At 46.1% G+C, this 115,610-nt stretch overlaps 1 protein-coding gene across 4 annotated transcripts; it reads left to right on the forward strand.

Annotated features, from left to right (window-relative positions):
* Positions 1-19,691: 19,691 nt before the first annotated feature.
* Positions 19,692-94,444, forward strand: Tbc1d30 (TBC1 domain family member 30). 4 transcript variants are annotated; one of them, XM_038314770.1, is made up of 14 exons: positions 19,920-20,052; positions 23,406-23,570; positions 58,446-58,507; positions 59,378-59,443; positions 61,242-61,367; positions 63,991-64,176; positions 68,548-68,716; positions 70,721-70,889; positions 76,734-76,839; positions 85,992-86,104; positions 86,883-87,022; positions 90,147-90,353; positions 90,899-90,958; positions 93,393-94,444. In XM_038314770.1, exons 1-14 carry the CDS (start codon positions 20,031-20,033, stop codon positions 94,187-94,189), a joined length of 2,388 nt encoding a protein of 795 aa, XP_038170698.1. In that variant the 5' UTR covers positions 19,920-20,030; the 3' UTR covers positions 94,190-94,444. The 4 variants fall into 4 exon arrangements, with proteins under 4 accessions (XP_038170696.1, XP_038170698.1, XP_038170699.1 ...); XM_038314768.1 differs by lacking the exon at positions 90,899-90,958 and having other exon boundaries at positions 19,692-20,052; XM_038314771.1 differs by lacking the exons at positions 19,920-20,052; positions 23,406-23,570 and adding an exon at positions 54,096-54,261.
* The last annotated feature ends 21,166 nt before the right edge of the window (positions 94,445-115,610 follow it).

A 115,610-nucleotide genomic window follows, 5' to 3' on the forward strand; every position in this document is an offset into this window, starting at 1 on the left:
TAAGGCCTCACATAAATATTTCCAGTTGGCTAGTAAGTTAAATTGCTATTAGAGCTTATTGACATTAGTACACGGTATACCAAAGGAGTATAATGTTTTATGCAGAACAGAATGTACACTGTCATTTGCCATTCGGTTAGGTATTGGACTTAATACCTTTATGTGTTTTTTTAAAAAAGATGTATGTGTATTAGTGTTTGCCTACATGTATGCTACTATGCTTGCCCAGTTCTTGGGGGGAAAATCAAAAGAGGGCATCAGATCCCTGGTTGTGAAGCACCATTCGAGTTCCTGAAAACTGAACTGGATCCTCTGCAAGAGTGACATGTGCTCTTGGCCCCTGAGAAGTCTCCCCAGGCAGCTAGACTTAATACTTTTAAGCGTGTTCTTATTTCGATTAATTCTTCGTTAATTGTCTAAGGCGTTTTCCTTTTGATGTTTTTTTATAAGACTTTAGGAAAAAGTGGATAACGTCCAACTTTTAGATGACGAATTCCCATGAAAAATTCCTTATAGGATAAACACTGTTTCCCCTAAAATCTCTGGAATGTAAATCTCCTTCACTTACACCCCCTCCCACCACCCCTAAGAGGCAGGGTCTTGTTCTGTAGCCCAGGTTTTGTTTGGTTGCCCTAAAACTGTCACTTAGCTGTTTCAGCCTCACGGAGTGCTGGGATTTCTGGGTGAACCGCCACGCCCATCCTTCACTTGAACATTTAATGACCTCGGAGCCACACCCCTAACCAGGATGGACTGATCAGAGTAACCCTTCTGCTGTGAACAATTAGGCGCTGAGGAAAGATGCTGTTCACGCAGAGACATGACAGCCAGTGCACGCCTGTACCCAAGGAGACCCCGACAGCAGGAAAGAAGTGACTTGGGACCTCTGGCAGGTGTTAGCGAGGGAATATGATACTCCAGCAGAGCCGTCAGGAGGCTTTTCTCAAGAAGAGCGCAAGGGGGCACTAATAGAGATATCTCCTGTCAGAGGAAGGGGTGGCCTTTCTGTTGGGTTATTGGGGCAAGCTAGGGTCTGGTAATAATAGCCCACAGCTGTGAATGAAAGTTTAAAGAAGTTTTCCTCATGGAGTTAATTTTTTTTAATTGTTTAGGGAGAAGGTGAGTGTGCATGCTGTGTGTGTGTGTGTGTGTGTGCGCGCGCGCGCGGGCATGTGCACACACATGTGCACATGGCAATCAGAGGACCATTGAGTTGATTTTCTCTTACCATCCAAGTGTCGGGACTGAACTCAGGCTGTAGGTTTGATGGCAAGTACCTCTGTCTGCGGAGCCATCTTGCTGGCATTTCTCTTGACTTTTGAGAGATTTGCTTCTATGTAAGATACCATCAGGGTGATACATTGGTGGCAAGGCAAGGCAAAGGACGCCTGTCCATGTAGAAGATGTCGCAGAGGTCACTGTGAGGAGGGCTGGAGGTGTCTTCCCAGAGGTGGAGGCCAAGATTTCCAGGGGCAGGCAGGGAGCAGATCAGAGGGGGTGCTACCCTCAAATAAAACAAGGCTACTTTTCGAATAACCTGACTTAAACACTCCTTTCAATCACCCAAGCTAGCTGCAGGAGACCTCAGTTGCCTTCCAGAACAAAGCCCCACACTCTTTTTGTGTTTGTTGTTTTTGTTTTTGTTTTTTGAGACAGGGTTTTTCTGAAGCTTTGGAGCCTGTCCTGGAACTAGCTCTTATAGACCAGGCTGGCCTTGAACTCACAGAGATCTGCTTGCCTCTGCCTCCCGAGTGCTGCTCCACACTCTTAAGACTAAGAAAACTAGGTAATAGAGTGAAATCTGTGATGGTTTGCATTCAGTAGAACTTACTACAGAGGTCTCAAAGCTGAAGGACGTGTTTCACGTGTCTCACAACCAGGAGGGAGTCGTTGCCTTGGAAACACAAATGACAGGGATAGAAAAGGTAGCAGGACCAGGGCCCTGAAACACCTGATAGAACGGTCCAGTTTTTGTTTTTGTTTACAGGAAAATATTAACCTAATGAAATAGGGAGATTTTTTTTTTAAAAAGGTAGCTTACTAACATGATATCCCAAATAATTCACTGTCTGAATTAGCAGATTAAACAACAGGAGGGAAGTGAACAGAAGCTGACTTGAAAACACAGCAATAGAAAATGTCCAAAGTAAAAGAGATGAAAGCACAAATGTGCAGAATCTTGGTGATCTATGAGATGCAACAATGTTGCCCTCCATCCACAGAATGGAAGTTAGGGAAAAAAGAGTTTCTTTCTTTCTTTCTTTCTTTCCTTCCTTCCTTCCTTCCTTCCTTCCTTCCTTCCTTTCTTTCTTTCTGGAAATAATAGTTTCAAAGTGCCTTAATTTGGAGAAAAGAAGATTCAAGAAGCTCAACGCCATGCAGAAAAATCAGAGACATTTTCCCCCCAGGCATGGTGGCAAATACCTGTAATTCTAGCTCTTGGGAAACTGGGGGACGAGGGTCACACATTTGAGGCTAACCTGGGCTGGGGGGCAGGGGAAGAGCCTTAAGAAAAACTTCTAGCTAACTACCTACTTCAGTATAAAAGGCTAAATGTTGGCTTTCTAGGCTGGTACCATGAATATTCACTCTCCACCTGCCGTTCAGCATGGTGGTGTCAGAGGCAGCCAGCGCAGAAGGAAGGAAAAGAAATAAATGTCCAAGCATATCCTCAGGTGGGGGTGGGGACATAGTTCTCCCGGTAGAGGGCTTACCTACTGGCACGCAAGAAGCTCTATCCCTGTCAACCCTAAGGACTGTATAAACTGGGGTTGGTATTTCACACATGCAATTCAACTGTAATCCCAGTATTTAGGAGGTGGATGGAGGAAGACCTGAAATTTAAGGTCATTTTCAGCTACTCTGCTAGTTTGCAGCCAGCCTGGCAAATTAATTAACTGATTAAGGATCCGTAAGTAGATGCATCACAGCAAAAAACATCGGAAGACAAAGGGGGAAAAGCAGCAAGAGAAACACGCTTACCGATTACAAGGGGCTCCAAGAAAGCCAGCAGATGACTCCCAGGTGAGTCCCCTTGGACTCCGTCCGCCATGCCTCAGTTTTAGCAATGTGACTTTCAGCATGCAGATTTGACTGTAACTCCTGTCAGAGTTTTCAGCAGTTACAGGGTCAACCATGACAAAAAGCATTTTCTGGGGCCAGTGCTGCTCAGACGCGATCACCGGAGAAGTCTTGTTCTTCTTCTTCATCAGCCTCTGTGCTGCGCGGTCTCTCAGTGAGGTTCAACTGGATTATCCACATACACTTTCAGTGATGCAGATTCAAAAACATAAAGTATTTCTTTGAACACAGTTTGCTTAGAAGCTAGATGTCAGACTGGAGAGATGATGGGTAAGTTGCTAAGGACACTTACTGCTCCTGCAGAGGACCTGCTAGGACCTTGAGTTCCCAGCATCCAAGTTGGGTTCACAAACTGCCTGCAATGCCAGCTCCAAGGCTGTCGGCTTCATCTCTTCAGGTACCCACATACGCATGTATATACTCACACAGAGTTAGACACACACATACACATAATAAAAGGAAATCATTTTAAAAGGTTAATAACAGAAATTAATGAAATAAGGAGTAGGAAGAAATCAGGGAAAACGAAAGGACCAACAGTTATTTCTTTGGGAAGATTTAGCAAGACAGACAAGCTGTTGTGGCATGACAGACAGACAAGCTGTGGCCCCAGCATACTTCTACTTGAGGAGGCCTCCTGGACCCAGCAGAAAGGACTACGGAGTGTCATTCACGACCTCAGGCAACAGTTAGGTGATTGCAGCAGCCTTGTTACATATTGCATCTCTGCTGGAGCAAATACAAATCCTTCCTAACCCAATCAGAAAATAGATTCTGAAATAGTTCCCGTTCATGAGAAATTCACAGCAAAATATACTTACAGCTTGGTGTCAAGATGATGTAAATGATCCCATGTGTAACCGTGTGCCGCCGTGTGTCACAACACGGCCTAACCAGATGTGGACTTTGTGCCTCCTACAGAACGTTTATCTGTGGATTATGTTGATGGCATTGGGATGATCACACACTAAATAAGAAATGACTAGCATGCTGGAAACCTTGCTAATCTATGCTTCAGGATGTGGGAGAGGGGCATATCATAGGGGCCCGTGGAAGTCAGACGTGTTAGCCTTGGAGTTGGAGTTCCAGGTGGTTGCGAGCCACCCTATGGTGCTGGGAACCAAGCCTGGGTCCTCTATGAAATATGGGGATTAACACATCTCCAAACCAGCTAAGAGTCCCAACGTATGCCAGGATATTTCCTCACATGGAAAACAATTGCTACATCCTGTGTTTCTTACAGTAGAGACTCACACTGTCTGGTAGAACTCTATCAGTCCTAGCCTCAAAATATCATACATCTAAGAACACAGCTGTAGCCGTGTATTGAGCGGCATGAAGATTGTCAGCTCCGCATGAAGGCAAGAGAAGAAAGGTACATGGTACCAGGCAAGGATGCTTACCTAATTTGCAGGCCAGTGTGAAGCAAAATGTGTGGCCCATTTTGCAAAAAGCAGAAAAAAATATTGCTAACTGTACTAACACATACAGCGTGTATTCTCAGAGTTCAGGAGGCTGAGGCAGGATTACAAGTGTAAAGCCAGTCTGAAATCCTGTTGCAAGAAGAAAAATAAACACATAAAGCTTGTTCTTTTAAAAATATTGCTTACAAAATGTAACAGAAATTGAGACATGCCTCAGCATTTAAAAGCTCCTGCTGCTTTTACAGAGGACCCAAGTTTGGTTTCCAGCACTCATATAGGGTGGCTTGCAAACACCTTTAACTCCAGCTCCAGAGCATCCAGTGCCTCTGGCTTCTATGAGCACGTTCACACACATGTATTTTAAAAAACAAATCTTCAAAAAGCAATAAATATTATAGAGGTATGTGATTAATAATGTCACTGGAAGAGCTACAAAAACATTTTTGGTGTTTTATATAGAGAGTAAATGATACTTTATTAGTATGGTGTTTGACTATAAGATTTTTCTGCAAATTCATTTTTTGGTAGGTCACCGTATCTTTTCGAGCAAATTCATCTTCAGCTGTTGATGTAATTAAGATCAATGTCAGTTGTTCCTGGAAAACGCAAATTTGTAAATAATTTTTGGACTTTGAGAAGGATTTGTCTTCTGATTTAACTGTTAAGAGGCTGAGAAGAAGGTTTTGAGGGCTTTATGATAATACAACACACATCTGACGGGATTTCAAGCTGCTCTGGAGCACGTCGTACTGACAAAACCTGTTTTTAGAACCATTAGCTTCTATTAAGATCATTTCTACTTAAGTCTGAATTTAATTTGAACTAATTTCAAATGTAAATTATACATAATTATTTTATCATTGTAAAACTGTAGCTGGTATAACAGTTATATTGTAACAAGCTGAAGAGCTGGCGTTGGGGATTAGGAGCAATGGCTCTACTAGGGGACCCTGGTTCAATTCCCAACACCCACCTGGAGGCTCACAACTTTCTGTAACTCTACTTCTAGGGGCTCCAATGCCCTCTTCTAGCCTTTACAGGCAGTAGGCACACACATGGTACATATACATACATGCAGCAAATGTGAAATTACCCTGGTCTACATAGAAAGTTACAGTCTAGCTTGGATTATGTAGACAAACTCTATTCCAAAAATTAACAAAAGAAGATTTGTGTGAAAGTCTCAGAGATGGACTGTGGGAAGCAGGCTTTCTGCAGGGCCATTTCCCCTACGGCTATTACCGCTGCCTCCAGCTCTGTGCTCCCCATTGTGTTCACCAACCCTACCCTACGCCATCTGGGGATACCATGCCAACCATGCCCAGGTTAGAAGTGAGAGAGGAGAGGGGGTGCTGGGGGAGGTACAAGCTCCACTTTAGGTCACAAGGCACCAAGTGACCAAACTTCCTGAATACACACACACACACACACACACACACACACACGTACGTATATGCATATATATATGTATATATGTATATATATGTATATATGTATATATGTGTATGTATATATATATATATATATATAATTTTTTAGAATGACTTATAGACCGTGGTCCCCAGTTAGTTCAACAATGGCTGCCTATGCAAGGAAGGTCCAAGAGTCCAGTTCAATCCATGAGGCTAGGTGTCTCTGCTGGTCTTTAGTATCTGTCGGAATCCTGAAGAAGTGGACTGCTGGTGAAGGAACGGACTTGTTAGGAAGGTGAGAGCAACAGGCAAAGAGTAAGGCTTCCTTCTTCCGGGTCCTCACGTAGGCTCCCAGCAGAAGGCATGGCCCGGACTAGAGGTGGATCTTCCCACCTCAAAAGATCTGGATTAAAGCAGGGGAGTCCTTCCCATCTCAGAGATCCAGATTACAAGTGGATCTTCCCATTTCAAAAAGATTTAATTAAGCAAAAGTCCCTCACAGTTGTGCCTAGCCATTTGGGTTTTAGTTAGTTCCAGATTTAGTCAAGTTGACAACCAAAATAGCCATTGCAGAACCAAGCGGGACCAGAGGGCACAGACAAGGGCACGAGTGAGCTACTTTAGGTTCCCCATCATCTGCGACTATGCCAATGTCTTTCTCAGGTTAACCCAGGGGCCGAAGGCAAGAAACTCAACCTTGGCCTATGGATAGAGCAGCTTGCCGTGTGGAACGAGGCAGAGATGATGGTGACAAGTGTTACAGTCTCACTCAAAGCTGGTTTTGACTGACGGGGGAGAGAAGCCATTCTGATAGAAGACTGGGTAGGGCATCTGACTGTCCAGCCCGTATAGAAGGAGAAATGACGGTATACTTAGTGATCCCTACCCTCTACTTGTAATTACAGTTGTTTGTAGCAAATTGTCTTTTCTATTATTAAGTTATATTACACTTCTTGTTGTTTGTTTTGGAGATAATGTTTACGTAGCCCTGGCTGCTCTGGAACTTGTTTTGTAGACTAGGCTGGCCTTGAATTCACAGCAACCCTCTAGCCCTGAGCTACATTTCCAGTCCTAACAATAAGTTTAAACCACTGAATATTAAATATCTGATCAGTTTGTGCTGGGCCTTTAAGTTGTTTCAAGCTTCCTGTCATTAAAAACTATGCTTTCAAGCCAGGCATTTAAGCCCAACATTCCAGCAACAGAGGTAGGTGGATCTCTGTGCCTACTTTCTTCAAGTCTAAATTTAAATAATCTGCCACTCCCACCCACTTCGGTCCCCCTAGGTTTTCAAGAGACGGAGCCAGTAGTAGACCTACCAGGTTCCTATTGCGTCCCAAAGTATTGCTAAAAGACCTTCTTAGGCAAAGCGTGTAAAGCAATCCAGAGTGTTTCCCACAGGCTGGAGCGACAAACTTGTCAAGTTTCAGTAGAGTGCTCATTCACCACATTCCTGTGGAGGACTTAAGTGGCTGACCGAGCTGTAGTCAGCTGACTTCAGACTCTAGGAGTTAATCACTCTTGGAATTTCACAGAGTTCGCAGTGCTTTTTTCAAGAAAAGCACAAAGTGAGCCTTTGAAGACACCAGGACATGGCTAATATTGGATGATATCAGGGTCCAGAGGACACTCTGAAGGGGTTCCAGGTTCTTTTTTCAAAGCAGTGAATTGACAAGACACAACTTTGGAAGAGCCCAGGACAGGAAAATATCTATATCTTCTATATTTATGTATAATCTGTATCTATATATTTAATTAGGAAAAGATAAACTTCCAAGAGAGTAAGCAGGGCAGAAGAGAGGTCACATGATCATTCTGCCCAAAAGGATCAGGGCTTCTGCGTCTGGCAGCATGGGCTTTTTGTCTCATTCATGTAGTATGAGCTTATTTTATTCGGTGTGTATATGTACCCGTGTGTGCAGTGCACATGTGTGGAGAATATGTATGTCCATTCATGTAAGTCCAGAGATCAACCTATGATGCCTGTCTTCGTCATGGTACCTTCTGTCTTTATTCTTGAGATGGTGGTCTCTCCCTGGCCTTGAACTTGGGGATTAGATCAAACTGACCAGGGATGCCCCTGTCTCCACCTCTCCGTTCTTGAGATTACCATCACAAGCTACTCCACTATTGTTTATCCTAATGGGGTCCTGGATGTAACTCTGTTCCTCATATTTGCCTGGCGAATACTTTGCCAACTGAACCATTTCCCCAACCTTCTCATTTTTTCTATACATGTTAAAACTGCTGCAAGCAGAAGATAAAACTAAGGCATTTTCTCTCTCTCTAGTCCTGGGGAAAAATATAAATAAACTGTTTCTTTTGATCTGTTTTGTAATGGTCTGTCCTGTCTCTTTAAGAGATAAGCCCCGCCCACTCTCCCACCTAGGCAGGTGGATCTTCCTCCTGCTTCCAGTCTGAGCCCCTTTCTTTCCCAAAGAGGCAGCTTCTGCCTCAGTCCCTTCTTCCCACTTCTCCCCTCCCCTTCTCTCTGTTTCTCTCTCTGTCTCTCTCTGTCTGTCTGTCTTTCTCTGTTCTTCCCTCTTCTCCCCTTCCCTCTTTCTCTCCATTAACCAGCCTTTGCATGGCGTGCCTATCCATGTCTCTGCTTCTCGCCGGCCGCATGGTTCCCTGCCCAGGATCTGCTGCCCCTTGAGGTCCGTGGGTTACTCAGGGGCTCCCTGCCTGGGACCGACTGCCTTCGTGGTCTCGTGCTTGCTTCCCACTGCCACTCGGGAACAGCGCCGTTTTTACTTAAACCATAATAAGTTTCAATCTCCTGGTTTTTTTTTTTGTTTGTTTGTTTTTTTGGTTAGTTTGTTTGTTTTCAGTAGAGCAATGAACATTGGACCTGAGATCACGTTTATAATCATGGGCAGTGACTTCCAATGACAAATATTCCTATTATATTCTGACTGTGCACATTGCTGGAACTCTGCAGGGCTTAGCTGGGCTCTGCTCAACAAAGCTCCATGTACCTCCTCCTTCCACAGTGCAAGGTGGAGGAGCAGGTCCTCCCTGAGGTGCTCTGTCTTCACTGTGGAGGTCCAGCACAACAGAACAATCCCTGACCTGTGGTACTTGAGTGACTTACACTCGTGACATCCCTTGGCATCTGCTTTCCAGTTTCTCTCAGACAACCTCTTGTTATACCATGAAAGCAACACTAGAAGCTGCGCATGGTGGCACACAATGTTAATTTCAGCACTGGAGGCAGAGACAGGCAGATCTCTGAGAGTTCAAGGCCAGCTGGGTCCACACAGAGAGTTCCAGGACAGCCCGGACTGCATAGAGAAATCCTATGCCAAAACAAACAAATAAATAAATAACAGTAGGCACCAGATCTTGCAATGGGTGTTAGTTCTGAAAAACTTTAACTTCAAATTTTATTTTATTAAAGAAAAAATTGTAAAAACACAATTATAAGATTTATAATAAACAAAAAAGTTAAATATAAACTATTATATAAAATAATTATTGCATAATCTGCAGTATCAACACTTAATACGAAATGCTTATTTTCACAGTGGGAATAGGGGGAATATTAATCTTAAGGAGTAAAAAAAATTATTTCAGCTGAAAATACAAAAAAGTTAAGAATAGTTTTAAATAAAAAAGATTTTTTTTTTTAAGTAATCAGTTCAGTCCAGCCCTTACAAGGCTGAGGGTTATATTCAAGGAGACCTGAGATAAAAGATGAACATTTAATATATTTATTTCAGTCAATTTCCATGAAGGAGGAAGAGCTCCTTAATTCCAGAAAAGAAAGTGCCTTTAAATGAATGATTTTGACACCTTTCTCTAGCCCTTCTGCACAATAGAGTCCCCGGGCTGTAGCCCCATACACCATGGATCACGAAAAACTGCGGAGCAGCCTCAGGGGTCAAGGGTGTCGCTAGAGTAAGCGCATAGGCAGGATTTCCCACTCTGTATTCTTCCTAAAGAGAGGCACGTACTGCTGAGGGAAGGTGATGGGTTGGCCTCTGGAAATATAATCTGCGTACTTACAGGTAAACATTCCACAATCACCCCTATTCCACCGCTGCTGAGGTATCCCCTCTGCTCCCGTGCTGTAGTGCCTCCCTTTCCTCAAGTGTCTGCTGTCTGCTGTGCTACAGCCTTCTGATTTCCAAGTCAAAGTGCAGATCGGTCAGACTCTCGGCGGGTGTTCTTGGACTGTCCTCTTGAAGGCTGAAAGATCACTTAGTCCACGCGGAGGTGTTGTAGCTACAGTGGACATGTTGGACCAAGGTCAGACACCACAAGGTGAAGAGCTCAGATTTCCTCCTTATCAGAGGAGGTCGCCTTTAGTTTTGGGGTTGGTCAGAATGTGAAGTCAGACAGAGGTGACATTATCAAAGAGTACTTTTCACTTGGTGACTGAATCAATCTAATGCTGTCTTTAAGGTGGCAGTTCACCATTGGCACTGTGGGAAACTCCGAAGAGTTCAGGCTTTTTCCTGTGGAGGGCTGCTGGAGGGGGCGGAATGGGGGTGGGTTAAGCATGATTAAATGAAGCATGATTAATAAAAACTCAGAGAGAGAAATGGGGGTTCAACCTGAAGATCCAAAAAGCAAAGCAGCCAACCACTGACTCTTACCTCAACCTCAGTCTGAAATGGTGATCCTGCCTCCAGGAATCTCAGAATGAGGCTGTGTGTTGAGAGCTGTTTCCTCCCATTTTATAATCCTCTCTAGGGCTGGAATTAAAGGCGTCTACCACCGTGATTAAAGGCATGCGCTGCCCAGTTACTATGGCAACTAGTGTGGTTACTGGGATTAAAGGTCTGTGTTACCAAACCTGGTCTATAAGGCTAATCAGAGGGACTGTTTTACTCTCAGATATTCAGGCAGTCTTTATTTATTAAAATACAATTGAAATGCCACTACATTTCCCCTTTTAGTCTAAAAAAAGGTTATAACTAATATAAGAAAACTATATTCAATAAGTACAATGACTATATACAATATAAACAGGCAATAAGTAGTATAAGAAAACTATATACAATAAGTACAATGACTATATACAATATAAACAGGCAATAAATAAGAAAACTATATACAGTAAGTACAATGACTATATACAATATAAATAGGCAATAAGTATATCAGCAATGTCCAGTCCTTTAGCATTTGACAAATTCAGAGAAAATATTTCATATCTATCCTATCTTAGCGAGTCCAAAGTCTTATACCTAATTTACTTTCTATCATAACTTGCTTTCTGCGTCTGGTAAACTATAACTGTAGCTATCTAATCTTCAACTCCCTCAGAGACCCAAGAAGGAAATAATATTAACTGAGGAAGCAGGAAGTACAAGCAAGCGACTTCCAAAACATGTGAGTAATGACAGAAACAGCTGACTGCCTGGACAGTCACCCAAAGTTCCTCTGCAACGTTGGGGCATCCATCTTCAGCCTACAGGCCTAGCATATCTGACAGACTTTTCTTCCTGCTTGTCTAATTAGGAAAGCATGTCAGCAGTCGTGGTAGGGGCATTTTCTTGCCCAGTGGCTTAGTTTTGCCACAAAGAAACTAAACTCCATGTGGAATTTCTTCCATGCCCATTATCTTCTCTAAAGTAGATTGGTGCTGCTAGGAGCAGACATGTCTCATTGTCATAAAAAAGAAAAACGTAGGTTATTGAAACATCTTAAATGCCATATTCTGTAGCTCTCTGAAGTGTTTGAAGATGGCCTGTCTATCTAAATTATATCTTTGCTTGACCTTGAAGACCTACCTAATGTGGCACAACTCAGAAACCTTGAAAATTGTGCTCTACCAACTAGCCAATCCTGCTTGGACCCAGGCCTTGGCAATGCAGTCAAGATGGCAAGCCCAGCCTGATGCTTTTCCTGAGAGTTGTCCTAGCAAGGTTTGTTTTCTGGTGTGATGTCATTGGACAGATCAAGATTCAACATTTGTTCGTTAGATGTGGGTGGATGCCACGCCCACCACTGGCCATGTTTAGGGTCTTGAAGCATTCCCTATAAAGCAGCACATTCTCACAGTCTCAGAGGTTCCATTTGCCAAGCAATCTCACAGCCAGCCTGGGACTCAGAGGTCTTCAAGGAAGTGCACGTTAAAATTAAAAGAAGGCTGTTTTAGATTCTTCATGTTGGTAAAAATGTAAAGTCCAGCTTGCTTGCAGGAGAATAAATGTCTTCATGCACTTCTGTGGAATGTGAAGGGGCAGATCCAAGCTGCGGAGCAATCCAAAACAGGCAAAGAAGGGGATGTGCCAGGTTCCCTGCGATCCACAACATGGCTTCCCTTACGGGGAAGAAACGTGGCTGCAGTGAGGCTCATCTACCCGGACAGTTGCTAACTCGCCCTCCCATCAGAACGTCTTGCACATGTCCATAAGGAGGCAAAATAAAAAAAAAAACATCCACAGCAATATGTGTGCAATAGCAAAACTGGAAGACTTTACTGTCACCCAGTGGGACAGAGAACGAGATGATATTGCTGTTAGTAGAAACTGACCCGCCTCCCGGCCTCCAGGCACACCGCAAGGTGACCAAATCTCCCTCCCGATTCTGAGAGTAAAGAACACCGCAATAGTGTTGTGTGTGGCAGAGAAAACGAACTCACCTTGACCCTTAGTCTCCGGGAGGCAGAGGCAGGCTGATCTTTGTGAGATTGAGGCCAGGTTGGTTTACATAGCAAGACCCTGTCTCAAAAACAAATCAAATGAAAATCAACTAAACAAATGTATACCTTTTAAAGTATTTTTATTCCTCGACAACTCATGCGTACACGTAGAATGTACCCTGATCAGCATCTCTTTTCTCTCCCCCAACTCACCACTCCTTTCATGTTCCTTCCTCACTAAGCACAATTAGTGCCCCCTGCTGGTCGCTACGGCTGCTGGTCATTTTTACTCTTCGTGGGGTCTGCCACTCAGCTCCCAAATAAATCAGACGGAAAATATTCTTTCTTATAAATGCTGGGCCTGAGCTTGGCTTGTTTCTAGCCAACTTTTCTTAAATCATCTCATCATCTACTTCTTGCCTCTGGCTTTTTCCTTTTCTTATTTCTGTACATCTTACGTTCGTTCTTATTCTGTGGCTGGTGGTGTGGCTGGGTGATAGACCCTAACGTCCTCCTCGCCTTGTTCTATTGCTCCTTCATTGTTCTCTCCTTGTTCTCTCTCTCTCTCTCTCTCTCTCTCTCTCTCTCTCTCTCTCTCTCTCTCTCTCTCTCTCTCTCTCTCTCTCCTCTCTCTTTCTCTCCAGATTTCTCCCCCCCCCCCAGATTTCTCCTATTTACCCTCTCTACCTGCCAGCCCCGCCCGTCCTTTCTCCTGCCTTGCTATTGGCCATTCAGATCATTATTAGACCATCAGGTGTTTTAGACAGGCAAAGTAACACAGCTTCACAGAGTTAAACAAATGCAACGTGAAAGAATGCCACCCATCTTTGCATCATTAAACAAACAATCCACAGCATAAATGAATGTAACACATCCTAACATAATATTCTACAACAAATTACTGCCATTGTGGGCCCGTGGATGCCATAGCGATATCTGGAAGACAGTGTTTCACAGCACTCCTCCCCAGTCTCTGGCTTTTGCATTCTTTCCTTCCCCTCTTGTGTGCTGTTTCCTGAGCCTTGGCAGTGTGTGTGTGTGTGTGTGTGTGTGTGTGTGTGTGTGTGTATGTGTGTGTGGACCGAGGACTTGCGGTCCCTCAGTCTCAGCATTTTGACCATTCATGAGTCTCTACATTGTGCTGCCTGCTGCAGAGAGAACCTTCTCTGGCCCAGATGGAGAGTGGTCCAGATTTACAGAGTGATATTCTGGCATGGCTGCGTTGAGTTGAAAGATGGTGTTCTCAAATCTCGCTGGCTTCAGAAGCCTCCGTGCGCTTTGTGGGAGGCGTGGGTGGGGTCTGTTGGCCTGGCGCCTCAGGGTTCTTGGGGTTTGGAGTGTGGAGAGGGGAGGTTATGAGTTCTTTCCTGGCAGGTCTCTGGACGCCACCGTGGCCTCCTCTGTCTTGGAGTGTGACCCTCTGGTGAAGCTCCAGTTCTGCAAAGAAGAGGCTTGTCTTGTGTTTCTTGAAATCTGTGTCAGTTTGATGGCTTTCAGAAGCTCTAAAACACCCTTGTCGCCATCCATCCCATCTTTTGGGATTGAGAAATAAGAATCTTCCTCATGCTCAGTAACTGAATTGAAAACATAGACTGTACGGTGTTCTGAGCACATGATTAAATCGTTAAACAGCAAAATTAAAGGGCAAAACTGAGTTCCCACAAGGACAAACTGGTGAGCGATGTTGTTTTGTGTGTCTCTTCTGATTTGGCCGAGGAGGAATTCTCGAAGGATAATAAGATGCTCACTGCCTGATATTAGAAAACAATTCCAAATACAATCATAGCTTTCATCATTACCAACGCAGTCCTCATATGTGTATCTGCGCTTGCTAAAACAGTTTACCAAAACACTGAGAGCTTTGCTTAGGTAACTGTAACTGATGGCTGTGGTCTGTCAGCTTTTCTAACTGCTCTAAAGAAGTCTGGAGCAGAAAGGGTCTATGTCATCTTACACAAGATAGTGTATCAGCGAGGAAATCCAGGCAGAAGTTCAAAGCAGGAGCCCAGAGGCAGGAACTAAAGCAGAGATCAAAAGAATTCTGCTTCCTACTTTGACCCCTCTGGCTTGCTCAGCTACTTTTTTTCTTTTACACAGCCCAGGCCCACCTGCCTAGGGATGGCTACACCCACAGTGGGCTGGGCCCTTTTTTCATTAATTAGCAATCAAGGAGATGCTCTACAGACAGGCCCACAGGCCAATCGGGTGGAGGCAATTCCTTAATTGGATTTTCCTCTTCCCAGGTGACTTTAACTTGTGTCAAGTTGACAAAAAGCCAACCAGCAGGATGAATATCCAAAGGCCATTAGTGTAGCGATATTTTGTGTTTTAACAAATAAAGCTTGTCTGAAGATCAGAGGGCAGAGCTAAGCCACTGGAGGCCAGGCAGTGGCGGCACACACCTTTAATCTCAGGACTCGGGATACAGACAGAACTCTGTTAGTTCAAGGCCATCCTGGGCTACACAAAACTGATCGAGTCTAAAAGAGAAAGGGAACACACACAAAGGTGATCCCAGAACTTGGGAAAATATGTCTTTAATCCCAGCACTAGGGAGGTGAAGACAGGAGTTGACATAGCTGGGTGGAGAACAGAATATAAGGCAGGAGGAGACAGGAGCTTGAGGCAGTCTTCTGAGGAGGCAGTCTGAGGAGACAGGAGTCTGAGGAGGCAGTCTGAGGAGACAGGAGCTCGATGCAGTCTGAGGAGGCAGTCTGAGGAGACAGGAGTCTGAGGAGGCAGTCTGAGGAGGCAGTCTGAGGAGACAGGAGTCTGAGGAGGCAGTCTGAGGAGACAGGAGCTCGATGCAGTCTGAGGAGGCAGTCTGAGGAGGCAGTCTGAGGATAGGATCGCTCTTAGGTCTGAACATTAGTAGAGGTTAAGAACTCTTTCATGGCTGGTCGTTCTGCTTCTCTGATCTCTCGGCTTTAACTGATAGCTGACTCTGAGATTTTATTGTAAGTACCAATTAGAATTCATGCTACACATTACTAAGACCTTGTCAGAGTTTGGAGCCAATTTAAATGGCCACTATGTATAGCTTGTCCACAAGATTTCTTTTACATAAACTGCATTCTAGCAAATTAAGCCAGGAAATAAATACTTCAGTAATTACAGTTCAGTATTGGACCTTGGATCCCAGTTGTCTCTGCCTTGGCTCAATTATTTTAATATTAAAACTAAATTTCTGAATGTAAAAAGTGATTATTACTAGCAGCATGATTAACTTTGGTAAATTTATTTTTAGCCATTAGTCTTAAGGGCAGTCAGTTTGATAATCAGGTTTTGTTAGGTCGGTGACATTATTTTGTGTGCATGTCTGTGTGTGTGCAGCGTATGCATGTGTGTGCCTGTGGGAGAATAGTGTAAGGTATCTTCCCCCTCTGTTCTCTACCTTATTTTTTGAGACGGGGTCTCTCACTGAATCTGGATCCTTCTTATTGGCTAAGTGTAGCTGACTAGTGTAGTAAGGGGCTGCGGGCAGGCCTGCTTCCCGCCGCCCAGCTCCCAGCTGCCTGGATAGCTTATGCCCCGAAATAACAACACACAAACTGTATTCATTTAAACACTGCCTGGCCCATTAGTTTCAGCCTCTTACTCACATCTTGTCTAACCCATATCTAATTATCTGTGTAGCACCACAAGGGATGTCTTACTGGGAAAGATTCAGCATGTCTGACCTGGTGGCTGGCTTCATGGCGACTGTCCCAGAGAAGAGAGGCAGGGCAATTGTCTGAGACATCTACCTCACTTCCTTCTCCCTGTTCTGTCTACTCCACCCACCTAAGGGCTGGCCTATTAAATGGGCCAAGGCAGTTTCTTTATTAACGAATGAAATCAACACAAACAGAAGACTCTCCCACATCAGACTAGTGAGTCCTGGGGTCCTCCAGCCTCTGTCTGCTAAATCTGTGATGACAGGAACTGCTGCCATCATTTTTCTGTGGGTCCTGATGTGTGTACAGCAAGCCTTTGATCTATGAAGCCATTTGCCCAGATCACCGAGTCTCTGACACCCAGCTCAGTAGCTTTAGAGCTTTGGGGCCATTTCCGGGCCTCCCAGTCACCCGGCAGCCATAATGGAGGTTAAAGGGACGCCTCTCTCTTAGTTACCGTTCTGTTGCAGTGACGCGAAACCATGACTGGGCAACTTATTGGCTCGTGGTTTCAGAGGGTGAGTCCATGGCCGTCATGGTGGGGAGCTGGAGGAGTAGCTGAGAGCTTACATGTCAAGACCACATATGCAGAGAGCTAACTGGGAACGGCATGGGGTTTTGAAACATCAAGCTCCGCCCACAGTGACATATATCCTCCAACAAGGTCACCCCGCCTAGTCATTTCTAACTGTTCCCCCATCTAGGGATTAAACATTCAAGTATATGGGCCTATGGGGGGCATTCTCATCCACACCACCGCATCCGGCAACATTACTTCCCAGTTTCTATTGAATAGAACTCACTTTCCTTAGGAAAGTAGAAACTGGTTGCTGTTTCCCCCGTTTTTACTTTTATCCAGTTAATTAATTCAGAAAGTATTAATTAGTTATACTATATCAGGGCCTGATGTAGGTGATGGGCATATCTTGATGAACAATACTGACAAAATTTCCTGTCCTTAGACGTTTTAGTCACAGGAAATGGATAATGAAACCAATGGGGGAGATTATACAGTGAGTAGGAAGATGGGAAGAAACACGGAAGAAAAAAAAAAGCACAAGAAACAGAACCAAAGGGAAGCTCAGCAGGGAAAAGCACTTCCGCCAAGCTTGCCATCCCGAGCTCAACACCCACCACCCTGTAGTAGGAGACAGGTGACTCCTCATGCGCACAACGGAACGTCACAACCCTTTCAAAACGAATGAAGTTGTTGAGAAAGAAGAGATGAGGGGCATTGCTGGAGGGGGTGAGTTCACACGGGAGGTCAGGGAAAGCCCACTCAAACAGATGCTGTCTTGGGAGAGAAGACATTGTGACTCCTGGGGGAAAGATCATCCTAATACATACACAAAGTTTGAGTCGGTGTTCCTTCATTTCCAGTTTGCCAATCTTCCCTTTTCCAGAAACTTGCTAACGATGGGAAATGATTTTGGAGTTCTATTACTTTAGAAATGTCAGTGTTAACAATTGGCTGTTTCCTTGATCTCTCTCTTCATCTTCCTCAGCTCCCTTTGAATGTCTCTTCCACACTTCCTAGAGGACACACTCTAAAAGAGAATAGTATTGCGGAGTCTTCCTAGCAGAGGCAACGGGAAACCCAGGGGAAGTTGACTGAGGCTAGAGAAACAGTCGCGGTATTTGCCCCTTGGGAAAGTCTTGTGTGCCGCAAAGTTTGGCTTATGATGAAGGACTCTTGGATTCATTCACTCACACCACAGGCAATAGGGAGAAAACTCTCTTTAAAAGTTTCAATGAGGTAGCAATTTATTCATCTCTTTCTTTTATTCTGTGAAAAGGTTGACATTTATTTCTGTGTGTCTGTGTGTCTGTGTGTAGTCATAAAGAATAGACTATCTCAGAAACTTGTTCTAGTGTCTGTTTTCATCATATTAGTGTGTGTGTGTGTGTGTGTGTGTGTGTGTGCATGTGTGTCGTGGTGCACATGTGGAGGTCAGAGGGCAACATTTTAGGAGCTGGTTTTTACTTGTACCCTGTGGGCGCCAGGGATCAAACACAGGTTGTTGACTAATGTTCCGTTACTTGCTGAGCCATCTTGCCATACTTTTTATTTTTATTTATTTAAAAAATTTAAAAAAATAAAGACAGAATCTTGTTATGTAGCTCAGGCTGGCCTTGAACTCAAGACACTGCCCCCCCCCCCCCCCGGGTCTCCCATGTTCTGAGATTACAAGCTTTTGCCACCCCATCCCATTTCAATTTAATCACTAAATGGTAGCAGAAGATAATCAGTTATAAAATCACACAATGTTTTCAGTATGAGGTTTTAAAAACACTTTACGTGAGCGTGCCTAAGTGTGTATCCTGTGCAGCACATGCAGAACCAGTGGAGGTCTGAAGAGGGCGCCAGATCCCCTGGAAGTGGAGTTCGAAGGAGTTGTGGGTGATCCGCCTTGTGGGTGCTGGGAACTGAACCCTTGTCCTCTGAAAGAGCAGCCAGGGCTCTTATCCACTGAGCCATCTCTCAGCCTTTCCAGTACAAGTTTAAATTCTTGCTTTAGGGTATAAAACCTTATAAAACTTGTGCTTTTAGAACCCATGTTTTCTCCAATTTCCAATGGTTTTTGGTGGTAGCGGTCAAGGGCAGCAGGTTTGTATTCACAGGGCCAGGCTGTGCCCCAAGGGTAAGAAGTGTGAACAAACAGGAAGCCTGCCGCTGTTCGAGACCCGAGACCCGGCAGAAGCTAGCAGACGATTACAGTATTTATGCCTAATGAGAGGCAGACACTAATACAAATTCAAGGTAACTTTGTGGCAAGCCATCCAGTCTCGTTGCTCCAGGCCCCTCACCGAAAAGCAAGGACACCACAGGGTTAAAGTAACGATCAGTCTGACTAAATTCACGAAGATATCTACGGTGATGGTATCAAACCTCTTCTGAAGTCTAGTGTGAAGATAAATCTCTAGGACTGGCGAGAAGGCTCACCAGGCAAAAGCACTTGTCAAACAAGCCTGGCAACCGGTGTATGATCCCCAGAACCTGCTTAAAGTCGGAAGGAGAGAACCGACTACATGAAGTTGGCCTCTGACATATGAATATCATGGAATGAGCGTGCACACACTCCACAATAGTTCTTTTTCTTTCTTTTTTTTTTTTTTTTTAAGAAAAAGATATATCTCTCATAAGTTTGATTTTACCATCAAAACCTGCACTGGCGAGTTTTATTAGCTCGGTCAACACAGGAAGGCTTATTAAACCCTCTTTCTGTGTCTTGGAATTCAGTTGATCTTAATCCAAGTCTTGTAATGGACGGAAAAGATTCCCAAAGTCATTAAAACTCTAGTACATTATGCCAGATGGTCAGACTTTTAGAAAGGTTTTTGTGCAGCCTGCAGGACGCTCGGGTCAGGTGGGAAGGCGGGAGGACCTGGGCGCAGCGCCCGAGGATTAGAAGCCGGAACTCCGGCTCCGCCCATCGGTTGGCGTTTAGACCCCTGCCGGGCACTCTGCAGCCAGCGTGGCCGCGCCCTCCCGGAACTGGCGGCCGGCGCGGCGGTGCGAGCGATGGAGGTCCTTCCCGCGGGCGGGACGCAGGACCCGCTGCAAGCCGAGGCGGCGGCGGGGCGCTCGGCAGCCGAGGGCGACGAGGAGCCGCAGCCCCACGGCCGCACGAGCCGCACGGCGTCCCTAGTGAGCGGGCTGCTCATCGAGCTTTACAGCTGCACCGAGGAGGATGAGGTGGCAGCCGGCGGGGACCGTGCGTCCCGGGGTCGCCCCCCGCGCAGCGACAGCCTGGATAGTTCCACCGAGACCTCGGGTTCCGACGTATTCCTGGGAGGTCGCGGCGTGGGCGACTCCCGAGTGCTGCAGGAGCTGCGGGAGCGGCCGAGCCTGCGGCTTCAGATGCAGTACCTGCGGCAGAAAGGTGAGCGGCGGCGCGGGGACTCCTGCCCATCTGTGCCACTTGCCCACCTGCGCCACCTGCTCTCCTTTCTTCCTAAGTTACCTGTCTACTTTGCGCTGTTTGCGCCCCCAGCCAACCTTGCCCTCCTGCGCCACCTGTCCACCTGCGCCATTTGCGCCCCTGCCCACCTGCGCCAGTTGGCCACCTGACCACCTGCGCCATTTGCGCCACCTGACCACCTGCGCCAGTTACCCACCTGGACGCTGGCGCCCTGTCGCACACCCGGAGAGTGTGACTCCTGGGGACCTAAAGTCACACTTTCACCGCGTCTATTTCCTCCCCTTCTGCAGGTGTGGCTCATAGCGTGGTCGAGTCTCCCCACCTCCCTCAGCCCCTCAGGTGCCCAAGGCCCGAGGCCGTCTAGACTCTAACTTCCCCTGAACAGCTGTTAGGATTAGTTTGGAGTTTCTTCCTTGTGCCCCAGAAGTTACCTAGAGGACGCTGGGAAGAGAGAAACAGACGACTTCCAGGACTTTCCACCCCGCCCCTTCCCTAGCCACCCACTTGGATAGGGTTTAACCAGGGAGGCAGAATAATTCGATAATGCAGTTTCGCTGCAGGTTTAATCTGGGTCTCTGGAAAGGATTGAGTGAAGAGTCTGAGCGCTTGGGCTTCACGGTGCATTTAACTGCTGCAACCTTCCACCGGCCTGGAGAGCTGAGAAATGACCTTGGTTTCCTCGGAGGAGAGGCTAATTTGATATTTCGTTTGTTATCAAACTCCGAGGCTCACGTTCTGGTTAGATGATTATTATTTATCCTCAATAATGATAGCTTGTGTTTCAGGCATCAGTACTAGCTACAGTTGCCTTTGTGCATATTTTCAAAACGTAAGGTGTGGGAGCAGAGGGCAAGTCACCATCACATTTCTTGCAAGTATCGTCTTTGTGCCAAATGACCCTGGGAGGGATAAAGCGAATTATACATACAGTGCTCATGCACTGACAATGTCCAGTCTAGCTGGTTCCAGAAAACAAAACAAAACAAAAACAAACAAAAAACAAACCAGAAGAACGATAAATCTGTCTGCTTTCGCCTACCTCTGTGAACAGTTTTCAGCTTCCTTTTCTGGCTTCCGGGTCAAGTTTCCCCCTCCAGCTGACTATGGTACTTTGACTGGAGTTGGGTCATTTTATTTTATATAATTATCCAGCTGTGCTAAAAAGTGTGTCTTGCTACGGGGCAAACGTTCAGACTCCAACAGAATCATTTCTGAAAATTTTGATTTGATTCCCTTGTTTGAGAGAGCTGTTCACATTTCACTACTAGGAAACTTTGGTGACTGCTCATTTCCTTTTGGTAGAGGGAAACTGGCAAGCCAAAGTTTGCAGGAGAGGTCGGCAGTTCGCCAGTGGGCGTTGGCACTCAACTAATCACTCACAGAGGCCTGGAGGAGTCCATTTCTCACTTACGGGGCCTGGAGGAGTCCATTTCTCCCCAGTTTTCATCCCATTGCTCACCCAGTTGCCCGCGTACCCTTTCTTTCGGTGCAGTTGACTGCGTTGGGTGAAGAAGACGCCACATAGTGACACATTGTCTCTGTTGATAAACATCCCTAGAGCACTGGTTAGACTGCCGGCTGGGCGATCCCTGCAGTTGTTCGCTGAAATGATCCTCGTTGGGTCTGCTTGTTTTCAGCCTCAGAACCCAGCCGTTCCGACGCAAGTCTAGGTACCGTGTTCACTGAGTTTCACACAGCCCAGATAACCTGCGCGGTAATTTTCTTCCCTCACTGTTGCCTGTTTCGCGGATGGCGTCAACATAGCACCTCCCCAGCTAGCGTGTGTGGGTCTGTGGTTTAGGGGGCAGAAGGAAACCGGGCTGTGTGTGGTGAAGGTTTGAACTTTGGAGTCAGATTCCCTAGTTGACATGTTGCTACTGTTTCTAGCTAGCTGTAAGGCTTTGGGCCTACGTTGATGTGTGTTAAGTGCTCAGGGAAGGTTAGAGATAATTTTTATTATAAACCCATTTATCATGTAAGGATAAAATTCCTTAGAGAGGAAATTGGCCAGTATTTCAGCTGACCTGTTTCCTTTGTTTCTTAGTGAGAAATGGAGTTGATGCGGAGACGATTCTGCCTGTATTATGTTTATTTAACCGTAGATATTACTGTGGGAGACATTTCTACATGGGGATTGGAACATGGTCCCATAAGCAGTACATAATACAGAGAAATGAAAAGTCGTAGATGCCTTAAGAAACACCAAAAATTAGATAGGGTTTCATATTATCTCATTTTGTGGTGAGCATTAGTTTTAAGAATACAGAATTGTTATTACTAATTATTATTACTAAGGTTCTTATTAATTTTAATTTTTTAAGATTTATTTTATATGTTTGGGTGCTTTGCCTACGTGTCTGTGCACCATCTGTGAGCAGTGCCTGCCAAGGTCAGGAGGAGGTGTCAGATCCCCTGGATCTGGATGTACAGGCAGTTGTTAGCCCCCGTGTGTGCTAGGATTTGAACCTGGTCCTTTGGAAGAGTCAGCCAGTGATCTTAATTGCTGAGTCATCTCTCCAGCCCAAGCTGTAGAGTTATTTATTTGATCCTTTTAGAGGAAATACATTTTCTACCACGATGGAAAATTACCAAGGTTCTAAAATGAAATTTAATAAGAAGGTTATTAGAAGACCATAGACTTAAAACTAGCACAACCACATTCATCTACATCACAAAATGTGATGGCGTTATTTGCTTTTAACTGGCAATTGATAAAGTTGTTTGTGGCTAGTTTCTATTTTTTGGGGTCTTGGGGTTTGAACAACCGGAACCTCGCACATGTTAGGCAAGGCCTCTACCACTGAGCCCTCTTTTACCTCTTGTCTGTGTTTGTGTGTACGTCCATGTGTTCATGTAGAGGCCAGCGTGCCACCATGACTGTGTTTTTATGTGGGTGCTTGGCTTGGTGAGTTTGCATTGCTGTCTCCACGGCCCTTGAGTTCTTGGGACTGGATCTTAGTTTCACTGTCTGGCTTTGAACTCGGGATCCCCCTGCCTTAGTCTCTTAAGTGGGTGGTGTTTTAGGCCAATGTAAGCTTCGGAAGGTAGGTGTGCACCTGGAGCCTTTGCTTACGTGTTTCATGCGGCATCTAGAATGGCATTTGTCTGAGAGAATTTGTCTCATGAGTCCAGTGGGAGACGGATGGGTGCCTCACTGGACTGGGATGTCTTGGCTGACGTGTACAGGTTGTTTTAGATGAAGAATGAGAAGGAGTGTGTTTAAATGCGGTTTTCTACATAGATAACTTTGGGCTAGTAGCACACTGGGGGCTTATATCTCTCTCTCAAGGGATTTATTCTTTCTTTCCTGACAGACACTAGTGAGCTGAAGACAATCCTCCGCGAGCTGAAGTACAGGATTGGCATCCAGTCGGCGAAGCTACTCCGGCAGCTGAAGCAGAAAGACAGACTCCTGCATAAAGTTCAGAGGAACTGCGACGTTGTGACAGCCTGCTTGCAGGCTGTGTCGCAGAAGAGAAGTGAGTCCTGGGGTCTGGGGTGTTTGTCCCTCCTCTGCCACTTTTGCCGGTACTGAAGCTGCAGCAGACGCTGCTTTGCCATAGTTTGAAAAGTTCAGGAACCTCCCAAATAATACGGCTTCCTAATGAATGCTTTATGTCTAGTGTTAAATCCTAGTTTTATTATTCACCAGTTGAGGAGAATAATAGAGAAAAACACTTCTCTCTGACGATGGTTACTGTTTATGCGACACCAAGGGCCTCAACAAGCACCGAATTGATGTCGCTTAAAGTTGTGTCCTTGCTCCCTTAATCTCTGTGCTCTAATGAGGATATTAAACAATTGGCGTAAGCCAATGGGGGCCGCTTACAGCCTACTCTGAAATCTAAGAAGGGCAAAGCATTTGAACAAATGAAGCCTGTGTTTTGCGTTACCCACTTTTAGCTAGGAGCTGCCTAGCTGGTTAACTGAACTGAATTGTTCAGCTACTGATCCATCTTCATTGTTACTAAAATTTTTCAGTTGATTTTGTAATTCTCCGTACAGTTGCATTGTGTCTTATTCTGCTAACGTGTCCCTGTTTTTGTTTTTGCCTTCTTTGTTGACACGCAGCCTGGCAGAGTGGGGTTCAGGTATGGCAAATGCAGGCACAAGAGTTGCTACCTTCAGACGCCTGGGACAGTTTCTTGGGTGCATGTCAGAACGGCTTTTTCTTTTTACTTTCTCCTCTGTCATGTTTTATATGTAAACAGATAGAAGATTTTTTTTTGTTTTGTTTTAATTTAAAAATCAAGATGTGTCTGTTTTCATGAAACAGATTCCAGGGCTTAATTAGTTAGTTTGAAATAATAGCATTATCAGCTTAAAAATCCCATCTGATGGTGAGTTTCCTGCTTCTCTTCCATATATTGCTGTTTGCTAGTCTCTACTTATTGACAGTTTTGGCCGAGAGGTTTCATGTAATGCATCTGAAGCAGAATGTTGTTCAGTGATCACAGTGGTCACAAGGGTCCACGCCAGGAGGAACGCAGTAGAGCAGGCGAACTTTCCTCTAGTCAGGAGCTTATCTGGCGAGCCAGAGGAGGGTGACAGCAGCGGGTGTGTGCATGGATCTGCATGCATGTATGTCTATGTAGAGTTGGCATGCATTATACATGATCACTTTTCATGGATTCTGACTCACTCAAACGTGTTAAGTAAACATGATTTCCCTTCTTTTCTAATAGGAAAGACCGGTTTTGATTTCTTTCTTTCGACTTTGTGTCTGTCTACTTATTAGCTTTTCTGCCAGAAGTTAAAAGCGCAAGCTGGAGAAAGCATGGAGTTCTGATGCGGAGGGAAGACCCGGGGAAGGGTGGGGCAGAGGAGAGGAGCCGGAGCTTGCTGGACTAATGGTAGATTTGAGATGTGTTTGATTGACAGAAGGATTGACATTTGTGTTTTTTAGACAGTGTGCCCACTAGCACCAAACTCAGCTTGTGAGTCTGTGACTGCGTCCTCCTTATAGATTTTAAAATTATGTCTCTTAATTCCAGCCATTTTTTTTCTTTCATTCTAGAGACTATGGGGCTGTCTGGAGCCTTTCCCAACAAGCTCAGTTCTTTCCTCGGTAAAACAAATGCGTTAGAGTTTCAGCCTCTACACTCATTGCTACTCTTTCTGCAAAGCCAACCGACAGCAAACATATTGAGAGTTCTTAAGAACTGGGGTTCCACTGCCGTTCAGAACAACGGCTCCTGCGTTAGCAGCAGCTGGCAACAACATAGTCAAATATTCAGTGTGTTGACTTGTTTTATTAAATGTAAAAGCTGGGATTGGGGAGATGACTTGGTGGTTTGGGGTGCTTGAATGAGGATCTGCTGAGTCGATTCCCAGAACCTAGGTGGAAACAGCTGCTTATACTTTACAGTTCCTTACAAAAGCCTCACGGCAGTGTCTCAGTTACTGTCCTATTGCTGTGAAGAGACACCGTGACCAATGCATTTTATAAAAGTGAGCATTTGTTTCATTTATTCGGGGGTTTGCTTACAGTTTCAGGGAACTGGCCCATGACCATCATGCATGGCGGCAGACAGGCATGGTGATAAAGCAGTAACTAAGAGCTTTCTTCTGGTTCCCACAGGTGAGAGAGAGAAGCAGAGGGAGAGGGAGAGGGAGAAACAGACAGACACCGAGAGAGTCAGAGAGAGACAGGGCCTGCCGTGGACTTTTGAGATAAAGTCACATATTCTAATCCTTAATGGTTCCCCACCTGGGAACAAGACACTCAAATAAATGAGATCATGAGGACCATTCTTGTTCAAGCCACCACGGACAGTGTCTCTTCATTTAAACTGGGGCAGGAATAAGAAAAGCACGGTCTAACAAGTGTGGTACGTCTGTGTGCGTAGCTCGCAGGAGACTGAAGCAGGAAGATCAAGATTATAGGATAAGCCTGGGCCACATTGCCAGACTCTAGCTCAAACAAACAAACAAACAAACAAACAAGAAGGTCAGGATCAATGTTTGTTTTATAAAAAAATGTGTCTTCTTTCTATATCACCTAAGAGTATCTATTTTAATAAACATTTTAATACTGATTAAAAATACCAGCACAGCTGTGATCATTTATTGAGTATATGCCTTATGCTCAACTATTGCCTTATGGTGCCTCCTTTAGGAACATTGTATTAGAATATTGAGATCCCGCAAGTTTAACTATTTGCCCAGAGTCACACTACTGAACGATTGAGAAAGAATTAGGAGATAGTACCCTCAAAAGTCCACATTTTCCACCATAAACCACAAACGCTCTGTTTCTTCCTCTAGTTCTACGATATTGTTGCAGCATTGCCGGATTCTGTAGTATGCAGAAAACAAGATAATCCCTGGTTTATAGCATGCTCTGCTCTAGTACAGCCTGCACAGGAAGGAAATGCTTATCTCGGCTAAACGATTGGACCGTACAAATGTAGTTTGGCGTGTAGGAAAACCCACTTAAAGGCTCCAGGACAATGAGAGGAACCAAAGGAATGTTGGGTCAGGAGGATCAAGAGTTGAGTTCAGACTGTGTTATGTAGTGAGACCCTGTCTCAAAAAAAAAAAAAAAAAAAAACAAAACCAACACAAAACCTCCTCTAAACTCTAAACAAGCAAACAAAACAAGCAAAAACCATGGTGCAGGATCAGTACTTGTCTGATGGAGGAGATATTTCCCTCATATTTATCTAAGGATGGGCTGTTGAGATATTTACGTGTTTTGCTCAATCTCCTTTTCCTGAAAGCAGAAGCCATATTCTTCGCCTCGCATGGCTTTATAATCTGCTTTGCAGATGTTAGGTGGAAGGCTGCTACAAATCAAGTACTAGAGCATAGCTGTAACTTTAAAGCTGAGATGAGAGGAAGCATGAGCAAAGTATGAATATATGTGGTCGTGTCGAAGCCTTGCCGACCACACACAGGCTTATCAGAGAGCTGGCAGCCTTGTTTTAGTGACGAATCTGCTGTAGCATCCTGAGTCTCGTTGTTTCTCATAAGTGTCTGCAAGATCCAGATGCCTTGTCAAGTAGGTGAGTGTCCTTTGTGTGTGTATGTGCTGGTGCGTGTGTGTGCAGGTGTGCAGGTATGCATGTGTGCAGGTATGATATGTGTCATTGTGCATGTGTGCACATGTAAGGCATGTGTGTGCTGTGCACGTGTGTGTGCCTGTATGTGACGGTCAGAGGCCAGTCTTTGGGAGTTGGCTTTCTCTCTCTACCGTATGGGACCAGGGGACTGAACTGAGGTACATAGGCTGGAGAAGAGACCTTTATCCTGGGAGCCAGCTCACTAGCTCTGGACACTGTTTTTACAGTCTATTGTTTTGTTGTGGTGATATAATAGTGAACAGTTTTCTTTCAGTCATGGCTTACACACCTAAAATGGATCTAAATGCCTAAGCAGGTTGGCAGACATAGTTAAAAGTCCAGGGACATGTAACAGATCCAGGTGCCCGGAGAGAATCTTTGCAAAGGACAGTCGCTGCTTACCAGTTTGTCCTCCAGGCAGCAACCCCGTGTGAATGAACGGATTTATTCTCCCAGAGCTCCAGAGACTCCAAAGTTCACTTTCCTTGGTCCCTTGGGCCTCCTGCTCGGTAGGAATGAAGAAACAGATTCTTTGTATGTGAGCAAGGGCGAAATTCTGCAGAAGGAGAAGGATCGCGTGGATCTGAAGTGACCGTGGTACCGACAGTCTGCTCAGTTTGTTGGTGCAGTGGCTGTGTGTGTTTAATTTTGCTCATTACTAATGTAAACCAACACCTTTGTATGATATTATTGGCTGTCCTGGTACCATTTTGTGTGAGGTGCCCATTTCCCTTCATACACAGTCTGACATTTTCTTCCAGATTTGATGGGGCTCTGTGTCACATATATGTCTTACAAATGTCTCCCCTATTTGTCTATCTTTTGTCTTTTCACTGTTGTGAATGTTACCAACTGAGCAACAGTGCTAAGTTCTATGGAGTAGATTTCACAGTCACGTGACTTGTGTGTTCACAGAGTCCCATGCTCACTAGGGCCTCTCCAGTGGTTCAGTGCTCTGCAGTTGATGTCTTAGAGTTCTCAATGCTGAGGGGAGGTGGTGGCAGGAACAAGGTTTAATGTAAACCAAGGTGGCTTTGACCTCAAACTCATTATGTCGCTGAAAATGACCCTGGGACTTATTTTAATTTGCTAACTTTTTGAATAATTTAATAATTCTCACAAAATATTTTGATCATACTCACCCCTAGTACCCTCTCCTGCCCCCTTCTTCCTATCCCTGGCCCCTCTTATCACAACCAATCACCCTTTTAACCTCATGGTGAGAAAAGAAATTTTGTGTGTCTCACTGAATTTACTTAGTGTTGCTATGTGAGCATGGGCGTGGGGATTGTTCAGTGCAGCGTGGGCAGCTTACCAGTGCCTACACCACTGAAGAAGGTGGTTCTTCCTCCTCCACCATCCTATGCTGATCGCTCCTTAGTGAGCAGCGGGGCCATGCGATCTATCTTCCTCCCCCCCAGTCATGACAAGATGTTGAAGGAACCAGTCGTCAATCTTCTGTTGAGAACTACAGCTGCTGAGTTCATGAATGCCAATGCCACGCTGTGTCTAGAAGACAGCTTTGTACAATACCCCTTCCCATCTTCCAGCCCTTACCTTCCTTCTGTCTCTCATTTCACAGTGCTTGCCCGAACCTTGGAGGGGGCGATGGTGATATTTCGGGATGAGTAACTCACTCACTCAACAGTCATTTATTCTCAGAACTCTGACTAGTTATGAGTGTCGGTCATAACTTCTTTCTACCGTGAAACCAGGCTTCTCTGACCGTGACTGACAGCAGCATACTTACAGGCATAATAAATATTTAGAAAGCAATTCGAGGGCACAAAACCTCAGTGTAGCAAGACAACAGTAGTAGCGTGCTCCCTGGGGTCCATGGAGTGGACCTCAAATGCAAACACAAAACAGTTGGTTATTCCCATAACAGTCATGCCATTATTGTACCAATGGACATATTTTACCTGGCAGTTTGATTGTATAGCATGCAGCATCCATAGCAAGTTAAGATTATTGGTGCCTCCCACCCACTGCTCCAAGCAGTTTGTAGAATACCTTCTGGAACCATGAAAGCTAGCTAGCAGGGAAGAAGATTCCAGATCCCTTCCTACTTTGATTTCTCTATATGATCTTGACCTTTAGATCCTCCTGTCTCTACCACCCAAGTGCTGGGATCACAGGCAGGTACTGTTATACCCAGTTTATGTGGTGGTGTAGAGCAAACTGGGGTTTCATGGATGCTAAATCAACACTCTGCTGACCGAGTGACTTCTCCAGCCCTCAGTGTCTGAGAGGAGACTCCATAAGTCATGAAGTCAGTTTTGTGTTTAAGGCCGTCACCTTTTCAGTCCTGTGTAAGAAATATTTCCCTTCTTGTTCTTTAACCCCCAAACTCAAGACACGTCAGAATCCAGAAATTTTGTCTTATTTTGTTATTTCTATAGTGCTGTGGCCCGAGCTGAGCCTCAACCCCAGCCTGAAAGCTTTGTTGTTTTGTGATTATTTCATTATTTTGGTCTAAACCCACGTGTAGTTTCTTTCTGAAGTCATCTCAGTGCATACCAGTTCTGTCACATAGCAGCTTTGCCACATGATCATATTTGTGGGCATAAAATTATTAAGAATATTTTGGGGGTGTTTTAGAGGTATAGCTCAGTGGTCAAAACTTGCTCAGTCAGTCAGTCTCCACTCACCCTCCCTCCCTCCCTCTCTCTCCCTCTCCCTCTCCCTCTCCCTCTCTCTCTCTCTCTCTTTCTCTCTCTCTCTCTCTCTCTCCTGTCTCCCTCTCTCATACACATTTGGGCCTGCTCCTGGGTATTCTTCCCTGGGTGAACTCTCTCTCCTAAGAAAGCATAAGTTTTCCTTTCTTTATACTTCTGATATATATTCCCAAGCAAGGTGTGGTTCTGAAATACTGAGTAGCCATGCAAGCAATTAGTTCTGCAGTGGACAGCAGCTGAATCCCTTTTAGTTCAATTGGATTCTGGCACCATCTATGTGGACAAAGGTACCCCCACGTCAGAGTAACTCCCAGCTTGTTTCAGTTTTGCTTATGATAGAGTGGTTAGACCCTTCCTTCCCACAATCCACTGCTTCAGTCACCTAGAGCAGCTCACAGGACTCAGGGCAACAGCACACAGACCTCATCAAGGCTGCTGATGATGCCTGCTGCTCATCAAGTCGGGCAGTGCATGACTTAGGACATGGGAGAGAGTCCCTGCTTCCACGGCTCTCTCTGGCTAGCCATATTCCAAGAATCACACGCCCATCTATCTTGAAGCTTTCTGGCTTTTTTTAAAAAAAATTTTTTTTTCTGGAGATTTCATTGCATGCAGATAATTAAGCATGGAAAGCCATGTAGAAACATGTTTGGAAAAAGAGGTGTGGTCTAGTGCTAATATTCTGGGTGAGTGGGGACCCAGGAAGCTGGCCTCTCTATGTAGCGCACCTTGGGCGGGCTCCTTCAGCTACGAGGAGCGTTTGTGGGCTCTGCTACTGATGAGAACAATTAAAGAATCGCTTTATGCTCTGACGTAGAAATGTGGAGCAAGAGCAGCGCAGCATTTTAGTTTTGGCCTTGAGGAGGAAAAGGAGGATGTTAAAGGGTGGTGGGGGAGGAGGGGCTCAGAGAGAGAGAGAGAGACTGAGACGACTTAAAGCCCTCCAGCATTATAACGAACTTTCTTATCCCTCGCCTGCTCCGACGCTGCACCAGATACCAAGGACTCGTTCACTGTATTGCTCCTGTCTCTTAGTAAATGATTTAGGTTAAGGAAGTTATGGGTCAAGCCTGTGTGGCGAACCTGTCCAGAAACGGAACTCAGTGTGGGAGCAGGTGCTGCCCTGCCTCAGGAGAGAGGGCAGGAGGCAGTCTTCCGGGGATTGGTAGTGTGTCCCTCCGCCTGCTGCATTCTCCACTCTGAGCTCCCTGGCTGCCCGTCCCAGAGTCGTGGACTGTGGTGTGACCAAGGGTGCCTTTCGGCCTCTCTCTGTCAGTCTGAGATTGACCTGGTGGTGCCTGTTTCTACTTTCCAGCATGCTTCCCCAGCCCCAGAACCTGCCAATCTTCTCTGCTCCTTTCCTGCGTTCCCTGTAGGTTATGATTTAAAAATTCCATGTACTATATTTTTAGTGTGATCTTTTTTTTCTTTCTGGGAACTAGAATTAGATGCACTCTTTCCCCATCTGCCATTGTAACCCAGATGTACTGTGCGTGTGCACGCACGTGCTCATACATGTGCGCATGTACTTGTCTGTGTAGGTTAATTTGGTTGATGTATAAGAAGAAGCTAACATTTAGGTTAAAGGAGATTTTCCTTATATTTGGAATTTGAATGTGGATTTTATCCCCAACTTGTTAATAGTGAACAGTTTGAAGCATGTTTCCAATGTCTAATTAGTCCCGTGGTCATCCCTGAGGTAACATAGCTTATGGCAAGATAAGGGACTGGCTAGTTTTTCTTTTTATGAAGCAGAACTAGAGTGCATTGCAAGAGATTTTAACACAGATTTTAAGCATGAAGAATAGGAGAAAAATGTGCTTGGGAAAAATAATGACACACATTCTCGACAGGCTCTCATTGTGTAGTAGCTCTGCCTGTCCTGGATTTTGCCTCATAGACCAGACTTCTGGAACTCACAGAGATCTGCCTGCCTCTGCCTCCTGAGTACTGGGATTAAAGGTGTGCAGCACCATGTCTGACCACACACACACACACACACACACACACACACACACACACATACCCACCACACCACACCATACCCACCACACACACATACACCACACCACACACACACCACACACACACCACACACACACCACCCACACACCACATACACACCACACACTACACATACACCACACACACACCACAGACATACACCACACACACCACACAACCCCCCACACCACACATACCCCACACCCCTCCATACACCACATACACACAGAGCACACACAGAGCACACACAGACCACACACACCACACCCCCGCCCCACACCCCCACAGACCACACACACACACATAGACCACACACACACACCACACACACACTACACATGCACCACACATACACACACCACACATACAGACCACACACCCACACACCACACACCACCTCCACACCCAGTATACCACACACACACACACACACACACACACACACCATGCACACACACCACACACACCAGACACACCACACACACACCACACAACCCCCCACACCACACATACACCACACCCCCACAGACCACACACACAGACCACACATACCACACACACACCACACACCACACACACACCACACAACCCCCCACACCACACATACACCACACCCCCACAGACCACACACACAGACCACACATACCACACACACACCACACACCACACACACACCACACACCACACACACACCACACAACCCCCCACACCACACATACACCACACCCCCACAGACCACACACACAGACCACACATACCACACACACACCACACACCACACACACACCACACACCCCTCCCACAGCCCCACACCCACACACACAGACCACACACACACACACCACACCACACACAGACCACACACACACACCACACCACACACAGACCACACACACACACCACACCACACACAGACCACACATACACATCACACACACACCACACACACACGCTTAAACTTGTATATTTTAATAGCAGTTTCCTTCACCAAGAGAAAAAAGCGAGAACATTTGAGCATCTTACAGCTAAGAATCATGCTTGCAGTTTTTGCAATTCGTTCCAAGGTTTCTGAAAACTCACACAGTGTTTGCACATGCAGTATGACCTTTTGGACTTCGGATCTCTGAGCGATTCCTTTGGCTTTGAGATAGCTGGTGTATCTTCTTGTGACTTCATTTGATAAGGACCAGGGTTTTAGGAGGAATGTTTCTAGGACTTGGTTGTGATGACTTAGAGGTAAAGGAGAACTCAGTGTGATTTCTCTTTATTCCAAGCTTTGGTTGAACTTAGTGAGGCCCGAAGGTCAGAGCTTGCAGCTCTCAGCTGCAAGGTGTCACAATGGGGGCACCTCCGTGGATGCCGTCATTACCAAGTACTTCCAGCAGGGGGCGCTCTCTTGGGCCGTTAGGAGAAAGGCATTAATGTTCCCAGGAGGGGAAGACAGACTCTAAAACTAAAACTGATGTGATCTGCAACAGTATATGAAAGGGTTGAGAGGGTCCTTTTTTAAAATCATCTTCTGTACACATTATTACTTTTTGCATTTGATTATGATAGAATACTTCTAGAAGTGGGATATTTCAATCCTTTTTATGTGAAAAAGAGTATTGCCATTAAAACGTATTTTCAACTCTATGTATCAAAATGTCACTCATTCGCTTAACAGAGATTCACATGCATTTGCGATTTGCCAGACGTGGTTATAGACGCTGGGAACAGGGCAGTGAGCAACACGTCCAAGATGAAATGCATCCACAGTTCAAAGCGCCCTTTACCCTGCGTATAAATTTAACATGAATTTGAGTACTCTTCCCAACATTGAGCTGCATCTCTCTTGTGTTGGATATCGAGTCTACAGCGGAATATATGATGCTTTCTTGTAGGAATTTTAATATAGATCTTCAAATTCCGTTCTCTGCAGAGGAGATTTTGATGTTTATTGAAATCATTTGGGGCTTAAAACATACTAATTCTTGGCTCCCACTTCCCACCATTCAGATTTAATTGACACGAGTCGACACATTGATTTTTGAGCTCCCTGAGCTATTCTTTTGGGCAGAAGAGTTTGGAAACCACCAGTAAACTGTTCTCCAACATTGACAGACTCCCGTAGAGAAGGATGAGGGCTTATTCTCCTTTAGTTGACCCCCCCCCCCCCCGGAGTGAGTGTCTGGCTGCAGACTCTCAAACGGAGTCCAGGCATGTGCCACCACACTCGGCCGAGTCCCGGTTTTGTGACCGCGCAGTGTACTTGACCTGGCAGTGATCAATAGTGGAGCTTATACCATAGTCACAGTTCATGTGCACACACGAGTCGATTGCCCTGGTCTCCTGTATTTTCATTTGGTCTCTAGCATTTTGTGTGTGCCTCTCCTGCTGACTGTGGCTGGAGAAAGAGACCATCTGACTCCTCTTTAAATGGGCAGCTGCTAATGTAATTGACCATCTTGGTGTGGCCAGCATCCTATTTTATTTCTCTAACTCACACCCCTACTCCATGTTTGCATCCTGTTGTGTTTCCTTACTTTGTGTTTTAAATGGAAAATATAAGCAATAGAAAGAGTTATAAATCAGGTGTAGTGGGGGTACACCTGTAAGCCCAACACTGGGAAGCTGAAGTAGGGAGATAGTACATTCAAGGCTGGCTTTAGCTATATAGTAAGCCCTGTATGAAGAGAAGCAAGTGAGGTAGAATGTCCTCACACTCCTGCCTTGAGTAGTCAAGCTCTCTCTCTTTCTGCGATGGGATAAACCAGTCACATTCTTATGTATATTGTATTTCTTCCCTATTCAGGGAATTACCACTCTTCTTACCTGCTTGCTTTGATCAGTTTTTCGATCTCTATTGGATCATTCAAATTGATTTTTATCTTTAAGTTAAAACTAACACTGAAGGCCAGGCAGTGGTGGCGCAAACTGCCTTTAATCCCAGCACTCAGGAGGGTAGAGGTAGGCAGATCTCTTTGAGTTTGAAACCAGCCTGGTCTACAGAGTAGTGAGTTCCAGGACAGGCTCCAAAGCTACACAGAGAAACTCTGTCTCAAAAAAGGAAAGCAAATACAAACAAAGTAACACTGAAATCGTACTTAAACATTAGACCCCTATTTTTCTATGGTTCTCTTAATTTACAAGATGGACAATATTCTTGACCCCAGTCAGCTCAGAAATGTTTTGGAGATGAAATTGAATGTGTAAGTGGATAGATAAATGTTTATTTCTGTATTCAAGGAAGCCCTGTGCTGGGTACTGAGGGCAACCAAAAAATACACAGTATCTGTGGTCATTATTTCCCTCATGTGCTCTGACCAAACAGAACAGGCAACTTAAGGGAAGAGAAGGCTATTGTTGCTCGTGGTTTGAAGGAATACAGTCCCTCTTAGCAGAGAAAGGGTGGAAGTGGCAGCTCAGACAAATTGGAGCCAGAGGAAGGAGGTGCTGCTGTAGGCTGACTTTCTCTTTTATTCAGTATGGGAGCTGGGCTGGTTGGGAAGGCCCTGCTCATGGTGGATCTTTCCTCAGTGAAGCCTCTCTGGAAATGTCCTTAAAAACATGCCCAAAGGTGTATCTCCAAGGAGATTCCAAGTCTAGTCACTGAAGATTAACCATCATAGAATCCTTGGTGAATGTCTCGGAAAATAAAGATTCAGAGAGACAAACAAAAATTTATAGTTACTGTCCATACCGAAGTCCTGGTAGGTTGGAATTAATTTTAGACAACTTCTATTTTCATAGAGTATACAAGTCTAACGTAATGTCTTTGGAGTCTGTTTTTCTCGTTCAGTCTGATACTCCAGTAAAGTTTCCAATGTTTCAAGGTAAAACTATGTATGCACTTTTATTGAACATGTGGGGAAATGTTTAGTAGAGTTTTAGTATTTTATGTTTTAGTATTACCAAAACAAGGGAATTTCAGGCAAGCCAAGACTATTGATCCTCTTTACAGCAGGACAGAGTCTGAGCACCTTCCTAGTTCTCAATCGTGAGAAATTTGTCAGAGTCATCCTGAGCGGTGGGTAGGAGGATGGAATGAGCCGACATTGTCTCTGTACACAGTTCCTCTTCTTGATCTTTTTCCTGGGGACCACTTTTCAGGTCACAGAGCATGCATGCCCCAGTATCTGCCAGGTCAGAGGCTGGCTTCAGATAGAGTCTCCAAGAGCAGGAACGGAGTGCCTAACTTTTTCCAATAATATGCAAGATTGATCCTCCTTTATGTGTTTTTGTTTGAGAATGGTTATAAACATTTTTGGATCCATGCTATTTGTGAAAGTAGGCTCTGTATGAGAAAAGGGCAATGGGGGCTAAGATCAAATCCTCAGACCTCATGAAACATGGGAGAGTATTGGAAGGGATAGGATTAAACCAGTGGGGATGATGATCACACTATAATCTCACCATGTGGGATGCTGCGACAGGAGGATTGTAGCGGTTTAGGCCAGCCTGGACTACAGAATGAATTCCAGGCACACCTGAATGACAGCATGATCCCGCTCTCCTCCAAAGAAATAGGATTAGAAGGGAATAACGAATGTGCCACGGGAGCCAGATACTTAAGGCAGAGAAAACAGCTCAAACATTGTGTGAACACCGGGTATTTTCAGTGACCCTGGTATTCTACCACAGGATACCAGAAGGAATTCAGCTGCAGTCGGGGCTGAGATTGTTTGGTAGAGGGAGCATCACACAGTATAAAGGGTGAATTGATTTCTGTGTTTCAGAGGCCGTTTTGGCAGGAGTGAGGACAGGCTGGACAAGATGAGCGAGCACAGGGAGGAGGCTGGTGTGTCAGGTCTGTAGAGCTTATGGCCTGAGGAAGAGAGTCCTGGGAGCGAGGAAGACACTGTGATGCTAAGGTGTGTGTGTGTGCGTGTGCGTGTGCGTGCGTGTGTGTGGTGGCTTCATAGGTCTAGAGATGGGGTACAGGAGGAAGAAGTCAGAGGGACCCAGGGTTTGGGTAAGGTTTGTGAGGCACCTGTGGGTGACAGCTGATCCCTCTGGAGAGCACCAGGACAGCTGAGGAGGATTGTACAACTGCAAGGGAGTCTGGGTAATGAAAGCCCACAGAGAAGCACAGAGCCCAGGCTGCCACTGGCAGCCAGAGGCGGAGTCAGAAGAGGTGTGTTTAGGATCTACAGAAGAGTTTTTAAGCACACATGGGCATGTGTACACACACACGCGCGCACACACGCATGCATGCATGCACACACACACATTCACACACACAGAGACAGACAGACAGACAGACAGACAGACAGACAGACAGGGTCTCTCTCTCTCTCTCTGTAGCCGCAGCTATTTTGGAACTCACTATGTGGATCAGGTTGGCCACAAATTCACGGAGATTCCCCTGCCTCTGCTTCTCTAGTTCTCTATTGCTGGGATTAAAGGCATGCACCACTGTGCCCGGTGGACTTTTGCTTGTCAAATGCATTTGGGAGCACAGAGAACACGCTGGACTTTGTTATGACTGTGTGTTGCCTTCATTTCAGAGTGTTTTTGCTGGTGAGTTGGACTGAGAATTAGGCCTTTTCTGTCTTCCTTGTTCATCCCCTGCTTGGTTGAGATCCACTGCCCTTTCTTCTGGAACCCCCACTCCCCCTTTGCTATACTTACTTCTATAGAGTACCAATAACATTTATGTCTGATCCTTTGTACATGTGTGTTCTCCCTTATTACACACGGGCCTACTAGGGGAGGGGCGGCATCAGCCACTTAGCATTTGTTACGCTGAGTCCACCAATGCACAGATGGACAGGCAGGAAGGATGATCGGATGTGCATGCAATGTGAAACATGCGATTTGGTCATGAAAGTAACACACATCAGGGCAGGCCGAGGGTTTGGGAATGGCATTGTATCTGGTGTGGGGAAGGGGAAGGGCTGGGTTAGGAAGGAGCAACTCCAGGATTCTGCTGAGATACAATCTTCTTAATTTATACACATGCTGGAGTTTTGTGGATTTTAATGCCCTAGAATTTTTTTAAGCTCTTGGGAACCACTTGGAACTCATCTTGTGCGTTTTAAAGATTTGTTTTTATTTTTAATTGTGTGTAGGCCTGTGTGTGTAGGTACACAGTGCCAGTGTGGGTGGAGGCCGGGGGTAGGAGATGCCCTGGAGCTGGGGTTTGAGTTTGCTGTGAACTTGGATGCCAAGAGCCAGCTCAGGCCTTCTGCAAGGGCAGTGTGTGCTCACGACTGCTGAGCCGCTCTTCAGCCCTCAGTTTCCCATTGGATATAAGACGTTAGTGTGTATTGATGCTTTCTGGGATGGTTCAGAGCCGCTGGAGGTATGGCTATGGTCTAGGGAATCCTTTTGACAATGTCAGCACAGTCCTTACGTGAGGCTGGAGAGGAGATCAGCAAGAGGACGTCATTTGGGGGTGCACTGTTTGGAGAGCCTCTTTCTTACACTACGGTGGCTTTACGTGTGCACCTGGCCCTGTCTCTCTCCCAATGGGAGGAGGTCGGTTTTTGTTTTAAACCTTTCGTTCTTTGCATTTTTGCCACTGACATTTTATTTTCAATGAATGATTTGCCATGGAAGAATAATGTCTTTTTTTTTTTTTCTGGTAATGGCATGAGCAAGTGGCTGTTCATAATGGGCTATATATAGAAATCGGTTTAGATGCTGTGTACTGGAAAAGAGTGGTTCCCCATGCGTTCAATGCCTAGCTTACTCCAATTCCTTGTGCATATATGTCATTTCTTAGGAGTCATTCAGCTTGTTTTTAATTAATTAGCTAATTTAATTAATTTTGAGACAGTCTTTCTCTCCCCCTGCCCCTTTGGGTCTTTTGAGACAGGGCTTCTCTGTATAGTATTGGCCGTCCTGGAACTCACTCTTTAGACCAGGCTGGCCTCGAACTCAGAGAGACCCACTCTCTCCTCCCTAGTGCTGGGATTAAAGGTGTGTACCACCACTGCCTAGAGAGACAGGGTCTCTTGATGACTGAATTGGATAGACTATCTGGCCAGCAAACATCTCCCTCCCCAGTACTGGGATTGCATGTATACACACTACCATGCTTGGGTTTGTTCTTGGAACCCAGCTCAGGTCTCATGATTATGCTCCAAGTACTTTACCATATGTGCTCTCTCCATAAGGCTCCCCCCACCCCATTTTCTGTCTACTATTGCCTTCTCAACACACTCACAGAAAAAGGCTCATCCGGGGCATGGCAGTGAAGTGTGACATTTGACTGTGATCTTCTCACAAGGTTTTGATCACGGCTGGAAGTTGCTGTAGATGATGGTTTCATTGTGTGCCTCTGGGTCTTTAAGTTCAAGGGGATAGGAAGGTCACCTCACATTTTGCTGACACTACCTGTTATCGCCAGTAGAGGGCAAGCCAGTTCCTTTCCTTGGTCGGGGACTGGGGATTCTGTCCATTTGCTCTGTTTTTTGTCTAGTGCCCACCAGATTTCCGACTTACTGGATCATCAAGACCCTAAACTAGTTGTGTGATTAAAGACCAGCAGGGAAGTGGTGCAGAATTCTTTCCTTGCCTTTTTCTTTTTAACCCCATGCATCTTGACAAGTTGAAGGAAGTCCCTCTCAGCACATGTGTGGCAATCTCAGACTTTCCCTTAATAGGCCTAAAGGACTTAACCTCAAGCTTCTGTAAATGGGAAAAGTTTGGGGTCTTCAAGTGTTGGGTGACGACTCTCAGCGGATCACTAGAGAGCCTTCTCTTTTTCAGTGCCCACGTCAGGACCCACATACTGAGACTCCCTACAGAAACGCAGAGGCTTTTATGTAGCTAAAAGTCTATACACACCCGTGCAAGGAAGGTTTGCTGCTTCTGCTCTTGGAAGGAGTGAGTTATTATCCCTTTTAGGGGAGAAGCTAAATTTGTGAACAACATCGGCCTATGAGGTTGCAAAATTAGGATTCTCATACTTTATGTGTGCATGTGAGTGTGCGCCCACGCGCGTGTGTGTTGTGTGTGTGTGTGTGTGTGTATTGAGATAAGGGCTCACTATGTAGCCTAGGCTGACCTTGAACTTAAGATCTGCCTGCCTCTGTAGCCCGAGTGCTATGTTACAGTTGTACACATGGAGCCTGTGCTGTTTTATGAGACAGGGCTTGTGTTGTCCATTCTAGACAAGAGCTCTTGGGCTCAGCCTGTGGTGTAGCTGGATCTGTAGTGTATTCATTGTGCCCAGCTCTCTCTCAGGTGCCTGTGCTTGTTTGTTTGTTTATTTTAGATCTCCCTGCTGGCCTTATTTGTCTGTAAAACAGTGTTTTACCTAGGAACTTACTGGTGACTGTGACTCCTCTTCAGAACTGCTCATTGGAAAAATGCTTTTTTCTTTTTTTACACTTTTGTCTTTGTTTGGGCTAATCCTGCATCAGGAAACATAGGGTTTCTAGGGAAATGGCCATTTCTGCCTGTTACCCTCCTGACCACTCTAAAAAAAAGAAGTAATGCATAGTGGCACAGATCTGTAGTCCCAGGACTTGAAAACCTGAGGCAGGAGGATCAAGTACAAGTTCGAGGCCAGCCTGAGCTATGTAGACCTGTCTTAAAGATATGGTTGCAGTGTATTTCTGTAGAGAAGAAATGACTGGGTATGTGGAGTTGTTTGTGTTCTGCTAATAATTGCCCACACCCCGTGAAGGCCAGTGAAGTGGAAATGCACTGGGTGGGCATTCGTGTAGTCTGTTCTAGAGTCATGTTCATAGCCACGCCCTCCTCTCATGCTCGGGCCAGGATTTCTTAAGTGTCTTAAGTTTAGTTAACAATCCTTGTGCTTCAGTTTCAATCTTATTATTCCAGAGACTGTATCTGGAGTGTGCATCAGAGTCACATGTATAGTTAGTTATGGAGGGATCAAATAATCCAAGTCTTCCCGTGGTCTACACGAAGTCCTTCCTTCTGTTGCATATCTCCTGGTCTACCTTCTGTCCCCATCACCTCCAGGCCTTGGCGAATGAGCATCGTCCTCCTGATCTAGTGTCAATCCATAGCAAACTCAATCCAACCGCTCGCTCCCAGGCTGTGCTAGTGTGTGTTTGTGGGGTGTGTGTTTAGTATTTTGGGTTTTCTGTGCCTACGCTCCTCACTCCACCCCTCCACACCTGCTCCTCCTCTTCGTCCTCTGGTGTCCCCAACGTGGAGCTGGAGAGGTTTCATGGTAGCGAAGGGAAACCGTAGCCTGGAAGAAAATAAGAAATGGTTATTGAATTGAGTCAGGCAATATTACTCTCAAATGTTCTTTGACGTAGAATTCTCTAATAACCTTTTCCTTTAGGTCTTCACAATCTGTCTTCTGTAGCTCAGCCATCCTTGTTGTTAGGAATTCAATGACAGGGCTTGAGCTATAGCTCAGTGGTGAATGATTTTCTAGTACATCTGAGTTCCTGGGTTGAATTCCTAGTGCTGCAGAGAAGAAGATACAATGTCCCCCCAAAAGAAATGTTCCCCCCAAAGAAATTGAACCCAACAACATAGCAAGTCAAAGGCAAGCCCACATCATAGTCTAAACTATTTTTTCTCCCATGGAGAATCAGCTGTGAACTTGGCTGTCTGTAACATCTGTCCATGTGGTTGTAGTCAACTGGATGAGCTCACACAGGATGGGGAAGGCATATTCTGTTCTAGTCTCCTTTCTTCCATTATGTTAAAATATCTGGATACAAAGCGACTTATGGAGAAAAGGTTATTTTAGCTCACAATTGCGGTTAGGGTTCATCATAGCAGGGAGGTCAAGGCAGCTGGAAGTTAAAATGTTACATCATACCATTTATTCCCAGCCACCCACTGGAATAAGCACACGGGAACTATATTAATTACCACACTGTTTGGCCTATTAGCTCAGGCTTCTTATTAACTAGCTCTTACATCTTAAATTAACCCATTTCTTTTAATTTATATATCACCACGAGGCTGTAGCCTACCAGTAAAGTTTCAGTGCCTTTCTCCTTTGGCAGCTACATGGCGTCTGCCCGACTCTGCCTTCTTTCTCCCAGAATTTTAATTTAGTTTTCCCTCCTAGCTCTGTTCTGCCCTGTCATAAGCTAAAGCATCTTCTTTATTAATCAATGGTAATAAAACATATTCACAGCATACAGAGGGGAATCCCACATCACTGTGTAGCTTTGGAGCCTGTCCTAGAACTTGCTCTGTTGACCAGGCTGGTCTCTAAGTCACAGAAATTCTCTTGCCTCTGCCTCCTGAGTGCTGGGATTAAAGTAAAGGCATATGCAACTGTCTGGCTCCACTCTTTTTTCTTTAAAGATTTATTTATTTATTTATTATGCACACAATGTTCTGCTAACATGTACACACCAAAGAGGGCACCAGATCTCATTATAGATGATTGTGAGCCACAGTGTGGTTGCTGGGAATTGAACTCAAGACCTCTGGAAGAGTAACTGAGTCTTTCTCTAGTGAGTGTAATATAGTGCAATAACTCTTAAGCACTTAAAAAGCCAGGGCAATTTGGGATCATTGCAATAGTTTTCTTAATTCTGCAACAGTGATTACAACAGCTGCTTCTCACTGAAGACGGAGCACAACATTAGCACAAAAATGATTCCGAACTAATTATACCCCGAGCCTGCATCATTGGACATCTCTTATCTGTGGAGAGGGTCCTGAGTTTACTGCTGCCTCAGTCAACTAACCAGCTTCCTGTTTCCTTTTTTTTTTTTTTTTTTTTTTTACACGGGATGAGTTAATTTTAGAAACAAATCATTTCGGAAGTCTCTTGGGAAACTTTAAGGTTGACCAGATTTCTCCTGGGGAACTCACAGGGTGGATCAATGCAGAAAGGAATGTTATGGATGTCACCAAAGCACATCTGTCCTGTTCTTACCCCTGTAGGCCTTGTCGTGGAGCCACAAGTGCAAAGCCAGCTCTGTTGCCCTCACCTACGAGCTTGCTCATTCTCTCTGCTCTTCCGGACTTTTGGGATCCAGCACAGTGAGAGTGACCTTGTTGATGTTTCTTCTTGGTTATTTGTGTCAGTGTTAGTGAATAATGTAGCAATGGTGACTGTGTTAGTTGATAATGTGAAGAATATGCGGAAATGATGGTTATCACATTTAGTGGGACACCAGTGGGGCCGAGAGCAAGTCGGTTCTAGGTCTCCCAGAATGCTTTGATTTGCTCAGGTAAAATTATCTGGCTATATTTTATTAACATAGTCATTAGGATGTGGCTTTAGAGTTAAACCAGGTTAACATCCCAGCTAACTAGTCGTGCGATGTGGGGGGTGTTATTTAATCTCTTCATTTGCTCGTACTCTTCTCATTTCTCTCTCTGGTAAGACTTTTTCTGGGGAGATATGAAAAATGTCTGTTCATCACAGACGGAGCACCCCCAAAAACCAAAGATGGTTCCACCTAAGTTCAGCTTCCTGAACCAAAGAGTTATTGGGGCTACTTAAGCCTAGGCGAGGGGTTATTTATAAAGCACAAAGGCAGCGGATTGCCAAAGAGCCCACCCCAGCATGAGTGATGGCCCCTGAAAGCTGCATCCCTGAAGTTTCCTGGCAACGTATGGGCTGTCATACCCCTGAGGACCTCCTTCCCAGCCGCTGTCTACCAGTCACACCCATGCCGAGGGGAGGGGTCTCGGCAGCCACCCAGCGTTCTTCTCCTAGGGTGAAAAAATGAATTCAAGGAAAAACCAATAATTTGCCATACATATTCTCACCCAGAACCAACTACTTACATGTGTTGATTGTGTTAATCTTTTAGTCATTTTCCCCTGATCCTAGTTAAAGATACCCTGCTGATCTGTGCTCCTTTTTATTGGGATGTTAGATCATTAAAGCGTGCAGTCCTAGTGTTTGCTCTGCAGTCAGCAGCTGACCTCTGACCGTTAATGTCGCTATCCCCCTTCCCATCCTGGCTCCTGTATGTTTGCATCTCTGTTAAGAAATAGAGTTCTGGAAAGTTGGGAAACTTAGAAAAATATGGTTCTTTTGAGATTGATTTATTTCCATTTTCTGTGTATAGGTGTGTTGCCTGCATGCATGTCTGCATACTGCATGCATGTAGTGCCCATAGAGACCAGAAGAGGGCATCGGATCCCATTGGAACTGGAGTTCCAGATGATTGTGAGCCACAATGTGGGTGCTAGGAATAGAATCTGGGTCTTTTGGAAGAACAGCCAGTGCTGAACCAAACCTCTAGACCCCAAGTTCCCTGCCTCTTTTTGAACAAGCTATTTCTCCTTTCAGGATATATTTGCAACCCCCAGTTTGACAAAACTGTTGTTAGTACATGTAGGTATATGGAATTTGCCAAGAAAAGCTTATTTGTACTGCAAAGAGTGAAAAAAAAAAAAAAACCAAAGACCAGCAAACTTTCTAGTAAATGTTAGGCTAGTAAATGTTTGACAAACTTTAAAAAAAAATCAAGATAAACGATGTAACCAATTTGTCAGTAAAAATAAATGCTTTTTAAAATTATTTTTCTGACATTTCAGATAAGATCACTAGGTCATATTGGGTGATTAAAAAAAAAAAAAAAGAACAGGGGGTCAAGTGACCCGGTGGCAGCAACCTGTGACAGTGTTACTATGTAAGGTAAACACGCCAATGTTGTGGTGCACACCTTTAATCCCAGCATACAGGAGGCAGAGGCAGGCAGATCTCCAGCCTGGTCTACAGAGGGAGTTCCAGGACAGCAAGAGGTACATAGTAAGACCATATCTCAAAAACAAAACAAAAACCAAAAAAAAAAAAAACAACCCAACAACAACCAACCAACCAAACAAACAAAAGACACGTCTTCAGAAATAACCCAAGTGCCTAGGAATGAGCAGGTGACATTTCTATTGAGAGTTCACTGTGTGGCAGGCGTGCGGTGGATGTTTTATCTGTAGTACTTGCTCTGTGAGCTTTAGCTCCTCTCTCATGCCACCTCCCTTTGTGCCTACATGTCCAGGGTGAGCAGGGCAAGGGTGTGATAGTTGAGCATCATTGACTACACATCACACACATCGGAAACTTGTCAGGAGTCTAAAAAATAGTATGTACTTTTTTTTTTTAATTTGCACGAGTGTTAGTCAAAATACTGTTCATAAACACATCTGCTTATTCCTCTTATAATTGAATTAAAATGTCAGTTTTTAGTGAGTGGGAAGGCAGGGTTCTCTTCTTGACACGATGACTTTCTGATTTTATTTATTTTTAGCGTTCATGTACCGGGTAGCAAATGTGTAGCCAGCCCCGTGATAGCTGCAGGCATGGGTGGAGAGAGACAAAACAATGAATAGAATTAGTTTCTGCGATCAAAGAAGCTTATGGTTTATTGAGGGCATCAAAGTCTTCATATGAATAATGGAAGCACGCAGTTGAACTACATGTGGGGTGTGAAGTGTGGCGTATGAAATGCAGATACTAAGGAGGACCCCACTCTGATAAGCTGTGTGTTTTCTAGGTATAGTTAGAAAGAAACCTACAGGCTGGGCGCTGACACACACGCTTAACCAGCACTCAGGAGGCGGAGGCCGTGGAATCTCTCTGAGTATGAGGCCAGCCTGGCCTACATAGAGAGTTTCAGAACATCCAGGGCTACACAGTGAGAGGAAAAGGCATGGAGAGGATGGCTGTGTGTATTAGTTTCTGTGTTAGAAAGGCCTTTCACATTTTCTCAGAACACACAGATTTATCACCGCGAATCCAGGAGCCACAATAAAAAAAAAAAAAAATTGAGTGCCAATATAGTGATAATACAAGTAGAAAAACTCTATACCACACGCTTTACTTTTCATACACAATTTTTGTTCTTTTGAGATAGGTCTTACTAGGTAGCCCAACCCAGCTCAAACTCTCAGTTCTGTCTCGAACCCTCAGATGCCAGGATTACAGGCGCGGATCACCACACCTGGCCCGAAGAGAGTTGACACCACTGTATAACATCACCCTTCTGGCCGCATGTATAAGTGAAGATGAAACACTGGTCCTAGACTATAATTTCTTACTACATTTATTCAAATAAATCTGAACAAAAATCCCCAATTTGAAACCCTCGTGGTCACAACCACTTTGGGTAAGGGACACTGAAGCTGTCATTAAGCATCCAGTGCCAGGAAGGCTTAAAATTATCAGAGGTAATCTCGTCTTTCTCAAAAGACATAACGTGTTTCCTCCCCAGGAGCTGGTGTATATGATTGGTGTTGGCGTTATGCCAGACTGACATCCTGCCAAGTGATGCTCTGTTGCAAGCAGGGACTAAAGATGTGGTAATTAAAGGTGCCGCAGTTGCTATATTAAGTTTGCAAGTAGAGTATGCTGCCCCACATTGCTTCTAGGTGAGAGAAAGAACGCAGAAAATCCATCTCTTGGGCTGTCTGCTTCCTCAGGAGCTCCTCTCTATTGCCAGTGTTTATGTGGACCTTGGCCCACAGAACATAAATATGGCCACTTGCTAGGATACACCTGTGGCTTAGGCTACCCTGGCTTCTTCTCTATCAGTGTTTGTGCCAGGGGTTGTGCTACACGGAAGACCACGTTATCGGCTTGTCACAATGCCGACTCCCGACACAAGCATATTCCATCCATATTCTCAAGGTCATACACATTAATATGCCGTTCATATTTCATTTTTAAAATTAGTTTTTAGTGTTGAAGGTTTTTTTTTTTTTTTTTTTTTTTTTTTTTTTTTTTTTTTTTTTGAGATAGGGTTTCTCTGACAGCCCTGACTGCCCTGCAACTTGCTCTGTAGGCCAGGCTGACCGCAGACTCCTAGAGATCTGCCTGTTTTTGCCTCCTGAGTGCTTGTTTGGGAATTTCACATAATGTGTTTTGATCAAACCCATCCCCTATTCCCTTCCAATTCTTCCCCTAAACCCCCACCGCTTTTCTCTCCCAACTTTATATTGTCTCTCCCCATTCCCTCTCTAACACCACACACACACACACACACACACACACACACACACACACACACACACACACACAGAGTCCACGCTGTGCAGCCTGTTATACACACACACACACACACACACACACACACACAGAGTCCACGCTGTGCAGCCTGTTATGTACACACACACACACAGAGAGTGAGTTCACGCCGTGCAGCCTGTTATGTACACACACACACACACACAAGAGTGAGTCCACGCCGTGCAGCACACACACACACACACACACACACACTGTGAGTCCATGCAGTGCATCCTGTTATGTACACACACACACACACACACACACACACACACACACTGTGAGTCCACGCTGCGCAGCCTGTTATGTACGTGGTGTAGGATCATCTTCTGGAACACAGAGCAGATAGCCTGTTGGAAGTCACATCTGAAGGAAGCTTACCCCCTTCCTCTGGCTGCCATCGTCCTCAGGAAGGGTTGGACTTCAGGAGCCTCCCCCATCGGGCTGGCATGTCTGGCTGGCTTGATCTCGTGCACGCAGCTACAGCCACTGCGAGCTCCTGGGTGCAGCAGTCCTCCATAATACATTATTTTCTATAGATGTGCACGGCCTCGGGCTCTAACTGTTTTTCTAGCTCTTCATCCCAGATGACTGCTGAGCTGTGTGTGTGTGTGTGTGTGTGTGTGTGTGTGTGTGAGAGAGAGAGAGAGAGAGAGAGAGAGAGAGAGGGAGAGGGAGAGAGAGAGAGAGAGAGAGAGACCAGATGTCCCATTTAGAGCTAAGCACTCCACGGTCTCTTTCTCCCTATGTTATTCGCCTGTGTACTGTATACAGAAGCTTTTCTGATGAGGGCCAAGAGACAGTGATTTATAGGTAAATAAGAACTTAGGGGTGTTTATTACTGTGTCCATTTAACAGAATAGTGGTAGGTTCTCTCCCATGGCCTATGACCTCGCCAGCCGTATGTTTGGGTCTAGTTAATGGTACGAGGCATGGTTCTGTGGAGTGAGTTTTAAACCCAGAGTCGTTCACACCATGATTGTACAGCCAGCCTGCCTTGCCGAACTGGTCACTCTGTGGCTTGCAGAGGGGTCACGTGCACTTCCAGTACAATGCTAAGATATGTGAACTCTGCACAGTGAATTAAATTATATTATTAGATCTATTTTTAATTTGGAATATCTGATCTATAAATAAAAGTGATTTATTTTTCTTGAAATACTTCTTACAGAATTTTTGAGTGTGTTTAGGTAGAATTTATGCTTGGGGGTGTTTTTATTTTCTTTTTAAATCTTATTGAAAAGAATGTTTCTGAGAAGCTTAAACAGCACTAGGGAGACAGGAAGAATGGGGCTGACTGATTTGGTTTTGGAGCCTCTGAGCTCCTTTGTTCTGCATGTGGTGGTGGTGTCTTTTCTCTGCATTTAACAGAAGACGAAAGCCACACCGCATTGTCTTAGAGGATGCCTGCTTTTAGATAGAGGCACTGTTTTTATGACTAAGATGAGCAGAATCATATCAAAAGACAGTAAAATGTTCCATATATGGCATGTGATGTGTCAGGAAATTGTAGCCTGTTTTTCCTTCCCCCTCAACTCCTTCCTGTCACTCTGCTCCTGTGTCTCTCTGGTGGGAGAAAATGGTTCAGAACTTCATCACCGTGAGTTCACCGTACGCAGGCTCGGTCCTGGGTAAGGAGCTGAAGGAGCTACTGATTGACTCTAATTTTCAGTAGGCTTGGGGAGGATGTTAACTTTTTAGGGAAGTGGCTATCAGTATTCTGTGAGTCAGCTGCCCATCACTGTAACAAAAACCCTTGAGACAATTAATACATAAAGAGAAAGGTTCATTCTGCTCCCAGTCTTGAGGCTCCAGGCCATGCTCTAGTTGGCTCTGTGCTCTGAGCCTGTGATGAGTCAGGAGTGCTGGTGAGTGCAAAACGTATGCGCTCCTCCGCTGCCCAACATGAGATGCCTCACATACAGCGACCTGTGAGATCCCTGTGCCCTCAGAGACCAGGCTGTTGGCAGTCATGGCCAGGGAGCTCTGCGGCTGTGCAGGCAGCTGTGGGTGGTAAGCAGTAGTAGCCTTGGGGATGATCCAGGCCCAGGGTCCCAGAGCAGCCTGGCTCCCTCCCCTGGCAGCAGGCTTTCTCGGCCTTCCCTCTGGTAATTGCCAGCAGCAGGCCTGTTCTGTCCCTGAGGATAAACACGTAGGCCCTTTTCATTTGGAGACCTTGCTGTTAAGCAAAAATAGCAATAGGAAATCAGAAGTGTCTCAGACCCAGGTCGTTTTTTGGAAGCCCCTTGGGACATGGCTTTTATCCCTGATGTTGGGCTTGTCTTCCCTTCAGACTTGCTTGTTTCTTGCATTCAAGACAAAGTTTGTTTTCAGCCAACATGTAGGCTGAAAGACTCACTGATTGCTCTGTGAGCAAATAGTCCTTAGTTCACTGGCCAGTCTCAGAATTTCTAGCTCTGAGATGTTCAGGTTGTTTCCTCAAAATGCTCTCTTTCCTTGACCATACAAGGGACACTCTTTCATGTGGTGTGACATGGTTTCATTTTGTAGCTCAAGCTAATCCAGAACCTGCTACGTAGCCCATGCTGGCCTCAAGTGTGTGATCCTCCTGCCTCACCTCCTATGTCACAGCCAGCTCACTCAGCATACAATTTACATTGTGCTTTCCCCAGCTTAAAGCATAGCTATTCCAGATAGTGGCAAGGTGCGATTGATTCAATGGGAACTCACTGTTTGGTAGGAAGGGGCATTTGATGAGCAGAGGCTAAGGATGGGTTGGCCCTGCTGCGTTAGCCGCAGGCAAATGCCACACTGGCTTGTTTTCTCCGAACTGACTTCAGATGACATCGTTTGCTTTTGGAAAACAATATCCCAGACATGAAATAAGAAACGATGAGTCACATAATAAATATAATGCCAGGCTTGTGCCATGGCTAGTTTTAGAGTGTTTTAGCATTAACTTAATTATCTGTTTGTTACAAAAGTTGGCAGTCTTGGCTTTCCTCTCCAATGTAAACAAAATAATATTGTTTAATTCCTTTGCTATTTATTGCTATAGTAGCAGAAACACACACACACATGCACGTACACACACACACACAAACACCATCAATGCTAATTTTTTTGCAGTTTTAGAATGGAAAATTTCATAGAATCCCTCCGCCCGTTTTTTGTTTGCTTTTTGATTTTTTTTTTCTGTTTTCTCTTCTTATCTGAAATAAATGAAATGGAGCACTCATTTGGGAAGAAGAAAAATACTGTGAAGAATTTCAGAGAAATCTTGGTCAGCCCTGAGCTGCCCGCTGCCCCATCCAGGGTCAGGGTTCATCTCTGACAGCCCAGAATCTTGGTCACCAGCCTGCTCAGCATCAGCTGAACGGTGGCGGCCGCGTTTGCTGTGTTCAGTACATTCTCTTCTAGGCAGGCAGCCCTTTCTGGAGCCAAATGATAATCAGAGGTTTGCCTGATGAGCATGACGTCTGAGCCAAAGGGTGCGGGCTGCTCTGAGTGGCACGTGTCACACAGCCTCGGGTGCTGGGTGTCCTTCCCACACAAGCAGCTCCTTCTTTTGGACCATGAGGCTGCCTGGCCCAGTGAGGAGCAATGTGAATAGCATCCTTTGTTAGAGGAAGACACAAAGTCCTCTAAGGTTTGAGCTGAGGAGAGTTCTGGGAAGCAAGACCACACTCACTGAACACTTGTCCTTCTGGAGTCTGCTACTCCTGCTGGCTCACCGTCTCCAGTCTCAGGATCACGTTAACCCTCTAAAGCACTGTAAGACAGCAGAGCTTCCTATGGTCATCAGCATCACCGAGAGGCAGTGCATACATCCCGTGTAAAAGTACCAGGCAGTGAGGGATAGAGCGCCTGAGCGTGTGGAAGAAGCCCGGGAAATCTGAGCAGATCCGGAGGACACACTGACTCCATTTTATAAAGTGGCACTTTCTCAGAGTCTTCAGGCAGGCAGCAAAGCCACATGGTTCCTCTACCGCACGCCAGCCTGGTTTGCTTTCGCAGGATCAGCAGGAAGTTGATATCTGAGGCACAAAGTTGGTTCCTACTAGTAGTTCCAATGTAAATACATTAATTGTAAGTCGAGTGTGGTGTTGCAGACCTCCAACCCCGGCACTCAGGAGGCTGAAGTGGGGTGACAAGTTCGAGGCCAGACTGGGTCACATAAGGAGAGCCTGTCTCAAAAACAGATGTTACATATTATTTTAAAGAAAAAATATTACATATTATATATAATTTATATAATATTGGCTCCCTTTGACATTAGTTGCTTTCTCCTATGGCACATGAGTTAAAACACCAATATTGTTAAGTATTGAGTAAAACTAAGATTTTTTTCAGTTCTATTTTTCCTTACAGTATATATCCCTGTTTTAAGTACAATCATTTTTTCTTATGTTTTTATGGTGTAAATGGTATATTCAGTTAGGTTCATTTGTGTTCATTTATTTCCATAGTTTTATTTAAGAACTTAAATTTATTAGCATTTAAATAAGCATTATTTCAAAGTCAAAACTGTTTAGGGCAAATCTAGAGAAATCTCAGTGTTCCATTCTTATGTCCACACCATTCCTTCCCTTGATATTGTATGTGTGTGTTCACATGTGTGGTCACGTGTGTGTTCACATGTGTGCAGGTGGGTATGGAGGCCAGAAGACAGTTTCTGGTGCTGTTCTTCCTCAGACCCATCACTTTGTTTTCTGAGAACAGGGTCTTTCACCGACCTCCTCTCCCATGGTTTTAAAAATTCACCTTTCCCCGCTAAAGATGACCAAATGCAAAAATCTTTATGTTCTCCCGTCCCTCTGCTTTTGACATGGAAATATCACATCGTACTTTAAGAATAGCCTTTTCTTTTCTAATAATCCAAGTTCAGGAGCACCGAGGGTGCGCAGAGAGGGTGAAACAGCTCTTGATTTCTTGAAGTAGAGTGGTAGTTTATTAACAGAGATTTTAATATAGATTTCAAACAGAAAGATTAAGCAGAGGAGAGATGTTCAGGAATAATGCACATCTTATCCAAGAGTATAGATGTGAGCTTGTCAAAGGAGAGCAAAAGTTTGTAAATGATAGGCTTCATGTAGCTTTTAATTATGCGGGCTAAGAGAGCGGGGAGATGCCCGGGAAGAGAATAAGATGAACACATGTGTGGAATGGGCTTCCCAAGGGAGAGGTGCAATTAAGTGTCTTAGCCCTAGCCATATATTCTATTTTGGTAACTCTCAAGTCATATCTTGAAGGGTTGCTAAGAAACAATCTTCTCCTCTCTGTCTTTTATTTTTAGATAGGGTCTCACTGTGTAGCCCTGGATGGCCTGGAACTTGCTATGTTGAAATTGTGGACATAATTGTGGGCCATTGTCTTGTTCCCGATGAAGATGTTCAGATGGAGAATCCTAGATCTCGAGTTCAGGTCTTAAGGTAGACGCTGGATCTTTTTTTTTTTTTTTTTTTTTTTTTTTTTTTTTTTTTTTTTTTTTTTTTTTTGGTTTTTCGAGACAGGGTTTCTCTGCAGCTTTAGAGCCTGTCCTGGAACTAGCTCTTGTAGACCAGGCTGGTCTCGAACTCACAGAGATCCGCCTGCCTCTGCCTCCCGAGTGCTGGGATTAAAGGCGTGCGCCACCACCGCCCGGCTAGACGCTGGATCTTAAGTAAGCGTGTGTTGACTTGGCACCACGTGGACATGAAGAACACACAGCGCTGGTACAGCAGCTGTTGAGCCAGACCAGTGACTTGCGGGAGCTGCCGAAAGCCTGTGAAATTTCCACAGGAAGAAAAGATGGAGTGATTTCCAGCTTGTCTCACTGGCAAAGGAAGGGAGAAGATAGAGTTAATAGAAATATCCTTCGGCTGGCAGGATATTTATGAAGGTTAGCTGGTTGACCAGTACTCCCGAGAACTTTGCTGAAGATGTCTGGAAGGGCATTCTGTGGTCTAAGGAGAGAGGTGGTAGAACAGGTGTGTCAAGGGAGGGCTGAAGAAGTCTGAGTCTGACCTGTTGATGGTTATGATGCCACACTGGCTGTTATCTAGAGCACTGGAAGATTTGAAAATTGAGATTCAAAGAATGCAATAAGAAAAAGGGTACTTTGAAAATTCCATAAAGGCAGATGGGGGGGGTCTGTTTACATCCCTATACCCATCTATCATATGATTTTATATTTACATATATTATAGGTAGAGGAAAAACGTAACAGTCAAGCCAGGTCTGGGGGGTATAATACTGTTATACCAGATACTCAGGAGGCTGAGTCAGGAAGATCACAAGTTCAAGGCCAGTCAGGGTAACTTAGTGGCACCCTGACTGGAGCCAGTATAGGGCTGAGGGGGGGGGGAGCTGCTGCACACCTAGCAGAGCCACGTTCAGGTTGCAGCGCTTGCATCCTGGGCTCTCTGCCTACCCAGGATTGCTAGCTTGAGGCAGCTCTTGGTGGACTGCCCACATCAGCCTCAGGCTGGATGGAACTTGTCAGGATGTGGCCACCGTCCTTCGTCCGTCTGGGTGAGCCCTCACCTTCAATGTCACCATCACAGTGTCGGCCAAGATGCCAGTCTTACTGTGTTTTCTCTCCAACCCACCTCATTAGCTTTGGCTCAATACTCTTTCAAGTTTCTTCTGGGTTTTTCAAGCCTGGCAGATATTAAGAACCTGGCCTGGCCACGCCCCCGGAAACACTTCTTTGAAAAATTGCTTCTTCAATGGAAACGTTTTCTTAGAGTTTTCCCAAGAGGAACTCTATTGTTGTTATTATTGTTATCAAACATGATTCTTTGCCCTCCTTCCAAGTGGCCAGGAAAGACAAGAGCATAATTTAGGCTGAAGGTTGAGGTCACCATCTGCCAGCTTCTCCGCCCCCGGGGTCTGCTCGTCCGCGGACATCCTTGCCCTCTTCCTCTCCACCCACTCTCTCCCGGCTGCTCAGACTAGGTGGGCACTTGGAGGTGTCTGCACCTGCGGCCGCTCCAGCCCTCCCAGGCTTAGAAGAAGTACGACATCCCTGCCTTCTTTCTGGTTTCTGTCCTCTGAGCTGGCTCTGGACTCGGGGACTCAGACCGCCCTGCTTGCTCAGGCTGAAGCCTGAAGCCGGGATTGGGTGCCGAAGCGCCGCCTCCGTCTCTGTGCGCCCGCGCGCTCGCTCCCGCCCTACTCCCCTCCCAGCCGGCTCCGGTCTCAACCGTTTGGGCTCCGCACTGCAGATGCCAGCCGGTCTCCCGGATCTCCTGCTGCTCCCGCCGTGTCTCTCTGAACCCCTCGTCTCTGGAGCTCCAACTGCACGTTCGCAGCTTGCCACGGATCCGCCAGCTTGGACTCTTCTGAGTCCCGCGTGCGGAGTCGTTCCGGCGCAGCAGCGAGGACCCGGGAGGCCGACGGTGCTCTCGGATGCGGCAGGACAAGCTGACCGGCTCCCTGCGTCGCGGCGGGCGATGCCTGAAGCGCCAGGGCGGCGGCGGCGGCGGTGGCGTGGGCACTATCCTGAGCAATGTGCTCAAGAAGCGCAGCTGCATCTCGCGGACCGCGCCCCGGTTGCTGTGCACCTTGGAGCCGGGTAAGACGCGGGTTGTGGATGGACGCCGCGGTGCAGGTGGGAGGGATGGGAGCAGAGCCCGGCCTGGGTGCGTTCAACGGCCACCAGGGCACCGACAACCCCGCTGTCCTGAAGAAGCCACCCCGCGGCCTATGCAGTCGGTGGGGAAGTGAAGGAGGCTGCCCCTTCCAGCCCAGGCTGCGTCACCTATTGTGCTTCGGGTTCCCTGGAAGCCAGACCTCCAAAGAGGTGCGTGCGTTGGCCTTGACCCCGCAGGTCAGAGGGAGAGGCAGCTACTGCAAAGGACAATCCAGTGCGTGTTTTCCCGAGAGTCCCTGTGATGTGTTTGTGTTGGGGTAGAAGAGGGCACGAACTGTGCGTAGGTAAGGTCCAGGAGCCTGCCTGGCCTTGTGAGAACAGGCCCTTCCTACCATCACCTTGTATTTACATATCCCTGTTTCTCCAGCCTCTGCTTATCTCCGCGCCAGCTCGGTCACCTGGCGTCGTTGCTCAGGGTTTTAAGAGCCTGGCCCTGGCACCCGCGCCTGGGTGCTGAGGGTTCTGACAGGGGATGGCCGCTCTGTTTGCCCGCTGAGCCTGAGCTCTGCTCTCACTCACCTTTCCCTGGAGTGGCCCCAGCTGCTTCCAGGCAGTTTGTGATCTCCAAAGTACCCTCCTTTCCCACCTCTCCACCCCTTCTGGGACCTGCTGCCACCCTGCTGCTGCAGATTCTGCCCAGGCTCTGGGTCCCAAAGGGCGGAATGCGTCGCCGCCTTTCCGAACCTCGTGGCTTCTTTGTTTTTCTCCACTACTGAAGTGTCTAATTGCAGAGTGTGGTATTTATTCACCGTCTTCTTTTACCTTTTTCTTTCTTTTTTTCTTTAAATCGCCTTCCCACGTTGAACAGTGTTTTGTATTTCTGAATCCGGAACAGCTGTGATTATCAGATGAAACATAAACCTTCTCGCCTCTCATCTCATTTAGAAGAAAAGAGCGTGAAAATGACCCGATTTAAGCCTTTGCATGCGGGCGGCGAATGATCAGTTTCACTTAAAACCTGATTCATTTTTGATCAGGAGAAAATAGTTGTGGTTTTGACTAACTAGCCCCAGTTGGGTTTCAGCACAGGAAAGCAATCGGATTACTCCCAGTAAGTGGCTCCAAAAAGTCAAAGCAACATATTTTGTCAATCACAGTGGGAACCCGGTGGTTTCAGGGCAGTGGCAAAGTCACCATGGGTCAGGATTTCCTGGATTTTTTTTGTAATAGAGCGAAAAATCATAATTATAAGTGCTTACATTCAGCACCCCGGACCTGGACAGCACCCTATCAACGAAGTCCGTTTCATTGGTTGGAACTGGAGGCCTTCTGGTACCACTATGGAGGCAGGAGGTGATTAAAACCATCTCTCAGAGATGAGAATCAGTGGGTAATTAATCTTTTATTGGAGAAGAAATTCATCTATCCAGTTATAACACTTTTGATTTTTAAAGCTTTGAAATGTCAAGGTATCATCGGATGCCCTGAATTTTTTTTTTTTTTTTTTTTTTTTTTTTTTTGGTTTTTCGAGACAGGGTTTCTCTGTGGCTTTAGAGCCTGTCCTGGAACTAGCTCTTGTAGACCAGGCTGGTCTCGAACTCACAGAGATCCGCCTGCCTCTGCCTCCCGAGAACACTTGTCCAGGGCCCCGTATCTTCATCATCAACAAGAACACCACCACCACCATCTGTCTGCTACTGTCATGGGCTTGGGCGAACCAGGCATGCCGCTCTTGCTTCTTGATTCCATATGTATGCCTTTTAAAAGGCCACTTTCTTATTTTTTTTTAAGTCCTGAAGGTTGCTCCTATCTGTGCCAACCTCTAAGTGCTCCATCTAAGTGGTAGAAGTTGCGAGGTTTTAATATGTGCATTCTACAGACTACTTAGCAGCAAGCGTCGTCATTTGATAGTTCTGAATATTTATTGAGAATGTTTGACATTTCTTGATCTTTGAACTTGTCAACAATAAATCTTTTTTGTTTTAAAATTAGCTAAAGGGGCTAGGGAGATGGCTGAATGGGAAGGTGCTTGCTGTGCACACACGAGGACCCAAATTTGCATCCCAAGAACCCATGCCAAACTGCACAGTGCAAGCCTGTAGCCCCAGCATTCACAGGCTGCTGGTGGGATGGATACACATCTCTGGAGTTTGATAGCCTAGTAGCATCAAACTAGTAGTGAGCTCCACAGTGAGACACTATGAGCCAAAGTATACAGTGGAGAGCGACTGAGGAAGACACCCAATGTGCATGCTTACTTGTACACATACACACACGCACCCACAACACACATACACACACCGCAAACACCACACACACATACACACACCACACATACCACATACTACACACACACCACACACACACACTCACACACCAGACATACACACCACATACACACCCACATACCACACATACACACACCACACACCACACACACCACACATACCACATACTACACACACACCACACACACACACTCACACACCACACATACATACCATACACACACATCACAATACACACATACAACATACACATCATACATCACACACACACACACTCACACACCACACACACATACTCACACACCAGACATACACACCACACACACACATACCACACACACTACACACACACATACCAAACACACACACACACTCACACACACACACTCACACACCACACATACACACTACACATACACACATACCACACATACATACATACATACACACACCACACACACAGCTTAAAGTTGGGCATGATGATGGTGCCTGCCTATAATCCCAGTACTTAGAAGATACAGGAAGTGAAGACACAGCAGATCTACACAGCGAGTTCTAGGCAATTAGGGGTGAAGTAATGAGTCTGCGTGAAAACTAAACTATGTTATCAAATGATTTTGAAGTTGTATAAAAAGGATATATCGTATTTTCAGTTTTGATTATATTATATTTTCATAGATTTTTAAACAAGAATAAGAATTGTTATAGAATTTCTCTTCAATAACAACACATAATTCTATTACAGAATTGTGAATAAAGGCTAAATATAAGTAACAAAATTTATTTTTATTTATTTTCCCACTTTTGTTCCATAGATTTGGGATCTAAATTAAAAAAAATATTAAAGCATTAGATTACTTAGGATTAGAATTTAGTCCTATATTTAGTTTATAGTCTAGAACTTGATATGTTTTTATCCTCAACAAATAGGTTTATTAAGATAGAATTAAAATATTTGGAAGTTACCAAATGGAATTGTTGTAATAAATCCTCCCATAAGCAGAAAGGGGTATGGGAAGGTGTAGCTCAGTGAAAGAGCATGTGCTAGGCTATAGGTTCGACCCCGGTACTGGGCTATAGGTTTGATCCCCAGTACTGGGCTATAGGTTCGATCCCCGATGTTGCTAAATCAAAGCAAGCAGGAAGAGGTACACCGATGAACCTAACTTTGTCCTGTGAGGACTCTAGCTCAGCGGCTTGTCCACACCAGACACTAGCTCTCCCATCTTGCTGCATTCACAGTGCCATGATGGCATTGCACGGCTTCTGATGCGCTAGTGATGTACCTTGTCCCCTGCGTTGGAAATGAAGCCCATGGTCTCACACATGCTGGATAGTTGATGCACTGCCAAGCCTCTACTCCAGCCCTTGAAGCTTCCTTAACTGTCTTAGTGTGTCTGTTGCAGAAATTCTATAACTGGAGAATCCCCCCCTTTGTGTTTTATGACTGCTAGCTACCCAGGCGAGGAGATTTACAGCCAGTCCCTGCAGCAGTCCTCTGGGGTAGAGCTGCTATTCTCACTTCAGTGAGTAGGAAATTGAGGTCCAGACAGGCTAAGGAGCTTGAGTTTAGGACCCAGAGAGGATGATGGTTTGCGGCTCTAGCCTGTGCTGTCAGTTATTGGCTTTGGTTTTGTGTTACTCCAGGAATCTGTGGAAGCTACCATCTGATGTTTTAAACTCCATCTTATTGCCTTAAGCCATTTTTCTATTAGAATTAATATATTTTAACTAAATTGGCTAAAATTTAGTAAAATTTAGTATTAAAAATTTTAATACAATTCAGTAGAGTCAAGTGTTGAATTTATTTATGATATTTATTTACGATACAACTTTGTTGTAATTCACACAAATAACAGCTACTTAATTTCCTTCCAGGAGCTGACACAAAATTGAAGTTCACACTTGAGCCATCTTTAGGCCAAAATGGGTTTCAGCAGGTAACTTTGTTTTTGGCTTTTAAGGGATTATTTTTTAATTTTGCAGGTACCAGCAAAACACATTGTCATATATCCTTATGAAAATATTCACATATATTCTTTATATACTAGAGATGTCCGTTTTTTTTCCCAGTTTGTAATAAAATAACTTTTAAAGCATAAGTAACCTGGGTTTATAGTTGCAATGAACAATTCTGCATTTTTAAATGAAGTGAATATGGTCACAGTTTCACCTCAGACACCACAGAGAAGCTCACAGATGGAGCTTTCACTCATAGTATGTATGGCGTTTTGTTTCAGATCTTCCCAACTGTTGGGGTCACATGGGCAACAGGGGTGTTTGGTTAGGATATTTAAGGTCCCCAGAGAGATACCTTCCGGAGGAGAGAAGCCCTGTGTTCTAGAGCGCTGTGTTCATTTTCTCATGTCCTATGGATGATGTCTTCATGACTGAAGCAAGGTGGGGAGGAAAGGGTTTATTCAGCTCACACCTCCACATCACAGTTCAGCATCAAATAAAGTCGGGACAGGAACTCAAACAGGGCAGGAACCTGGAGGCAGGAGCTGATGCAGAGGCTATGGAGGGGTGCTGCTTCCTGCCTTGCTCCCATGACTTGCTCAACCTGCTTTCTTATAGAACCCAGGACCACCAGCCCAGGGATGGCCCCATCCCCAATGGACTGAGCCCTCCCACATCGATCACTAATTAAGAAAATGCCCTACAGATCTGCCTTATCCTATAGCCAGATCTTTCTCAGCTGAGGCCCCCTCCTGTCCAGTGACTCTAGTATGTCCAGATGGGGAAGCCGGGAAATGCTGCTCCCGGTTTGTATTATTACTTCTCTCTCTAATACTTCTCTCTGGCCCTAGTGGTATGACGCTCTCAAGGCAGTTGCCAGACTGTCGACAGGGATCCCAAAGGAGTGGAGGAGAAAGGTGAGTGGGTTCACAGGGCTAAAATACAAAACGACCATCACTCTGCCCATTAAAATATCTGGGAAGTCAGAAAGTGTATTCTTCATTAATCATGCATCGGGTATTCATGGTTCGTGCCAGGTAATATTCTGGGTGCTAGGGATGCAGCCGTGGGAACAACAGCAGATGGAATATTTTGTCCTCATAAAACTTACAGGGAATCCAATAGAGTGTGTCACACCGTGATGTGTGCTGTAGATAGACATAAAGCAGAGAGAGAGATAAAGAGAGTGTGGGAGAATAGGGATAAGGAGGTGGAATTTTATATAGAAGGTGACATGTGAGTAGGGACCTGAAGGAGGAAGTGAGCAGTCAACAGCAGCTGCCTGGGGGAAGGCGCTCAGGTGGGGAGCACCTGGGGTGTGATCTCAGAAGAAGGAGAGGCTATGGTGGGAGGCTCATAGAGGCAGGGGAAGTGGTAGGAGGGGCTGGGTCTAGAGGCAATGTGAGTGGCTCTGCCATGGATGTCTTCCTAGGCTGTAGATGCACTAGGGCTCTTCATTCAGAGAGGGGGAGAGAGAGACAGAGACAGAGAGAGACAGACACAGAGAGAGAGACAGAGAGACAGACAGAGAGACAGAGTCAGAGAGACAGACAGAGAGACAGAGACACAGAGAGAGACACAGAGAGAGAGAGTGCGCCAGGAAGCTCCAGACTGGTCAGGTCAGGCTACTTTGTCTACTGCTTTGGGCATATGAGATGTGAGGGTACATACTAGGAAACATGTAGATGAAGTCATTCAGGCAAGAAAGGGGCCAGTGGTCCCTGGAGATGGTGAGAAGGGCTAGATTCTGAATGTACTTTGAAGCCTGAGCTGAGATGAATGCCCAATGCATTGACTATCAGACATATGCAGGATGTCAAAGATGACCTCCAGATTTTGGCCCAAGTGGCTATAAAGGTAGAGTTGCCGTTGGTGTGGATGGGAGGATGTGTGTGTGTGTGTGTGTGTGTGTGTGTAATGGGGTAGTGGTGGGTGAGATAATTGGTCTGACATCTGTTGCAGTCAGATACCTGATACGCATTTAATGCAAAGGTATCCAGTGGGCATTTGGGTGGAATTCTGATGCATAGACATCTGGTTGGAGATATTAATCAATGCTGTTTTTGCCAAGTTATGTTCGAATGCTGAAGTCTAAAATGTACTCTAAGGTTATTAATTTATAAATGTAATCTTAATGTTGGAATTTGAACACTGAGTGTTTCTTCAGTGAAAATTAATGTGGAGTTATGAAATTCATTTTTCAGAATTAGATTATCTTGGTCAGGTAAAGGAGTAAAAATATCTAGTGAGTCTTGAAAAAAATTATTCATCCCGAGAATCCATCTGTCAGGGTGGTGTGTATAGAAAGCATGTGTGTGGGAGGAGGTTTAAGGCAGAGGCCTCTGTGGGGAAAAACAGTCCGTGTGTGACCAAGCAGCTGCTGCTCAAGAAGAGAATGATTTGGAATTGAACAAAACAAAACAAGGTCCTAGAATTTTACAGCCTAGTCAATGAACTGAAATAAAATGAAAGAAGTTCTGGCTATTTTCTTTCTGAAAGATTAGCTTGTTCCTTGGCATCTAGTAGGAACACAGCAAGTATTTATTGCAAGAGAGAGTGGAAGCTGCAGGGTCTGCTTTACACAGCAAACTAAGCTTGTGTGCGTGAGCTAGCCCAGGTCTCAGAACAGTTCATCACCCTTTCTGGATGCAATCCTACTTTTCTAATCACAGCGGCGCATTCTGCTTTACGGGTCTTCTTTACACAACCCTTCAGGTCTGGCTGACCTTGGCAGATCATTATCTGCACAGTATCGCCATCGACTGGGACAAAACCATGCGCTTCACTTTCAATGAGAGAAGCAATCCCGATGATGACTCAATGGGGATCCAGATCGTCAAGGTAATGCTCCCGAACCTGGCTTCCTGTTCTGATGTTGCAAAAAGGACCCAAAGAGCTAAACATTTCCTAGACAGAGGGTCAGATGACCTCTGCCTCCAGGACTGAACGTCTACGTTCATCTGCTTCTTCACCCATCCGTCAGTAGCTTTTGTATGGAGAGTTTGATGCCTTGCCTTCATAAATTTAAATGTTGCCAGCAAGCGGGAAATGGGCATGGGCTTCCGTTCATGTTCAACTGATCTAATTTTGTTACACAACAGGAGACTGAAGCTCTTTTTATTTTTCTGTAGTATAGGTCAGGATATCAATTGTACTTTCACATTGAAGTCTTTGGACTGAGAAATTTAGACATGAGTATATTTCGTATTAGAAACATTTGTCTCTTATTAGAACCTTTGCTAGTCTAAATGTTAATGTGTCAATAGTTAGGTTAGCCGACGGACCTGCGTTAAACCAGGTGGGTTAGCATTCAGTTCAGGTCCACTTTGGGCAGCTATGGTTGGGTGCCTTTATTGTTGAGGCCGATACAAGAGCCAGCAATGCTGATTTCATTTGGTACCAGAATAATCCTTGTACATAAGGCTTGGGCACGTGGGCTTTGAGTTTGAGTGTTCCACAGTGGGCTGCTAAGCTGGGATTTGAAAAGGATGGCTGTCTCATCTACATTTTGTCCACCACTAGATGGCTAATGTGTTGGCACATTTAAATCCATTTTTTAAAAAGGAAGAACAAACTAAAACGAGCTACTTTCTGATCTAACTTGGTTTGTTTCAAATGAACATTTTAAAATATTATAGCATTTCACATTGCTTGTGAAGCCATTTGCATTATCCATGTTCTAATGCTTTATTTGAAGTTTCAGCATAGGACAAAATTTCATATTTGAAATAGTCCCTTTCTGTTTAACTTATGAACTAAGGCAGTGCGCTTTCAAGCAATATTGTTTTATGTGTATGGGTGTTTTGTGGGCATGCGTGTCTGTGTTATGTGTGTGGGTGTTTTGTGGGCATGCGTGTCTGTGTTATGTGTGTGGGTGTTTTGTGGGCATGCGTGTCTGTGTTATGTGTGTGGGTGTTTTGTGGGCATGCGTGTCTATGTTATGTGTATGGGTGTCTTGTCGGCATGCGTGTCTGTGTTATGTGTGTGGGTGTTTTGTCGGCATGCGTGTCTGTGTTATGTGTGTGGGTGTTTTGTCGGCATGCGTGTCTGTGTTATGTGTATGGGTGTTTTGTCGGCATGCGTGTCTGTGTTATGTGTGTGGGTGTTTTGTGGGCATGCGTGTCTGTGTTATGTGTGTGGGTGTTTTGTGGGCATGCGTGTCTATGTTATGTGTATGGGTGTCTTGTCGGCATGCGTGTCTGTGTTATGTGTGTGGGTGTTTTGTCGGCATGCGTGTCTGAATCACTGTCGTGTCTGGTACCTATGGAAGTCAGATGAGGCCAATGGGTCCTTTGGAACTGGAGTTTAAGACAGTTATGAACTGCCATCTGGATGCTCAGGACTGGACCCATGTCCTCTGGAAGAACAGCCAGTGTTCTTAACCACTGAGCCATCTCTCTAGCCCGGTTTTGTTTAGCTGTTTTTTTTTCTTGTTTTGTCTTTTGAGATGGGGGGGTCTCACTGTGTAGCCCTGGCTGACTTGGTCTCACTATGCAGACCAGGCTGGCCTTGGTCTCACAGAAATCCGCCCGTCCCAGCCTCTTGAGTGCTGTGGTTAAAGGAGAGCATCACAGTGACCGGCTTAGGCAAAACACATCTTACAATCACGTTATTAAAAAGGATCTCTTATTTTTTTCATTGAAACAAATGCTTCATCAGTAAAATGATCTTTTCTCCTGAAAACCATGGTGTCATCTTGGTAATTAAATTAAAGATATTAGTGCACATTGAAGCACAGCAGGTGTTTTCGTAGTGTGCTCTGCACAGGATGATGTGTCTGTGTATTATAATGACTTTGCTGTTTAATTTTAGCAGCTAAACCTCTAAACCTCATACCATATTTTGTTCAAAGGATCAATGCTATCATCCTGCATTGTGTGCTGAAATGACTGTATATACAAACACACTAATGGACATCTTTAAAAGACTCTCCACTTACGCAAAACTGTAATGCAGTTTTGTTGATTGAGTCACTCTTTGTGTTGATTCTGGAAGCACTCTGAGAACAGTTGCTTGACAAAAACAGCTCTCCTGTCTCTTTCTCGGGGCAGCATGGTTGAAAGCAGTAGGAAAACACAATTCACAGGAGTGTTCTGGCTCCTGTGTATAAATTGTTTATAAATTAAAAACCAAAATCAAGCCAGGTGGTGGTGGCACACACCTTTAATCCCAGTACCCAGGAGGCAGAGGCAGGCAGATCTCTGTGAGTTTGAGGCCAGCGTGGTCTACAGAGTGAGTTCCAGGACAGAATCCAAGGCTCGGGTTTGGAGAAACCTTGTCTCAAAAAACGAGAGAGAGAGAGAGAGAGAGAGAGAGAGAGAGGGAGAGGGAGAGGGAGAGGGAGAGGGAGAGGGAGAGGGAGGGAGGGAGAGGAAGAGGGAAGGAGGGAGGGAGGGAGGGAGGGAGGAAAGGTGAGACCAGGGTCCCAGTAGCCCCGTCAACATATTTTCCCCTCCCTCCCCAGGATCTGCACCGCACGGGCTGTAGCTCCTACTGTGGCCAGGAGGCCGAGCAGGACAGGGTGGTCTTGAAGCGGGTGCTGCTGGCGTACGCCCGGTGGAACAAGAATGTCGGGTACTGCCAAGGCTTCAACATCCTAGCTGCTCTGATTCTGGAAGTGATGGAGGGCAATGAGGGAGATGCCCTGAAAGTGAGTATCAGGTTCAGACAAAGGCAACTGGATGCTGCAGTTGGTACTGTAACTCTCCCCTCTGATGCCTCTTCCCTTCTGATCCCTTTGTAATCACTGTGATAGAATTTCCTTAATTAAAGCCACGTCAGGTGACATACATTTCCAGCTCAAGGGCATATCACTCTGACATTCATGATGCCAGATGATCTTATTTGAAGGCTCAAATGGCAGGAGCATTTGCCGGGTTGTTGGCAAGGTTGAATTTCTCACAGGCTGTTGAACTGAAGGGGTCTCAAGCATTTGATGGGGGTTGGCTGAAGGCTTTTTTGTTCCTGCCCTGTAAGGTCCCCTACCCCAAACTGGTGGCTAACATCCTCCGAGTGAGCAAATTAGAAGAGATTAGAGATTTGCAGCCAAATGTCCCATGTGCTGTTACATTTCCACCAGATGAGTTTATAAACTAGGGAATGTGGTGGCAGGTAGGCCAGTGTGGTGCTGGAGGGGTAGGTGAGCTTACATCTGCAGGCAGGAGGGAGATAGGGAGTTAGGGAGGGAGGAAGGAAGGGACAGAGGGGGAGAGAACGGGGAGAGAAGAAAGAGACTGGGTCTGGCCTGAGCTGTTGAAACCTCACAGCTCACCCCTAGTGACACACCTTCTCCAACAAGGCCGCATCTCCTAATTCTTCCTTCCTAAGCAGTCTGCCAGCCGGGAACGAAACCTTCAAATCTATGAGCCTCTGGGGTTGTTTGAATTGAAGCCATCACAGAGGCATATGAAAAACAAAGGCTTGCAAGCGTGGCGGCCACCACTGCTCCTTTGCTTAAGGCCGTGTGAGTTTCCAGTTCATAGCTGGATCTCCAAGCGGATGTTGACTGTTTGTTTGTGATGTATGAGATTTAATCTTTGTCTTCAAACCTCCACCTGCTTGACTGGGGGGAATATCTTGGTGACATGGAAAAACAAACAAATGTTCCTTCTGGTTTTATATATCACGGTAGACTTAATTATAAACCCAACCTGAGGTGCGTTCACCCCCTCACGTTTTCTGTTTATATATTGAAGGCAATAACTTCGAAGCTGCATGGTCATCTAAAAGGCGATGTCAGGGAGAGGGAAAGGCAGTGACAGGTCCAGGGTGTGACTTTTGAGGTGCTTTAAATTAAGAAGCAATTTTAGATGGGCATGGTAGTGCACACTTTTAATGCCAGCACTGGGGAGACAGAGACAGGAGGATGTCTGTGAGTTTGAGGGTAGCCCAGACAAGGTTACTTTAGGTAAGTCCACAGGTTTAGCCGTTTTTCTCAGGTATAATTTTCGAGTCTGAAGTAGGAAACGTTCTGCTGAAGAGTTAGGATAAGTGATTCAGAGCTTAGGGGCACGGAGAGGGTTGGGGAAAAGCGCATAGATCCTGGTTAGATCATAAAAGGGCTCAATAACCCTGAGAAATTAAAGACACGTAAAACAGCTGAATTGGGGCTTAGGGATGGTGGTGCACACCTTTAATCCTAGCACTCAGGAGGCAGAGGCAGGCGGGTTTCTGTGAGTTCGAGGCCAACCTGGTCTACAGAGCAGGATCTAGGACAGCCTGGGCAACAGAGAGAAGCCCTGTCTTGAAAAACAAAGCAAAACAAAAGAAAACAAGAAAAGCCGAATTGAGATTTAGGATTTGTGGTACATGTTTTATAATCCCAGCACTTGGGAAATGGAGGTATGAGAATCAGAAGTTTTTTTTATTTTTAAAATGATTTTATCTTTATTTTATGTACTTTGGTGTTTTGCCTACATGTATGTCTCTGTGAGGGTGTTGTATTCTCTGGAACTGGAGTTACATACAGTTGTGGGCTGCCACGTGGGTGCTGGGAATCGAACCCATGTCCTCTGGAAGAACAGCCAATATTCCTAACCACTGAGCCATCTCTCTAGCCAGAGGATCTGGAGTTTAAGGGCAGCCTTGGCTTTATAACAAGTTCAAGGTCAGATCCTGCTTAAAAAGAAAAACTATAAACAAAACCAATACTAAACAAAATAAGACGGAAAATGAGTTCAGAGGACGCCGTGGGATGCCACATGGGGATGTGTGGGCCTTGGTAGACGCCTCACAGGCAGAGGAAGGCTGGGTTCTTGAGGGGACCTTCCTGCTCAGGAAATGATTGCGGGTCTGTTTTTCCAGCAGCTATTTTAGCCTCTGCGAGCTAAACGACCTAGGGGAATCGATAGGAACAAGCCTGCCGCTACCTCTGCCTCTCGGCACCTACGGCTTGTTTAGAAGTGTTAAAAAAACGCAAGTGCCCCCTTTCTCCTTCCTCATCTTATTTTAGGATGTAAGACCTGGTGTTTGAAATCCAGCTGTGGGTAGAGTGAGGGGGGCTGTCTCCTATGATTTCATATCAGAATTTGAGATGACTTTACACCTAGGGTTTTATCACGTTATGGGATTATTAACATAACTGGGGCTAGAGAGATGGCTCAGAGGGCTAAGAACAAAGTAACTCAGTGGAATAAGCAGCTCAGATCCCCAGGACTCGCATGACAGTTGGGTAGATGTGGCCTGCCTGTCACTCCTGCACGCTGGGTGCAGGGCAAGGCAGTCCCTAAGGGAACAAGCTAGCTACCCAGACTAGTAGCTCTGCTTCAGCATATGATGTGCGAGGTAACCGAAGCCGGTCTCTCGCATCATCCTCGGTCCCACACATGTACTTGTTCTCATGTGAGCATGCGCTTTTCACAGGACCCCATTGCGCATGTGCACAGAAAAGAACTACCACACAACTGAAGAACTGTTTGCCGTTTTAAAGAAGTCATAATTTCTTTTTTTTTTTGTTTTTGTTTTTTTGTTTTGTTTTTCGAGACAGGGTTTCTCTGTAGCTTTGGAGCCTGTCCTGGAACTAGCTCTTGTAGATAAGGCTGGCCTCGAACTCACAGAGATCCACCTGCCTCTGCCTCCCGAGTGCTGGGATTAAAGGCGTGCGCCACCACTGCCCGGCTTATAATTTCTTAATACAAAGGTGTTAGGGTTGGGTGGCACCGCTGGAGCGAAGTTGGTTGCCTGCATACGGGAGGCCAAGTATGTGGACCGTGGGTGGTCCGGGTGGCCGTGAGTGCATCTGATCTGCTCTTCCGTCCTGCGACTCCACTCCTTCTCCCACATTGGTCCTTCCAGGCTGCCCTCTCTCCGCAGGGACTTGGTGAAATTTTGTTTTTCCCCTGTGGCCGAGCTTCTGCCTCTCAGGTGATCTGTTTATGTGGTAAATCCCAGTCTAACGTAGCAAAGGTCTGACTCCTTGGGCTGCCCATCCCGTGTGGAAGGCTGCAAAGGGATTTCCTGAGGCTGTGCCTTATACACAGAGCTAAGACCTGGAAAATAAAAGCCGCAAACCCCAAGTGGGGGAAAAACGGGTAGGGCTAATAAGTAACTTCCTTTTTGAAAATGGGGTTTTGTGGGATCCTATGAGACAGTGATTTCCCCATGAGCATACAGAGCTGTGTGTGGTTTGGGTCTTTGTTTTACTGGTGTTCGGGGGAGTGAGCTGGACTTCCAGGGAGTGGGGCATCACACAGCCTTCAGGCCCTCTGGGAAAGGCTCTGCACTGAGCTGGTGTGGGCTTTGATGGGTCATTTGCGTGGCTTCTGACTTTTTTTTTTTTTTTTTTTTTGAGACAAGGTTTCTCTGTAGCTTTGCTGCCTGTCCTGGAATTAGCTCTTGTAGACCAGGCTGGCCTCGAACTCAGAGATCCGCCTGCCTCTGCCTCCTGAGTGTTGGGATTAAAGGCGTGCGCCACCACTGCCCAGCCAGCTTCTCACATTTTGGAAAAGGCAACACAAGTACACTGATCAGATGAAACAGTAATTTGAGGAGCTCGTGTGACAGGAGCCATTTTACCAGGCTCCAAGTGTGCAAACAAGACCTAGCTGTGTCCTCTAAGGCTGGCGTCTGTCTCTCTGATAGCCCAGGTAGCCACAAGTACATCTCGAGGCCTGCCTTAGCGTGGGTGTTTTATGACGGGCCACTCTTGGGATTTTTCGTATCCAGGTTGTAAAATCCTATGGCATCAAGGGGCCGGGAATCGAGGATCCTGCTGAAAGCTGGGAGCTTGTGATTTCTCATTTCCGTGAGGCTGAGGGTTGTGTAATCACAGCTATGTACCGGGTGAACTCAGGTCTGGCAGCCCTTCTAGAAACTTCACAGCACAGCTGACTTTGGGTTACTTAGATAATTATGCCACCCTCTCCTTGCGTCTGGTGTAGGTGAGTCCTGAATTGGTTTCTGACGCATTGGGAGGCATGTGTGCCTTGGCTAGCTGCTTTGGTCTATTTGAATGTGCTTTTCCCTTTCGGCCTGTTGGGAACCTGGAGGGTATGAAGTAGTCTTGTTATCTTCTTTTTTTTAGATTATGATTTACCTGATAGACAAGGTACTTCCCGAGAGCTACTTTGTCAATAATCTTCGGGCACTGTCTGTGGACATGGCTGTCTTCAGAGACCTCTTGAGAATGAAGCTCCCCGAGCTGTCTCAGCACCTTGATGCTCTTCAGAAAACGGCAAACAAAGAGAGCGGAGGTAACGATGGCCCGTGGCGATTACATTTCGGGAAGTGTTTGGCTTCTCTGGTTCTGCTGTGTGTATGAGTTCAAGGTCTGAGTGTATGGAAGCCCAGGTTGCCAGATATTTCTGTTTAAAGACGGCACTGTGATCAAATACTTTTATTCCTATAGGATAGACACAGAACGGACATATGTAGGGCCTCATGCTGAAACTCGGAAGTTGGTTGAGAGCCTAACCGTGCTGATTCCAGATCAGCAACTGACAGGGTCTGTTGAGCTCTGCAAGGAGATTGGCGCACAGGCCTTCCTGGTCAGCTAAACTGGCATCAGTAGGACTTTGTGAAACCACCGAGCTACAGGTGCAGCGCTGTTTGGCACAGACCGTGACGTCGGTAGGAGCAATAAAGTTAGAGAAGAGTGGCTCTGGGCTCCCTGGCCCTCCTAGCTATAATGTGCCTGCGTGGGGGCACTTCTGAGATTGCCGGTCGCTGTGGTAGACTGCACTTGCAGCCTGGCTGGATCGTTTAAAGCTGGGAGCACAGGGCTGGAGGTGCAGCTCAGTGGTGGTGCTTATCCAGCATGTGTTGAGGCCCTAGGTTTGATCCCTTGTACTACCCCCCTAAAAAAAGAGGTAAAATGACAATAATGGGGGGCACATGGAAGGATTTTGTTGTTTTTGAGGCAGGGTCTCACTGTGTATCCCATGCTGGCCTCAGACTTAACAGAAATCCTCCTGCCTCAACCTCTTAGTACAGAAGTGACTAGTTTGTGCCAGCATACCCAGCTATATGAATGGGTTGTGGAGATGTAGTTGTTATCAAAATACATTGGAGGTTTTGAGACAGCTGCGTGTCTCTAAGGATCTTCTTGTATGGCTTGGTGGTGCTATAACTGTATGTTCAAGGTAGTAGCAGATACAAGCAATTGAAATCCATGTTTTTATTCAAGTTTCTTTGCTCCTGATCACAAGGAATAACCTCAGAATCTAGTCTCTGCCCAAATATTTGTTCACAGGAAAGAAGAAAGTGTGTGTTTTGTTTTTACTTACTCTTAGATAGTTGTACTTATTGACAGTCATTGAAAACATCCATCTAAAAATCTAATGGACATTTATAGTCACCCAAACCGGGAAGGTTTTTAGTAAAGTCAGAGATTTCAAAATGGACCAAGCCTTAGATTTGTCTTTAAACGTCTTCTATGCATCACTTAGTTCAAAGTAGTTTAACGTTTAAAGCTGTTTAACATTTAAACATTTTGAAACTTTTCCAGCTTATTTTCTTTTTTCTTTTTTTTTTTGTTTTTCGAGACAGGGTTTCTCTGCAGCTTTTTTTAGAGCCTGTCCTGGACCTAGCTCTTGTAGACCAGGCTGGCCTCGAACTCACAGAGATCCGCCTGCCTCTGCCTCCCGAGTGCTGGGATTAAAGGTGTGCGCCACCACCGCCTGGCTTCCAGCTTATTTTCTTTCTTTCAGTTGTGATCTGGGAATTACATAACTTAAGAAATAAGTAATTTATAATAAGGAATTTTAGTCATCATAGCTGCATTTGAAATAAAGTGGGAACTAGAAGATTTTGAAAGTTTGCTGGCATTTTGTTTCGTCTTTTGTTTGGGCGGTGCTGGGGCTTGAACCTGGGTCTCCGAGGTGCCAGGTGAGCACTACGTTACCCCTCTACTCCCAGCCCTCGTGTTTGTTGTCGAGACATTACAGTCAGTTGTTTCCCCAATGTTTTTGGTGAGGAAAACTCTCTTTACTCTTAAACAGCCTTCGATAAGCAGACCCAGATCTAGTTCAGGTAAAACTCTGTGAAGTGTGGCAAAGAATTTATGACAGTCAAGCCTTGGAATTTTCTGTAAAATGTTTCTTCTAGAAGCACAGGAGGGGAAAAGGAGAAAAGAGCCGGGAAGGGATTGAGGAAAGCCTCCGGGAAGCAGCACTGGTTGGGTGGTGTGGAAGAAAGAACGGGCACTGTGCCTCTTACAGATCTCCGTTCTGGGCGACCTCTGTCTTGTTTTGTTTCAGGTGGCTATGAGCCCCCGCTCACCAACGTCTTCACGATGCAGTGGTTTCTCACTCTCTTTGCCACGTGCCTCCCTAACCACACGGTTTTGAAGATCTGGGACTCAGTCTTCTTTGAAGGCTCGGAGATCATCCTGAGGGTGTCGCTGGCTATCTGGGCAAAGCTGGGAGAGTAAGTGTTAGCTGCACTCTGGTGTTAGCAGTCTTTGGGCTCTACAGTGCGCAACATTGGCATGTATGTGTGAGAGCGAGCGAGCTGTGGGCTGCGGTGAATTGTGTTAGCCTCCAGGAACCTCGGCCAGCCCAGCCGGCGTTTCTGGGAGAGAGGGACTCTCGTCCGGGATGGCAGGCTTCCATGAGATCGTCTCTGCAGGATTTGACCATCCTCAGGCTTTCTGGAGGAGGAACGGGGAGGGGGATAGCTAGAGAAGAAACGGCTGTATCTGTAAAGAAATAGGCAGACTTGCCGGCACACATAACAATTGGGATTATTTCTTTTTCTTATTTGAGACAGAGTTTTTATTTAGTCTCAACTCACTATGAAGTGGCGAATGACCTTCGACTCCCAATCCCCAGTCTCTACCTCCCAAGTGCGGGGATTAGAGGTGTGCATCATTACACCTGGCTCTTGGGTTATTTATCAGTCTTTATTATTCACTTTGTTCTGCCTTCGGAGCTGGGATGAAATTAAATGAGAGTCCCTGCACAAACTGTACCTGTGCTTGTTACAGCCAGCAGGAGGTGTGTCTATGCTTGCACAGCCAGTAGGAGGTGTGTCTATGCTTGCACAGCCAGCAGGAGGTGTGTTTATGCTTGCAGAGTGAGCGACCCAATAGAAGGTGCTTTCCTTCCATTCATGAGGAATCTCGTAGATGTTCAAATCTGGTTCTGCCAGAGCATGGTACCAACCAGATTTTACTTATTTCCCTTCCTGGCAGTGAGAAAGATGGCAGTTTCTGCTCATTTATAGCCAACTCAAGAAGCAGAGAAATTTCCCATGAATGACTTGAGCAGGCATCCATGACAACATGCCAGAACACTAGCAAACCACTGGCAGTGTTTTGCTGTAAATGTTTTTAAAAATTACGCTTACTTATTTATGTGTCTTTACGTGCATGGGCGCATGGTGCTGTGGCATATGTCAGTTAGAAGACAACTTCCAGGAGTTGGTTCTCCTCTTGCGCCATTTGGATTCTGAGTGTGGAATGCAAGTTGCCGGGCTTGGCAGCTCCTTTACCCACTGAGCCGTCTTGCCCACTCTGTTTTGAAAGCTTTTAGCTAGACTTTTTATTTATAACTTATTTCTGGAAAGAACTTTTACAAGGAAAAATCCAGGAACTATCAATTCTAGGGTTTAAAAAAATCATTAATATATGTATTTGTAAACATCATATAGCTGTCATCTTTTTTATTGATTTTATTGAGCTCTATATTTTTCTCTGTTTCCCCTCTCTTTCTCTCCCCTCCCCTTATATCCTCTCCCATGGTCCCCATCTCCCAATTTACTCGGGAGATCTTATCTTTTTCTACTTCCCTTGTAGATTAGATCCATTTGTGTCTCTCTTAGGGTCCTCATTGTCTAGGTTCTCTGGGATTGTGATTTGTAGGCTGGTTTTCTTTGCTTTATGTCTAAAAGTCACTTATGAATGAGTACATATATTTGTCTTTCTGGGTCTGGGTTACCTCTCTTAAAATGTTTTCTAGATCCATCTATCTGCCTGCAAATTTCAAGATGCCATTATTTTTTCTGCTGTGTAGTACTCCGTTGTATAAATGTACCACATTTTCCTTATCCATTCTTTGGTCAAGGGGCATTTAGGTTCTGGCTATGACAAATAATGCTGCTGTGAACATAGCTGAGCACATGTCCTTGTGGTACGATTGAGCATCCTTTGGAGATATACCCAAAAGTGGTATTGAGGAAGGTTGTTTCCTGATTTTCTGAGAAATCACTATACTGATATCCAAAGGGGCTGTACCAATTTGCACTTCCACCAGCAATGCAGAAGAGTTCCATTTACCCCGCAACCTCTCCAGCATAAGTTGTCATCAGTGTTTTTGATCTTGGCCATTCTTACATGTGTAAGATGGAATCTCAGAGTTGTTTTTATTTGCATTTCTCTGATGACTAAAGATGTCGAACATTTCCTTAAGTGTCTTTTAGCCATTTTAGATCCCTCTGTTGAGGGTTCTCTGTTTAGGTCTGTACTCTATTTTTTTTTATTGGATTATTTGTTCTTTTGATGACCAATTCTTAAATTCTTTGTATATTTTGGAGATCAGACCTCTATCTGATGTGGGGTTGGTGAAGATCTTTTCCCATTCTGTAGGCTGTCATTTTGTCTTATTGACTGTGTCCTTTGCTTTACAGAACCTTTTCAGTTTCAGGAGGTCCCATTTAGTAATTGTTTCTCTCAGTGTCTGTGCTACTGGAATTATATTTATGAAGTGGTCTCCTGTGCCAATGTGTTCAAGTGTACTTCCCACTTTCTCTTCTATTAAGTTCAGTGTGGTTAGCTTTATGTTGAGGTCTTTGATCCATTTGGACTTGAGTTTTGTGCATGGTGATAGATTGGATCTATTTTCATTCTTCTACATGTTGATATCTAGTTATGCCAGCACCATTTGTTAAATATGATTTCTTTTTTCCATTTGGCATTTTTTGCTTCTTTTTCAAAAATCAGGTGTTTGTAGGTGTGTTAATTAATATCTGGGTCTTCAATTCGGTTCCATTGGTCCTCCTGTCTATTTTTATGCCAATACCAGGCTGTTTCAGTATTGTAGCTCTGTAGTAGAGTCAGGGATTGTGATGCCTCCAGAAGTTTCTTTATTGTGCAGTATTGTTTTGGCTATCCGGGGTTCTTTGCTTTTTCATATGAAGTTGAGTACTGTTCTTTTGAGGCCTGTGGAGAATTTTGCTGGGCTTTTGATGGGCATTGCATTGAATCTGTAGATTGCTTTTGGTAAGATTGCCATTTTTACTATGTTAATTCTACCTACCCAAGAGCGTGGGAGGTCTTTCCATTTTCTGGTATCTTCTTCAATTTCTTTCTTCAAAGATTTAAAGTTCTTGTCATACAAGTCTTCCACTTGTTTGGTTAGAGTTACTCTGAGATATTTTATGCTATTTGTGGCTATTGTGAAGGGTGTCTATTCTCTGATTTTTTTTTCTCTTCCCATTTATCATCTGTGTAAAGGAGGGCTACTGATTTTTTGAGTTAATCTTGTATCCTGCTACATTACTGAAAGTGTTTATGAGTTGTAGAAGTTCCTTGGTAGAATTTTTGGGGTCACTCGTGTAAACTAGTATATCATCAGCAAACTGAGAGTTTGACGTCTTCTTTTCCAATCTGTATCCCCTCGATCTCCTTCTGTTGTCTTATTGCTCTCGTAGCTGTCATCTTTCGTCTTTATTTTATTGTACGGCGATTTCCAGACAAGCCAACAATTTTACCTCTGTGAGGTTTGCTGTGCCATCTACTTTGTCTTTTCCCTTCCCCCTATGCATTTCTTTCTGCACTCATGTATTTCCGGCCTGCTCTACACTGTACGCTTCCTGAGTGTGCCGGTCCCTTACTGGGTAACGATCTGGAGCACTCAGGAGAGTGCTGCACTGTAGGATGGGTCAGTGCTGGTCCCTTGCTGTTGGTCCTCAACAATGAGGCCGTAGAAAAAGGGGTGACTCTACTGCTCCCCTCTGCTCACTTCCTGCCACATCAGAAGCTATTCCTGGGTGGTGGCAGGATAGTCATTGGCAAAATCGTAATTGCAGCAAGTAAGAACAGGCACTTCCGGAGTTCTTGCCATGTGCTGGGTCCTCTGAGAGCTGGGATTATGGCAGTTGTGAGCCACTTAAGGTGGATGCTGGGGACCCAACTCAGCCAGCGCTTTTAATTGTGGAGCCATCTCCCCAGCCCACCTTCATTTTACAGATCTGAGAACCGAGGCACAGAGTTTAATGAATTGCCTGAAATCACCCATTTAGTAAGTGGGAGATGCAGTTTTGAACCAAGGCATCTTGGCTCCCGAATTGTTGCTTTTCATTATGCAAATCCCCATGCTCAGAAATGGCTCCTGTTTATGAACTGCAAATGTTTCAGGGGTTTTGATCGTGATAATTATACATCTTTTCAGCTCGTGACTTGTAAGGAGCAAGGGAAGGCCACCAACATCCATCCGGTGCTGACAGCGCCTGTCATTACAGCAGGCAGCTTGAGTATATTATCTCATTTGGTTCTCTCAATAACCCGGCGGAGCTGGGGAGATTATTCCTCCCTGCCTTTTCAAGTGAGAAAATCATCCCGAGAAGGTTAATTAACTCGCTCACAGTCGCACTGCTGATGAGAAGTGGGGCTGGTGCTCCCGCCTGGAGCTTCAGACTCCACAGCCTGTAAAGCTTTCCTCACAGACATAGCACCAGGAAAATATCCACCGTGTGTAGGCAACCTTGGGTCTCTGGAGAGCTAAATAACACTTCTGCCTTGTATTGTCTGAGGGGCCCCTCTACTTGCCTTGTTTCTGCAGCCGAGAATTCCTTCCTTCCCTCAGCAGAACCATTTTGAATTCTCTACCACCTCACTGTTACAGCGTCTCTTTGTCTGCCTTTCTCCTATGACTTCCCATACCAGCACACTCACCACCTCCCCCTTGGTATATGTCCTCCTCAGTGCTGCTAATTGTGCCCCAAACATGCTAAGCCACCCCTAGGTCAACCTTGCCAAGGGCATGGCTCTTCATCATTCCCTACTAAAAACCCCTGGGTCACTTGTGTCCTGCAGAGGCTTAGAAGGTAGATAGGGCCACTGTGATCTGCAGCGCTCTGCCTTCAAGGCTCATGGGCTCCCTCAGGCTCTGCAGTGATTTCCCTCCCATTAACATCAGCTGGACTTGCGGGGCAGCAAAGAGGTCCCACACAGCCTTGCTGTCTCCGCCTCAGGCCTTTGCAATGCTGCTTTCTCCTTGGCAACCACAGAGCATCTTTTCAAAGCTTGTCCCAAGCATTTTTGTTCTCCCCCCGCCAAGGGGGTAAGCATAACTACTTTTCATCATGTCCCCTTGCCCTGCTGTATCCCTAACAGCCCTTCCCCACTGTATTTCACGTTCTTATTTGCACAGTGCTACCGAGGGATTTGAGTCTGCGATTTTCTCATTACAGTTTTTTAACGACTCTGTGAAAATTGCCCAGCATTAGTGCCTGTCAAAGCACACCTTATGGTTAGTGGGCAAATGGAGTTATCCTAGCATGCAAAAACTTTTGTACTGGAGAAATCGGAGACTCCCAGAGCCCAGTCTTGTGTCATTTCCTTTCCTCCTCCTTAGAAGACAGATTAAAATCTCACCTGTCTCATAGTTCCCGAGGTGGCAGTCTCTTCCCCGAGAAGAATTTGGTGACATCTGTGAAAACAGTCTGTAGACTAATGAGAAGTTCCTGTCCTCTTTAACTCCACTGTGGTTCATGCTCTCCCTGCAGAGGAGGTTTGACTAGTTTTCTACAGGGGATAATTGCTTTTCAGTTCCCAATTTTGTGTTTCTGATTTCTGGTCACTGATGTGCACTTTGATACAGAGGATGTGCCACGTGGGAAGAGTAAAGAGTAAAGGCTCCCTATGGGGCTGTGAGGCTCAGGGAGCTGTGCAGGGCAGGTGGGAGCTCACTCTGTAATGACTACTTCAAAATTACTTTCGGTGTTTATTTTGTTTTATCTTCATTTTTTTTTTTTTTTTTTTTTTTTTAAAGTTAGGTCTTGCCATGTTTCCCAGGCTGGTCTTGAACTTTGGGCTCAAAGACCTTGCTGAGTCAGCCTTCTTAGTAGTTGGTTTGTGGTAATGCTGACCATGGCCACCTTGTCCTTGGTAGTTTTGCTCCTTCCTCCACAGCAGACTGCATCGCAGGAGTGTGGCGGGAGCTCATACTTCTGTCACCCGCTCGATGATGAGAGAGGTGCATGTGGGCCTGGGTCTGGCGTGCAGCACAAATGCGCTGACTGAGTCCCCTTTCTGTCTTGTTTTCCGTCTAGGCAGATAGAGTGTTGTGAAACCGCAGATGAATTCTACAGCACCATGGGGCGTCTCACCCAGGAGATGCTGGAAAACGACCTCCTGCAGAGCCACGAACTCATGCAGGTGAGTGGTAGTGTACGCAGTGTGGGCAGTGCTGGCACTGTGGGCAGTGTGCAGTGCGGGCAGTGTAGATGGTATAGAGGGTGTGGGCAGTGCTGGCACTGTGGGCAGTGTGGACAGTGTGGGCAGTGTGGACGGTGTGGGTAGTGTGGACAGTGTGGGCAGTGTGGGCAGTGTGGGCAGTGTGGGCAGTGTGGGCAGTGTGGACGGTGTGGGCAGTGTGGGCAGTGTGGGCAGTGTGGACGGTGTGGGCAGTGTGGACGGTGTGGGCAGTGTGGGCAGTGGGGGCAGTGTGGGCAGTGTGGACGGTGTGGGCAGTGTGGGCGGTGTGTGGCAGTGTTGGGCAGTGTGGGCAGTGTGGGCAGTGTGGGCGGTGTGGACGGTGTGGGCAGTGTGGGCAGTGTGGGCAGTGTGACGGTGTGGGCAGTGTGGACGGTGTGGGCAGTGTGGACGGTGTGGGGCGGTGTGGGCGGTGTGGGCAGTGTGGACGGTGTGGGCAGTGTGGACGGTGTGGGCGGTGTGGGCGGTGTGGGCAGTGTGGGCAGTGTGGACGGTGTGGGCGGTGTGGGCAGTGTGGGCAGTGTGGGCAGTGTGGGCAGTGTGGGCGGTGTGGATGGTGTGGGTAGTGTGGGCAGTGTGGACGGTGTGGACGGTGTGGGCAGTGTGGGCAGTGTGGGCAGTGTGGGTAGTGTTGACAATGTGGGCAGTGTGGACAGTGTGGGCAGTGTGGGCAGTGTGGGCAGTGTGGGCAGTGTGGACGGTCTGGGTAGTGTGGGCAGTGTGGGCAGTGTGGGCGGTGTTGACAATGTGGGCAGTGTGGGCAGTGTGGGCAGTGTGGGCAGTGTGGGCAGTGTGGGCAGTGTGGGCAGTGTGGGCAGTGTGGGCAGTGTGGGCAGTGTGGGCAGTGTGGGCAGTGTGGGCAGTGTGGGCAGTGTGGACAGTGTGGGCAGTGTGGACAGTGTGAGCAGTGTGGGCAGTGTGGGCAGTGTGGGCAGTGTGGACGGTCTGGGTAGTGTGGGCAGTGCGGGCAGTGTGGGTAGTGTGGACAGTGTGGGCAGTGTGAGCAGTGTGGGCAGTGTGGGCAGTGTGGGCAGTGTGGGCAGTGTGGGCAGTGTGGACAGTGTGGGCAGTGTGGACAGTGTGGGCAGTGTGAGCAGTGTGGGCAGTGTGGGCAGTGTGGACGGTCTGGGTAGTGTGGGCAGTGCGGGCAGTGTGGGTAGTGTGGACAGTGTGGGCAGTGTGGGCAGTGTGAGCAGTGTGGGCAGTGTGGGCAGTGTGGGCAGTGTGGGCAGTGTGGGCAGTGTGGGCAGTGTGGACAGTGTGGGCAGTGTGAGCAGTGTGGGCAGTGTGGGCAGTGTGGGCAGTGTGGACGGTCTGGGTAGTGTGGGCAGTGCGGGCAGTGTGGGTAGTGTGGACAGTGTGGGCAGTGTGGGCGGGTGTGGGCGGTGTGGGCGGTGTGGGCGGTGTGGGCGGTGTGGGCGGTGTGGGCGGTGTGGACGGTGTGGGCAGTGGGCAGTGTGAGCAGTGTGGGTAGTCTGGGCAGTGTGGGCATGGGAACCCCAAGACCGAGGGAGTGACAGATGATGCTATTCTGAGCCCCAATCTTCGAGAAATGTATTGGATCAGACATTTAACTTAGTTTTTCCATTGGCCAAGAATCTGTAATTTGATAAGAATCTTCATCACAAGAGTAAGGAGGAAACGAATGGCTATTTGTTCCCTAGACAGGCTTAGGTACAAGGTAAAAAAAAAAAAAAAACAAAACAAACTGGGAAAAAAACAAAGTCATCAGGTACTCATTGAGAATCTGATTCCGAGATTAAAGGAACCCTTATTATTGCTTGATGTGCATATTCTGTGTGAGTGCAGGAGCGTGCACACCACGGCATTCCTGTGGAGGTCAGAGGGTAACCCTTAAGGGTTGTTTCTGTCCCTCCACAGAGAGCTTGTCAGACTTGTGTGGCAGGCCCTCTTACCTACTGAGCCATCTTGCTGGCCCGGCTTCTGAGACCTGTTACAGGAAGACTGATGGGTGACGTATTTATGAGGGTGAGATGGTGCATCTTGGTTTATGGTCAGCTGGTGCTATCTTGTATTAATTATAAGTCTCTGCGAGAAACATGAGGGTTGGTTATTTTTCTGGTGTGCTTTTCTGGGACATCATTTTATCCTCGTTCCCTCTGGTGCTTTGGGTTCCTTCTGATCTTTCTGCCTCTCCCTTTTGTCCCAGATCATGTATGGATTATATCCAAAACTGTCCCCTGGACTTGTTTTCTTTTCTCTCTCTTATTTCTCTTGGTGGCACCTTCATGTTGGGTTTCCTGCCTGTGGTCATTATGGGTGCTGAAATTCATTTGAGAGACTATAATTAAGACTCAGGCACTGACTTAGGGCTGGAGAAATGAGCACTGTTCCTCTGTCCATCTCCTGGTCCCACAGCTCCTTCTCTTGCTCCTAGCTGAGCCCGTCTGAGTTTTGGGAATACCGACAGTCTGATATAACTTTCCCCAGGCATCTGTGTTTGAATCTCCGCGTGCTGTTGAGGCTCAACTTTCTTCCCTGTCTGTCTCAAAAGAGGAACTGTGTGTGTGACCCTGACGACTGGGCTCTGATTCTAGCACCTCTCATATATACTGGGGTCTTTGCTCTCCTCTCTGAGAGGGAGGCCTCTTTTACTAAGCATTGTTCTGCGGCCCGGCTCCATGCCTGGTGTTTTCCATGCATGAAATCCATGGAGTCTTACAAAACTGCTGGAATCATGTGCTCCAAGCAGGATTTGGGGAGAGATGAGCCCTTCTTCCTCTCCTATGACACGCCGAGGGCTCCTCACAGCCTCCTGAACAGCACAGACTCATCATACCGCGCTCCCCACTCTCTCCCCTTCAGGCGGGGTGCCTGCTCGTCCCTTTTATGTTGGGTTCGATTGTTTTCCAGTGACTGGAAACACAGCCCTCCAGACCTTTGCCCTCCTTGTACAGTCTTGCTTCTCTGAGCTCAGATATCTTCCTTCAGGAAGTGTCTGCCCTTCATGAAGTTTCTCTCATCATCTAAACTAGAAGTGCCCATTTCATGCTTTCATTTAAGCCTCTCATGGGAGTGCTGACCTCATTCCACTGCGTCTAAGACGGCATCTTATTTCCTCTGTAAGGTCTGTAAGTTCCTTGAGGACAGGGCCCGTGCTTAGCTTTCTGTTCTTGAGATGAGAGTTGCTCAGAAAGCTTATTAATTCCTGAGGCAAATATTCATTGAGAATCCATGGTTTGTTTTCTGCCTTCTCTTTTTCAGTCATAGAGGAAGGCCCTGCTATAGTTTCTTAGCTCTGCTGCAGCCAGCTCTTTGCAGCCACAGTGATCATTCTTTTCTGGCTCTGGTCTCTTCACTGTTACATCGTCCTTTGAATTGGAGCTTCTCCAATGTTGGTTTCCCTGAAAGTTAGGTCCTGGGCTTTGGTATTGGAGAGAGACGTGGGAAGAGGAAGTTGGGGTTGCGCACTGAGAGGTGTAAGGACTGAGGAGAAGGAGAAATTACTTCCCAGGGGTCCAAGGTAATAGCGGGAAGGGAGATGAAGTTAGAGGATGCTTCTATGAGGGAACTGATGTCTGTTTTCACCTTTAAGGATGAATAGGAGTTGTCCAGCCCTGTGCCTGTATGTTGCGGTTGCACATACATTACACAGCGCATCTGTGTGCATGTGTTTTGCCAACTTGACACAAGCTAGGGTCATCTGGGAGGAGGGGACGTCAATTGAAAAAATGCCTCCATTAGATTGGCCTGCAGGCAAGTCTGTGGGGTGTTTTCTTGATGGGTGATTGATATGGGAGGGCTCTTCCCACTGTGGGTGGCACCACCTGTGAGCAGGTGGTTCTGGGCTATGTAAAAGCTGTATAAGCTGAGCAAACCAGTGAGCGGCGCTCCTCCATGATCTCTGCTTCAGTTCCTGCCTCCAGGTTCCTGTTTGAGCTCTTGCCCTGATTTCCTTCAAAGGACTGCGGCCTTGTATGGTAAAATCAGCCCTTTCTGCCTACCTTGGATTTGGTTATGATGTTTATCACAGCAACAGAGGCGCGAACCAGGACAGTGTGTGTTGATGCCACCAGTGCAGGGTGAATCCCGCGTTTCTTACTAGGTATTAGGAGAGAGGGTGGCTTTTAGCTGTGTCTTCCGAGGGAGTGTCCTAGGCTCTAGATGGTCTGCGAGGCTCCCATCAACAGCAAGCCCTGCTCCCGTCATCTGTGGGAAGACCAACAAAGCCTAATTTTATACATTACATTTCCACGTTTCTCATTAAACGTGTCAATAGTGGAAAAGGAAACGTAACTCCTTTTCAACAGAGCCTAAATATAAACATCTATTTAAATGCACGCTAGTAGTTCCGAGAGTCAGCTTGCCGGTTTTCCTTGGCTTGAAGCAGTGTTAGAGACAGAGATGGCAAACGCCATTTCAAGTCACTTGCTTTTCTTTATTCGCTCTTTAAAAAAAAAAATTCAGTGGCTGATCCCGTTATAGCGGACCATAAATCTGTCAGCACACTTGAAATGGCTTCGCGGGACACTTGTGAGCTGAATACAAGGTTTTTACTTTTGAGCTGAAGAGGATGCAGGAATCCTCCCACCTGGACCTTCTTCCCCAGTCCTCTCTAAGCACTGTACACGGACGAATGTACCAGATTTGAGCCTATCCTCCCTGCATAAATCACACCACCTTCCCCTGATTTTACATCAGCCACTGGATATTTAAAAAAATATTATGTCTTTATTTATTTGTGTGTGTGTTTGCCGATATACACGTGCCACGGGGCACATTCCAGGGCAAATTCTCTCCTCCTGTTGTGCGGGTCTCAGGGGCTGAACTCAGGTCATCAGACTTAGAGGGTACCAGCAGAGGCGTCTTACCAGCCCTTCTGATTTTCTTTAATTGGTAGCGTTAGACAGGGAGGTTGAGGGATACTAAGGATGTACGGTATCTGGGTCGCAGTAGATGGTGAACAATATCTCTGGTAAATTCCTTGAGGACAATGTAGGGAAAACTACTAGAAGGGCTGTAGGTGTTTTGAAACCCTGACCTTGTTTGGATGACAAACTGTCATCTGGAGGCAGCTGTCACGAGTGGGGCCCTATCTGCCCTTGGGCCCACGCTGTTCACCTTTCCTCCGTCAGCGAGGGACTGGAAATGTCAAGGATGTTGGTGCTTGTTCAATAGAAGGACAATGTTTGATTAATTAGCTCTGTCAAAAATGGAAGCCATCTGCCCTACAGTAGCGTGTGCCCGTAACTGGAAGTGTTTAGGCAGTGCCTTTGAGGCCTCTGTTGGTGACGCTCCAGAGGGGTTTCTGTGGGACAAGGAGGGACACTGAGCTAAATTGTGTTTCCCTTCCCTCCGGACTCTCAGATTCGGCTACTACACTGTATGTGCACTTTAAGAGACTTAGTAAAAAGCTTTACTTGGAATCTCTTGTAATCTCCAACCTAAAAGTTGAATGCCTAGAGCTTTCTAAGTACCAAGTGCTGCGATCGATTTACTAGGGACGCTCATGCTTGCGTGAGACCGTCACACACATAAGTGTGTCCCTGTGAGGCCGTCACGCATGTGTGTCCCTGTGAGGCCATCACACACGTGTGTCCATGTGAGACCGTCACACATGTGTGTCCATGTGAGACCATCACACACGTAAGTGTGTCCCTGTGAGACTGTCATACACATGTGTCCATGTGAGACGATCACACACGTGTGTCCCTGTGAGGCTGTCACACACATTAGTGTGTCCTTGTAAGGCCATCACACACGTGTGTCCCTGTGAGACCGTCACACACATAAGTGTGCCCTTGTGAGACCGTCACACACATGTGTCCCTGTGAGACTGTAACACACGTAAGTGTGCCCCTGTAAGACTGTCACACACATAAGTGTGCCCATGTGAGAACGTCACACACATAAGTGTGCCCATGTGAGACTGTCACACACATAAATGTGTTTTTGTGAGGCTGTCACACACATAAGTATGTCCCTGTGAGAAAGGATTGTGGCTAAACCTGTTTCAGGGCACCAGCGGCTGCTTCGAGGCACTAACCACAGATAAAGAGGGAACAAGGAACCAGAGGCCCTTTCTCGTGTCTGGAGTGTTCACCCGAGTGGCTCTGATGATCCCTGGTTGGAACCCCTCCCTCTGCCCCAGGCAGGGTGGCCTGAGAGCAGAGGCAGGATCAACTACTGCTCATTCCTCCCTTGTAGATGTCCTCCGCGGGCAGGATTGGGAGACTCCAGTTCCCTGTTGTGTACACAGCATGAGCTAAAGCAAACCATGAGCCAGTGCCCCAGTTTTAGTCAGTGAGACATCTAGGTTAATTCTTAAGCAATTTTGAAATTCTTAGTGAAGGTATTCACATTTTTTTGGGGGGGGTTAGTATTTTAAAACAAAATATGAATGATGTGATTTGTTAGCTGCTTAAGTCAAGTTTCTCAGTTGCTCAGGTAAAAGTTTACACGAATGACAGGGGCATTCAGTTTGGGGATGACATTTGGTGTGTGTGTGGTCAGACTCAGTTGACTCTATTCTTCCTGACTGACATCTAAGAGGAGGTACTTCTCGGGTCCAAAGTTAGGGTTCCAAGACTAGGATTGCACAAGCCTGCATGTCTTCGAAAGGCTGTGTGGAGAACTCTGCACTGGAAGGGAGCCAGCTGTTGGCTATCTTTGTGAGATCAAACATGAGAATTCACTACCAATACAATTACATGACACGCTTAGGCACACAGAGTGTGTTAAGTGTAGTATCACAAAATCCATACAAACACGGCCCAGGTTAAGAATCTAAGCACTGACATGCACATGCTCACTGCACTGAATGCACATGCACACCACACTGACACGTATGTACTCACTGCCCGGACACGCACGTGCACACCGCGTGTGCTGCTCCCTGACTTTAACTACCCCTCCTGCTATAGGGAATTGTCACCCGGAGCTTCACACCCTGCATTTTTCAGACTAGGCGAGGACGCCCAGAGAGGCTGGGGGCTGATGTCATCTCACACTTTGCTAATGGGTGCCACAAGGAGCCTTCTGTTTCTGCTGAGGGTGTGGGAAGAGAGTTGTGTAGTGTTGCTAAATTTATGCTGCGTCTCAGCCCTGTGGATAGCCAAGCATGTAGTGTGTGTGAGCAGACGGCTTTAAAGACAAGGTTGGTGCTCTTGTGGGCTGTGCAGCTCTGCATAAAGCATCAAGGGGAAGGGCTTGAGCCAACACTTGCTTGGAATCTTGAATTGCTATAGAAAGTATATAGGTGGATGGCATGGCGTTTGGGGACAGCAGAAGGATGGGTGTGAACGGTCACAGCAACAGCACCGAACCACCAAGTGAGCTGTGGCGTTGATCACGTTTCGTTCAGAGTCCTCCAGTTCCCACCGTGCCACATCCCAGCTCCGGAGGAACAGCCTTGCTGAAGTGGACAAACCACCTAAAAAGACTCTCCTAGAAAAGGCTCATCAGCACGTATCGTTTAAAAAGATTTATTTACCTTTATAAATATTCATGAGCACTTCACCTATTTGAATATATATGTTCACTGTGTGTACACCTGGGTCTGTGAAGGACAAAAGGTGGAGTTGGTTCCTGGGAACTGGAGTCACACACAGGCTGTTGTGAGCTGCCGTGTGGGTGCTGGGAACTAAGCCTCAGTCCTTGCAGGAGCAGCAAGTACTCTTAACTGCTAAGTCATTTTTCAGCCCCTCATCGGGATGTTTGATTGGCTTCTGTGGGGAAATGAAAGTATGATTAATGTAGACATGCTGGCGATCGAAACCGAAGGGTTGGTTAGTGAGTGTGGAGCACTTAAAACTTAAGAGAGCCAGCAGAATTCTTCTCGTCATGTTAATGGGAAGATACGGAGTTTTAAAATTCTGATGTAAGACCAAGTGTCTCCCCACTCCCGCTTTCGTGAGACAGGATACTTCTGGATGTCCTGGAACTCACTCTCTAGACCAGACTGGCTTCGAACTCAGAGATCTGCCTGCCTCTGGCTCCCTAGTGCTGGGATTCAAGTGTGAGCGACCACACCCAGCTCCTTTGTTTTTATTTATGGATTTTTGACGGCCTGCGCTTGATAACTTGTTATTGTCTTTTCTTTTTCTTTAAAGATAACAGCAGTTTTTTTCTTAGAGCTCATTCACAGGCTTTTGAAAAGGTAGTTCTTTGGGGGGAAAGCTTGCCGTAAGTCACAAGGTCATCCACAAAACTTAATTTTATTCAGAAAGCTGATGTTAATGCCTGTGGGCATTATCAAAACACTTTAAACAAGCCAGACCTTGGAAGGGCATGTGTGGGTTCTTTGGTATAGACATCACAGTATGGTATATAACACACTCTCAAGAGGATGTTGGATGCCCAAATTTCCCTGCCCATGCTCCTCATTCGGAATGTTCGGCTGCCCGCAGCTGGCTGTTTGTGGGGTCACTTGTGTTTAGCAGTACGGGTTAAATGTCCCTTATCTGAAGTGCTTAGACTAGAAATAACTCAGATTTGGGGGATGTTTGCAAATATACAGTGAGAGATCTTGGGTATGGAGCACACGTCTAAACGTAAGATTTATTTTTATGTTATACAATTTTCATACTTGTGTCTGAAGGTAGTAGTATACCATATTTTGAGTATATCCCTATTTTTGTCTGTAATCCATTGCATGGGTCAGATGTGAACTTTTTTTGGGGGGGGGCATGATGTTGGTGCTCTAAATGCCTCAGATTTTGGAGCCCTTTGCGTCAGGGTTTAGAGATGGTACCCCATCTGCAATATCCTGGCTTCATTTTATTTTGTTTCTATAGGATCTCATACAGCCTAGTCTGGCCTCAAGTGCACTACTTAGCTAAGGATGACCCCATCTTCTTGTCTTTAGCTCCTGGGGTCATAGGCGTGCCTTACCCATGCCTTGTTTATGTGTGCTGGGGACTGGACTCAGGGCTTCAGTCATACTAGGCAAGAGCTCTACTGACTGAGTTACATTCCCACCCTTGCCTTACACTTCTGTCTTTCTTCAAAGATGTCACGTGAGGAGCAGTATCTGTCTCCTCGGCCTCCACCTGTTGGAGCATCAACCCCTTTGACACAGGACTTATGGGAGTTGACACCATCTAAGACTTGGCAATTTCACCTTTGTTTTTCAGACTGTTTATTCAATGGCTCCGTTCCCTTTCCCACAGCTGGCGGAGCTGAGGGAAAAGTATACGTACAATATCACACCATTCCCAGCCACAGTTAGGCCCATGCCAGTTTCCGGGTAAGTGGCTTTTTGTTTTTCCTCGTTTTGTTATTGTAAGGTGACACTTAAGCCCTTGAACACATGCAAACTAACTTAGAACCCGAAGGACCCTTCCCCAAAGGCTTACAGACTTAGACTCAACAGAGCTGTTCAAAGTGTGTTTCCCGCACGAGGTGGAACATGAACTGAAGAAAAAAAATGTCGCAAACCTTTAATATATTTAAGACTGCAAAATACTTAAAATCTTAGTAACTTAAACAGGGTGAAACTGGCATACCAATTGATGCATGAGCTGATTTAGAACACTCTTTATAAAGGCCAGAAAGTCACACAAACACACAGACACACATACACAGACACACACACACACAGACACACACACACACAGACACACACACACACACACACGTGCGCGTGTTAGCAGCCTGACTCATTAACGTGAGCCGTGTAGCTATAATACAGCTGTGAAAAAGATAAGGAAGCTTGATATGAATACTGAAATATTTTATTATTAAATAAAAGCAGGGTGCAGAGGGATATATGTATACTCTCAGATTTATATCAAACTCTACAGTTATGTCTATTTATCTGCACATAGATAACTAGAGAATATGAAAGAAGCTGGTAACAGAGTTGACTTATAGCAATTAGGTTGGGCAAGACTCAGGAACAAAATAGTCAGGGAAAAAAAGGGAAACACACACACACACACACAAACACACAACGGCATTTAAATTTTATTACTTAAGAAAACCTATATTTTCTCTTTTTCCTTTTCTTCCTTTATGTTTCCAAGGCGACACGGTAAGGCCAGAGATAGTGACGAAGAGAATGAGCCCGATGACGAGGACGCCATTGCTAGTGCCGTGGGATGCCTCGGGCCTTTCAGTGGGTTCCTGGCACCTGAACTGCAAAAATACCAAAAGCAGATTAAAGGTAAAGGGGTCTTCATACGATAGTGTTGGTTCATTTGAACAAGGGCCTGCAGACGCCTGACTCTCTGGCTGGCTACTGCCATTCACAGTCTTTATAAAAGCATCTTCTCCATGGTTTATCTCTTGGCAGGATCCATCTGTATCTCTCGTTGCCCATACAGAACCCCTTTCGTTTCCTTTATGATAACTCTTACTGCCGCTTGTTCAGGTTCAGCTTTGCCTGCTCGGTGTAGAGTTTATACTCAGTGCACCCTCCTGGGGTTCGATTCGGGTCCCTGCTCTCTTCTGCTTAGGATTGAATGTTTTAGTTTCTGGATGACAAGAAACTCATCATTTCACAAGATACTAGATCCTCCCTTTAGCCTTGGGTTCCTAAGCAGCAGAGGGAGTTTGTCTCTTCCTCTCAAGCCCTCGAGGATGGCTCTCACATCTCCTAAAGGCCCTTGTTTGGGATGTTTGCCTGCCTGCCTGTCTGCCTCTCTTCCTATCTTCTATCCTTCCTTTCTCTCCCACCTTGCTCTCGTTCATGCTGGGAGCTGAACCTAGGACCCCACACATGCTAGGGAAGTGCTCTACCATGGAGCTGTGGTTCCAGTCCTCAGAAAGAGGCCATTTCTCGTAAGATATGACTCTACACCTTTTGATAATCTGTGCTATGATTTGGGATTGTCTCTCTCAAATGTGGTGCTCTGGATCATTGGCCACACTCTATTTCCTGCATAGAAGTGATTTCCTGTGGGCTTGACAGTGCAAGCTAATGAACTTCTAAAAGCAGCCTGTAGTTTTTTTCCATTGGGTCTTTTCCTGCCTTGGGTGGCAGTTCTGTCTTAGGATATTTTGTCTACCTCTTCTAGTCAGGAGGCCAATTCTCTTGTACAAAGAGGACAGAAATGACACACAGGTCCTCTGCATTATCTTTGCCGCCTGCCAACTTGGCTGTCATCTTGTCATTCTTTTGTTGTCTTGGATATCCTGGGTGTTACCTCCCCAGCCCAAGTGCTGGGATTGGCACAGGCATGTGCCACCACGCCAGGTTTGTATGGTGCTGAGGACTGACTGGCCTTAGGGTTTTGTATATACCAGGCTAGCACTGTACCAGCTGAGCCACTCGCCCAGCTTCATTTTGAGTCTTCAGCCTGCTTGAAGACTGGGCTGATGTATAGAAATTCATTGAGTTGTATAGACTTTGGGTCTGATTAATTTTGGTGTGTGATGTTTTTATTTATTTGCAAAGGTTTTTTTTAATAATAAAGTTTATAAAGTTAGAAACAGTTTGGCTTGGGGAAGAAGACTGGGTTCACATTGTTTTGTGTGCTATGTCTATGATATGTGCTCTCCTCCCATCTTTAAAACAACCATTGGGACTGAGCCCAACAAGATTCTTCTTGATTTCTGTAATACCTTTTGCACCATTTCTTGTCTGAATTTTGGTGTTTTTGGTTTTTAGACATGTACTCAATTATTAATGTTAAAGTTTTTAAAAAATCTATCATCACTTTGATATATAAATTTTTATTAACCCTTTTTATTTTTAAAGATTTATTTTATTCATGTGTGTGTATGTGTCTGCTTAAGTGCCTGTGTGCATATATGTGTGAATGCCTGTGTACATGTGTGTGTTTGAGTACCTGTACACATATCTGTGTGGATGCCTTTGTACATGCAGTAGCCAGAAGAGGGTTGTCAGATTTCTTGGAGCTGGAGTTACAGATGTTTGTGTGTCTCTGGGCTATATACATGTGTTCTGAAATCTGACCTCTGGTCTTATAATTGTGCAGCAAGTGCTAACCACTGAGCTGTCCCCCTCCAGCCCCATTGCTAAAGGTTTTGAGTCTATGGTCAGAGCCTATGGTCAGTTTAGACCAGAGTGGCCATCACTTTCTCATGAATATGCTTCCTAGTGATTTTTGTTCAACTTACCCATTCTCTTAATGATGGAGAAGGGTCATCTGCTTATGTGTTACTTTCATTGGTTAATAAAGAAACTGCCTTGACCCTTTGATAGGACAGAAAATTAGGTAGGCAGAATAAGCAGAACAGAATGCTGGGAGGAAGAAGGCAGTGAGGCAGTTGCCATGATTCTTCAACCCAAGACGGATGTAGGCTAGAATCTTTCCCAGTAAGCCACCACCTCGTGGTGCTACACAGATTATTAGAAGTGGGTTAGTCAAGATGTGAGAATTAGCCAATAAGGGGCTGGAACTAATGGGCCAAGCAGTGTTTAAAAGAATACAGTTTCTGTGTAATTATTCTGGGGCTAAGCTAGCCATGCAGGAGCCGGCAGGATGAAAAGCAGGCCTGCCCACAGCTCCTTCTACATTTTAATTTTCTTTTCCTTAGAGAAGCGATTTCAGTAACGAATGAGGTAAATTTATAAGATGCTCAATTCTCCCTTGGAGACATTCTCAGCAGATATTAGCACAGCTGAAATCTCTGTCTTTCTTCCATTGATTTCCAGACTCACTTGTAGACATTGCTTTAGAGATTTTTCTCTAAAGATTTTCTCTCCCACAGTCCAGGCAGACTGTAGGTGTTCATACTCACCAGAACAATGGTTTCTCTTTTTGGGGTACAATCTTGATTTTACCTAAGGGAAGGTTCTGCTAGCTGAAGATGGATGTCCCAGGGTCAGAAACTATGTCAAACATAGCATCTATGGCAGACAATCAGAAGTGCATGTTCAGTGTGTGAAAGGGCTTCCTTCTGGTGACACGGTGCTCCAAATACACTGATGAAAGGTGCTGTTTTTAGAACGTGCCTGTACGTCTACAAATGGTTAGCCCTATAGGTTCTTATGGAGATGTGAGGATGTATCACAGTTATTATCATAGAACACTTGCTGTACTGTATATTTTTCTGAGGGATTTTTAGAAAGTGGTATGGATTTTTACCTGGAGATAGTTGATCTTATGTCTACATCATGAAGAAAGTGGCCACAAAATCAATGAACCTCAGGCTCGTTAGGGACTGCAGGAGCAAACCAAAGCAAGAACTAGGTAAATGCTAGGGGTGATTTCCCGATTTAGAATTTCTCGACTGTTAAGGGACTGCACCGGAGGCAGGGAAATCTGTTCCCCTCTGCTCCGTTCCCCTCCGCTGACCTTGAGTTCCTCCCCTGAGGGCAGAAGCGAGTGAGGAACAGAGCCTGAGGTCCAACAACATTGCGGAGCTGAGCCCCGGAGCCATCAATTCCTGTCGAAGTGAATACCACGCAGCCTTCAACAGTATGATGATGGAGCGGATGAGCACAGACATCAGCGCCCTGAAGAGGCAGTACTCTCGCATCAAGAAGAAGCAGCAGCAGCAGCTCCACCAGCTGTACATCAGGGCAGGTAGGGAGATTCTTCCATGGGTTCGAACTTGACCCCAGTGTGGGCAGTGTGACCTGAGGAGGGCCTCAGAATTCTCGCTGTTGTGGCAAAGTCCCAATGAGAGCACAGTAAGGGCTTACTTTGTCCCATACGATGGCTCACAGCCGTTGTGGAGGGGAAAGCGAGGAGGTGAGAGCGGCTATTGCGGGGGCAGGGGGGGGTAGGAGTGGGGGGGACAGGCTTGTGAGGCAGCCATCACATTGTGCCCAGAGGCAGAGAGCAGAGAGACATGTGTGCGGATAGTCGGTGGCTTCCTTTCCTCTTTCACCCTCGTATTCAGTCCAAGACCTCAGCCCAAGGGTTGGTGCTGCTCTGCTGCTCGCCTTCAGGGTGGGTCTTCCCTGGGAACCTCTCTGGACACCTTCACAGACATGCCACCCGTGTGTCTCCCAGGTGGCTCCGAGTCTGGTTGAGAATGAAGATTTGCCTTCACGCCTTTACCTATCAGCCAGCAGGTCCCAGAAAGTAGCATATTTAGAATCTTACTCTCAACTTTATTTTACCAGGGTGTAAAGAAGAAAAGGACCTTAGGTTCTTTTTAGGCCCCAAGGAACAGGCCGTGGATGGTACTATACCCCATTTACTGTATAAGTGTGCTTGTCCAGAGGGATTTACAAATAATTAAAATGTTGCTGAGCGATGCGATCCTTGGACTTGAGAAATTTTAGAAATTCAATTCGTGGGCCAGTGGGATGTCCCAGGGGGTAGAAGTGCACAGATCTGTCAGTTCCTGGACGCTGCAGAGAAATGACTCCTCTGGCCTCCGTGTGTGTGCCGTGGTCCACATGTGTCCCTGCCCATCTGAATGCACATGTGGAAACAAATAAGCAATAAGAAACGTAAGCATTTGAAAATGGAATCTAGTCGTCTGTGTACTTCGCAGAGGTTCTGATAGGAAGATGGGAGAAACTGGGTCTCTCTGATAAGCCATTCCTAGTGTCCTAGTCAGGAGTGGCGGAGAACGGCCCCATGTCACTCAGTTGAAAGGCTCTTTTCCAAGGATTGCCAAGCTCTTTTTTCTCTTTTATAATCCCCCAAATCACAGTGACCAATCGGCCTTGCTGTTCAATACATGCTGACTTGGGAGTGGGTCTCCTGTCCCGAATGAAACTGTTGTCTATCGGAGTTCATGACGATATCAATTTGGCATGCGGCTTCTGAGCATGTGACTGGTCTTGGACAAAAAACTGAATCTGGCATTGGGAGAAAGAGGGAAATCTTGAAGGATCTAACTCCACCTGGAACCATTAAGAAAGCAATCATGAATATTCATTACCATTCTAAAGGAGAGGATGGGAGACATAGTGGGCAAAGATGGGGCTGGAACAAAACTATAAACCAGCAGAGGCAGCACCAAACCCTGCCACCCTGTCTCTGATGATGGGGACATCAGTTTCAAAGGGCCTAGATGGCCCGCTTCCCCTGCAGCTTCTCATACCTATCTCCCTTCGGTTGCTCTCCTCCCTACACGCAGTTCTCTATGGCGGAGGTTTCACAGCTGAGGTATTGCAGCATCTTGTGGTGTCAAAATGCAGCCCAGGCTTCATCTTCACAACTTCATGCAGTGTGCTCTCAAAGTGTCCTCATGAGGCTCTGACTGAGCCAGACAGACCGATTGCACCACGGTCCTGAACAGAGCAGTGGCAGGCTCTGTGTGAAGTTGCCTTTGGAGAGGGGGACGTGCCCATACATGTAAATGTGCATCCTCTGTGCTGTCCTTTCTCAAGAGCATCTTTGAGGGGATGGGGAACCCGTTTATTTACACCTTGTTCAAGGCTGCTTTTATGTTACAATGGTCAAAAGATTTACAGTATAGAAAGTTTACAGAGCAGGACTCCAGGGGTTCTCATTAAATAAGGGCAGAGCAAAGTTACAGAGCAATGGCTTCCTGATTTTAGGGTGCCTATAATGTCATTTAGAGATTGGACTGAAGTCTAGAGTGTGTTTCAGCAAGTTAGCACGTTGGCAACGCTTTAGCTCCTGACTGGGGCCCGGACTTTGAGGTTTTAGAGGAGATGGCAGAAGATATTAGCCACGAAAGTTATCTTAACTCTCAGAAGACTGCAGCTCTGAGAATAAAATGCAGTGATATGGATGGTACTTGAGGTACCAGATTCCCAGGTTAGGGAGGGCCTGAGGTACCAGATTCCCAGGTTAGGGAGGGCCTGAGGTACCAGATTCCCAGGGTAGGGAGGGCCTGAGGTACCCGATTCCCAGGGTAGGGAGGACCTGAGGTACCAGATTCCCAGGGTAGGGAGGACCTGAGGTACCAGATTCCCAGGGTAGGGAGGGCCTGAGGTACCAGATTCCCAGGGTAGGGAGGGCCTGAGGTACCAGATTCCCAGGGTAGGGAGGGCCTGAGGTACCAGATTCCTGGGGTAGAGAGGATAGGAAGTTGAGATCTTTGAGAGCCAAGAGCTCCTGTTTTCTTGGGAAAATGAGGAGAAATGTTATTTGTGGCGAGTGTGCTGGAGGTGTTGAGAATCAGAAGGAGCTTAGGGACAGTAATAAAGATTTTCATAGATCTCTGAACAAAGAGGAACAGGCAGGAAAGACTGGTGACGTCAGGGCATGACCCCGGTGACCCTGGTGACCCTGGTGACCCACTTGTACAGTTTCAACCACTTACACATAGTTGATGCAGTTGTAAATTCTCTGAGGGACAGTTAACCATCAGTTAGGTCAGGATCATGATGATGTAGGCAGTGACGGATCTGCCGGCTGCTACCAAGCCTTTCATACAGGAGCCCCTTGGAGAATACACCCCATCCAAACCATAGCATGTCCCCAGCCTCCAGGGCTCTCTTCCCGGAAGAGGTGGCATTGGGCATCACAGGTGCTAGGGTGCGATTCAGTTTCTGTGTCCCCAGTCACATGGCTCTGCCGGCACCTGGAAAATTAATGGGGAAAAGATTCTGGGGTGAGCTCCGTGATATTGCTGTTCCGACAGGCGTGTTTCTGTGTGGTATGTTTCACACAGTCTCTCAACCTTTCTTCCAGACAAAGGACCAGTCACCAGCATCCTCCCGTCTCAGGTAAACAATTCTCCAGTGATAAATCACCTTCTTCTAGGGAAAAAGATGAAAATTACAAACAGAGCGACCAAGAATGCAGTCATTCACATCCCCGGCCATACAGGAGGTAAAATGTCTCCTGTCCCCTATGAAGACCTCAAGACCAAGCTCAATTCTCCATGGCGGACTCACATCAGAGTCCACAAAAAGAACATGCCACGGACCAAGAGCCATCTGGGCTGTGGGGACACCGTAGGGCTGATTGAGGAGCAGAACGAAGGCTGCAGAGCCAGCAGCCTTGGGGCAGCTGAGGCGTTTCCCTCAAGCTGTGCAGCCACAGCTCATGGTGAGGGCAGCAGCAGCTGTGCCGGTGGCACTCCGAGGACAATCGAAGGGCAGTCGCCCGAGCCAGTATTTGGGGATGCTGATGTTGTCGACGTGGCTGCAGTGCAGGTGAAATTAGAAGCCTTGGAACTGAACCAAAGGGATGCCGCTGCCGAGACTGAGCCCAAGGCGCACCTCCCCTGCCAGCAGCATGCCCCAGAGTCAGTGTGTGGCCCTGGGGAAAACCAGGCTCCCAGCAATCCTCTCCCTGTCAGCCATTCAAAAGCCCCCATCTTCAGCCCTTTTCCTAGCGTCAAGCCGCTCCGAAAGTCAGCCACGGCCAGGAATTTGGGGTTGTACGGCCCCACAGAAAGAACCCCAACCATGCACTTCCCTCAGATCAGCAGGAGCTTCAATAAGTCGGCCATTGGGAGCAGCAGCAGCACCAAGAAGCGATGATGATGATGATGATGACGTCTCCCAGTGGCTCGGCGTCTGGACTCTCGTGGCATGGCGACATTAGCATGCCGGCCATACCCTTCCTGTTCTGTTTGTCCAGTGAGAACGAATCGAGAGGCTAGTAGCCGAGCACTGACAGCCCATCAAGGTGGGAACCGGAAGTGTCATGGTGGGAACCAGGGTAGGGACCTTTCCTACCCACTAGGTAGCTGGTAAGGTGGATTCTCGTGACTAAATAAATTGTGTGCTTCTTAAGTGTGGAGTTTCCCCGATTTTCCTTGTGAACTCTTTAGAAAAGACAACAGAAAAGGCCTTCTCAGGGCCTTTTTGGGATCCCTGAAACAGCGACACGTTTCCCTGGCCTTCCGTCCTCTGGGCACCACTAATCCTCCAGCATGAATGAACACACCAGCTTGCTAGAACTAAAACTGTACAAATAAGTTTCTTAGTTGCAAAAAAGAAAAAAAAAAAAAAAAACTGTCCTGATGTTTCTCTTTCCACTCGGTCGGAGAGGGGAGGGTTTGTGTGTGTATGATGAGCGTGTGTGCACTTTAATACCTGTCTTCAAATTGTTTTTTATTCTTAATGCTAAAGCAGAAAAATCAAGATAGTCTTTAACTTTCTATTTCTACCCGTGAAAAGAAAACCTTCACATCAGTTGACACTGACGTTAATAACCAAATTGAAGAGCATACGCAGAGACACTCACGTTGGTTATGCATTAAGCAGCTGCTCCGAACCGCTTGCCGATTGATTCCAACCTTTCCCGAGGCTCCTTTTCTTCTGGCGAGGACTCGGCGAGCTCTCTGTGGAACGTGTGCACCCTCTGAACGCCGTTCCTATACCTCCCGGCCCTCTCTCCACGGCAGATGTGCAATGCCTTGCCCACAGCCAGAACACAGCACCCGTGACTCTGTTACTTGAATTTTGTGCTTTAGGGTTGGACTACTTTGTTACTTGAACACTGCCTTCTCTGGAGCAGGCCCCAGCTCTTTTCCTCATGTTCCTCTCTCTCATTTGCTCCTACCCTGGTCCCAGCAGGTCAGAGGTAGCTCCTCTTGTCTCCACTATGCAGTTGGGAACTCTGTGCCACGCACATGAAGTGGCACTTCAGTTACTCCAGGTAAATAATCCAGTGTGTCATAGGACCTCACTATGTTTCTTCTCGTACGATAAGCTGGCTTGCTGCTCTTTGTCCGCGTGCGTTGGTGACAGAGCTGATCCGAGCCAAGATTAGGAAGCCATTCCCTGCTCAGCCTCCTGACTCTAAGGTATTCTCTCCAAGGCATAGAGGCCTGGAATGGTGTTTACAGAACGAAACCCCCTCCTCATGAAAATGTAGTTCTTTCTCCAAATGCTTCCTGCACCTCTTCCTTGGCTGAATGAAGGGTTTTCCCCGCTGTGTCACCACCGTCATTAGCAGAATAGAGAGACACCATGACCTTCACCTCTGGAAGGCTTTGGCAGGTTTTTCAGGAATACTGCCGAAGCCGTCAGTGTTCATTTGAACAAGTCGGTTCACTAATTCTGAAGCTGGTTTCAGAGAGAGCTTTTACAATGAGAGGTACTCAGTCTTTTTTTTTTTTTTTTTTAAAATAAGTCAGTGGAATTGTGTGGGCTCTTTTGAATGAAAAGCCTCTACAGGAATGACACATTTCATCCCTTGTGTGGTATTTTTGCCCCAAAGGACCCGAGGGTGGAATGTGAGGCTAATAAGTTGCTATACTTTGGGGCTGGAGTTCTATCTGAAGTTAGCAGGCAGCTTCTTAACGGACAGCCATGTTCTTTCTAGGCCTGGGGGAAAAATGTGGGTGGGAGGGGGGCTTACTTTACACCCCACCCCCAGGTGATGGGATCCACTGTTTTCTAAAGCTAAGCACAAAAAAGGATTCCTGCTCTCTGCTAAACTTCAGATAACAGCTGTTAGCTTCACTAGCGTCTTTTCTCCTGATCATCCCAATTAAGCTCCCCACCCAGTCTGACTTAGATAGAAAATTGTCCCCTCTCTGCCAGGCCCTGGTTCCCCGAGAGTCTGGGTGTTGGGGGGAGGTGGGTAGTCAGGTGGGGCTGCCCTACTGAGAGCTCTCTCAGGATTCTCCTCTCGCCTACGTCTTGAGAAAGGGACCAGCACAGGGCATGGGCTGAGTGTCGGTTGAAGGGATAGTTGAGAGGGAATTTTTTTTTTTCAGTTAAAATGACCACGTCAATTTAGAAAACTCAACAGATTCCTGTTAAAGCTCTCTGTACCAATACCGTGCATGCACAGTACCAAGTATCATAACGTTAACCGGTCGACTTCTGGGCCTTGCCTCTTAGAACAAGAACTCTGCCACAGCCTCCCCCACACAGCATGTGCAAAGGCCTGTATGGACTCACCGTCTTCCCCATGTACTGGACACTTTGCAGACACCAGGAGAACTTAACTGCAGGAGTTTATTTCCATGTCTGCCCGTACCCTCTCAGCACTTTTTGGGGGAGTCAACCCAGCACCTCAGTCCTCTCTTAAAAACCTCTAGATCTACACCTAGTTCGTAATGTCTACCTATGGCTGTAACTGTTAGGAACAATGTTCTCCTTTTCTCTCATCTCGTTCTGAAGAACTGTACTGATGACAAAGATAAATGCATAAAGTTTCTCACAGTTGTCGTCGTGGTGTGGTTTTCTGTCCGGGTCCATGCGGGAAACGGGCTGTGGACATTTCTCATCTGTCACTGCTTCTCTCCTACGTGCCACTTGGTCATAGGAATCAGGGAATCGGCTCCATTTTCCCCATTCTTACCACTGGATCCCAGGGTTCCCTGTCGCTTGCCCAGGACAGGGCAGAAGAGCAGGTTCCTGAGAAGTAGGCAGATGAGGATGGCAGGGAGGGAGAGAGAATACATGTATATGGTGTCCACATACATTGATGTTTAGTTCCACCATCTTTGTTTAGTAAAAGAGGACAATACTATAAATTTCCATCTTTGTGTTTCAAGAAGTCTGCTTGAACTGGGAGCTAAGATCAAGTGTCTCTGCATATATTCTTCATAATTTCCAAATTACCTTCTTTGACACCTATGTAGCAACTGTGGAAATAAAACCTGGGGCGGCGGTCAGACCAGGTGGAAACACAGCTGCTCACGAGCATCCGGACCATTGCAGTGGAAGTTTCTGCTTCTCCTATGAGAGGTCGATTTTGTTAGCAAAGTTTGTAGTCATGGAGTCTTTGCTTTACAGCCGTGGATGGGATGGGTTACTGGATGATAGCTTGCTGATAAAGGTGGCCCGTGCTCTCTGTGCTGGGGAATGGGTGGGGACTGGCATGTGTAACTGTAGCATCAGCTCCCATGTGGTCTCCATCTCAGGATATGGAGTGTCTTGACCCTGCTGCCATAACAAGAGACCATACCCTGGGTGCCTTCAACAACAGACTTCTCTTCTCAGGGTTTTGAACTTGTGATGTGGGATGTCATTCTGTATGCTGCGGATATGTCTTATCATCATTGGTTAATAAAGAAGCCGATTTGGTCAATAACCAGGCAGGATAGAGCCAGGTGGGAATTCCAAGCAAAGATACAGGGAAAAAAGAGGGCAGAGTCAGGGAGATGCCAGCAGCCTCCGGAGAAGCAAGATGTGAGGTAACAAGCCATGAGCCTCGTGGTAAAATATAGAATAATAGAAATGAGTTAAACTGTAAGAACTAGTTAATAATAACTCTGAGCTGATCAGCCAAGCAGTTTGCAATTAACAGTAAGCCTCAGAGTGGTCATTCAGGCACTGGCGGGCAGAAGAGAAGCCTCCAGTTACAAAGTTGTAGAAGAGGGAGGTCAAAGGTCAAGGTTTTGGCAGGCTTGGTGTCCAGTGAGGAAGATCCCTCTTCCTAGTTTATAGGTGAACAGGTGTATGTGTGTGTGTGTGTGTGTGTGTGTGTGCATGCATGCACGAGTGTGCATGTGTGTGTGCATGTGTGTGAGTGTGGTATTGCATTCTTACCCATGTTCTATCATTTTGTTGCCAGGGTGACGTTTGGAAAATTAAACAGTTCACAGACCCATCTTCCTTTTACTTTGATTTTCTGGAAAAAAAAAAAAAAGCACAACCCTTAGCATGATCCAGACCATGACTCATTCTCTAGAGCATTTTCCCATTATCTGTCCCCTTTGTTGTCCTCCTTGACCTAGCACTGTCAGACAGCACTGTTGACCGTTAGCTGGGCTTTCCTGTGTCAGGCATTATTCCAGCTTCATCACGTGTGCAAGCCCAGGTGTCCCCCCAAGGAGCGCTGTGAAACCTGGGGTCACTCACTATTCCACGTGATGAAGCGAGGTGGTGGTTGTGCTCCCCGACCATGGACTGACACCTGGCTGGTCACCTGCAGACTCTGTACTGTCTGACACTACAGTCTGATAGTTTGCTCTCTTCTGGACAAGTAGGGACATTCATTCATTTTGTGTTATTGTGATAAATACCTGAAATAATAAAAAAAAAAAAGAGAAGGCTTATCTTGTCTCATGCTTCCAAAGCCTTCTGTTGATGGCTGGTTGACCCTTGTGGGCTTGGGGTCTGGGACAAGATGGTGGTGGTGGTGAGAGCAGAGTCACTCCCCTCATAGCCAGAAATCGAAAGAGACCAAAAAAGGAAAAGATGGGAGTCTACAGCCCTTTGAAGGGCACATCCCAGTGACCTGGAGAGCTCCTACCAGGCCGCTTTGAACTTTTCCACCCCTTCTCAAATAGCGTCAGGATAGAGACCCAAGATTGTAACACACAGGCTTCTGCGAAGCATTAACTTTCTGAGCAACAGCAGCACCATCAAAGGCAGCTTCACGTGCCTGCATGTGTGTGTCTGCAGGGTCGCAAGACAGCTGAATGGGGCCAGGCCTCTCAGGCCCTGCTGTGCTGAGCAGAGGGATGAGAGCACTCACTGGGAGCACACTTGCTCGGAAACACATGGGAAAGACCTCTTGTGGAGGGAAAGTCAACCCTGTCCACGCTCAGGGGACAAGAGGGCCTGTAAGCCTGTGTCTGAGCCATTGATGCGAATGAGCTCTTACCTGGGCCAGAAGGTGCCAAAGTCTGAGAGGAGATGAGTTACCCAGAATGTAGGTGATTAACTCTACAGGTGGATATGCAACAGTACTGAAAATATGGGATGCTTAATGGTACCGAGTGCAATGTGGCATGCTGCTGGCCCTGCATCCTAAGTGGGATGTTACTACTATGAATAATCAATCAAACTAACACAAAACAACAGAAAAGACAGGTGCTTCTAGGAAGTGATGACGTGAGTAAGGGGTGTTTGTCTCTAGAACGCTGGACCTGTGGAAGTCTAGGAAGGGACACCATCAAATATTTAACTAAATGCCAGATGGCAGGCTCTCTCTTCCATTTGAAAACCAGCTGGCATGTTTATGTCAACTGAAAATGGAGCCCCAAATATACCAAAATATCATATTCCTGGAAATCCTGAAATCTGTTGTCAAATTCCTTTATCAAATAGAAAACAAGACTATATAAGTTTTGCTGTCCACAGGACATGTGTTTAGCCTACATGTTGGATGGCCTAAGGTTTCATTAGTTCAAGTGTGTCATAATTTTAGTTTCAGTTGGAACATTAGCGTGATTTGAGAGGTTGTATCGATAAGTTCTTTTTCACCTTAAAGATAGATTTTCAGCTCACTGAAATGAGTGGTAGAATCCATTAAAAATGAAAAATCTGTAAGCCAGTTTTCATCAAGTTCTGGCACAAAATTTTGTTTTTGGTGCCAACCATAAATAACTTGACAACACACCACAAATAATAAAATCTTTTCTACATTTGGTCCAGACAGCAATTTTTTTTTCTCAGAAAGACAAATGATGTCATCATAGTTAGCATCAACACTTTTAAGGAATTCTTGGGACTGGTGATGATTTAATCCCCCAGCTCTCATGAGGCAGTCTTGAGTCACACAATGCTATCCATTTTGAAGGCTTTCTCAGACATGCAATTCTTTAAGTTTCAGGTAACGATGAGGTTAAGCCTGAGTTTGCTTGGTCACTGAGTTGCTTTCTACTAGTTTTGAAGGGGTATCACCAGGAACTGCTCCAGGCATGTTGACAATGGACAAAGCCTCTAATGTATCTTTTGTTTCTTTGTGTCTATCTCTTGATTTAGTTGTGTCTTTGGTGACATATTTGCCACGAGCACTCCTAATAAAAACGGCACGCTGAGCCGTGCTGGTCCATCATTTCTGTCATCCACCTATGAGGTGTAGGGTAGAAAATGGCAGCTCTACCTACCAAACTACTTCTATTAAATTTAAAACAATATGTATGGGTGTTTTGCCAGCACTGTCTACCAGGGGCCCCAAAGAGACTAGAAGAAGGCATCTGACCATCTGGAGCTGGAGTTATCGACAGTCCTGAGCCTATTTTCTTTTGAGATGCTTTAAGAAGCCATTCCAGGATCTAAAATAATAGACAAGGGACTGTATTTACTCTGGAAATGAATTGGCAGGAATACATCGAGATTAGGCTTTTCCACCCTTCACCTCTGGATGCAGTTCAGGAGTGGAGCTAAAATGTGCCGGTATCCTCAATAATCAAGTAGGAATACTTCACTGTCTTAGGGCTCAGTGAGTTAAGACACTTGTTGCCAAGCCTGAGTTGGATTCCCAGGATCCACCACTGACTCTGGCAAGTTGCCATCTAACTTCTGCATGTGTGCCATGGCGTGTGACCCGCCTCTAAATAAGTAAATACGTAAGTAAGACATGTAATAAAAACCTGACTTCTGAGTAACTATACACACCTGTCATCTGCAGTGATAAAGTTATTATTGATAATGGTTGTGCTTTACTCCCTAAGTCACCTTGAGCACTGTGACATCCAATGGTGCCGAGTCCACTGTCAACGCCCAGGGCAGAACACCCTGGAAGCTGCAGCCACTGTGAAATGGAGTCTGTATGCATGCACAGGTAGCAAGAGTGTGTATGTTTTAGGGTACATTTCTGGACTTCAGATTTACGACAGAACCCTGTTTTCAAACTAACTCAGCCAAGCAGTGTCAGAGGTACTCTGTGTTGATGAGGGGGTTGGAGCCCAAACCCTCCCCCATTCCTTATCTTGCCCAGGATAGCCCAGAAGCTGTTCTGCAGAGAACTTGGGTCCTGGGAGACAGAGCGTGAAAGTCACTGATTTGGGCCCTGTCTATTTCTCACAGGAAGATAAAGTGCAGATAAAGATGGCATTCTGTCAAGGATCCGGTGGCTGTCCCTTCCCTCCCTATGGGCATGGACTGTTCCCTTGTGAGAGAAGTCACATGGAGTTGGGGGAAGAGTCCCTAGCTCTTGTCCAGGACAGCCATCATGACAGAGGTCCTCATATTTGAGAGGAGAGTTTTTCAGGAAAGCGGACAGCCACATCCAGAGTTCCATGTGTCTCTGTCTGCCCGCCTCTGTCTATTGGCAGTTACTGATTGGAAATGTGAACGAGTACACTAGAGACAGCGGGAGGATGTCAGATTCCTATTGCTTCACACCTCATCCCCTTGAGACAGAGTCTCTCATTCAACCTAGCTAGCCTGGCTGGCCAGCCTGCAAGCCCCAGCAGCCCCTTGGCTCTATCCCATCATCCCCTATCCAGCAGGGTTAGAGGAGGATGTGACTTTTTTCATGAATGTTTTTAAAATTTCACCCAGTGTAGTAATCAAACAGCTGGGCATCGTAGATGTGGTGTAGGAGTTTTGGTTTGTTATGCGGTAGTTTTAATAAGTCCTACACATTAGCAGCCACCTAATGGATCTGCAATCTGGAAAGGAATCCTGGTTGTGCCTTGAATATTGGTGAATAAGGGTGGCGCTGGCCTAAGTTCTAGTCTGAAGTGTTCCGTAACTTCCAGAAGGGTCCTGTTAGTGACTATTGGCTTCACTCACTTTGTCAGTCAACTTCCCACCAAGTTTCCCGTTCTCAAAGGCTGTCACTGAGCGGATGGGAGGTGGGTTACCTGACCACTAGATGGCACTGTTGCTTCATGCGAACATTGCCAGATGCCTGGGCGCTAGGGACTGTGGATGCTTCCCTGCCCTGTAGGTTACTAGGATGGCTCTGTTGCTCCTGTGTCCCTGGGCCCATCTTGTTCATTTGCAAACAGATGTGGCCTTGATTACTGGGTGAGAGGCAGTCAGGCACAAAGTTCCCAACCAAAGCCCACACTGTCTTTCCTTTAAAACTCTGTCCCCAGATGCCTCACAAGGTGTCTACAGCCTGAAGGCCAGCAGCAGCCTTCCTTTGAAAATAGTATGTAGGCTAGGGTGTCACATTGGGGACAGGAGCAAAGGTGGCCCTACTGGGTTCTAGGCTAGCAATGGAGATAGATATCCTCAGAGCTAGAAAAACTCTGGGAGGCCACTAGTTCAACCTCCCATTTAGTGAAGGCAATTCTTTTGGCAACCTCACTGGTGGCTGAGTGTGCCTGTGCCCTCCACGCTAATATCCTTACTGACGAGATGTTTCATGTCGGGCGGTTTTGATAGGGAGCACAGTCCGTGTGTTGGTGTAATCTGCTTTGCTTCTATTGTCTTTTGTCATGATTGCCAGATCAGAGAAGCTCATCTCCTGTTTGTTGAATACTTTCAGGTCCAAGGGACTGTGCTAAGTCATCCAAGGGTGTTCCGGGGAGACAACCGGAACTGTCAATATCATCGTACTATATATTTCCTAGGAAGAAATGTGACGTCACAGGAGAAATCTAATTCATGCCAATTGTAGGCACAATGGTGGCACTCAGTCTAGAAGATTCTGTCCAATAAGACTGCATTGGTACGTTACAAACACCAACAAGCTAATTGATTTGAATTCAAGGCAGATTTAGATTTCCTTGTCGGGCTCCATCCCCTGTCCCTCCCTGCTTTTCCTGCCATCTGTGTGTGCAAACCTTTGTACTAACTTGTGCTCTTCACAACCAGGCCATTGTCTGCACGGTGGCTGTGAGTCTTTTACAGTCATACATTGTCTGCATGGTGGCTGTGAGTCCTTTATAGTTATACATTGTCTGCATGGTGGCTGTGAGTTCTTCACACTCAAACATGTCACTAAGCATGGAAGTATGGCAATTAGTTTACCTTCTGCACATTTTATGTCTTTAATGGAGTCTCCCAGGGTTGTGGCATTCACAATTCTGAGACCTTTGCCTGATCTTACCTAATCCTGATTGTTTAAGCATGACCACCTATGCATGTCTGTTCTAGAAAACTTTAGACAGATCTGACTAGGTTTTTAAAAAATTATTATTATTATTATTATTATTATTGCCGAATCCAATTCAGTATCTAGAAATGTGAGTGAAACTTAGCTTGGCTTGGGATTTCATTCATCAATGGTACTTTACGAATTCCGGATGGTGACTTAGCTTCATATTTTTAGTAAAATGTGGTTCATAGGACTGTTCAAGGAACATGTGGAACAATAGTGTGGGCAAAGGCCCTCAGAACCAGGGAGCAGAGGGACACACGTCTTCTGTGGGTGAAGGCCATCAGAACCAGGGAGCAGAGGGACACACATCATATGCATACAACATCTTCTGGGTCTCTTCCTTTTTCCTCCCTCCCTTCCCCTGTCTGTCTGTCTTATATGATATATCTTATATCTATGACTGACCTCAAAATTGTGTCTTCCCTCCTGCTTCAAACCCTTGAACACCAGGACTACAGTCGTGAGCCACCATGCCTGATCCTTAGTTCATTGAGCTCAGTTATTGTTTGGAGGGAAAATGGTCTTTGAGGCCTCTTCTGTAACAATTTCTAGGAGTTTCCAGTTTAAAGGAGTGGACCATAGGCTGGGTGGGAAGCATAAGGACTCTAAAGGAAGAGGGTGGGCATAAAAGGGGGAAATGGCAGGGTAAAATAAATAAATAAATAAATACAAGGAAAATACTAGATTAAATACTAGCCAACGTACGATTTGTGCTTTTGTTCTGATGATGTTTACAGTAAGAAAAAGCCCCCCCGCCCCGGTTTTGGTCCTTAGCTACTCATTTTGGTCAATGGCAAGATTAGTAACTAAATAATCTTCCAATTTGCATATATCAGATATTAATCATATATGTTATTTAATACTTCCACATCATATGGTCCAGTCACATCCTACCGGGGTCCCTGGTTTGGCTAATGAAACTGTGACCCTGTTTCCACAAACAAGGAAGCAGGCATTGTAAGAAGAAAAGAATTAGAATCGCAAGACTGTCCATGGTAAAAGCAGGAAGGTCCGTGGTCCGCACGACAATGGAAGATGTGTTTGTCTAGTGCACGTCATCTGGATATGCGAATGATTGATTATGTGATTCCCAGAGACGTTTTCACTGCGCTGACAGAGCACTGTTAGCTCCCTGACTCCAGCTCTGAGTCTCCTTCATTGACTTCCCCTTTCCTTCCCACCAATTTAATACTGGGGTGCCTTGAAGTTTAACCCATGGACCACGTATCGGTATCTACTGCATCGGTAACCTGTTCTAGGCTCGTGGTTTAAATACTATTTGTATGCCAACAACTCCAAGTGGGCGCTTCCAGCCCACATTTCCTTCTGAGCCCCAGATTACAGACCAGTTGTCCACACGACATCTGCATTGGATCAATAGGAGCATCTCAATGCACACTCTTCATCCTCCTTCCCACCCTTCTCCCTTCAGCCTGCTCATCTCAGGGGTTGGTAGCTAAGAGGAACTGTCGATAAAGTCGGAGAAGTGCAGGCCGGGTCACACAGGGAGGGAAAGCTCTGCACGGATGCTGACTTTTCTCCGAGGACCATGAGAAGATACTGCTATTGTTTGGGTATTAAGTGTCCCCCAAAGACTTACCCGCTGAAGGCTTGGCTCCCAGTGCAGCAGTGTTTGGTTAGACACAGGAGTTTGGGTTTGTGATTGGATCCCCTGACTTCATCAGAGGACTAATCCATGGATACATTTGTAATTCAGTGGCATGTTGTGTACTGATGGAAACCTTTGGAGGCAGGCCATGCTTACAGGGGGCAGATCCTTGGAGTCATGTCTTTGGGGGTCATATCCTTTCCCCCAGCCTCTTTCTCTTTTCTTCTATACTCTTCTCCCTCTCTCTCATCCATCTTCCTCCTGCCACCATTATTAGCTAAGTGGCTCTGCTCCACCATGTCCTTCCAAAGTGTCTCATGGCGTCATGCATTCTTTCTATCTCCTGCCTGCTCACAGTAACAGAAATGGTTGGCCTTGCCTGGAACCTTTAAAACCATAACCCCAAACAACCCTTCCTTATATCAAGCACTCTGCCACAGGGACAAAAACAAGCAAGCAAGCAAACAAGTAAAAGCTGATTAGAAGAGACACTGAAGGATTTTTCAACAAGAAGTGGAATTATCTGGCATGCTTTGGAAGGCTGGCTCCAGCAGCTTCATGGTGAACCAAGCCGAGGGGGTGTTATCTCGGGTCCTAACCAGGGAGAGCAGGTCAGAGGCTGCTGAAGTGATGGAAGCATGGGTGGATGGTGGCTCGGATGGGGTTGAGCAGTGGGGATGGTGAGATGTGGTCACATTCTCCGTATTATTGGAAAGGAGAATTAGTGGGATTTCTTGGCAGAAGGTAAAAATGAAAAAAAAAATCAGAGATATCACAGACACCTCTAGTTTGGGCAACCAGAAGGGTGGAGTCACAGCTCCTGAGATGTGGTATTGAGTATTGAGTGAACTACCTGAGTATTCTGCTTGGTTCAAGCAAGAGATCTTCTCTGGAGATGCAAATTGTGGGACCATTGGCCTATGGATACAACTCATAACCTAGAGACTGGAAGAGAGCACAGAAATCTAATGCAGCCAAAGGAGACTTTCTTATAGACGTTGGACATTTGTCCCCAACCAGCAGTGAAGCCCCTGGACTATTTGCCAATGTCTGAAAAACATGCTCAGCAGGGCACAGTGGTTACTGACCTGAGGTGGATCGAGGCCAGAGGTGCTACTGTGTGTTCTACAATGCACAGGACAGCTGGCTATAGGAAGAGTTGTGTAGCTCAAAGTATCAATAGTGTCAGTGTTGAGAAGGGAGAAGGTGGAACACTGAGCTCAGAATTCTGAAGCATCTGACAGGCAACACAGGGGAGGAGGTGACAGCAAAGGACACTGGGGTCATTGTGTGAGGGTGGAGAAGTGTGGATCCCGGAAGGCCAGCGAAGACAGAAAAGTGGGTCAAGGAGGTGTGTCAGGTGTTGCTGTGTATTTGATAAACTGAGAATTGAGAGTTAATCATTGTATTCAGCAATATTCCTGCCAATGGTGATTTCGACAAAAACTACATTGGTGTACATGGTGAATGGATTCAAGATAGAAGGGGAGGAGAGGGACTGGGGCCAGGTATTGATGCAGCATCTTTGGAAAGGTTTTGCTGCAAAGAGGAGCTAAGAAGTAGGGCAGCGTCTGACTGGCCAGGGATGAGTATCTGACAGTTGCCAGAGGTCGTCAGAGTCACCTGACCATGCCCAGGGCTCCAGATTCAGGCTGAAATAATTCAGAATATGGGGCAGAAAAAGACAAATGTTAGAGATCTCTTATTTTGGGACTTGGCTTTGTCGACCAGAAGCAGGTCTGATGGCTTGGGCCAAACAGATAAAGAATATTGCTGGTTTGAAAAAAGATACATATTTCATGTAAAGGACTGGAGCTGGCTATATGAATCTTCACAAATCGGCCAACTTTCCCTGTCCCTTTAAATCTTTTGTGATGCATTAGAGGCTGCAGGTGTTTTAGAGTAATGGATGTCTAAACCAGTGGTTCTCAACCTGTGAGTTGAGACCCATTGGGGCTGTTGAATGACCCTTTCACAGGGGTAGCCTAAGACATCAGTCAACATAGATATTTACATTATGATTTATAGCAAGGAAAATAATTTTATGGTCGGGGTCACTGCAGCATGAGGAACTGCATTGAGGGTCACAGCGCTAGGAAGGCTGAGAACCACTGCTCTAACTACTGCAGCACCCACGTACCTGACTCCAGTTTGCTCCCCCCCCCCAGTCCTTTATCCCAGAGAGATCTCTCTCAACGCTAACTCAAGCACATCATTTTCCTGTCTGAAAACCGTTTATGCTCTCCCTTCCTCTTCGGTGTAGCGAAGGCTCCCTTGCGTGGCATGCGCCCTTGCTGTGCTGTCTCAGGTTAATTTCCTGCCTGTCTTCCAGTCTAAGAGCATGACTGACCCTTCATCTTTGTTGGGCAGCTCATACCTGTTGTCCTAGGGCCCATCCTTGCATTTCAGATTTCTGTACCTGTGCTCAAACCATTTATCCTTCTGTGATACCCAGTTGGCTTCTCTGTTCTGGATGACAAAGCCTCAGTTTTCAAAACTCGCTCCTTCAGGAATCTGTATGAATTAGGATTAAATTTGCTTGCAAGTAACACAAAACGGAACGGCTTGTTTCTGTTCTGGAGTTTGAGTAAGAGAAGGGGAGCTGATTTGGTCCTATATGGGATGCTTCCAGAAGCTGTCCTTGAAACAATTGTCCTTTAACAGGTTGATGGCTCTTAGAGTTTGGGGTTTGTGATCGCATCGTTGCCTAGCATCTTCAGTTCTAGGGAATTCAATAACCGTACGCTCCTGCTTTAGTTTGTTTCAGATTTATCTTGAATATTATTGGAGATGAATTCATTAGTTCATTAATTCATTTGATGACTAAGCCATATATTATCTTACCATGACTACTATGTAAAAAGACCCCTCTGGCTTATACACCAGGGTAACTGGAATAACAACACAACAATTGACTTTTCATAATCTCTCATGATCTTGGGATGATTTACCGATAATGTTAAATCTTATTTGTTCATTTATTTATTAATTATTGTTTAGAAATAATTACTAAGTACTTGTCATTTGCTAGTCACAGGGTTTGGTACACTGGGAAAAACTACATCTCCTGTTCTGAAGTTGTAGCATGGTGGTGCCAGGGCATGGAAGGAAAGTGGCAGCACGGACTATGCCTAACTCTTAGATTTGGTGCCTGAAATGCTCCGAGAGTCTAAAAGAGGGGAACGTGATTGACACTTGGAGTCAAGAATCTCAAGAAAGCAATGTCAGAAATGAATGATAACAGGCTAGGAGGAGGTTAAAGCGGGGGAGAACCAGGGGCAGCTGGATGGCAGTAGAACTTTCCGGAGTTGTCATTAACCCTAGCCTACATCACTCCAAGTAAATGTACAACTAAAGCAAACCTTATTGGCATGGTAGGCAAACACCACTTCATTACAGTGCCTTCCTCTCCAGCCCTGCATGTCAAATTACTCACCAGAGTATAATGTGGTCTCCTCCATTTCAATTAGAGCCCTACCTAGCTTTTCCCCTAGAGACTCCTCCCCAGGTCCTCTCTCTACGGCCTTCATCCCATCCCACTTCACAACTAAAATCAGCATTTTCATCAGCTCTTCCAAGGAGTTGAAGGACAAGCCAAGAGTCAGGGCAGAGATGAAGAAGGGATAGGGATCACAGCACATATTCAAGGGCACCATGTGACACGTCTCATCTGTCTCCTTCAGAAGACAGCACATATTCAAGGGTACCATGTGACACGTCTCATCTGTCTCCTTCAGAAAAGCTCTGTCTTTGGAGGCACTGGGGAGGAGAAGGTCTTATCGATTAGCAGGAAATGACGACAACCGTCCAGGCAGCTCTTGGTTAGGACCATTGAAATGACAACTTCAGTTGTCTAGGCTAAGGGATATCCAGATAGATGGCAAAGTATGACTTTTGAGTGTGTCCGTGAGAAAGCTTTTGGATGTGGGAACATCAGGATCACTCCCTCACACTTGAAACTTGGACTGAATTATGCCGCAGGCTTTTTTGGCTGTGGAGCCCGCAGAAGGTAGAACATGGAACACAGACTTGACAATTTCACGAGCCTCTCCTCCCACCCCCCTCTCTGTGGTGAGCTCAACTAACACAGTTACAGTGGAAAGGGCACAGACTGAAGAGTGTTATTTATTTTGCAGCTTTATTTTTCTTCTGATTATAAAATAATATTCACTCATCCAAAATTTGAAAATTACTTGACAATACAGGACTGGGGATGTGGTTTCGTGTGGAAAATGCTTGTTATACAAGCATGAGATCTGGGTTAATATCCTCAGAAGCCATGAGAAAGGGGAGGTGTGGGGAGTGTGTCTGTAACGGCAGCATTGTGGTAGGCGGAGACAGGTTGACCCCAGAGCTTACTGGTCAGGCAGTCTAACCAGTCAGTGAGTTCCAGGGTGGGCGAGAGACATTGCCTCAAAGACTAAGGTGGAGAGTTATCGAGTAGGACACATGGCATTGACCTCTGGAGACCATGTGCATACTTGGGTGCACTTGTACATACATACCTGCACCCAAACACATGGACACACATGGACACACACACACGAATTATAAAAAACAGTCCAGATATTTTTAACATCTAGAGATAAGGTCTACCATATTGCACAATAGTACTTTTGATGCCAAGGAATATATTATGTGACTATATTAAAACAATCAGCATCCACATCAGCTTCTTGACACTGTTGTTGGTGTCAGCACCGCGTGTGTACCACGAAACCTACCATTTTGGTCACGATATGCATACAGCTCCATGGCAATAATACACTCACGTTTTCTTGCTATTAAAAACTTTCAATGCTTATTGTTGGCATACACATTTTGCCTGTACATATGTGCGTGTTTCAGATTGCCTGGGACTAGAATTAGAGACAGTTGTGATTTGCCATTTAGATTCTGGGAATTGAACCCTGGTTCTCTGGAAGAAGAGGAAGTGTTCTTAACCAATGAGTCATCTTTCCAGGTCGGAATCTCTTGATACTTCTTGACATATTTCTACCTTTGGATATTGACCCTCTTTTAATTCAAGGAGATTCTCTTCTAGTATATCACAATTATTTTTCTATTTCCAGTTGTGTGGGTAGAAGTGGGCATTAGTGTCTTAGTCCACATATCACATCTTGGGTCTGTCTTCTCGGGAAAGTGTAGAAAATGAGTTTTCTTCTTAGTCTTCATGGTTGCTTTGGAGTCCAAGGGTCTACTTTGGTAAGCTAGAAGCTTTATTTTGGAGAGACGGCACCAAGTTCTCAGACAACAAAAGATTGTCTGCAGGGTTTTGGTAATCTGCTCAAAGAACCAGAGCCCCATGTGGCCTGAGTCCACAGGCAAACATCTCCCTGCTTTCCCAGATCACCTGGGGAGAAGAAACTCCCACCTCTCAACAAAGAGTTCATTGTTTCACAAGGGCACTGAAAAGAACTTGTTATCACTCAGTGAACAGGCAGCCCCTCAGCGGGGTGTGATAATGAAGGCTGATGGGATCCTCCTGAGCGTCTGAGTGTGGTCCTGCGGTGGAGAGTTTATTAGGCTATTTCAGGGCATAGCTGAAATATTGCGGGCGTGTGTTTATTGTCTAAGTAGGACAATTTCTGACTGAGAGTCTGATGGACCAACTCCCTCCTCTCCCCTCCCCGCTCCTCCTCTCCCCTTCGGTTCCCTTCTCCTCCCTTCTCTCCTCTCATCTTCTTGAGTATCACTATATAGGCCAGGCTGGCTTCAAACCCATGTTATTTCTGCCTCAGTCCTTGAGTCAGGAGAGAGTGAGGACTGCTACACCTACCTCTAATTTTCACTGAACTATTTTGTTCTATCTTCTAGTTTTCATTGTGTTAGTATGCTGTTCAAAAAATTAGCCGAGCCGGGCGGTGGTGGCGCAGGCCTTTAATCCCAGCACTCAGGAGGCAGAGGCAGGCGGATCTCTGAGTTAGAGGCCAACCTGGTCTACAAGAGCTAGTTCCAGGACAGGCTCTAGAAACTACAGGGAAACCCTGTCTCGAAAAACCAAAAAAAAAAAATATTAGCCGAACGCCGGTGGTTTTACTTTGACTGACTGCACCATTGATAATAAAAACAAGTATGCAGAACCAACCATGAGCTATAGCATTGATTATGATAGCAATGGCGGTACTAGAGGGAGAATGGAAATGGTATGGAGGGAAGGAGGTATTTTAAAGTAGGAATTACATTAGCTGCCTATGCACTGGGCACTGTGGTGGCCTTGCATCTCTCCTCTCTTCATTGTCAGGTCGTCCTGCACAGTCTGAATGAGGAATCAGCTCTTTTCCAAACCTACACAGTCCTCCTATGGCACCCCCGGCTCCTCAATTGTCCTGGCTACAGAACCACTGATGGCTGAGGATGGCAGGGTGCAGGTGTGTGGTTGTCTGTGGTACAGTGTCTCCCTCAGCCTGTGTGTGGTTGTCTGTGGTACAGTGTCTCCCTCAGCCTGTGTGTGGTTGTCTGTGGTACAGTGTCTCCCTCAGCCTGTGTGTGGTTGTCTGTGGTACAGTGTCTCCCTCAGCCTGTGTGTGGTTGTCTGTGGTACAGTGTCTCCCTCAGCCTGTGTGTGGTTGTCTGTGGTACAGTGTCTCCCTCAGCCTGTGTGTGGTTGTCTGTGGTACAGTGTCTTCCTCAGTCTGTGTGTGGTTGTCTGTGGTACTGGCATAGTTTTTATCAACTTGAGGCCAATACACCTGGGAAGAGGGGATCTCAGCTGAGGAATGGCCTCCCTCAGACTGGACTGTAGTCATGCCTTTGGGGGCATTGTCTTCATTGCTAAGTAATGTAGGAGGACGCAGCCCACTTCATCCCTGGGTAGGTAGGTGGTCCTGAACCAAACCAGCCAGGTGGGACCACGGCAGTCCTTCGTGTTCTCTGTTTCATTGCCTGCCCTGCCCTCCCTCAGTGAAGAACAGTAACCTATAAGTCAAGTAAATGCTTTCATCCCCAAGTTTGTTTGGGTCAGTGTTTTATTTACAGTGACAGAAACCAAACTAGGACAAATATCTTGGAATATTCCTTTAATGCCATTCAATAAAAAGGAAATAAGATGTGCAGTGGGGCCTTGCAGACTGATTTAATTACTGTGTATCAAAAGATCATTAAAAAAACCAAATTAGCTTCTTTGTAAGATAGCCTTGCAATATGTGGCCTTATGGATGACACTGTCAGGTTGTTCTAGGAATGTTTATTGTGCACTAGTGGGGTAAACAAATCTGTGGTATTTAGAACCACACCAAAGGTCCCTGGAAGGTATTCAGGGTAGGAGATGAATTGATGAGGTCCTTCCAAATATGGCTTTTGGTCCAGCAAATTCTGTTTAGATACTCAGTCCTAGAAATATGTAGACAAACTGGAGAGAGTTCAGAGAAAAGCTATAAAAATGATGAAGAGAATGGAGGAACTGATTTATGAGGAGAGATTAAAGTAACCAAAAAACCCAGAGCCGAGACCCGGAAATGACTTCAGGGAACACAAGAACAGACACAAATATTTGAAAGGTGTAAACCACCAAAACCAAGCAATAGCCCTGAAATGAAAGGGTAGAGTTGGGCTTAGCGTTTGCTCAAGAGCATCTGAAGAGAGGTCAGGAGTTCCCTGACGGGAAATATTTAGCATCAGACAGAACCACTGCCCACTCCCCACTTCCCCCACCATGGAGAAGATTCCAGACTAGAAAACAAGAAAATAGTCACTGGTTAGGTCATTCCAAAGCCCTTCCACAGTGTTGCCTCCTGGTGACCATATAAGCAGACCATCCCGAAGGCCAAAGGCAAAATACTGTGGCTCATTTCTTTTTCATTTCCTGGCTTTAATGCCTCGAGTTGGAGATTGTTATCATGTAGGGGCATGTGCTTTCTCAGTCCTGTTCCCCACACTGTGTCCCAGTGATGTCGATGGCATGTCACTGCCATGGTTCTGGTAGACAAGGGAGGTATGCCCAGTGTCCTCCAGGGCCTGCTAAACAAATGAAAGAGGGGAGAGGAAAAGACATAGTTAGGCCTAGAGCACATCTGCTCCAAGTTAGGTAGCAGGCTCCAGGAGGGATGGAGAGCCCCTCTGTGGGGCTATGGTCCTGACTTTGATATGAATAGGAAGTGAATTTGTTTGAATTTATTCCAAACAATATTTGATCAACTGTAGAGACTAGGGCAGTAAGGCTAGTTGGATAGCAAGCATGCGCGTGCACCTCCCGCGCCTGCCCCGCCCCCCCCCCTCGCCGTGATTTAAAGCCTTCCCTTTCTTCATACTACATGTTTAACTCAGGGTCTCATGGGCTTGGCGCTGAGTTGACTCTGTGAGGAATGTACGGTGCCCACAGTCAGTGCTGGGAAAAGCCGAGGTAATCCTAGGAAGGTGGGGAGAACAAGGGCTGACCACACTGACGTCTCGTGCATGATGCACGTGACAGGCAGCCTTTGAAGTGCCCACGTTAGGATGGGTTGGGGTTAGTCATAGACGAAAGAGTCTCTGCTTGCTGCGTGAGCATGCCAAATTATTCAACTTCTCTAAGTTTTGGTTTCCCCCCCACAGTGAAAGCGCACTTAATAACAGTACGGAGCGTACAGGATGGCTAGAGGGTTAATAAATAAAACGCCCCGTGTCTTAACCAGCCTTGTATAAAGTGAACGCTCGGCAAATGTTAACTGTGAAAACAAAATGAAACAAAACCTTTTCATCTGCTAACATGTGGGTGCTTGAACATGCATGAGTAACTGCAGTCCCCGAGTCCCCGGGGGCCTCCTATGCACACCTGTGAGAAAGAGACCGTGGTTTCACCTCTGTGAGTTTGGGCATTCATAGATAGCTATGGAGTCCCAGGGCTGAACCCCGTGAGAAGTTTCACATTATGTTCTCAAAACGTCGACATCTTATTTATTATATCACTCACCATAAAATACCAAATATACTAAATTCTTCAATGTTTTTCGAACACCCAGGAGTGGGGGAAGTGGTGGCATGCCTATCTGGCGTAATTGATGTCGGGGGTTTGCTCCTCCGCATGAGCTAAGACAAACAAAAACAACGAACACCCCTTCAACGTAATCTCCATTGGGATCACCTATGACTGTGTTTAATAAGCAATTTACCTCTGTGTTCACCTCTGTGTTGACAGCGATCACAGCAAGCGACTGCTTTTAACTCTGCCTTAAACGGCTTGTGTGCTTTTCAGTGAGAAAGACTGGGATACAGTCAGCAGCATACTGGGTAGAGATGGGGGAGGGGAGGAAGGCATAGACATAAGATAGTTGCTGGAAACCCTGAAAGGGGAAAGTTCCAAAAATGAGTGCAGCTTCAGCTTTTGAGACTCCCTAAGCTAGGCTAGGTAGGGTTCAAAGGCCATCTCTGCTGTGACCTTGGAGTTGGGATCCTCAGAGAAGTGAGAGGAGATTCAAATAAACTTTTCTGCCCCAGTTACCTACAGAAATGGGCTCGCCCACTCTACACACCAGCATCACTTCTCTGAGAAAACACAACAGGCCAAAAAGAACTGGACTTTCACGTTGTACCGAAAACTCTAGCCAAAGCAGAAACTGGGCGAGAGTCGGGGGCAGTAGTGGTACCCGCAGTTTACTTGGCTAGTGTCCTGGTGATGCCAATCTAATCGGTCACCAAAGCACAAGACATAAAGAGGACAACTTTTCTAACCTACATGCAGAAGCGCCGATGGCTGAGTACTGGCCTGGGAATAGGAGTGTTGGGACGGGTTCTCATAGAAGGAAACATCCCGTCCCCACCCCCACCCTGAAGCTCTCAGCCGCACACGAAACATGGGTCTCAGGCTTCTTTAGAGACTTAGGCGGTTGGTCCTAAAGGGCCTGCTGCCCCTGACTGTGGAATATGAGTAGGCTTTGATTCCATGGGCTTAGTAATAATCTCGCCCAACGCCCACAACAGAAAACACACCGGATGTGTTTGCCCAGCTCTGGTTCCCGCACTTCTGCAGAGCCTAACAGCTCCTTTCTCCCACTGGAGAGAATATAGGGAAGGCAAAGCCCTGGTTGGCTGAAACAGGGCCAGAGGGCAGCAGCAGGTTTCGGAGGGAGACCAGTGGATGAACCTAGCTGAATCTTAGTGTTCTCGTGGGAAAGTAGAGACGGTGAGGGAAGAGGGAGATGATTCCCCCGCACCAGGTATGCAGAACAGAGAAGAGCAGGGCCCCTGATTTCCAGCTCACATTCACGATGTTATTATATGGGGCTGACGCTTTGCTGCTGGGGCCTCATTGGCAAATTCCTCAGGAGATTGAATAGGAGGTTCTAAGGAAGGCTACTTCCGGCAGTTTCAGATGATTTATGAATAGATTTTGAGGCGCGTGGAGTGATTTCTAACTTCTTTAGAGGTCCCAGAGCCCATCACTGTAACGTTGGACAGGAAGCTTCAGCAGGAGGCTATCTGTGAATCATCCCTCATGGGGAGCAAGTCTTAAATTTGAAGACCATCTCAGCCCTTCTAGGAAGGGTGTGAATACCTTCTGACCCCTCGGCTGAATGGCATTCACAGTGTGCTGCAGTTTGCAGGTGGTCTGTTCCCCAGTGGATTCATGTGTTGGATGCTTGGTTTCCATCTCAGGATGTGGGAGCGTTTGCCTGGTTACTAGG

This window comes from Arvicola amphibius, chromosome 17, assembly GCF_903992535.2.
Source record: "Arvicola amphibius chromosome 17, mArvAmp1.2, whole genome shotgun sequence".
Taxonomy (NCBI): Eukaryota; Metazoa; Chordata; class Mammalia; order Rodentia; family Cricetidae; genus Arvicola; species Arvicola amphibius.

Excerpts from the sequence above, each read along its gene's own strand:
- Tbc1d30 (XM_038314768.1), top strand. The coding sequence starts at position 19,692 with ATGGAGGTCCTTCCCGCGGGCGGGACGCAGGACCCGCTGCAAGCCGAG. Across the intron at positions 68,717-70,720 it reads GGCAAACAAAGAGAGCGGAG|GTGGCTATGAGCCCCCGCTC; the intron begins GTAACGATGGCC and ends GTTTTGTTTCAG. Across the intron at positions 70,890-76,733 it reads ATCTGGGCAAAGCTGGGAGA|GCAGATAGAGTGTTGTGAAA; the intron begins GTAAGTGTTAGC and ends TTTTCCGTCTAG.